This window comes from Phoenix dactylifera, chromosome 7 (assembly GCF_051530095.1).
Source record: "Phoenix dactylifera cultivar Ajwa chromosome 7, Ajwa_hap1_PhDact_Kaust_v1.1, whole genome shotgun sequence".
Lineage (NCBI taxonomy): Eukaryota > Viridiplantae > Streptophyta > Magnoliopsida > Arecales > Arecaceae > Phoenix > Phoenix dactylifera.
In genome coordinates, this window is record NC_143196.1 from 19,130,586 (window position 1) to 19,274,764 (window position 144,179).

Here is a 144,179-nt window from a genome sequence, read left to right on the forward strand (position 1 = left end):
GAGGATTAGGGCATCACAAGAAGGAGGGATTATGCCCCTCCTCCTCTCCTTGTGTGCGGCATGAAGAGAGGGGCCGGCGCCCCCCTTCTCTCTTTGGAAAGTTATCTAGGGCTCCAACTTTGGAGGAGCCCTTGATGGCTATAAGAGGGACTATGAGGCCGGCACCCTAGGGCATTGAAACCTCTCTTCCTCCAAGATGTGGCCCTCTCCTTTCCTTGGTGTTCTCAGCCGCAAGCAAGGGAAAAGCTCTCCAAGTGTTGGCGGCCTCCTTCCCTTCCCTTCCTTCATCCAACACAAGGAACAAGAGAAGGCTGCGTAGGGGATCATCTTCTTCCTTTTCTTCATCCTTCTTCTTCCTCCTTCTAAGCACAATCAAGAGTTGATTGAGAGGGAGGACATCAGCCATCAAAGCTATCTCTGCAAGGGAGCTAGCACCCCGGTGAGATAGAAAGCTTGGATTGGATCCTGCTTCGTGTGGATACCCGTAGAGGCCGGACGTTTGAACGGCTTCAAGCGAACCCTCTTTCAAAACCATGAATTCAGATTTGCGGTGATCATCTACCCGCGCAAGGTGAAGATTTGATCTTCCTAATAGTTTTAAAAGTTTTAATTCTTACCTAATTACGAAAGGTCTCGAAACAACGTTCATGCGATGAACGTCGAACCCGTGCATGCCGATTCCGCTGCCATCTGAAAAATTTTTGAAATATCAGCGGCATGGGCGGGTTCCCAACAATGAGATCAGTGCACACATTACTTTTCCTATGGATGGACGAGACTCGAGTCCATGGTGTGGAGACACTGAAGTAATAGTGCAGGTGCTTGTTAGAGAAGAAGGGTACTGAGCGTGACCAAAACAAGAAGTCACTTGGATATCTATCCACTCGTCAGTGACTTGCTTGATGTTGCAGTAGTGTGACTGGTCCTTTGACCTGCGATGCTTCGGCTACTCACAGTGAGGTTATTGTAGTTTGACTGCACATATACATGGTCTCTAGCCATATGGGTCCATACAGTGTAGATTGGCTGCAATAGGTTCACTGTAGGAGTAGAGTATGCACCTATAAGGAATCTATCGACCTTGATAGATAAGGAGAGATCCTATGTGATTTATAACACTGAGTTCGTAAGACCTCGGCCGGGGCAGATTGTATAGTGGAGAAAGAGTTTTCCACTCTCGAACTTAAGTCGAATAAATCTTCACATACGACAGACGATGGAGTTTGACGAGTTGTCCATGACCTCCGTCCTGTAGGGATCCACGATAGTAGGACTGTATCACACGACAACTGCACCTAGAGGTTCATCATTCTATTCTACTGGGTAGCCATACATGCTGCTAGGTGTCACTGGTGGATGGTGAGACTCACAGAGAATATCTCGATGATCGATAAATCCTAATGAGTTGAGTTGGAATCGTTCCAACCCATTGAAAGGAGTTTTCAATGATATTAAGATAAAAATCGCAATATATCTCACTACCAGTCAGAATAGAACCTATGGGGTCACACACACTAGAAGTATTGACCGATCCGATGGTTGAAAAGTGATTATGAATCACAAGTAATCAATTCGATTGATAATAAGTTGAAGAAAAAATGGGAATTGATTAATTGGACTTAAAACACGAATCCTACTTGGAGTGGAATTTCTAGAGTCCTAATTGGATTAGAACTGGAAGTCCTACTTGGAGTAGGACTGGGATTCCTACTTAAAGTAGGATTCCCACAATCCTAATAAGATTAGGATTTTGAATTTATTTTGGATTCCTACTTAGAATAGGATTCCAAGAAATCCTAATTGGATTAGGACTTCAGATTCAAATTAGAGTTCTAATTGGATTAGGACTAAAATTAAATAAGTCCTAATTAGATTAGAATTTTAATTATTAATCTAATAAATCAAGATGACTCCTAATTAGATTAGGATTGAAGGTTTCAATTGAGTCATGATTCATTGAGTTCTAATTGGATTAGGACTTACCTAGATTAAACCCAATTGGATCACCGTTAGACAAAGCCTAATTAGATTAGGACTTAGTCATTAGGAGGCCCCCTAATCCTCCTTAGAGGAGGACTACGGCTAACCAAGAAGAGGGCCGTATGCCCCCTCCTCCTTCTCTTCTTTGGTGCGGCAAGACAAGAGGGGCCGGCGCCCCTCTTGGAAATTAGTCTGGAGCTCCTAAAAGTTAGGAGCTCCACAATATATTTAAGGGGTTCAAGGGGCAACACCTAGGGCATTAGAAACTCCTCTCCCTTGTGCCGTACGCCCCTCCTTCCTCTTGGTTTTCAGCCGCCATCAGCAAAAGGGAAAAGAAAGAGGAGGCGAGCTCCTCATCTTGGTCTTCTTCCTTTGTTCCAACGCAGGGAAGGAAAAAGGCAGCAACAAGCCTTTTGGTTCTTCTCCCTAGAGCTTTTTTCTTCTTCATCCTCCCTCTGACATTCAAGAGTTGAAAGAGGAGGAGGTGATTAGCCATCAAAGCAAATCTCTGCAAGGGAGCTAGCACCCTGGGGAGATTGGAGCGTTTGGATTGGTCCTCTGCTTCGTGTGGATACCCGTAGAGGCCGGACGCGTGTGCGGCTTCAAGCGAACCTTCTTCCAAAATCACGAACTTCAGTTTGCGGTGATCATCTATCCGCACAAGGTGAAGATCTGATCTTCATAATTGTTTTAAAAGTTTTTAATCCTTATCTAACTATGAACGGTTTTTGAACAACGTTCATGCGATGAACGGTTGATCCCGCGCATGCCTCTTCCACTGCATCGGAATTTTTCTTAAATTTTCTACAGCATGGGCGGGTTCTAACAGTGGTATCAGAGCCTAGGCATCGTAGATTAAGGTAAGGATTAATTATCTAAAGGCATCTTAGATCTGAAATTTAAAAGATTATGCATGCTGAAAATTTTCTACATGCAGATTTTTCAAGGGTGCTGATTTTTGCATGCTGATTTTTATGTGATAAAATGATGATTCTAATTGCATTATTAATGAGATTAAAAGGTTTAGAATCATGATTAGCATGATCAGCAACCTATTTCATAACATAATCAATTAAGTTTCAGATCTGAAAATTATAATTGTTGAATGTGGTGATGATCATTGGATTCAAACCCTTTTGGCATCAATTGTAAAGACCTGCGATGTGATCTGCAATGTCATGTAATTTTTCAGATGCTTGCATGCATCTTATTTGATGTTTTGAGAGGCCTGCGTGCCTCCTAAAAGGGGATGTAATTTATTATTATTTTTATTTTATATCTGGTTGTATTTCTGTGATGTGATGTGCGTCAACGATCAAGTCGAAAATAGTGCATGAGATGAACGGCGATCTGAGCGGTTGATGGCGATTGGATCAAGAGTTGATCAAGGATCGAATCAAGGAGGCTTGGAACCAATTCAAGAGTTGAAGACCAGTTGATCGATTGACATGCATGTGCATGTAGTATGACCTAATTAGAATCCATGATCATCACCTATTTAAAGTTTAGCTTTAATTATTGCTGCGATTATAACTGCCTGCGATGTGCCGTTTGCATGTGATGTGAATGAGAATGGGGTAGATAGGTTTACATGTGATGTAGCAAACCCAATGAGACCTAAACTAAAACCTTCTCAATCAAGTCGAGAGTGAACCAACATGAGCGAGTCATAAGATTAATTGATCTAATTGGTGTCTAGGAAAGCATGAAAGGTGGTTACTTATTTAGGACCTTATTCTCTGAGTAAGGGGAGCCTCCCACCTGCTTACCTGGCCAATTGTTCGATTACCTCTTATGAAGAGCTCAAGTTGCAAACACTAAGACCTGATTAACCGATATTAAGTCCATAGGTCTTCCATCGTAGTAGAGCTGCTAAGGTCTTTCTGATGTTGATTTGTCTCGGCTGGACACAGTGGGCAAGTTGCATCGGGGGGATGGACCTCTCTATAGACATGAGATGTTGTAGGATAAAGGTAGGGTTGGGCACCAATAACTGTTAGGTGAGGACCCAATGACGACTTTATTTCTACGGTTATGCGGTGGGTCTGACTTAACTAAGGAGTGGGACCAATAACTGTTAAGTGAGGTCTTCATGACTTAGAGACCAAGTAGCACTGCAACATGCTTAAGAAGTATTGTACAAGTGTTGTACACTCATCTATTTATGTGTCACCAATAACTGTTAGGTGAGGTGGCATGTAAATCGGTGGGACCGCAGTACCCACTAGAAATCCTAGTCGTGTAGGATTTCCATTTTCCTACCAGGAGAGTGTGAGGAATTCATGAAAATAGTCGGAGGTATATTTGTTCTAAAAGACCCTAGAACAGATTAAGGATCAAGTACAAAAGTCTAACTGGAATCTTTACTCTCTGCAGATCATAATGTCAGCCTCAAACTCTTTGACACGTATTCTTGAGACCAACCGAGTGACCGGTACAAATTACAGAGACTGGCTTAGAAATCTCAAAATTGTTCTAAGTTGCGAAAAAATAGGCTATGTGCTCGACAATGATATCCCCGCATTACCAGCACGTTCGACTGCTGATCAGCGTGCAACGCATGAGAAGTGGACAGACGATGACATTGGGGTCAAGTGCTATATCATGGCTCCATGTCCAATGAACTACAATGCCAGCATGAAAATATGAAGACCGCTAGGGACATACTGGCACACCTGCAAGAGTTGTATGGTGAGCAGAGTCGCACAGCTCGTTTTGAAGTGTCCAAGAGGCTCTTCAAAGCAAAAATGCGCGAGGGGCAGTCTGTCCATGATCACGGTCTGACTATGATCAAGGACCTGAAAGATCTTGAGAAGCTCGGCATGAACATGCACAAGGAATTGCAAGTAGATCTGATCCTTCAATCCCTTCCTGATTCATTTGGACAGTTTATAGTAAACTACCACATGAATAAGATTGAATGTACTAAGACTGAACTGATAAATATGTTGGTAACTGCTGAGGGAGCCTTGAAAGGTTCAAGGGGCAATGTCCTTGCTGCTGAATTGACTTCTGGTTCCAAGAGAAAGTCTACTTGGAAGAAAAAGAAGCTTGCGAAGAAGCAGAAGAAAGACAAGAAGTCAAAGAAGGGAGTTCAAAAGAAAAAGGCTAATGACAAAGGAAAATGTTTCCACTGCAATGTCGACGGCCACTGAAAGAGAAACTGTCCTTCATACCTCGAGAGCCTGAAAAACAAGAAAGGTGACACACCTTCAGAAGGTATAGACTTGCTCATAATTGAAACTAATCTAACGGTTTCTTCTACTTCTAATTGGGTTATAGATTCTGGTTCTAGTGCTCATTTGTGCACTACCATGCAGGGTCTAAAGAAAAGTAGAAGGCTGGCGGAAGGTGCGGTAACCCTTCGGGTTGGCAACGGGGCAAAAGTTGCTGTTGTGGCTGTGGGCACCTACCATCTGCGACTACCGTCTGGTTTTAGTTTTTTACTTAGAGACTGCTATTATGTACTTGCTGCTAGCAGAAATTTGATTTCTGTTTCATGTCTAGCACAGGAAGGTCATGTTTTTACATTTGACAAAGACTGATGTTCTATTTATTTCAGAAATAAAATAGTCGCACGTGGTTTTATGATTGACAGTCTCTATCATTTGCATATGGATGTATCTATAAATGTGTCTGAGTAAGAAGTGAATGCCAAAGGATCCAAAAGATCCAGGGATGAGATAAACCAAAAATATTTGTGGCACCTCAGGCTTGGCCATATTGGAGAGGACAGAATGAACAAAATAGATAAAGATGGGCTCTCGGCTTATTGACTTCCGAGTCATATCCAGTTTGCGAGTCCTGTCTTCAAGAAAAAATGGTTAGATTGCCCTTTGTAGGACATGGGGAGAGGACCACTAAAATACTTACCCTGGTACACACAGATATGTGTGGCCCATTCGATGTGCAAGCCAGGGGAAGTTATTCGTACTTCATTACCTTTACCAATGATTATTCACGGTATGGGTATGTGTATCTTATGAGACATAAATCTGAATCTTTTGAAAAGTTCAAAGAGTTCAGAAATGAAGTAAAAAAATAAACTAGAAAATCCCTTAAGGCTCTTCGATCAGATCGAGGAGGAGAATACCTTAGTGGAGAATTTCGGAACTATCTCAAGGATAATGGCATAGTCTCACAATGGACTCCTCCGAGTATACCTCAACTCAACGGGGTGTTAGAGAGAAGAAATCGGACTCTATTGGATATGGTCCGATCCATGATGAACTTCACTGATTTACCTATGTTTCTTTGGAGAGATGCCTTACTTACCGCAGTATATCTACTGAATAGAGTTTCCTCTAAATCCGTTCCTACCACACCGTATGAGATATGGAATGGTAAGAAACCAAGTCTTAGTATGGAGTGATTGATTATAACCCTATTTGATTTTGATGAGCACAAAGCCATTGAGTATATTTTATGTTATACTAATGAATTCAATCCAGCATATCAGGCAAAATTTGTAAGAATCTTCTTTTGAGTGCATGTGGAAATCAGCTTAAGTCAAAGGCTGAAACTCGAGTTGACTCCGGAAGATTTCGAGTCGACTCCAAATGTTTCAGACGTTCTAGCACAGGCTCGAGTCGACTCCGGCACACTGCGAGTCGACTCCGACTGAGAACAGACAGCAGGACAGAAAGATGAATCTCAGACCCTATCACCGAGTCGACTCCTGAAGAATTTGAGTCGACTTCGATGCTTGCCGAGTCGACCCCCGATAGTTCCGAGTCGACTCCAAGGAGTAACAGACAGAAAGACAGAGAAGTTGTTTTGGACTCTGAGAGCCGAGTCGACTCCAGAAGAACTCAAGTCGACTCCAAGGGTTGGCGAGTCGACTCTTAAAGAAGCAAGAGTCGACTCTCAGAGGAATGCAAGACTAAAAGTCAGAAAGCCAACTTCGGTGTCTGAGAGCCGAGTCGACTCCAGCAAAGTCCGAGTCGACTCCGAGGCAGTTCATCTCCAAAGACAGAAGATCAGTTTTTCGGTGTCTGAGAGCCGAGTCAACTCCAGCAAAGTCCGAGTCGACTCCGAGGCAGTTCAACTCCAAAGACAGAAGACCAATTTTTCAGGCTCTGAGAGCCGAGTCGACTCCAAGAGAATCCGAGTCTGTTGCCCAGTAGATACAACCTAAGAGGGGGGGTGAATTGGGTCTTTTAAAACTTTTATGCTACTTCTAAAACTTTATGATTAACTATGCTAAGTTGTATAGATGCACAGTGAAAGTTAAACTTAGCAAGGGTTTTATGTATAGACTTCGACTTGATTAAATATGCTTGCAACTAAAGGATGTGCGGATAAGAATTAAGCAAGCAATTTATCTAAGTAAGTAAGTGTGTTAGTTAGACAATAACTAGAGGCATTACAAACACAAAGGACATATAGTGGTTCGGTGCACCCCAGCACCTACATCCACTCCCCAAGACCTCTTGGAAATTTCACTATAATCCTACCGATTACAGCCGGTTGTTTTACAAGCTCACAACCCAACTTGTTGTTTTACGAGCGCACAACGAACTCGGTCGGTTTTCCCAGGCTCACCGACTAGAACCAACCCCGATTGTTTTCCCGGGCTCACAATCAAACCCTTACACGTTGGTTTTACCCTCGACTCACCAACAAACCTAAACCCCGTTGGTTTTCCCTTTGGCTCACCAACAAACCTTAATCCCGTTGGTTTTCCCTTTGGCTCACCAACAAACCTTAATCCCGTTGGTTTTCCTTTTGGCTCACCAACAAATCTTACACCGTTGGTTTTCCCTTTGGCTCACCAACAAACCTTTAACCCCTTGATTCAATCCCTTGATTGAATCAAGTTACAAGATATTAAAACAAAGAATAAAAACAAATCAAAGCTTCTTAAACAAGCAGATATGACAATATAAACAAATAGAGTAAAGAGAAGCCCTCAAACGAGTTTTGAAGATGGAGGAGCTCGGCTTCTTCTTTACTTGATCCTCCTCTGATTTGGCATGAAGTAGAGGATCCCCGAGGCAGCACACGGATGGAGAGGAAGCTTTCGGATTCACTTGGATGCTCTTCTTCTCTCTATTTCGTTTTGGATGGCCCTTTTGTGCTTGTGGGAGATTTTCTTTGTAATCTCTTTGAGATCTCTTTCCTAGATGATCTCTCCCACTTCCATAAGTTCTCTCCTAGCTCTCTTCTTGTTTTTATAGCTTTTGATAACGTGGAAACAAGAATATAGCCGTTAGAGACAAAAATAGAGCCGTTGGAACCAGTCTGCACCTCCTGACAATATGACCGTTGGGATCGGAGTCGACTCGCGCGATCAGGAGTCGGCTCGCCTGTTGCAGGAGTCGGCTCGTGTTTTACCGGAGACGACTCGCCCACTATTCCAAATTTGAATTAATGTGCTTGCCTCGACTGGGAGTCGACTCGTCTTAACCTAGAGTCGACTCGCCAACTTCTGGAGCTGACTTGGCAATTTCGGAGTCGGCTCATCCACTGAAGTCCGTGGATCCAATTTTGAATTTTGTCCTCTCGAGTCGACTCGACTGTCCTGGGAGTCGACTCGAATCTCAGAGCCCGAACTCCCGATCCTCTGTCTTTTGGCTCGTCCAGTCTTGGAGTCGACTCGAACTTCCTTGGAGTCGACTCGGCTCTCAGTTTGCGAAACACAGCCTTCTGCCATCTTGGTGTAGCGCTGCCTTGGAGTCGACTCGAGCTGTCTGGGAGTCGACTCGAATCTCTGAGGCAGTAACTTGGTTTTCTGTCTGTTGATGGTCGCGGAGTCTCGGAGTCGACTCGTGCAATGCGGGAGTCGACTCGAATCTCAGAGTCCCAAAAATGCTCTCTGACTTTTTCCTTGTGTTCCGCTGAGAGTCGACTCTTGCTTTCTTTGGAGTCGACCTACCAACCATCGGAGTCGACTCGCGTTTCACTGGAGTCGACTCGAATCTCAGACCCGAAAACTGCTCTCTGACTTTTCTGCCTGTGACTCCTAGGAGTCGACTCATACTTTCCCGGAGTCGACTCGGTAAACATTGGAGTCGACTCGAATTCCTCAGGAGTCGACTCGAAGACTATTCTTTTGAATTTTTTCCTTTGATTTTACTCCTCCAATTTGAATCCTTTGAACTTTAAGCTTGGGCCAATAAATTGTAGCTTTCTTCCAACTTGAGAGCTTTGGAGGCCTTCTTGTGTTCTCCCAACTTGCTATGTTCCTTGCAAAATAAATATCTTTCTCCTTGCAACATAAACATTAGTATCTATACTTCAAGGTTTTGTGATCATCAAAATCAATCTATGAATCAATCTTTGGGTCATCAATCTCCCCCTTTTTGATGATGACAAAACTTGGAGTATATGCAATATAAAAGATATTGATATCTAGAAGTAATACATAGCTAAGTTGCATGAAGTAGAAAACATATATATGTAAAAACATACTTCATGATAATGCTTTAGATTTAATCAGCTTAACACAATTAACATATTTAAATTTTAAGCTGATTTGTATTCAATTCAAAGTAATAAAGCATTATGAGTATATATAGCATATACTTAGATATTTCTCCCCCTTTTTGACAACATCAAAAAGATAGTGAAACATTAAGCACAAAGATCAGAGCAGAACACATCGAGTGTGAATTCAAGAGGTTTTCTAATTTGATACCACAGATAGTTTTCTAATCAAGTGTAGGTGGAATCTTCCTTAGGTTAATTCAAGAAGTACTACAAATGATATTCAAGGAAAAACATGAGGGGAAATCTAACCTCTCTTCACTGAGTATAAAAGCTTGTTCGTTTAAGACCTTTTGCCCAATCTATTAAGTATTTTATCAACCATGAGAGCAATTTAATTAATTTTCTTAATGACTTCAAAGTTCTTTTATGATAATAGGAGCATTGGGGCACAAATATCAAAATATACATTCATGCAATTTTTGATACATCTTAGAGCTCTTTTAAAGACTTTCTTTTATTTCTTTAGAAAATAAGCACAATTTGATACATAAAATAATGAATTTGCACAAAATTGAAGTTCCAAAAAGCAAGCCAATTAGAGCTCATTAGTGAAGTTCCAAAAATAGATTTTCTAAGAGATACTCAAGAAAATTTAACACATTATTCTCCCCCTTTTTCATTAAATTAGAGGCTCTTAAGATTTGCAATTTGGTTCAAGAGTGATGCATGAGATATACTAACCAAATAACACGCCTCAAGGTGTATCATACAGATTTTCAGATTTAAATTTCAGATGATACATATTGGAGAGTATTAGAATCACTTTTCATTTAGTGTTCTTTCTCTCTCCTTTAGTTATAGATTTATGCGATTAAGTTCCATAAGACCTCTCCTTCTGAAATTTTCTTTCTCCCCCTCAATTGATCATTCCATTTAAGAGGTTAGAATCCTAAGATAATGTTCAATAAGATTGTCAATCTCAAAAATATATTTCAGCTTATTTTCATAAGACTCAAGGTTTGAGATAAGACAACCTTTATAGAACTCATCTCAAGGAAATTAAAGTATGTCTTGCAATATAAGGAGGTTCATCAAAATCAATCCATAAAATTCAAAGTATGCATCAAAATAAAGTGTCTTTGGGATAGGATACTGAATATCTAAAGCTCCCCCTCAAAAGATGCATTCTTCTTTAATCATTTTAAATTGTTGAATTTCAGATTTTAGTGATAAACGTGAATAACACTGAAATTCTGTAATATCGAGAATGTAGAGTAATCTAGTATTATTCCAAAATTTGTAGTAATTACTCTTTCTAATCCTTTACGAACAAGTTATGCTTTCTCTTAATCTTAGAGAAAATGTATAGAAATATTAATCAGAAAATGATTCATTTGAAGCTCAATTTCTTTCAAAAGCATTTACATTTTCTTTCTTTTAGAGTCATCTGAGTGAACTGAAATATTTCTAGTTTTAAGATCATTCACTCTATTGATGGAAGTCTTTAATAATGTAGGAGAGAAAAACATATAGATGATCATTGAAGTATATCTATTTATAGAACTCAATTTCTTAATTATAGTTTTTCTGCAATGGATACATGAAGCATAATAAATCATTGTAGCTCATCTTAAATCATTATGATTGAAGACACATATTTCACACATATAAGAGGATATTCAGAATATTTGTATTTATGTTTAGCACATTATATACCAAGGTTTGAAGGATAGAACAAACTCAATTCATTTTGCCTAAAGAGAAATATCCTTCCCTTCTCCTTTTTACAAATTTATTCACCTTTCAGATTTTAACGATGATTGTGAATGACAAATCTGAAATTTCTTTTTAACAATACAAAAAAAAATTTATATAGTATTCCAAATATTCAATCAAATTATCCAAGCATGAAGCATTGTAAAACATTGAGAACCCATAAATCAAGACATCATACCATATGCAAAATATACCATGTGTTAAGTCATGCATTAAAATACTAAGAACAAGAATGTCAAGGATCAAAATCAATTCTTTTCAAATAAACTCCCCCTATTTAAATATAATCTTGCAATAATTTCATCCTTAAAGTGTGTTTTCAAGTGATTAAAAATTTGACTTAATTCTACTTTCATTTACTTTGTTTTTCATTTATAACTTTCTTATGCTCTATACTCTATTTGCTCCCTATCCGGTAGAGTTGGAAGGGGCACGAGGTACTACCACTAGCCTCCCTCTTGTGCCGTCCCTAATATGCCCTACACCGAATAGTTGGGTCAAATAGTGCCGGGTACTACCACTAGCCTCTCCATTGGCACCATCCCTATGATGAGCAATATAGAAAGTTTAAAATGTTTACTTCAAACTCTCCCTGTTTAAGTGTAATTAATTATGGATTTTATTCCTTCCAAAAGAGTGCTCACCCAAGTCTCATAAGTGTGCCGAATATATTATGTTTGTTTTGCTTTTCCTTAAGATTGGAGTACTTGCCTTGCTTAGATTTTTCATCTCTTGAATAATGTCCACTTTCTTTTCTTTATCTCTCTCTCTTTTTGTTATTCCCAAGTAATTTACATGAAAGAGCAGGATAAAGAAATAATCTTATGTATCATATAGATGTATATCATGCAAACAACATTTTCATTATGCTCATGGATTCAGCATTATTACCAAACTCCTTTTCTTTCTTGAAAGAAAGTCTTTAGTTTCTTTAAGATACAACCCATTCATCCAACATATTTCTAACTAGATGACTCAATTTAAGATAAGATAATAGTTGAATATTGAGTCACTTTACTCAAGAGATTGCCTAAATATAAGCAAGCACATATCACTTGAACTAAAGAAATAGTTTCATTAACCAAGATAGTTCAAGGACAAGCATGTGAGGCAATGGAAAGATTTATCGAGGTCAAATCAATTTCTTATTTCCAAAATCAATTTAGTTTAGATTCTATTTGCTTAAGATAATTATCAAAAAGATATGTTAGCTAGGTTCTAATCAGCTTATCTTAAACGGTTGTTTCTTTCAAAATATGATTCATTAAAGTTGGATTGAAGTCTTGCATAAGGTCACATAATAAGCATACATTCAGGTCTACTAGCTGTATGATAAAATAATTATTCTATCATGCTTCAATACAGCTTTAAAACAATAGATCTACTTTGCTCATCCTTTTCAAATTCTACAAGATGGGGTCGTAGATATACCTTCTTCATGCCAATCTTCTATAGGAGTTTTCTTGTGGACTAACGTTGGTCAATGAAGATCTCCTTTCCTGTTTGTCTTAATTTGGAGTTTGAGAGAAGATGTTAATTCATTCATCATACGTATTTCAAACTCTCCTTGCATGAGCTAAGTAAAGTCTTCATATAACTCTTCATTAGTAGAACCAAAAATGATGTCATCAATGTAAACTATGAGCAAGTAAGATATCACAAATTCTTCTTTTTGATGCAAAGATTTATCACTATTACTTTCTATCAAAAAGGTTGCTTAAGCTTTTGTATCATGCTGTTGATGCTTGTTCCAAATTATATATTGCTTTAACATATTTGTAATGAGTGTTTTCAAATACGGTGGTTATTTTTCATAGATCTCCTCTTTAATGAAGTAACCACATAGGAGTGAATTCTACACATTCATTTGACAAAATATAAAGCTCATGAAGCAAGCACATGATAATGATGATCTTTACTTCTAATCATGCAAGAATCTTTATCAAGATCTATTTCCTCTTTTCTTGATTTAGTCTTTTAGTAGTCATCAATTTTTCTTCATTAAGTGCATATCTGAAAAATTCAATTTTGATTCTAATTATTAACAAGTTTTCAGATTGTTATATGTAAAAGATTAACGGTATACATATATAATTTAATTTTAGTATCTTCATAATAAATCATTAGTCTCATAAGGAATAGAATGAATTAATATTTCTACAACTCGAATCTTTTCATTGAATGTTCTATATGCATTGCTTGATGAATGATATCCAAGGATAGAAGTATCTTTATCAGATTTGGCATTACTTTTCTAGAGAACATATCAAGCATAACATGTACGACTGAAAAATATGAGAGATACGCAATAGTTTATTTTCTATTTTTCAGAAGATCAAAAGAAGTTTTCATCAAAAATAGATCTAATAGAAGTCATATGTATGACAAGTATTGATGATAGCTTTTAAAAAATCATTTAAGTAGATGAATATCATACAACATTGCCTTTTTCAATTCTTCAAAGATTCTATTAATCCTATTTTACTTATAGTGTTCTTGGTGTTGAAATAATCGAATTTAATATTATTTTCTGTATAACTTTTATCAGGATTTTGGTTTTCAATACTGTGCCATGATACTCTTTATCTTCACAGTTTGGAAACCTTTTTCATTTGAAACACTTTTACAAGATACAGAAAAATACTTCAGTTTTATTTGCCAAGAACAAATCCAATGTAAGCTTTTGAAAACTTAGAGATGGAAACAACATCTTTAGATTTAGAAATGATTTTTGGTTGTTTCCTTAGTTAGCATGCATAGCAAAACTTTGACCTTTAAGAAGATAATTTAAGTAAGCCAATGGCAAGGTCTATTGAGATTAAGTACATACTAGCATGAGTTGATTTTGTATGCTAAAGATGGTTTCTTTAATCTTGGTATTCATAGTGCATATATTCAAAAACATACCAAGTACACATTATCATATTGATGATAAATAAAAATAATGCCATGGATAAAAATTCTTAATCAAGCATATAGAGGATTCATAGAGTTATTTTTAATGAATTAATTAATCATTTAGCAACTTATCCAATAGTGAGTGGAGCATACAAAAAAAATGAAGTGATTTGAATATATTTTCTTTTCATATCCAAAAAAAAATATCACTTATATCACAAAAATGATTAATACTTTCAAGTTATGTTTTAATCAACTAATAAAGTAATTTCAATACGAGAAGATGTAAGATTTACTTATTTCATTCTTTCTTTCATTTAAATCATTCTTTTTAATTACATTTTAAATTCAATTCTTTAACACATGTCTAGAGCACCCATTGTTTAGATAACATCTTTCATTAGAACCTTGGATAGCTAGACATGCTTGCTGAAAGAATAATCATATTTTCAACTTAGGAACCCAAGCTCTTTTGGGTCCTTGTAGGTTAGCTATAATTGTTCCTTTTGGAACCCATATTCTCTTAATAGCTATTTTGTCCATGAATTTACAGATTTTAGGATTACAAGGGATGTATTTCTGTATCCTCTTGTTGAATTTAACACACTTAGATCGAACATGAGTAGTAGGAAAACTTTTAATTTTCTGTTTCTTCCTTTTTGGTTCATCAAATTTGTAATGTATAGATTTAGGAACAATAGAAGAGATTTTACTTAGCTTTTGCTTATAAGAATCTGTTTTAGAGTAATTAAAAACTGTTTTAACAAACATATTCTTAAAAGGTTTTTGGGTGTACCAAGGTTGATATCCTAATGTAACTTTATCAAATTCAGCTCTTTGATTATTTATCATTAGGTTCAATTTTTCAGAGCTGAGGGTAAATCTTTCAACAACAGGTTTTAATCTGTCAACTTCTTTAGTTAATCTTCTGTTATCTTCTGAGAGTAACTCATTGTTTTTCTTAAGTTTATCATGACTTTCAGTGAGAAGTTGATCTCTTTGATTTAGTTCTTGATTTTCTTTAATTAAGATTTCAGTTTTACTGGTTAGTTTCAGTTTTTCATCTATTAGAATTTGATTTTCAATCTTCAAGTTTTTGTTCTTACAAATAAGTTTCTTATATCCTAAATACAAATCAGAAAAGGCATCATGGAGTTCATCAAATGTAAAATTGCTTTCAGTTTCAGCATGTACCTCTTGTGCCACCAAGCATGGATTTTCAATATGATACTGCTCTCCTTCTACACATGATGTTTCAGATTTGTTAGTGCATTCATATTTGTCTTCAAGCATATTCCATATTTCTTTAGCAGTCATGCAAGAAGATATGCAATTAAACTCATTCCTATCTAATGCACAATATAAAAGGTTCATGGCATCAGCATTCAATTGTGCTAAATCATTAAAAGTTTGAGAGAGTGTGTGAAGATCATTTATTATGATTTTCCATAAGTAATAGTTTTGTGATTGAATAAAGATGCGCATGCGTATTTTCCAATGTGTATAGTTTATGCCATTAAATAGTGGTGGTGTATCAATTGATTGTCCTTCTCCTAGAAAACTATCTATTTGAGTTGTCATGATCTTTGGCTCTAGTCGGTTAAGACTACAAATAATATTTGAGCACCTGCTCTGATACCACTTGTTGCCCAGTAGATACAACCTAAGAGGGGGGGGTGAATTGGGTCTTTTAAAACTTTTATGCTACTTCTAAAACTTTATGATTAACTATGCTAAGTTGTATAGATGCACAGTGAAAGTTAAACTTAGCAAGGGTTTTATGTATAGACTTCGACTTGATTAAATATGCTTGCAACTAAAGGATGTGCGGATAAGAATTAAGCAAGCAATTTATCTAAGTAAGTAAGTGTGTTAGTTAGACAATAACTAGAGGCATTACAAACACAAAGGACATATAGTGGTTCGGTGCACCCCAGCACCTACATCCACTCCCCAAGACCTCTTGGGAATTTCACTATAATCCTACCGATTACAGCCGGTTGTTTTACAAGCTCACAACCCAACTTGTTGTTTTACGAGCGCACAACGAACTCGGTCGGTTTTTCCAGGCTCACCGACTAGAACCAACCCCGATTGTTTTCCCGGGCTCACAATCAAACCCTTACACGTTGGTTTTACCCTCGTCTCACCAACAAACCTAAACCCCGTTGGTTTTCCCTTTGGCTCACCAACAAACCTTAATCCCGTTGGTTTTCCCTTTGGCTCACCAACAAACCTTAATCCCGTTGGTTTTCCCTTTGGCTCACCAACAAACCTTACACCGTTGGTTTTCCCTTTGGCTCACCAACAAACCTTTAACCCCTTGATTCAATCCCTTGATTGAATCAAGTTACAAGATATTAAAACAAAGAATAAAAACAAATCAAAGCTTCTTAAACAAGCAGATATGACAATATAAACAAATAGAGTAAAGAGAAGCCCTCAAACGAGTTTTGAAGATGGAGGAGCTCGGCTTCTTCTTTACTTGATCCTCCTCTGATTTGGCATGAAGTAGAGGATCCCCGAGGCAGCACACGGATGGAGAGGAAGCTTTCGGATTCACTTGGATGCTCTTCTTCTCTCTATTTCGTTTTGGATGGCCCTTTTGTGCTTGTGGGAGATTTTCTTTGTAATCTCTTTGAGATCTCTTTCCTAGATGATCTCTCCCACTTCCATAAGTTCTCTCCTAGCTCTCTTCTTGTTTTTATAGCTTTTGATAACGTGGAAACAAGAATATAGCCGTTAGAGATAAAAATAGAGCCGTTGGAACCAGTCTGCACCTCCTGACAATATGACCGTTGGGATCGGAGTCGACTCGCGCGATCAGGAGTCGGCTCGCCTGTTGCAGGAGTCGGCTCGTGTTTTACCGGAGACGACTCGCCCACTGTTCCAAATTTGAATTAATGTGCTTGCCTCGACTGGGAGTCGACTCGTCTTAACCTGGAGTCGACTCGCCAACTTCTGGAGCTGACTTGGCAATTTCGGAGTCGGCTCATCCACTGAAGTTCGTGGATCCAATTTTGAATTTTGTCCTCTCGAGTCGACTCGACTGTCCTGGGAGTCGACTCGAATTTCAGAGCCCGAACTCCCGATCCTCTGTCTTTTGGCTCATCCAGTCTTGGAGTCGACTCGAACTTCCTTGGAGTCGACTCGGCTCTCAGTTTGCGAAACACAGCCTTCTGCCATCTTGGTGTAGCGCTGCCTTGGAGTCGACTCGAGCTGTCTGGGAGTCGACTCGAATCTCTGAGGCAGTAACTTGGTTTTCTGTCTGTTGATGGTCGCGGAGTCTCGGAGTCGACTCGTGCAATGCGGGAGTCGACTCGAATCTCAGAGTCCCAAAAATGCTCTCTGACTTTTTCCTTGTGTTCCGCTGAGAGTCGACTCTTGCTTTCTTTGGAGTCGACCTACCAACCATCGGAGTCGACTCGCGTTCCACTGGAGTCGACTCGAATCTCAGACCCGAAAACTGCTCTCTGACTTTTCTGCCTGTGACTCCTAGGAGTCGACTCATACTTCCCTGGAGTCGACTCGGTAAACATTGGAGTCGACTCGAATTCCTCAGGAGTCGACTCGAAGACTATTCTTTTGAATTTTTTCCTTTGATTTTACTCCTCCAATTTGAATCCTTTGAACTTTAAGCTTGGGCCAATAAATTGTAGCTTTCTTCCAACTTGAGAGCTTTGGAGGCCTTCTTGTGTTCTCCCAACTTGCTATGTTCCTTGCAAAATAAATATCTTTCTCCTTGCAACATAAACATTAGTATCTATACTTCAAGGTTTTGTGATCATCAAAATCAATCTATGAATCAATCTTTGGGTCATCAGAGTCGACTCGAGGAAGTAAACTCGAAAGAAAGATCTTCGGATTCCTGAAAAACGAGTCGTCTCCAGAAGGGAGAGTCATCTCCAGACATTGGCGAGTCGACTCCAGGTTTGGCCGAGTCGACTCCAGAATGGGACAGCACTTTATTTCAAATTTTGAACAGTGGGCGAGTCATCTCCAGTAAAGCATGAGTCGACTCCAGCAACAGCCGAGTCGACTCCAGATCGAGCGAGTCGACTCCGATCCCAACGGACACTGTGTCAGGAGTTGCAGATTGTGCAGAACGGCTCTAAAAGTGTGTCTAACGGCTAGTTTTCAAAGTGGACTGCTTAAATAGCCAGAGTGAACAGTAATAGACAAGAAGAGAGACACTCCATTCAAAGCAAAAGAGATTTCCACCTACCAAAGCTTCTCAAGAGTAAATACAAGTGAAAGAAGGAAGAAGTGCATTAAAAGTCTATCCTCCAAACGTCTTCCTCGCATTCAAGGATCCCCTTCTGACAGCAAATCTTCAGCACACTCAAGAGTTGCAGAGTTTGAGAAGCCCCCTTCTTCACATTCAAAAATCTGTTTGAGGGCGGGCTTCTAACTCTTTTTTATTCATATTGTTTATATTTGCTTTTCAAGAAGCTATCCTTGTACTCTTTTCAAACTGCTTTTCTTACTTGATTCAATCTGGGGATTGAATCAAGGGTGTTAAGGTTGGTTGGTGAGCCGAGGGTAAAACCAACGTGTAAGGGTTCGACTGTGATCTTGGAAAAACAATCGGGTGGTTCTAGTCGGTGAGCCTGTGAAAACCGACCGAGTTCGTTGTGATCTCGTAAAACAACAAGTTGGGTTGTGAGCTTGTAAAACAACCGGCTGTAATCCGAGAAATTATAGTGAACTCCCAAGTGAAGCTTGGGGAGTGGACGTAGGAGCAAGGGTTAGCTCCGAACCACTATAAAATCTCTTGTGTTTGTGATTGTTTAATTGTCTCTCCCATTCCCTTCATCCACTGCATATAGTAAACTAATTAGTCCACTTGCAATAAGGTTTAACTAGTTACTCATTAAGTTTTAATTTGCAATTATTACTTAAAACCCAATTCACCCCCCCCTCTTGGGTTGTTTTCTTGGGCAACAAGTGGTATCAGAGCCGGAACTCTTCTACCAAACGAGTAAAAGATCAAAATGATAACCCCATTTGGATCTTCTCATATTGAGGGGCAGTCCACCCATAGACCTCCATTCTTTAATGGAACCGACTACTCCTATTGGAAGGCTAGGATGAGAATATTTATCCAAGCTCAAGACTATGAGATTTGGTCCACCATACTTAATGGACCATACATCCCATCAATTTTTGTAGAGGGTGTTACTATACCCAAACTTGAAAAAGATTGGGATGATAATGATATTAGGAAGGCACAACTAAATGCCAAAGCAATGAATGTGGTTTATTGTGCCTTAGACCGTAATGAATTCAATAGAGTCTCTACTTGCAATTCTGCAAAAGAGATATGGGATAGACTTGAAGTGACCCACGAGGGCACAAATCAAGTAAAAGAATCTAAAATAAACATACTAGTTCATAAATATGAACTATTTAAGATGGAATCTAATGAAACTATCACTTGCATGTTTACTAGATTTACTGATATTGTCAATGGCCTAAAAAGCCTTGGCAAAAATTATACTAACAATGACCTTGTTAGAAAAATTCTTCGATGTTTGCCAAGGTCATGGGAGGCCAAGGTAACGGTAATCCAAGAAGCCAAGGACTTGAACAAGCTTCCACTTGAGGAGCTTCTTGGATCCCTGATGACGCACGAGCTCACAATGAAACAACACAGTGAAGAAGAATCTTCTCATAAGAAAAAGGTAATAGCCCTCAAATCTACTTCTTCTAACAAGGATTTATCTTGCAGTAGCTGCAGCGAAGAAGAAGATAATGAGGGAGATGATGATGAGGCTCTTCTCGTGCGAATGTTCAGAAAGTTCATCAACCGGAAGAAGTCCTTTCATCAGAGGAGAGGTCCCTCAAGTTCCTACAACAAGGATAAAGGTAAGAAAAGGGAAAATGAAAGAATCGGATGCTATGAATGCAAGAAGACGGAACATTTCAGAGTTGACTGTCCCTTGCTTAAGAAGGGCAGCAAATATAAGAAAAAGAAAGTCCTCGTCTCCACTCTGTCGGACTCCGATTCATCATCATCATCATCGGATGAGGAACAAGAGGAAAAGGCCAACTTCTGCTTCATGGCGAATGAAAATGAGGTAACATCTGAAACGCATTTAGATTTTACCTTTGATGAATTGTATGAGGCGTTTAATGAATTAATGGATGAATATAAGACAATAAATCTTAAGAATAAAAAGCTAAAACTAACCAATCAATCTCACCTCCATAAATACGATAAATTAATTAAGGATAAGGATTTTATCATTAAAGAAAATTTAGAACTTAAAACAAGCAACCAAATGTTAATTAAAAAAACTAATACTTTAATTAAAGATAACGAAAAACTAGTCAAGGAAATTTCAGAACTTAAAAACGATAAACAAACTATAAGAGATAATCTCACAAAAGACTTAAACATACTAAAAACAGAAAAACAAAAGCTAACAAAAGAACTTGAAAAATACAAACCTTTCGTTGAAAAGTTTATATATAGTTCTGAAAAATTGGAAATGATACTTAATAATCAACGAGCTGTGTTTAATAGAGCTGGTTTAGGATATAAACCTAAGAATAAGCAAAAGCTCCTTAGTAACTTTTTTGTGAAAGCAGGAGAAAGTAAAATTAAGAATATAACCTGTTTTTGCTATGGAAAAGTAGGACATAAAGCTAATGTATGTGACCATAGGAAAATAGGAGCTGGAAGAAAAATTAAAAAGGGTTGGGTTCCAAAAGGAACCAACTTTACTAACCTTGAAGGACCCAAGAAAACTTGAATACCTAAAATTGTATGATCTCTTTGTGTAGGAGTGTCTTGCAGCCAAAGTCGACAAAAACTGTTGGTACTTGGATAGTGGCTGCTCAAGACACATGACGGGTGACAATGAGCAATTCTTCACCCTAGAGCCAAAAAAGGGAGGTGCTGTGACATTTAGAGACAATAACCAAGGTCACATTGTTGGTATAGGTAAAGTACAAATCACCTCCTCAACCTTTGTTGATAATGTACGATTTGTAGATGGTCTTAAGCATAACTTACTTAGCATAAGTCAATTATGTGATAGGGGTTTTGATGTTCTGTTTAAGCCAACCCTATGCATCATAACCAACTCAATTGACAATAGCTTAGTATTCAAAGGAATAAGACGTGGAAATGTGTACGTAGTAGATCTTGAAGATCTTGCCAAAAATAACCCTTGCTTAGTAGCTAGTGATACTAAGGTTAATGATGCAAGTTGGTTATGGCACCGTAAGTTAGGTCATGCAAGTATGGATACAATATCAAAACTGGTTAAAAGAGATTCTGTAATAGGTTTGACAAAACTAAAATTTGAGAAAAATAAAATTTGTGAAGCATGTCAATATGGCAAACAATCTAGGAGCTTTTTTAAATCCATAAACTGTGTCACTACTACTAGACCCCTTGAACTACACACATGGATCTATTTGGACCAACTAGAACCTCAAGTCTTGGTGGAGACAAGTATGGCCTTGTCATTGTAGATGATTTTTCTAGATACACATGGGTCATATTCTTAGCTCATAAAGATCCAGCATTTTCAGTATTTAAGAAATTTCATAAGAAAGTTACTAATTCAAGAAATGCTTCAGTTATAGCTATTAGGAGTGATCATGGAACGGAATTTGAAAATCATCTATTTGACGAATTTTGTAGTAAAAAGGGGATAACTCATAATTTCTCTGCACCTAGGACACCACAATAAAATGGAGTTGTAGAAAGAAAGAATAGAACTCTAGAGAAAATGGCTAGAACCATGTTGTGTGAAAGTAACCTTCCTAAGTACTTTTGGGGAGAAGCCATTAATACATCATGTCATATACTAAATAGAGTTTTATTGAGACCATTATAAAGAAAACACCTTAGAACTTTGGAGAAATAGAAAGCCCAAAGTAAACTATTTTCATGTTTTTGGATGTAGGTGTTTCATTCATAATAATGGCAAGGATAACTTAGGTAAATTTGATTCTAAATCTGATGAAGGTATCTTTTTGGGATATTCTACATCAAGTAAAGCTTACAGTGTATTTAACAAAAGAACCCTTGTTATTGAAGAGTCTATACATGTTGTTTTTGATGATACTAATGATATCTCTTCTAGCAAGAAAGTAGCTCTTGATGATGATGCAGAAATTCTTGAAGAAAAGATTGATGAGATGACATTACAAGAAGATGAACCAAAGCTAATTGGAGAAGCATCAACAAGTCAAGAGGTAATTGTTGATCATGGACTGACTAAAGCTTGGAGGTATGCTCATGGTCATCCTAAGGAATTAATTTTAGATGATCCCTCTCAACCTATTAGAACTAGAGCATCTCTTAGGAACTTAAATAATCATCTAGCATTTGTCTCACACTTTGAACCTAAAAACATAGAAGAAGCTGAAAATGATGCAAATTGGATAAATGCAATGCAAGAAGAGCTAAACCAATTCACTAGAAACAAGGTATGGAACCTAGTTGAACGACCCACTAAATACTCAATAATAGGAACTAAATGGATATATAAAAATAAACTTGATGAAAATGGAATCGTGATTAGGAACAAGGCTAGACTAGTAGCAAAGGGCTATAATCAAGAGGAAGGTATAGACTTTGATGAAACTTTTGCTCCTGTAGCTAGACTTGAAGCAATTAGATTGTTACTAGCATTTGCATGCTCTAAAGATTTCAAATTATTTCAAATGGATATAAAAAGTGCCTTTTTGAATGGGTTGACTTTGGAATGCCGGGCAGGGGAAGCAAACTAACTTATTGAGATAGGAGCACAGTTAGGGGATCCTGCTTATTCCTAAGACTTGCACCGTGGTAACTCCGAGAACCACACTTCTCACTTACTCAATCACACCTCCTTTCATCACCCGGAATCCTATGCTAGTCTTGTATTTCGACGGTCTTTTATTACTTTGATTTTTTGATTCAAAACTGAAATTCGAGTTTTTATTGATTTGGTAAGATAAGAATGGTCTTCCTTATTCTCATGCTGTTCCTCATCCCGCATTTCCGAAGGGGGATGTCCTTCACTGCTACAACACAAGCTATAACTCTGTATCGGCTACAATGAAAGGCCGCCTTGCCTTACTCGTAGGTTTGAGTGCAGGTACATGATCGGGATAACGACGCTTCCTACCCATAGCTTTCACTTCTCGTGGTGAACCACCAACTATGCAGGCGTTAATTAATTGCCATATTTTGCTATAAATTTCCGTACTAGGGTTGGCTCCTCGCAGTTCTCCCTTTAACACCAACGGTAGATAGGAACCGAACTGTCTCACGACGTTCTAAACCCAACTCATCAGTGCCTGATGAAGTTACGGTCTTGTCCCCAGTTGTACATGAAGTTGAGATAGCAGCGGTACCAACAAGAAAGCAACGGCAGACATTGCCCGTTAAAGAAGATAAAGGTTTTGTGGTGGTACCACCTGGACCTCAACGACCTACTGCCACCACAACGCCACAAGAGAATGTTCAACGGCGACAACGACCTCAAAAGGCTATATATGATGTCGCGTCTTGTTGCCCAGAGATGGTCACCCAAGAGGGGGGGTGAATTGGGTGTTTTAAAACTTTTTAGCTAATTTAAAAATAAAACACACAAATATATGAACTAAAGCAAGGATAAAGCGATAAGAAGAGACAACCACAAACACACGGTTTTATAGTGGTTCGGAGCCTTCACCGCTCCTACATCCACTCCCCAAAGCGCCTTTGGGAATTTCCACTATAATCCAAGATTACAGTACGGTAGTTTTGCGAGTTCACTACCCAACTCGTTGTTTTACACCGGGCTCACAACAAACCCAAAACTCCCAATTTCTCTTAGGCTTGGGACGCCCTTTCCCTTGTTCCAAGTCCCTTGACTGGAACAAGCACCACAATAAAAGAGTGTACAAAAGGATATAAAATGTTGACCCCCTAATGGATTTTGATGAATACAAAACACTAGAGTGAAATTCCATTATATCTTAACAATTCGATTGAGGAATTCATGTGTTTTACTTAGAAAATTGTTAAAAAATGTCTAGGCAAGTTCCCACAATTTTTATGAATTTATTGAAGAATATTTTGAGCTAAAGAAAAAGTTCAGGGACAGCCGAGACGTCTCCTGATAGTTTCAGAGACGTCTCTGGCACAAACAGGAAGAACTGGCACACTTGGAGTCGTCCCCGGCACCTGCCGAGTCGTCCCCGCGTTAGCGGAGTCGACTCTCTCAGAAGCGGAGTCGACTCTCTCAGTGGCGGCAGAAAGACGTTTCTCAAGGGATATGCGCGAGACGTCCCCGCTGTACGCGGAGTCGTCCCCGCAAGCAAAAAGGAGACTCCCCGAGACGTCCCCAAGATGGCGGAGACGGCTCTCTCAGGGTTTTCCAGAGAATGGTTTTTGCGGTGATAAGGAAGCGGAGTCGACTCTGAGATAGCGGAGTCGTCCCCACGCATAAAGTGGACACAAGCGGAGACGTCCCCTGAAAGAGCGGAGACGACTCTCTCAGGGAATTCCAGAGGGCAAGTTTTTCGGAGACAAAGAAGCGGAGTCGTCCCAAAAGAAGCGGAGTCGTCCCCACTCAAAAAGCACAGACAAGGCGAGACGTCCCCGTAAAGTGCCGAGTCGACCCCAGATAAAGTAAAAAGTAAAATCCTGTAGGTGAGACGTCTCTCGCTGTAGCGGAGACGTCCCCGGAGCGCCTGGGACGCGACTGACAGCTTTTCAGGTTTGATTTTGAATTTCAAATCCTTCTCTTTTTGTCTCTAACGGCTATATTTGCTTTTTGGGCTATAAAAGGGACCTCTTAAGTGGTTCTCAACAACTCTTCACCAACCCAAAGCAAAATCATTCAAGAGAGAAGTTTGAAAGAAAAGCTCAAGGGAGTGAGTGCATCCAAGGAAGGAAATCAAGTACTTTCAAGTCTCCCAAGTGATTTCAAACTCAACCACTCTCGCGCGCTCGGGAATCAAAGCTCACACTCAACCCTACGCGGTCTACCTTGGAAGAATCAACATCTCCCACGCTTCCAACGGCAAAAAGATTCTTCCGGGTTTCATTGTTCATAAGTGCTATATTTGCTTTCTAGAGCTTTTATATTCTTTTGTACACTCTTTTATCGTGGTGCTTGTTCAAGTCAAGGGACTTGGAACAAGGGAAAGGCGTCCCAAGCCTAAGAGAAATTGGGGGTTTAGGGTTTGTTGTGAGCCCGGTGTAAAACAACGAGTTGGGTAGTGAACTCGCAAAACTACCGTACTGTAATCTTGGATTATAGTGGAAATACCCAAAGGCGCTTTGGGGAGTGGATGTAGGAGCAGTGAAGGCTCCGAACCACTATAAAACCGTGTGCTTGTGGTTGTCTTCTCTTATCCCTTTATCCTTGCTTTAGTTTATATATTTGTGTGTTTTAATCTTAAATTAGTCAAAAAGTTTTTTAAAACACCCAATTCACCCCCCTCTTGGGTGACCATCTTTGGGCAACAAGTGGTATCAGAGCAGGTGCTCTTATATTTCTTGAAAGACCTAACCGTCTTAGCCAAAGATCTAGATGGGAACACCCTTTAACAATGTTCCTGCCGAGGGGCAAGCAACCAATAGACCTCCACTCTTCAATGGGACAAATTATACCTATTGGAAGACTAGAATGAAAATCTTCATTCAAGCACAAGACTATGCCTTGTGGAGGGTTATAGTCAAGGGACCACAAGAACCATCACACATAGTTAATGGCATTCGAGTTCCCAAACCTGAAGAGGATTGGGATGAGAATGATGATAGGATGGCTCAACTCAATTCTAGAGCCATGAACTCATTATTTTGTTCTTTAGATGCAAATGAGTTTAATAGAGTCTCCACATGTAGTTCCGCTAAGGAAATATGGAATAAGCTTGAAGTTACCCACGAGGGTACAAATCAAGTCAAGGAGTCCAAAGTGAACATTCTAGTTCACAAATATGAGTTGTTTAAGATGGAACCCAATGAAACCATCACATGCATGTTTACACGCTTTACGGATATAATTAATGGTTTAAAAAGCTTGGGTAAATCCTACACTAACCCGGAACTTGTGAGTAAAATTCTCAGGTCTTTGCCAAAAGCATGGGAAGCAAAGGTCACGGCGATCGTAGAAGCCAAAGACCTCAACACCTTGGGGCTAGAGCAACTCTTGGGCTCATTGATGACGCATGAGCTCACGATGAAGCAACATGAAGAAGAGTTGCCGAAGAAAAAGACAATCGCACTCAAGGCTACCTCAAGTGTGTGTGAAGAAGAGAGCAGTGGGAGTGAAGAAGAAAGCCAAGATGAGGACTTGGGGTTGATAGTTAGGAAGTTTAAGAAATTCATGAGAAGGAAGAAACCCTTCCCAAGAAAGAAATTTGGAGGTAGAAATGATTGGGAAAAAGAAAAGGAAAAAGAAAGAGATCCAATCATATGCTATGATTGCAAGAGACCGGGACACATTCGTTCCGAATGCCCTCAACAAAACAAGTATTTTGGAAAGAAGAAGAAGAAGGCATTGAAGGCAACATGGGATGATAGTGACACATCATCCTCCGAGGAAGAGAAGGAAGAGACCGCCAATTTATGCTTCATGGCGTTCGAGGACGACGAGGTATGTCAAAACCCAACCATAAATTTTACTTTAGAAGAATTGTATGAAGCTTTTCAAGAACTTATGGGTGATTGTAGTATGTTAGGAGCAAAAAATAAAGAATTAAAAGCCTCCAATCAAAAACTAAAGGAAGACATTGAAAACCTATTAATTGAAAAGGAGAGCGTTAAAAATATTAATACTACTAACCTAGAAATTAAGAATTCAAAACTTAGTATTGAAAATGAAAAGGGAAAAACAGTAATTAAGGAATTAAATCTAAAATTAAAATCCCTATTCGATATTAATACCTCACTTGCACAAAATGTTGAATCTCTTAAAAAAGATAAGGAAGAACTAGTCAAAGAAAATTTGAATCTTAAGAATGAGGTACATAAGTACAAACTAATTGTTGAAAAATTCACACAAAGTTCTGAAAAATTAAATCTCATTCTTTCAAATCAAAGAGCCGTTTTTAATAAAGCCGGATTAGGTTATAAAACTAATAAACAACAAAAGTATCTAAAGAATTTCTTTGTAAAAGCGAAAGATGTAAAAACTGAAAAACCTACATGCTTTCATTGTGGAAAGACTGGACATAAAGTCTACTCTTGTATTCAAAGAAAAATCCAAACTAACAAGAGTACATTTGTGAAAGCCAAAAACATAACTAAAGTATGGGTGCCTAAGGGAACCAACCACACTAACCACGAAGGACCCAAGAAAACTTGGGTACCTAAGAGCTTCACATGATCATTTTGCAGGTATGCCTTGCAGCCGAAAATAAAAAGAGAATGTGGTATCTTGATAGCGGTTGCTCAAGGCATATGACCGGTGACAAGAGTCTCTTCGTCACCTTGGAATCAAAAGAAGGAGGAGTAGTCACATTTGGAGACAATGCTAAAGGCCGAATCATTGGTGTCGGTAAAATCTCCATATCATCCTCCTCATTTATTGATAATGTATTGTTAGTTAATGGACTGAAACATAATTTATTAAGTATAAGTCAATTTTGTGACAAGGGCTTTAAAGTATCATTTGAATCGTCATTATGCATAATTAGTAGTCCAATTGATAATGAGATCATACTCACAGGACATAGGCATGGAAATGTTTACATGGTAGATCTTGATGATCTCACCATGAAGGATGGCCAATGTCTTGTAGCCATGAATCCTAAAGTCAATGAGACTAGTTGGTTATGGCATCGTAGGTTAGGGCATGCTAGCATGGATTTAATTTCTAAATTGATTACAAAGGATCTAGTCAAAGGACTACCGAAAATAGACTTTGAAAAGAATAAAATTTGTGCGGCATGTCAATTAGGAAAACAAACAAGAAGTTCTTTTAAGTCTAAGAACATAGTCTCAACGTCAAAACCCTTAGAACTAATTCACATGGATTTGTTTGGACCCACTAGAACTGCTAGTCTAGGGGGTAAGAAATTTGGTCTTGTCATTGTTGATGATTTTTCACGTTTTACATGGGTTTCATTCTTTGCACACAAAGATGAGTCCTTTCCCGCTTTTATCAAGTTTCATAATAAAGTTTCAAATGAACTCAATTTTAAGCTAAAAGCAATTAGGAGTGATCATGGTACCGAGTTTGAAAATCAACACTTTGAAAAGTTTTGTGACGAAAATGGTATCAATCACAATTTCTCGGCACCTAGGACACCCCAACAAAATGGGGTGGTAGAAAGGAAGAATCGCACACTCGCAGATATGGCTCGTACCATGTTGTGCGAATCGGATCTACCAAAGTATTTTTGGGCTGAAGCAATAAGTACCTCATGTTATATCTTAAATCGTGCTTTAGTTAGATCTATCTTAAAGAAAACACCATATGAATTGATAAAAGGCAAAAAACCAAATATAAGTTATTTTCATGTTTTTGGTTGTCGATGTTTTATTTTGAACAATGGAAAGGACAATCTCAGTAAATTTAGTGCCAAATCAGATGAGGGGATCTTCTTAGGTTATTCCTCATCTAGTAGAGCATACAGGGTCTTCAACAAGAGAACTCTCGTTGTTGAAGAATCCATTCATGTTGTTTTTGATGAAACTAATGGAGATTCTTCTAGAAAAGAAGAAGATGTTGATGCAGGTATACTTGAAGACCGAATCAAGGAATTCTCCATACAAGACAAACAACATGAGGATGAGGTTAAGGAAGATACAAATCAGCAAGATGAAGAAGATCAACCTCCATCAAACAATCAAGATCTTCCTAAAGAATGGAGGTATGCACATGGTCATCCAAAGGATCTAATCCTTGGTGATCCTTCACAAGGTATAAGAACTAGATCTTCTCTAAGAAACACTAGTAATTATCTTGCTTTCGTTTCACAAATAGAGCCTAAATCACTAGAAGAAGCTGAAAAAGATGATAATTGGATGAACGCTATGCAAGAGGAATTAAACCAATTTGAAAGAAATGAAGTTTGGACTCTAATGAAAAGACCCCCAAATGTTTCAATTATAGGCACCAAGTGGGTGTATAGAAATAAACTAGATGAAGATGGAATAGTAATAAGAAACAAAGCTAGGCTAGTGGCCAAAGGATATAATCAGGAGGAAGGAATAGATTTTGATGAAACTTTTGCTCCTGTTGCTAGATTAGAAGCTATTAGATTACTTTTGGCATATGCATGCTTCATGGACTTTAAACTCTATCAAATGGATGTAAAAAGTGCATTTCTAAATGGTTATATAATGGAGGAAGTTTATGTAGGACAACCTCCAGGTTTTGAAAATCACTTACATCCAGATTATGTGTATAAATTGCATAAAGCATTGTATGGACTTAAGCAAGCTCCTAGGGCATGGTATGAAAGATTAAGTAATTTCCTAATTGAAAACAAATTTAAGAGAGGAAATGTAGACAAAACCCTCTTTATTAAAAGAAAAGGAAATGACTTATTGCTTGTACAAATTTATGTGGATGATATAATTTTTGGTGCTGCTAATGATAGTCTTTGTCAAGAGTTTGCCAAGCTTATGCAGGGAGAATTTGAAATGAGCATGATGGGTGAGCTCAACTTCTTCCTTGGGCTGCAAATAAAACAATCAGAGGAAGGCATATTCATCAGTCAGTCCAAGTATATCAAAGAAATGTTGGAGAAATTCAAGATGAAGGATGCAAAAGAAATCAGCACACCCATGGGCTCAAGTTGCAAGCTTGATAAGGATGAAAAAGGTAAAAGTATAGACTGCAAATTGTACAGAGGTATGATAGGCTCTTTACTTTACCTTACTGCTAGTAGACCAGATATATTATTCAGTGTTTGTATGTGTGCTAGATACCAAGCATGTCCTAAGGAATCACACTTGCAAGCTGTTAAAAGAATATTTAGATATCTAGTAGGGACATCTAATGTAGGCTTATGGTACTCTAAACAGTCTGACATAAACTTAATTGCTTATTCCGATGCTGATTTTGCCGGGTGCAAACTCGACAGAAAAAGCACAAGTGGGACATGTCAATTCTTGGGTGCCAATTTGGTTTCTTGGTTTAGCAAGAAACAAAATTCAGTTGCCTTGTCCACAGCTGAAGCTGAGTACATTGCAGCTGGAAGCTGTTGTGCCCAAGTTCTTTGGATTAAGCAACAGCTTGAAGACTTCGGTATTAAAATGGACAATATACCAATTAAGTGTGACAATACAAGTGCAATCAACTTAACAAAAAATCCTGTTCAACACTCTAAGTCAAAGCATATAGAGATTAGGCATCATTTTATTAGGGATCATGTGATGAAAAATGATGTGATGATTGAATATGTATGTACTGAAAATCAATTAGCTGATATCTTTACAAAGCCCCTTTGTAAAGATAGATTCAATTTCTTAAGGAATGCGTTGAGCTTGTATGATCCTAGCAAATGAAGTGAACTTGTATTGCTTTACTTTGCTACTCGAACTAGTAACCCACCTCAAGGCAAACATATGTGAAAACATGAATTCATCTAAACTAAATGACGAACTGTTTGACTTTCCGGAGGATGGTTACCCTCCCTTGGACTCTTCATAGAGATATTTTCAGAGCCTATAACATGGGTATTCGAAATTTGGTCAAACATTCCTCATTTCAATCTTAATAATCTAAAAGTCATTATCAAATCATTATAGGATGTATTATTAAGGGGGAGGATCACAAACAAATTCACTCTGTGTCTATCAAAAGAAATCACGATTGATTAGGGTGATTAAACAAAAATCTGGAACTGCAGTCTGAAATTTTTTGTGCCGGAGACGTCTCTGGCAAGTCGCAGAGACGTCCCCCCAGGGGGAGACGTCTCGCCTTAGTGGCGGAGACGTCTCGGGGACCGAATGAGGGCTTTTTAAATAGGTCGAAATCGCTCGAGCCGACTCGAGCTTTCTCCCTCATTCCCGACCAAAACGGAAAGCCCTAGCCTCCACTTGCTCTCCACTTCAAAACCTAGCTTCCATTTGCCCTAAATCGCAAACCCTAGCATCCATGGCACCAAAGAAAGCTAGGACAACCCGTGGGAGGCGACCTAGAGTAGCGGGCGACGGCGAGGAACGGCGGGAAGAACCCTCCGCGCCTTCTCCTCCGGTTGCTCCGCCGACCACGACGATTTCCTGTGCAAATCGCACAGTCACGACTGGCAGGCACATCGATTTTTCCTTTCTAGATCATGAGGGGTTCTCTATTGGAGAGAGACTCCGAGCCCAAGGGTGGGAGCACCTTTGCACCCTCAAAATCTTGACCTACCCCGGCCTTGTTAGAGAAATGTTTAGTGATATGGCCTTAGGGGACTTAGGGTACACTGCATATGTCCGAGGGACATTGGTAGAAATTAATGAGGATGTCCTATCCACTGTCCTACAAATTCCTAAGGACGGTGAGGCACCGACCTCACATCCCCAAAGGGAAATAGCCCTAAACTTGATTCTAGGAAGAGAGGACTGCGGCCCTCTTGATGTTGTCTACTCCCAGGACCTAAATGCAGAAATGAGACTTCTTTTAAGCATTGTCAATCGGGTCCTATTCCCCAAAACCGGTCGCTTCGATTTTGTTTCGGAGCGTGATTTAGTCATAATGCACCATATCCTACTAGGGATCCCCCTAAACCTCCCTAGACTCATGCTAAATTACATTGCCCAATGTCATAGGTATTCTAGGTTTAGTATACCCTATGGCATGATCTTTACCTTAATATTTAAACACTTCAAGGTTCCCATTCCACCAAATGAACCTGCAAAGGCCCTAAGAAACACCGATTATTACAATGAGGGCTCAATGAGAAGAATGGAATTTCACAAGATAGATGGGTCGTGGGTCAAGGTTCCAAAAAGAAAAGCACAAACCATAGAGCCTGAAATCCCACATCATGAGCCTGACCATCACTCTCCTCCACCTAGCCACATGGACATCCCTGATATTCCCTCCAGCTCAGCTGGACCTTCCACATCCATGCCACAACCTCCTCCAGTCAGTGGGACCTCCTTCCTATCAGAGGAGCAGATGCACACTTTAGCATCTGTTATTTGTCAGCAGATGAGGGAGGAGATGAGATCCATGATGACTGCAGAGCTGGCCCCCATCAGACAAGAGCTGAAGGAAATTAGAGCTCAAATTGAAGCCACAGAGCAGCAAATAGTTGGGGTAGGTGCCACCCAAACATTCAGATCGATAGAGCTCAAAGACAGCTTGAAGGCCATTTCCGAGAGTCTCAAAGAGTTGACAAAGCCAGATGGCAATGTGGGCACCCTAGTTGCCCAACTTAGAGGCAGAATTGAGATGGCAACCTTAGAGTTTGAAGCACTTGTGGCAGGTTTCCACAAGTCACAGGGAGATCACTTTAAGACTCTCATGGATTCTATCAAAGGCTTCATAGATGCAGCCTGTAAGGCTTATGCACAAAGTACAATGCCCCATGAGCAACGATGCCGATGATGGATATCCTATAGGATCTTCTTTTTGTAAATCCTAGGCCATTGTGAAACACTTTTGTACTAGAAATCAATACTTGTTATGACTCTTCCTTTTGTACTTGAAATCAATACTCTTATGTACTAACTTCAAAGACTTACAATGACATATGAATGAATACAATTTCTTTTTAAAATCTTGTGTACATTGCCAATTCTGTGTATGTGTTTGATTGTGTGATACAAAGAAACAGGGGGAGCACATCTTGTGATAACTATGTTAAACTAAACGATGAGTATGAAATGAATTCCACAAACAAAGGGGGAGTAATATGAATGACTGAACTCATTGGACAGGGGGAGCACACCTTGAGTATCATTTGTCCCCTTCATTGTTGATGACAAAAAGGGGGAGTAGAATATTGTAAGGGGGAATAGAATATTGAAATATGAATATTGAAAGATATGGATATTGAAAGGGGGGTATAGAATGAATATTGAATATGGTTATTGAAGAATATTAATTTTAAGATAATTGCCCTTCTGGAAAAGAAAGGGGGAGTCAAAAAGAATCTAGTTTTTAAATTATCTTCAGCATCAATATATCATTCTAACTTGATTCAAATTCAGTTCATATGATAAAATCATTTAAGAACTATAAAGATCAATCCTATGCACAAGGAAATTTAAGTGATGCACATCGTATCTAGTTCAAATCAAAACATTATACTTGTATATCTGATCAATACTGTGTATATGTTTAAATTTCAAATTTTGCATATACTCAGTGTTTTGTCATCATCAAAAAGGGGGAGATTGTTGACCCCCTAATGGATTTTGATGAATACAAAACACTAGAGTGAAATTCCATTATATCTTAACAATTCGATTGAGGAATTCATGTGTTTTACTTAGAAAATTGTTAAGAAATGTCTAGGCAAGTTCCCACAATTTTTATGAATTTATTGAAGAATATTTTGAGCTAAAGAAAAAGTTCAGGGACAGCCGAGACGTCTCCTGATAGTTTCAGAGACGTCTCTGGCACAAACAGGAAGAACTGGCACACTTGGAGTCGTCCCCGGCACCTGCCGAGTCGTCCCCGCGTTAGCGGAGTCGACTTTCTCAGAAGCGGAGTCGACTCTCTCAGTGGCGGCAGAAAGACGTTTCTCAAGGGATATGCGCGAGACGTCCCCGCTGTACGCGGAGTCGTCCCCGCAAGCAAAAAGGAGACTCCCCGAGACGTCCCCAAGATGGCGGAGACGGCTCTCTCAGGGTTTTCCAGAGAATGGTTTTTGCGGTGATAAGGAAGCGGAGTCGACTCTGAGATAGCGGAGTCGTCCCCACGCATAAAGTGGACACAAGCGGAGACGTCCCCTGAAAGAGCGGAGACGACTCTCTCAGGGAATTCCAGAGGGCAAGTTTTTCGGAGACAAAGAAGCGGAGTCGTCCCCAAAGAAGCGGAGTCGTCCCCACTCAAAAAGCACAGACAAGGCGAGACGTCCCCGTAAAGTGCCGAGTCGACCCCAGATAAAGTAAAAAGTAAAATCCTGTAGGTGAGACGTCTCTCGCTGTAGCGGAGACGTCCCCGGAGCGCCTGGGACGCGACTGACAGCTTTTCAGGTTTGATTTTGAATTTCAAATCCTTCTCTTTTTGTCTCTAACGGCTATATTTGCTTTTTGGGCTATAAAAGGGACCTCTTAAGTGGTTCTCAACAACTCTTCACCAACCCAAAGCAAAATCATTCAAGAGAGAAGTTTGAAAGAAAAGCTCAAGGGAGTGAGTGCATCCAAGGAAGGAAATCAAGTACTTTCAAGTCTCCCAAGTGATTTCAAGCTCAACCACTCTCGCGCGCTCGGGAATCAAAGCTCACACTCAACCCTACGCGGTCTACCTTGGAAGAATCAACATCTCCCACGCTTCCAACGGCAAAAAGATTCTTCCGGGTTTCATTGTTCATAAGTGCTATATTTGCTTTCTAGAGCTTTTATATTCTTTTGTACACTCTTTTATCGTGGTGCTTGTTCAAGTCAAGGGACTTGGAACAAGGGAAAGGCGTCCCAAGCCTAAGAGAAATTGGGGGTTTAGGGTTTGTTGTGAGCCCGGTGTAAAACAACGAGTTGGGTAGTGAACTCGCAAAACTACCGTACTGTAATCTTGGATTATAGTGGAAATACCCAAAGGCGCTTTGGGGAGTGGATGTAGGAGCAGTGAAGGCTCCGAACCACTATAAAACCGTGTGCTTGTGGTTGTCTTCTCTTATCCCTTTATCCTTGCTTTAGTTTATATATTTGTGTGTTTTAATCTTAAATTAGTCAAAAAGTTTTTTAAAACACCCAATTCACCCCCCTCTTGGGTGACCATCTTTGGGCAACATAAAAGCTCTAGAAAGCAAATATAGCACTTATGAACAATGAAACCCGGAAGAATCTTTTTGCCGTTGGAAGCGTGGGAGATGTTGATTCTTCCGATGTGGGACGCGTAGGGTTGGGTGTGAGCTTTGAATCCCGAGCACACAAGAGTGGTTGAGCTTGAAATCGCTTGGGAGACTTGTAAGCACTTGATTTCCTTTCTTGAATGCACTCACTCCCTTGAGCTTTTCTTTCTAACTTCTCTCTTGAATGATTTTGCCTTTTTGGTTGGTAAAGAGTTGTTGAGAAGCACTTAAGAGCTCCCTTTTATAGCCCAAAAAGCAAATATAGCCATTAGAGATAAAGTAGAGAAGATTTGAAATTCAAATCAAACCTGAAAAGCTGTCAGTCGCGTCCCAGGCGCTCCGGGGACGTCTCCGCTACAACGAGAGACGTCTCGCCTATAGGATTTTACTTTTTACTTTATCTGGGGTCGACTCGGCACTTTACGGGGACGTCTCGGCGTGTTAGCGCTTTTTGAGTGGGGACGACTCCGCTGCTTTGGGGACGACTCCGCTTCTTTATCTCCGAAAATCATGTCCTCTGGAATTCCCTGAGAGAGTCGACTCCGCTCTTTCAGGGGACGTCTCCGCTTGTCTGCACTTTATGCGTGGGGACGACTCCGCTTTCTCAGGGTCGACTCTGCTTCCTTATCACCGAAAAAAAACATTCTCTGGAAAATCCTGAGAGAGCCGTCTCCGCCATCTTAGGGACGACTCGGGAAGTCTCCTTTTTGCTTGCGGGGACGACTCCGCGTACAGCGGGGACGTCTCGCGCATATCCCTTGAAAAGCGTCTTTCTGCCGCCACTGAGAGAGTCGACTCCGCTACTGAGAGAGTCGACTCCGCTAATGCGGGGACGACTCGACAGGAGCCGGGGACGTCTCCAAGTGTGCCAGTTCTTCCTGCTTGTGCCAGAGACGTCTCTGAAACTATCAGGAGACGTCTCGGCTGTCCCTGAGCTTTTTCTTTAGCTCAAAATATTCTTCAATAAATTCATAAAAATTATGGGAACTTGCCTAGACATTTCTTAACAATATTCTAAATAAAGCACATGAATTTCTCAATTGAATTGTTAAGATATAATGGAATTTTACTCTAGTGTTTTGTATTCATCAAAATCCATTAGGGGGTTAACAATCTCCCCCTTTTTGATGATGACAAAACACTGAGTATATGCAAAATTTGAAATTTAAACATATACACAGTATTGATCAGATATACAAGTATAATGTTTTGATTTGAACTAGATACAATGTGCATCACTCAAAATATTCAATTTTCAGTTCTTTCCTTGTGCATAAGATTGATCTTTATAGTTCTTAAATGATTTTATCATATGAACTGAATTTGAATCAAGTTAGAATGAAATATTGATGCTGAAGATAATTGAAAGCTAGATTCTTTTTGACTCCCCCTTTCTTTTCCAGAAGGGCAATTATCTTAAAATCAATATTCTTCAATTTTATCTTTTCTAAATCAACTTTGGAGTATGATTAAAAAAAAAATTTGCATTCCATATTCAATATCCATGTCTACTCCCCCTTTCAATATACAAATATCTACTCCCCCTTTTTGTCATCAACATGAAGGGGACAAATTATCCTTTTTAGTAAAATTCAGCATATTCAAGGTGTGCTCCCCCTGTTTTATGTGCATTGTTTCTTTGCATCAAATTTGAATACTCAAGGTATGTGGTAGGATTTTTATGGCATATCACACAATCACATACACAATCACAGAAACACATACACAGAATTGGCAATGTACACAAGGTTTTCAAAAGAAATTGTATTCATTCATATGTCATTGTAGATCTTTGAAGTCAGTACATAGTCAAAAGAAGAAATCATTACAAGTATTGATTTCTAATACAAAAGTGTTTCAAAATGGCCTAGGATTTACAAAAAGAAAATCCTACAGGATATCCATCATCGGCGTCGTTGCTCATGGGGCCTACCAGTTGTACTTTGTGCATAAGCCTTACAGGCTGCATCTATGAAACCATTGATAGAATCCATGAGGGTCTTAAAGTGATCTCCCTGTGACTTGTGGAAACCTGCCACAAGGCTTCAAACTCTAAGGTTGCCATCTTAATTCTGCCTCTAAGTTGGGCAACTAAGGTGCCCACATTGCCATCTGGCTTTGTCAACTCTTTGAGGCTCTTGGAAATGGCCTTCAAGCTGTCCTTGAGCTCTAATGATCTGCAGGTTTGGGTGGCACCCACCTCAACTATTTGTTGCTCTTGGGCTTCAATTTGAGCCTTAATTTCCTGCAGCTCTTGTCTGATGGGGGCCAGCTCTGCAGACATCATGGATCTCATCTCCTCCCTCATCTGCTGACAAATAACATATGCTAAGGTGTGCATCTGCTCCTCTGATAGGAAGGAGGGCCCACTGACTGGAGGAGGTGGTGGCATGGATGTGGAAGGTCCAGCTGAGCTGGAGGGAATATCAGGGATGTCCATGTTGCTAGGTGGAGGAGAGTGATGGTCAGACTCATGATGTGGGATCTTAGCCTCTATGGTTTGTGCTTTTCTTTTTGGAACCTTGACCCAAGACCCATCTATCTTGTGAAATTCCATTCTTCTCATTGAGCCCTCATTGTAATAGTCGGTGTTTCTTAAGGGCTTTGCAGTTCATTTGATGGAATGGAAACCTTGAAGTGTTTGAAGATTAAGGTAAAGATCATGCCATAGGGTATACTAAATCTAGAATACCTATGACATAGGGCAATGTAATTTAGCATGAGTCTAGGAAGGTTTAGAGGGATCCCTAGTAGGATGTGATGCATTATAACTAAGTCTCGCTCCGAAACAAAATCGAAGCGACCGGTTTTAGGAAATAGGACCCGGTTGACAATGCTTAAAAGGAGTCTCATCTCTGCATTTAGGTCCTGGGAGTTGACAACATCAAGAGGGCCGCAGTCCTCTCTTCCTAAAATTAAGTTTAGAGCTACTTCCCTTTGGGGATGTGAGGTTGGAGCCTCGCCGTCCCTAGGGATTTGCAAAACAGTGGATAAGATGTCCTCATTAATTTCTACTAATGTCCCTCGGACATGTGCGGTGAACCCTAAGTCTCCTAAAGCCATATCACTAAACATTTCTCTAACAAGGCCGGGGTAGGTCGAGGTATTGAGGGTGCAAAGATGCTCCCACCCTTGGGCTCGGAGTCTCTCTCCAATAGAGAACCCCTCATGATCTAAAAATGCAAAATCTATGTACCTACCGGTTGTGACTGTGCGATTTGCACAGGAAATCGTTGTGGTTGGCGGAGCAACCGGAGGAGAAGGTGCGGAGGGTTCTTCCCGCCGTTCCTCACCGTCGCCCGCTACTCTAGGTCGCTTCCCACGGGTCGTCCTAGCTTTCTTTGGTGCCATGGATGCTAGGGTTTGTGATTTAGGGCAAATGGAGGCTAGGGCTTTCCGTTTTGGTCGGGAATGAGGGAGAAAGCTCGAGTCAGCTCGAGCGATTTCGACCTATTTAAAAAGGCCTCATTCGGTCCCGAGACGTCTCCGCGACTAAGGTGAGACGTCTCCGCTTGGGGGGACGTCTCTGCGATTTGCCAGAGACGTCTCCGGCACTGAAAAAATTTCAGACCGTATTCTATCTTCTCCCCTTTTTTTGTTTAATCACCCCAATCAATATGATCTCTTTTGATAAGCTTAGAGTGAATTTGTTTGTGATCCTCCCCCTCAATGATACATCCTATAAAAATTTGATAATGACTTTTGAATTAATAATATTGAAATGAGGAACGTTTGACCAAATTTCGAATACCTATGAAATAGGCTCTGAAAATATCTCCATGAAGAGTCCAAGGGAGGGTAACCATCCTCCGGAAAGTCAACCAGTTCGTCATTTAGTTTAGATGAATTCATGCTTTCACTTATGTTTGCCTTGAGGTGGATTACTAGTTCGAGTAGCAAAGTAATGCAATACAAGTTCAATTCATTTGCTAGGATCATACAAGCTCAAAGCATTCCTTAAGAAATTGAATCTGTCTTTACAAAGGGGCTTTGTAAAGATATCAGTTAATTGATTTTCAGTACATACATATTCAATCATCACATCATTTTTCAGCACATGATCCCTAATAAAATGATGCCTAATCTCTATATGCTTTGACTTAGAGTGTTGGACAGGATTTTTTGTTAAGTTGATTGCACTTGTATTATCACACTTAATTGGTATATTGTCCATTTTAATACCGAAGTCTTCAAGTTGTTGCTTGATCCAGAGAACTTGGGCACAACAGCTTCCAGCTGCAATGTACTCAGCCTCAGCTGTGGACAAGGCAACTGAATTTTGTTTCTTGCTAAACCAAGAAACCAAATTGGCACCCAAGAATTGACAAGTGCCACTTGTGCTTTTTCTGTCGAGTTTGCACCCAGCAAAATCAGCATCAGAATAAGCAATTAAATTTATATCAGATTGTTTAGAATACCATAAGCCTACATTAGATGTCCCTACTAGATATCTAAAAATTCTTTTAACAGCTTGCAAGTGTGATTCCTTAGGACATGCTTGGTATCTAGCACACACACAAACACTGAATAATATATCTGGTCTACTAGCAGTAAGGTAAAGTAGAGAGCCTATCATACCTCTGTACAATTTACAGTCTATACTTTTACCTTTTTCATCTTTGTCAAGCTTGCAACTTGAGCCCATGGGTGTGCTGATTTCCTTTGCATCCTTCATCTTGAATTTTTCCAGCATTTCCTTGATGTATTTGGACTGACTGATGAAGATGCCTTCCTCTGATTGTTTTATTTGTAGCCCAAGGAAGAAGTTGAGCTCACCCATCATGCTCATTTCAAATTCTCCCTGCATAAGCTTGGCAAACTCTTGACAGAGACTATCATTAGTAGCACCAAAAATTATATCATCCACATAAATTTGTACAAGCAATAAGTCATTTCCTTTTCTTTTAATAAAGAGGGTTTTGTCTACATTTCCTCTCTTAAATTTGTTCTCAATTAGAAAATTACTTAATCTTTCATACCATGCCCTAGGAGCTTGCTTAAGTCCATACAATGCTTTATGCAATTTATACACATAATCTGGATGTAAGTGATTTTCGAAACCTAGAGGTTGTCCTACATAAACTTCCTCCATTATATAGCCATTTAAGAATGCACTTTTTACATCCATTTGATAGAGTTTAAAATCCATGAAGCATGCATATGCTAAAAGCAGTCTAATAGCCTCTAACCTAGCAACAGGAGCAAAAGTTTCATCAAAATCTATTCCTTCCTCCTGATTATATCCTTTGGCCACTAGCCTAGCTTTGTTTCTTATTACTATCCCATCCTCATCTAGTTTATTTCTATATACCCATTTGGTGCCTATAATTGAAACATTAGGGGGTCTTTTCATTAGAGTCCAAACTTCATTTCTTTCGAATTGGTTTAATTCCTCTTGCATAGCATTCATCCAATTATCATCTTTTTCAGCTTCTTCTAGTGATTTAGGCTCTATTTGTGAAACGAAAGCAAGATAATTACTAGTGTTTCTTAAAGAGGATCTAGTTCTTATACCTTGTGAAGGATCACCAAGGATTAGATCCTTTGGATGACCATGTGCATACCTCCATTCTTTAGGAAGATCTTGATTTCTTGATGGAGGTTGATCTTCTTCATCTTGCTGATTTGTATCCTCTTTGATCTCATCCTCATATTGTTTGTCTTGTATGGAGAATTCCTTGATCCCGTCTTCAAGTATACCTGCATCACCATCTTCTTCTTTTCTAGAAGAATCTCCATTAGTTTCATCAAAAACAACATGAATGGATTCTTCAACAACGAGAGTTCTCTTGTTGAAGACCCTGTATGCTCTACTAGATAAGGAATAACCTAAGAAGATCCCCTCATCTGATTTAGCACTAAATTTACTGAGATTGTCCTTTCCATTGTTCAAAATAAAGCATCGACAACCGAAAACATGAAAATAACTTATATTTGGTTTCTTACCTTTCATCAATTCATACGGTGTTTTCTTTAAGATGGATCTAACTAAAGCACGATTTAAAATATAACATGAGGTATTTATTGCTTCAGCCCAAAAATACTTTGGTAGATCCGATTCGCACAACATGATACGAGCCATATCTGCTAGTGTGCGATTCTTCCTTTCTACCACCCCATTTTGTTGGGGTGTCCTAGGTGCCGAGAAGTTGTGATTGATACCATTTTCGTCACAAAACTTTTTAAAGTGTTGATTTTCAAACTCGGTACCATGATCACTCCTAATTGCTTTTAGTTTAAGATTAAGTTCATTTGAAACCTTATTATGAAACTTGATAAAAGCGGGAAAGGACTCATCTTTGTGTGCAAGAAATGAAACCCATGTAAAACGTGAAAAATCATCAACAATGACAAGACCAAATTTCTTACCCCCTAGACTAGCAGTTCTAGTGGGTCCAAACAAATCCATGTGAATTAGTTCTAAGGATTTTGATGTTGAGACTATGTTCTTAGACTTGAAAGAACTTCTTGTTTGTTTCCCTAATTGACATGCCGCATAAATTTTATTCTTTTCAAAGTCTATTTTCGGTAGTCCTTTGACTAGATCCTTTGTAATCAATTTAGAAATTAAATCCATGCTAGCATGCCCTAACCTACGATGCCATAACCAACTAGTCTCATTGACTTTGGGATTCATAGCTACAAGACATTGGCCATCCTTTATGGTGAGATCATCAAGATCTACCATGTAAACATTTTCATGCCTATGTCCTGTGAGTATGACCTCATTGTCAAATGGACTACTAATTATGCATAGTGATGATTCAAATGATACTTTAAATTCCTTGTCACAAAATTGACTTATACTTAACAAATTATGTTTTAGTCCATTAACCAACAATACATTATCAAAAATGAGGAGGGTGATATGGAGATTTTACCAACACCAATAATTCGGCCTTTAGCATTGTCTCCAAATGTGACTAACCCTCCTTCTTTCGATTCCAAGGTGACGAAGAGACTCTTGTCACCGGTCATATGCCTTGAGCAGCCACTATCAAGATACCACATTCTCCTTTTATTCCCGGCTGCAAGGCATACCTGCAAAATGATCATGTGAAGCTCTTAGGTACCCAAGTTTTCTTGGGTCCTTCGTGGTTAGTGTAGTTGGTTCCTTTAGGCACCCATATTTTAGTTATGTTTTTGGCTTTTACAAATGTATTCTTGTTAGTTTGGATTTTTCTTTCAATACAAGAGTAGGCTTTATGTCCATTCTTTCCACAATGAAAGCATGTAGGTTTTTCAGTCTTTACATCTTTTGCTTTTACAAAGAAATTCTTTAGATACTTTTGTTGTTTATTAGTTTTATATCCTAATTCGGCTTTATTGAAAACAGCTCTTTGATTTGAAAGAATGAGATTTAATTTTTCAGAGCTTTGTGTGAATTTTTCAACAATTGGTTTGTACTTATGTACCTCATTCTTAAGATTCAAATTTTCTTTAACTAGTTCTTCCTTATCTTTTCTAAGAGATTCAATGTTTTGTGCAAGTGAGGTATTATTATCGAGTAGGGATTTTACTTTCAGATTTAATTCCTTAATTAGTGTTTTTGTCTTTTCATTTTCAATGCTAAGTTTTGAATTTTTGATTTCTAGGTTAGTAGTGTTAATATTTTTAACGCTCTCCTTTTCAATTAATAGGTTTTCGATATTTTCCTTCAGTTTTTGATTGGAGGCTTTTAATTCTTTATTCTTTGCTCCTAACATACTACAATCACCCATAAGTTCTTGAAAAGCTTCATACAATTCTTCTAAAGTAAAATTTATGGTTGGGTTTTGACATACCTCGTCATCTTCGAACGCCATGAAGCATAGATTGGCGGTCTCTTCCTTCTCTTCCTCGGAGGATGATGTGTCACTATCATCCCATGTTGCCTTCAATGCCTTCTTCTTCTTCTTTCCAAAATACTTCTTTTGTTGAGGGCATTCGGAACGAATATGTCCCGGTCTCTTGCAATCATAGCATACAATTGGGTCTCTTTCTTTTTCTTTTTCTTTTTCCCAATCATTTCTCCCTCCAAATTTCTTTCTTGGAAAGGGTTTCTTTCTTCTCATGAACTTTTTAAACTTCCTTACTATCAAACCCAAGTCCTCATCTTGACTTTCTTCTTCACTCTCACAGCTCTCTTCTTCACATACACTTGAGGTAGCCTTGAGTGCGATTGTCCTTTTCTTTGGCAACTCTTCTTCATGCTGCTTCATCGTGAGCTCATGCGTCATCAATGAGCCCAAAAGTTGTTCTAGCCCCAAGGTGTTAAGATCTTTAGCTTCTATGATCGCCGTGACTTTTGCTTCCCAAGCTTTTGGCAAAGACCTGAGAATTTTACTCACAAGTTCCGGGTTAGTATAAGATTTACCCAAACTCTTTAGACCATTAATTATATCAGTAAAGCGTGTAAACATGCATGTGATGGTTTCATTGGGTTCCATCTTAAACAACTCATATTTGTGAACTAGAATGTTCACTTTGGACTCTTTAACTTGATTTGTACCCTCGTGGGTAACTTCAAGTCTATCCCATATTTCCTTAGCGGAAGTACATGTGGAGACTCTATTGAACTCATTTGCATCTAAAGAACAAAATAATGAGTTCATGGCTTTAGAATTGAGTTGAGCCATCCTATCATCATTCTCATCCCAATCCTCTTCAGGTTTGGGAACTCGAATGCCATTGACCACGTGTGATGGTTCTTGTGGTCCCTTGACTATGACCCTCCACAAGGCATAGTCTTGTGCTTGAATGAAGATTTTCATTCTAGTCTTCCAATAGGTATAATTTGTCCCATTGAAGAGTGGAGGTCTATTGGTTGCTTGCCCCTCGGCAGGAACATTGTTAAAGGGTGTTCCCATCTAGATCTTTGGTTAAGACGGTTAGGTCTTTCAAGAAATACACAGAGCACCCGCTCTGATACCACTTGTTGCCCAGAGATGGTCACCCAAGAGGGGGGGTGAATTGGGTGTTTTAAAACTTTTTAGCTAATTTAAAAATAAAACACACAAATATATGAACTAAAGCAAGGATAAAGCGATAAGAAGAGACAACCACAAACACACGGTTTTATAGTGGTTCGGAGCCTTCACCGCTCCTACATCCACTCCCCAAAGCGCCTTTGGGAATTTCCACTATAATCCAAGATTACAGTACGGTAGTTTTGCGAGTTCACTACCCAACTCGTTGTTTTACACCGGGCTCACAACAAACCCAAAACCCCCAATTTCTCTTAGGCTTGGGACGCCCTTTCCCTTGTTCCAAGTCCCTTGACTGGAACAAGCACCACAATAAAAGAGTGTACAAAAGGATATAAAAGCTCTAGAAAGCAAATATAGCACTTATGAACAATGAAACCCGGAAGAATCTTTTTGCCGTTGGAAGCGTGGGAGATGTTGATTCTTCCGATGTGGGACGCGTAGGGTTGGGTGTGAGCTTTGAATCCCGAGCACACAAGAGTGGTTGAGCTTGAAATCGCTTGGGAGACTTGTAAGCACTTGATTTCCTTTCTTGAATGCACTCACTCCCTTGAGCTTTTCTTTCTAACTTCTCTCTTGAATGATTTTGCCTTTTTGGTTGGTAAAGAGTTGTTGAGAAGCACTTAAGAGCTCCCTTTTATAGCCCAAAAAGCAAATATAGCCGTTAGAGATAAAGTAGAGAAGATTTGAAATTCAAATCAAACCTGAAAAGCTGTCAGTCGCGTCCCAGACGCTCCGGGGACGTCTCCGCTACAACGAGAGACGTCTCGCCTATAGGATTTTACTTTTTACTTTATCTGGGGTCGACTCGGCACTTTACGGGGACGTCTCGGCGTGTTAGCGCTTTTTGAGTGGGGACGACTCCGCTGCTTTGGGGACGACTCCGCTTCTTTATCTCCGAAAATCATGTCCTCTGAAATTCCCTGAGAGAGTCGACTCCGCTCTTTCAGGGGACGTCTCCGCTTGTCTGCACTTTATGCGTGGGGACGACTCCGCTTTCTCAGGGTCGACTCTGCTTCCTTATCACCGAAAAAAAACATTCTCTGGAAAACCCTGAGAGAGCCGTCTCCGCCATCTTAGGGACGACTCGGGAAGTCTCCTTTTTGCTTGCGGGGACGACTGCGCGTACAGCGGGGACGTCTCACGCATATCCCTTGAAAAGCGTCTTTCTGCCGCCACTGAGAGAGTCGACTCCGCTACTGAGAGAGTCGACTCCGCTAACGCGGGGACGACTCGACAGGAGCCGGGGACGTCTCCAAGTGTGCCAGTTCTTCCTGCTTGTGCCAGAGACGTCTCTGAAACTATCAGGAGACGTCTCGGCTGTCCCTGAGCTTTTTCTTTAGCTCAAAATATTCTTCAATAAATTCATAAAAATTATGGGAACTTGCCTAGACATTTCTTAACAATATTCTAAATAAAGCACATGAATTTCTCAATTGAATTGTTAAGATATAATGGAATTTTACTCTAGTGTTTTGTATTCATCAAAATCCATTAGGGGGTTAACACGTCTCAACTCAGGAAGATTCCAGCCCAAATATCTATGGAATATTCTATCCTGCTTTCTAAAACAAGGAAGGGAATATCTGAGACTCTTTGAATCCAGTACTAAACAAGAAGGAAAGGAAGGAGATAGATAAAGATAGAAATCACAATCTTGCCTTATCTAAATTGAAGTAATGAGCCTCCCAATATGGGAGACTCATTACTTCAACTAGTCCCCGTGTTCTTCGAATGGATCTCTTAGTTGTTGAGAGGGTTGCCCAAAAGCGGTATATAAGGCGTACCCAGTAAAGCTTACAAGTTTCCATGCATTAATCATATCCGGGGATGTGGGAATAGGGAGATGAGATTCAAGTTATCCCAATAGTAAAGACGCTACGCCCCTCTTAGTCTGCTATTCAATATTAATGAGGAGGTGTATGTAGAACAACCTCCTGGTTTTGAAAATTATCAATACCCCAATCATGTTTATAAACTAAACAAAGCACTTGATGGTTTGAAACAAGCTTCTAGAGCATGGTATGAAAGACTTAGCAAATTTCTGTTAGACCATGAATTCTCTAGAGGGAACGTTGATACTACACTATTTTTAAAGAAGAAAAACAAAGATATGTTAGTAGTTCAGATTTATGTAGATGATATTATTTTCGGTGCTACTAACAATCGCCTCTGCGAAGAATTTGCTGACCTAATGCAGAGTGAATTTGAAATGAGCATGATTGGAGAGTTGAACTATTTTCTTGGGCTCCAAATCAAACAATCTAAAGAAGGCATCTTCATCTGTCAAGCAAAATTCATCAAGGAGATGCTTAAGAAGTTTGATATGGAAGGAAACAAGTCAATCAGCACACCCATGAGTTCATCATGCAAACTAGACAAAGATGAATCAGGTAAATCAGTAGATCAAATGATGTATAGAGGTATGATAGGATCTTTATTATATCTTACTGCAAGTAGATCTTGTTAGATGTATGCCCTAGAAGCCAATTTGGCTGACACATTGTTAATTCTAGGGACATAATTTTTTACTTGACTATTTATTATTGAATAAATAAAAGGCATCTTTTCATTCATATTATTTATGTGTCTATGAATCGTCCAAGAAATTAATAAGATGATGATACATATTCTCAAGAGTTGAGAATTTAAGGCATGTATCATTGGTGATTAATTTCTAAATGCTCCTGATCAATGGATCATCACGAGGACGGTGATCGATCCGATCAGTGCACAGATCACTTTCCTTCTAGATGGACGAGACTTGAGTCTACAGTGTAGGGACACTGAAGTGATAGTGCAGGTGCTTGTTAGAGAACAAGGGTACTGAGCGTGACCAAGACAAGAAGTCACTTGGATGTCTATCCACTCGTCAGTGACTTGCTTGATGTTGCAGTAGTGTGACTGGTCCTTTGACCTGCGGTGCTTCGGCTACTCACAGTGAGGTTATTGTAGTTTGACTGCACACATACATAGTCTCTAGCCATATGGGTCCATGCAGTGTAGATTGGCTGCAGTAAGTTCACTGTAGGAGTAGGGTATGCACCTATAAGGAATCTATCGACCTTGATAGAAGAGGAGCAATCCTATGTGATTTGTTAGACTGAGTTCTAAGACCTTGGCCAGGGCAGTAATATAAAGTGGAAAAAGAGTTTTCCATTAGCGAACTCAAGTCGAATAAATCTTGACATATGACAGACGATGGGGTTTGACGAGTTGTCCATGACCTCCGCCCTGTAGGGATCCACGATAGTAGGACTGTATCACACGTTAACTGCACCTAGAGGTTCATCATTCCATTCTGCTGGGTAGCCACTACATGCTGCTAGGTGTCACTGGTGGATGGTGGGACTCATAGGGATTATCTTGATGATCGATAGACCCTAATGAATTGAGTTGGAATCGTTCCAACCCATTGAAAGGAGTTTTCAATGATATAGTGATAGAGATCACAATATATCTCACTACCAGTCAGAATAGAACCTATGGGGTCACACACTAGAAGTATTGACCGATCCGATGGTTGAAATCGTGATTAGGAATCACAAGTAATCAATTTGATTGATAAGAAGTTGAAGAAGGAAAGGGAATTAATTAATTGGACTTGAAACAAGAGTCCTACTTCGAGTAGGATACCTAGAGTCCTAATTGGATTAGGACTGGGAATCCTAGTTGGAGTAGGACTGGGATTCCTACTTGGAATAGGATTCCTCAATCCTAATGAGATTAGGAGTTTTGAATCAAAATTGGATTCCTACTTGGAGTAGGATTCCTAGAGTCCTAATCGGATTGGGACTTTGGATTCAAATTAGAGTCCTAATTGGATTAGGACTAAAATTAAACAAATCCTAATTGGATTAGGATTCCTTAAGTCTAAATTAATTATTAATCTAATGAATCAACATGACTCCTAATTGGATTAGGATTGAAGAGTTCAATTGAGTCATGGTTCATTCAAGTCCTAATTGGATTAGGACTAGCATAGATTGAACCCAATTTGGCCAATCCTAATTAGATTAGGATTAAACCATGAAAGAGGGACCTAATCCTCTTTGGAAGAGGATTAGGCTAACCAAGTAAGAGGGGCATCAGCCCCTCTCCACTTGATTAGGTGCGACATGAAGAGAGAGGGGGCCGGCGCCCCCTCTTGGAAAGTTGTCAAGGGCTCCTAACTTGTAGGAGCCCTTCATCCTTATTAAAGGAGGACTAGGGCCGGCGCCCTAGTTGAATCTTTTTCCTCCTCTTCAAGCCATGGAAGCCCCCTCTCCTCCTTTTGGTTCAGCCGCAAGCAAAGGGAGAAGAAAAGCCAAGAGTTGGCGGCTTCCTTTCCCTTCCCTTCCTTCATACAACGCAAGGAACAGCAGAAGGCTGCGTAGGGGCTCATCTTCTTCCTCTTCTTCATCCTTCTTCTTCCTCCTTCCAAGCACAATCAAGAGTTGATTGAGAGGGAGGACATCAGCCATAAAAGCTATCTCTTCAAGGGAGCTAGCACCCCGGTGAGATAGAGAGCTTGGATCGGATCCTGCTTCGTGTGGATACCCGTAGAGGCCGGACGTTTGAACGGCTTCAAGCGAACCCTCTTCCAAAACCACGAATTCAGATTTGCGGTGATCATCTACCCACGCAAGGTGAAGATCTGATCTTCCTAATAGTTTTAAAACTCTTAATTCTTACCTAATTACGAAAGGTCTCGAAACAACGTTCATGCGATGAACGTTGATCCCGCACATGCCCCGATTCCGCTGCCATCTGAAAAATTTTTGAAATATCAGCGGCATGGGCGGGTTCCCAACAGTGGTACCAGAGCCTAGGCTTCGAAGATTAAGGTAAGAATTAAATATCTAAAGGCTTATTAGATCTGAAAATTGAATGATCATGCATGCTGAAAAATTCTGCATGCAGATTTTTCAGGGGTGCTGATTTTTGCATGCTGATTTTTATGTGATAAAAAGATGATTCTAATTGCATTGTTAATGGGATTACAAAGTTTAGAATCATGATTAGCATGATCAGCGACCTATGTCATGATATAATCAGTTAGTTTTCAGATCTGAAAATTATAATTGTTGCATACGGTGATGATCATAGGATTCAAACCCTTTTGGTATCAAATGTAATGACCTGCGATGTGATCTGCGATGTCATGTAATTTTTCAGATGCTTGCATGCATCTTATTTGATGTTTTGAGAGGCCTGCGTGCCTCCTAAAAGGAGATGTAATTTATTTTTATTTTTATTTTACATCTGGTTCTATTTCTGTGATGTGATGTACATCAACGATCAAGTTGAAGCAAAGGCATGAGATGAAAGGTGATCTAAGCGGTTGATGGCGATGGGATCAAGAGTTGATCAAGGATCGAATCAAGGAGGCTTAGAACCAATTCAAGAGTTGAAGACCACTTGATCAATTGATGTGCATGTGCTTGTAATACGACCTAATTAGAATCCATGATCATCACCTATTTAAAGTTTAACTTTATTTGATGCTGCGATTATAACTGCCTGTGATGTACCGTTTGCATGAGATGTGAATGCGAGTCGGGTAGATAGGTTTACATGTGATGTAGCAAACCCAATTGAGACCTAAATCAAAACCTCCTCAATCAAATCGAGAGTGAACCGACATGAGCAAGTCATATTAGATTAATTGATCTAATTGGTGTCTAGGAAAGCATGAAAGGTGGTTACTTAATTAGGACCTTACTCTCTGAGTAAGGGGAGCCTCCCACCTGCTTACCTGGCCAATTGTTCGATTACCTCTTATGAAGGGCTCAAGTTGCAAACACTAAGACCTGATTAACCAATATTAAGTCAATAGGTCTTCCACTGTAGTAGAGCTGCTAAGGCTTTTCTGATGTTGATTTGTCTCGGCTGGACACAGTGGTCAAGTTGCATCGGGGGGTTGGACCTCTCTATAGACATGATATGTTGTAGGGTAAAGGTGGGGTTGGGCACCAATAACTGTTAGGTGAGGACCCAATGACGACTTTATTCCTACGGTTATACGGTGGGTCTGACTTAACTAAGAAATGGGACCAATAACTGTTAGGTGAGGTCTTCATGGCTTAGAGACCAAGTAACACTGCAACATGCTTGAGAAGCATTGTACAAGAGTTGTACACTCATCCATCTATGTGTCACCAATAACTGTTAGGTGAGGTGGCATGTAAATCGGTGGGACCGCAGTACCCACTAGAAATCCTAGTCGTGTGGGATTTCCGTTTCCCTACCAGGGGAGTGTGAGGGATTCGAAAAAATAGTGGGAGTTACATTTGTTCTAAAAGACCTTAGAACAGATTAGGATCAAGTACAAAAGTCTAACTAGAATCTTTACTCTCTGCAGATACAATGTCGGCTTCAAACCCTTTGACCCGTATTCTTGATACCAACCGACTGACCGGAACCAATTACAAAGACTGGCTTAGAAATCTCAAAATAGTTTTGGACTGTGAGAAGATAGGCTACATACTCGATTCAGATATCCCCACACTACCAGCACGTCCTACTGATGTTCAGCGTGAAATGCATAAAAAGTGGTTGGATGATGACATTAGAGTAAAATGCTATATGATGGCATCCATGTCTAATGAACTCCAATGCCAGCATGAAAATATAAAGATTGCTAGGGACATACTGGCACACCTGCAAGAGTTGTATGGTGAGCAGAGTCGCACAGCTCGTTTTGAAGTGTCCAAGAGGCTTTTCAAAACGAAGATGCGCGAGGGGCTGTCTGTCCATGATCACGGTCTAACCATGATCAAGGACCTAGAGGAGCTTGAGAAGCTCGGTATGGACATGCACAAGGAATTACAAGTGGATTTGATCCTACAGTCACTTTCTGATTCATTTGGTCAGTTTATAGTAAACTACCACATGAATAAGATTGAATGCACTAAGACTGAACTCATAAACATGTTGGTAACTGCTGAGGGAGCCTTGAAAGGTTCAAGGGGCAATGTCCTTGCTGCTGAGTTGACTTTTGGTTCCAAGAGAAAGTCTACTTGGAAGAAAAAGAAGCCTGCTAAGAAGCAGAAGAAAGACAAGAAGCCAAAGAAGGAAGTTCAAAAGAAAAAGGCTAACGACAAAGGAAAATGTTTCCACTGCAATGTCGAAGGCCACTGGAAGAGAAACTGTCCTTCATACCTCGAGAGCCTGAAGAACAAGAAAGGTGACACACCTTCGGAAGGTATAGACTTGCTCATAATTAAAACTAATCTAACGATTTCTTCTACTTCTAGTTGGGTTATAGATTCTGGTTCTAGTGCTCATTTGTGCACTACCATACAGGGTCTAAAGGAAAGTAGAAGGCTGGCAGAAGGTGCGGTAACCCTTCGGGTTGGCAACGGGGCAAAAGTTGCTGCTGTGGCTGTGGGCACCTACCATCTGCGACTACAGTCTGGATTTAGTTTAATACTTAGAGACTGCTATTATGTACCTGTTGCTAGCAGAAATTTGATTTCTGTTTCATGTCTAGCACAGGAAGGTCATGTTTTTACATTTGACAAAGACTGCTGTTCTATTTATTTGAGAAATAAAATAGTCGCACGTGGTTTCATGATTGACAGTCTCTATCATTTACATATGGATGTATCTGTGAATGTTACCGAGCAAGATGTGAGTGCCAAAGGATTCAAAAGATCCAGAGATGAGATAAACCAAAGATATTTGTGGCACCTCAGGCTTGGCCATATTGGAGAAGACAGAATGAACAAAATGGATAAAGATGGGCTTTTAGGCTCATTGACTTCCGAGTCATATCCAGTTTGCGAGTCCTGCCTTCAAGAAAAAATGGCTAGACTGCCCTTTGTAGGACATGGGGAGAGGACCACTGAAATACTTACCCTAGTACATACAGATGTATGTGGCCCATTCGATGTGCTAGCCAGGAAACGTTATTCTTACTTCATTACCTTTACCGATGATTATTCGCGGTATGGGTATGTGTATCTTATGAGACACAAGTCTGAGTCTTTTGAAAAGTTCAAAGAGTTCAAGAATGAAGTAGAAAAACAAACTGGAAAACCTCTTAAGGCTCTTCGATCAGATCGAGGAGGAGAATACCTTAGTGGGGAATTCCGGGACTATCTCAAAGAAAACGGCATAGTCTCACAATGGACACCTCCGGGTACACCTCAACTCAACGGGGTGTCAGAGAGGAGGAATCGGACCCTGTTGGACATGGTCAGGTCCATGATGAGCTTCACTGATTTACCTATGTTCCTTTGGGGAGATGCCTTACTCACAGCGATTTATTTATTGAATAAAGTTCCCTCTAAATCCGTTCCTACCACACCGTATGAGATATGGCATAGTAAGAAACCAAGTCTGGGTCATCTCAAGATTTGGGGATGTCCGGCCCACGTCAAGAGACTACAGGCGGACAAGTTAGAGGCTAGGACCATAAGTGCTCGTTTTATAGGATATCCTAAAGAGTCATTAGGATACAATTTTTACGTCTCAGAGGATCACAATGTGTTTGTGAGCCGTCATGCCATCTTCTTGGAAAATCAGTTTATCCTTGATAGAGGCAGTGGGAGGAAAATTGAGCTTGAAGAGAAAGTCTCTGAAAAGCAACGAGTCATGGATCCTATTGAACCCATTCATACAGAGCCAATACACGATGTCCCTCGACCACCTCGTAGATCTAGTAGGGTCTCCCATCCTCCCAATAGATACTTAGGTATACTAGAAGAGGATACCGAGGAAATGTTCCTAGTGGGAGATAGGGATCACATACAGGATCCCAAAACCTACAACGAGGCGATATCTGATATCGATTCCGAGAAATGGCTGGAAGCTATGAAGTCAGAGTTAGACTCCATGCATTCCAACCAAGTCTGGACCTTAGTAGACCCACCAGAAGGTATTGTACCTATTGGATGCATATGGATCTACAAAAGGAAGATAGGTTCGGATGGAGAGGTAGAGACCTATAAGGCAAGGCTTGTGGCGAAAGGGTATAGTCAGCACGAAGGCATTGACTATCAGGAGACCTTTTCACCTGTAGCCATGCTAAAATCCATCCGAACATTGCTTGCCATTGCAGCATTTCATGATTATGAAATCTGGCAGATGGATGTGAAAACTGCTTTCCTGAATGGATATCTTGATGAAGATATCTATATGGAACAACCTTTGGGTTTCACTTCCAGTGATGGAGATCACAAGGTCTGCAAGCTGCAAAGGTCCATCTATGGACTAAAGCAAGCATCTCGGAGTTGGAACACTCGTTTCGATGACGCAATCAAAACGTTTGATTTCATTAAAAACAAAGAGGAACCGTGTGTTTTCAAAAAGGTTAGTGGGAGTGCTGTCGTTTTTCTCGTACTGTACGTAGATGACATTCTCCTGATTGGGAATGATATTCCCATGCTAACCTCGGTCAAGGTCTGGTTGTCAAAAAGAATTCTCCATGAAAGACCTTGGGGAAGCATCCTATATTTTGGGAATAAAGGTCTATAGAGATAGATCTAAAAGGATGCTTGGCCTTTCACAGAAGATGTACATAGAGGAGGTGCTGAAGAGGTTCAGCATGGAAAACTCCAAGAGGGGTCTCTTACCCCTAAGGCATGGAATTCATCTCTCCAAGAAGATGTGCCCCAACACATCTGAAGAGATTCAACGCATGAGCAAGATTTCCTATGCATCGGCAATAGGAAGCCTCATGTATGCCATGCTGTGTACACGACCTGATATAGCTCTTACTGTGAGTGTCACAAGCAGATATCAGTCGGATCCAGGCAAGAAGCACTGGATAGCTGTGAAGAACAGTCTTAAGTACTTGAGAAGAACTAAGGACATGTTCTTGGTCTTTGGGAGAAGATCAGAGTTGAAGGTAGAAGGATGCACACATATTGATGATAGAAAGTCTACATCAGAATATGTGCAATTGTGGTTCAGTAAATTGGAAGAGTTCCAAACAACCGATCATTATAGATTCTACCTTAGAAGCTGAATGTTAAGCCGTATCTAAGGGTGCAGTGGAAACCTTCTGATTAAAAGTTAATTGCAGAGTTAGGTGTAATGTCATTAGATGCCATAACACTTTACTGCGATAACATTGGCACCATAGCACTAGCTATGGAGCCATGGTCTCATCAGAAGTCCAAGCACATAGAGCGGCGCTTCCATTTCATACGCGACTATGATGTAGAGGTGCAAAGAGTAGACTCCGCGGATAACGTGGCAGACCCGTTCACTAAGCAGCTGAGTCAGCAAAAGACTGAAGCCCACCTTGAGAAGATGGGCCTAAGATATATGACCAATTGGCTTTAGTGCAAGTGGGAGATTGTTAGATGTATGCCCTAGAAGCCAATTTGGCTGACACATTGTTGATTCTAGGGACATAATTTTGTACTTGACTATTTATTATTGAATAAATAAAAGGCATCTTTTCATTCATATTATTTATGTGTCTATGAATCGTCCAAGGAATTAATAAGATGATGATACATATTCTCAAGAGTTGAGAATTTAAGGCATATATCATTGGTGATTAATTTCTAAATGCTCCTGATCAATGGATCATCACGAGGACGGTGATCGATCCGATCAGTGCACAGATCACTTTCCTTCTGGATGGACGAGACTTGAGTCTACAGTGTAGGGACACTGAAGTGATAGTGCAGGTGCTTGTTAGAGAACAAGGGTACTGAGCGTGACCAAGACAAGAAGTCACTTGGATGTCTATCCACTCGTCAGTGACTTGCTTGATGTTGCAGTAGTGTGACTGGTCCTTTGACCTGCGGTGCTTCGGCTACTCACAGTGAGGTTATTGTAGTTTGACTGCACACATACATGGTCTCTAGCCATATGGGTCCATGCAGTGTAGATTGGCTGCAGTAAGTTCACTGTAGGAGTAGGGTATGTACCTATAAGGAATCTATCGACCTTGATAGAAGAGGAGTGATCCTATGTGATTTTTTAGACTGAGTTCTAAGACCTTGGCCAGGGCAGTAATATAAAGTGGAAAAAGAGTTTTCCATTAGCGAACTCAAGTCGAATAAATCTTGACATATGACAGACGATGGGGTTTGACGAGTTGTCCATGACCTCCGCCCTGTAGGGATCCACGATAGTAGGACTGTATCACACGTTAACTGCACCTAGAGGTTCATCATTCCATTCTGCTGGGTAGCCACTACATGCTGCTAGGTGTCACTGGTGGATGGTGGGACTCATAGGGATTATCTTGATGATCGATAGACCCTAATGAGTTGAGTTGGAATCGTTCCAACCCATTGAAAGGAGTTTTCAATGATATAGTGATAGAGATCACAATATATCTCACTACCAGTCAGAATAGAACCTATGGGGTCACACACACTAGAAGTATTGACCGATCCGATGGTTGAAATCGTGATTAGGAATCACAAGTAATCAATTTGATTGATAAGAAGTTGAAGAAGGAAAGGGAATTAATTAATTGGACTTGAAACAAGAGTCCTACTTCGAGTAGGATACCTAGAGTCCTAATTGGATTAGGACTGGGAATCCTAGTTGGAGTAGGACTGGGATTCCTACTTGGAATAGGATTCCTCAATCCTAATGAGATTAGGAGTTTTGAATCAAAATTGGATTCCTACTTGGAGTAGGATTCCTAGAGTCCTAATCGGATTGGGACTTTGGATTCAAATTAGAGTCCTAATTGGATTAGGACTAAAATTAAACAAATCCTAATTGGATTAGGATTCCTTAAGTCTAAATTAATTATTAATCGAATGAATCAACATGACTCCTAATTGGATTAGGATTGAAGAGTTCAATTGAGTCATGGTTCATTCAAGTCCTAATTGGATTAGGACTAGCATAGATTGAACCCAATTTGGCCAATCCTAATTAGATTAGGATTAAACCATGAAAGAGGGACCTAATCCTCTTTGGAAGAGGATTAGGCTAACCATGTAAGAGGGGCATCAGCCCCTCTCCACTTGATTAGGTGCGACATGAAGAGAGAGGGGGCCGGCGCCCCCTCTTGGAAAGTTGTCAAGGGCTCCTAACTTGTAGGAGCCCTTCATCCTTATTAAAGGAGGACTAGGGCCGGCGCCCTAGTTGAATCTTTTTCCTCCTCTTCAAGCCGTGGAAGCCCCCTCTCCTCCTTTTGGTTCAGCCGCAAGCAAATGGAGAAGAAAAGCCAAGAGTTGGCGGCTTCCTTTCCCTTCCCTTCCTTCATCCAATGCAAGGAACAGCAGAAGGCTGCGTAGGGGCTCATCTTCTTCCTCTTCTTCATCCTTCTTCTTCCTCCTTCCAAGCACAATCAAGAGTTGATTGAGAGGGAGGACATCAGCCATCAAAGCTATCTCTGCAAGGGAGCTAGCACCCCGGTGAGATAGAGAGCTTGGATCGGATCCTGCTTCGTGTGGATACCCGTAGAGGCCGGACGTTTGAACGGCTTCAAGCGAACCCTCTTCCAAAACCACGAATTCAGATTTGCGGTGATCATCTACCCGCGCAAGGTGAAGATCTGATCTTCCTAATAGTTTTAAAACTCTTAATTCTTACCTAATTACGAAAGGTCTCGAAACAACGTTCATGCGATGAACGTTGATCCCGCACATGCCCCGATTCCGCTGCCATCTGAAAAATTTTTGAAATATCAGCGGCATGGGCGGGTTCCCAACAGATCTGATATCATGTTTAGTGTATGCATGTGTGCAGATATCAATCTAATCCTAAGGAATCACACTTAATTGCTGTTAAGAGAATCTTTAAATACCTAATAGGAACAAAAACCATAGGTTAATGGTACTCTAAAGATTCGAGTATAAACTTAATAGGGTACACTGATTTAGACTTCGCTGGTTGCAAACTTGATAGAAAAAGCACCAGCGGGTCATGTCAATTCTTAGGAGAAAACTTAATCTCTTGGTTTAGCAAGAAACAAAACTCGGTTGTACTATCTACGGCTAAAGCCGAATATGTTGCTGCCGGGAGTTATTGTGCTCAAATCTTGTGGATTAAACAACAACTTAAAGATTATGGCATTAAACAAGATAAAATTCTCATTAACTGTGATAATACAAGTGCCATTAATCTAACTAAAAATCCAATTTAGCATTCAAGAACTAAACACATTGAGATAAGACATCACTTCATAAGAGATCATGTACTGAATGGTGATGTGACACTTCAATTTGTTTGTACTGATGATCAACTTGCTGATATCTTCACAAAACCTTTGAGTGAAGATCGATTTTGCATACTTAAAAGAGGGTTAGGAGTGATTGATCCATTCTAGTGATACTCTCCTCTAGTTCATAGATTTTGAGGATTAGTTTATGTTGGACATAGGATTTCTTATCTATGATCATCAAATCAGTTCTTAAATCCTAGATAAGCCCATAACTCTCTCTTTTGGCACGAAAATAACAAGATTTTTGGTTGTGTGCCAGAGTTCGAGTCGACTTGGATACATTTTAGAGTCGGCTCATGGGGGAGTCGACTCGCGCATATTTGGGAGTCGACTCGAGGTCGAGTCGACTCGCGACTTACCAGAGTCGACTCGAGGTCGGAAATCCGACTTTTAACCCTAAGCGGAATGTTTTTCTTTTTACTTCTATTTTCAGCCGCCACTGCTCAAAAAAACCTAGAGCTGTCTCCGACCTCGCCTCCGACCCACTTTAGGTCATCTCCTTCGAGGTTTCTCCCTATTTTCCGTGTCCTTCCCCGTCTTTAGGTCAAAAATGCCTAGGAAGGTCCTTGTCCCGAGCCGAAAGAGACCCGTCTCCACGAGTGGGGCCGAGCGACGGTCCAAGGCTCGGAACGAATCGGCGAGGCCACCACCTCCGGTTCCTTTCCCGCCTAGGCCGGTTCCCTCGCGCTCATGCGTCGGGAAGGTTATCTCTACCGGGAGGCAAGTCAACTTTGACTTCCTCTCTCGGGAAGAGTTCAACCTAGGGCATCACCTTAGGGCCCAGGGTTTAGAGTTTTTCTGCACACTTGACCTCCCTACCTATCCAGGGTTAGTTAGCGAATTCTATGGTACTGTCGTACGGGTTAGCGGGGGTATCCAGGGAACTGTTTTGGGTGTCCCTGATGACCCAAAGATTGATTTAAAGATTGATTTTGATGATCACAAAACCTTGAAGTATAAATACTAATGTGTGTGTTGCAAGAAGAAAGATAATTTGTTTTGCAAGGAACATAGCAAGTTGGATAAACACAAGAAGGCCTCAAAAGCTCTCAAGAAGAGTTGGAAGAAAGCTACACTTCATTGGCCCAAGTTTCAAGTTTAAAGGATTCAAATTGGAGGAGCAAATTCAAAGAAAGATTCAAAAGAATAGTCCTCGAGTCGACTCCTGGAAGTTCAGAGTCGACTCTGGCACTCTGGAGTTTCAAGGAACAGTGCTCGAGTCGACTCCGGAACTCTGCGAGTCGATTCCGACTGAGAGCAGACAAAAAGACAGAGAGTTGATTTTCAGCGCTACAGTGCTCGAGTCGACTCCAACTTCAGCGCTACAGTGCGGAGTCGACTCCCAGCTACAGTGCCGACAGACTACTATTCACAAGTGACTCCTGTTTCAGCCGAGTCGACTCCTACTTCAGCCGAGTCGACTCCAGCACGCTGGGAGGCATAACGGCTAGTTTTTTCTTAATTCCAACGGCTCTATTTTTGTCTCTAATGGCTAGATTTTTGTTTCCACTCCCTCTAAAGCTATAAAATCAAGAGGAGAGCTAGGGAAGAGAGGATGGAAGTGGGAGAGAACATTTAGGAAAGAGATTTCAAAGAGATTACAAGAGAAATCTCCCAAAAGCACAAAAGGGCCATTCAAAGTAAAAGAGAGAGAAGAAGAGCATCCAAGTGAATCCCAAAGCTTCCTCTCCAACTGTGTGCTGCCTCGGTGATCCTCTACTTCGTGCAAAATCAGAAGAGGGTCAAGTAAAGAAGAAGCCGAGTTCCTTCATCTACAAATTTGTTTGAGGGCTTCTTCTCTTTACTTTACTTGGTTATATTTGCTATATTTGCTTATTTGAGAAGCTTGTATTTGATTTAAACTCTTGTTCTAATATCTTGTAACTTGATTCAATCAAGGGATTGAATCAAGGGGTTATGGTTTGTTGGTGAGCCAAAGGGAAAACCAACGTTGTAAGGTTGTGGTTGGTGAGCCTTTGGGAAAACCAACTGGGTTGATTGTGAATCCGAAAAATAATCGTTGTAAGGTTGTGGTTGGTGAGCCTTTGGAAAAACCAACTGGGTTGGATTGTGAGCCCGTGAAAACAATCGGTTGGTTCTAGTCGGTGAGCCTGTGAAAACCGACCGAGTTCGTTGTGATCTCGCAAAACAACAAGTTGGGTTGTGAGCTTGTAAAACAACCGACTGTAATCTGAGGGATTATAGTGAAATTCCCAAGAGGTCTTGGGGAGTGGATGTAGGTGCTGGGGTGCACCGAACCACTATACATCTTTGTGTTTGTGATGCCTTATCTCTTGTATTTCATGCCTTACATTCATGCTTGATTGTGTAATATCTCTAGCTTTGTTTTCTATAGAGTTATAAGTGATTGTTTAGAATTTGCTTAGCTTCCACTCCATTCTTACCATACACATAGATTAAAATTGATCATACAACTATAAGTTAATTTTAGATCAATTGCACCCTAAAGCCATAGTATAATTGCTCTAGCTTAATTTTCCACTGCTTTACTTGTAATTGCCTAGAGCTTAAGTAAATAACATCTTATCATTCCGCTGCATTCTATTCAAAGTAAAAATTAGGAAACATAATTTTTAGAAAACCCAATTCACCCCCCCTCTTGGGTTGTCACCTTGGGCAACAAGTGGTATCAGAGCAGGTGCTCTTCTATTAATTATAGTCTTAACCGACTAGAGCTAAAGATTATGACAACCCCACATAACATATTATTTGTCGAGGGACTTTCCATAAACAAACCTCCACTGTTTGATGGAACTTACTATATTCAATGAAAAACTAGAATGAAAATTTTTGTTCAATCACAAAACTATAAAATATGGAATATCATTATAAATGGACCTCACACACTCTCTCAAAATGTCAATGAAAAAGACTTAGCACAATTGAATGCTAATGCTATGAACTTTCTATATTGTGCTATCCATGAATCTATATTTCATAAGATTTCTGCATGCTTATCTGCTAAAGAAATCTGGGATACTTTAAGAAATATTTATGATAAATCTCAGATTAGCTCACATGTGCTTCAATTGCATACTAACAATGAGACTGCAGAATCTTCCATATTAGCCAAGTCGACTCCTAGTTTGTCCGAGTCGACTTCTAGAGAAGAACAGTCTGAAAGGCAGAGACTCAGTCTTGAAGATCCTGTGAACGAGTCGACTCCAAGTATTTCAGAGTCGACTCCCAAGTTAGCCGAGTCGACTCCAACAAGACCTGAGTCGACTCCGAAGCTGAACAGTTCAAAAGACAGAGAATCATCTTTTAGGCCTTTGAGAACGAGACGTCTCCCGAAGATCTCGAGTCGACTCTCAAGTCAGTCGAGTCGACTCCAAGTAAACCCGAGTCGACTCGAGGAAGAAAAAACAACAAAAAAATTCAAAAGCTTCCTAAAGACAAAGAAGAAAAGAAAGCAAGAAGAAAGGAAGAAAGAGATAAAAAGAAAGAAAATCTTGACTAAAAAAGAGTCAAGCAAGAAATTGAAAGCTAGAAGGAACAATGAACTACAAGAGGTAACTAACTTATATTTTATGGCACTAGAAGATAAAGTAGAATCTAAATCTAATTTTATACCAAATGAATTTCATGAAGAATATTCTTATGATGAACTATTAAATGATTTTCATGATTTGTATGGTGAATGTAGAAAATTAGCTATCAAAAATAAAAATCTTAAAAAGTTAAATCTTGAAATCTCAAAAAAAAGAAATTCTATTGCTGAAATATATGACAAACTAAATTCTGAAAATGAAAGCTTAAGGTTAAATTCAGAACAATTGATTCAGAAAAATCAGAATTTAATTAAAGAAAATCAAAACTTAAGTGAAGAAATTAACCAATTGAAGTCTTTTATTAACAAATTTACTGTAAGCTCAGAAAGATTAAAAATGATGTTTGAAAGCCAACATGCTGATTTTGATAAATCAAAATTTGGCTTAACTCCTTCACTTAGCAATGAATCCCTAAAGAAAAAGGTTTTAAATTCGTCAAGCAAATCATCAAAAAGGATAACGTATTTCAAACATTAAAAGAATGGACATAACAACCTTACTTATAGTTCTAGTACAATTAAATCAAATGGTAAAGTTATTACTATTAAACAGATTTGGGTTCCAAAAGGAACCATATGTCCTAACTCTCAAGGACCCAAGCAAGCTTGGGTACTCAAAATGAAAATATGAGGATGTAGATGAAGGTGTGCCAAGATACCCATGAAACAAATAGAACTTTCATACAAATGGGTGTTCTAGACACACGTTAAAGGGTGAAACTTAAAATATAATCAAGAAAAGTAATTAAAATAGAAGAAATGAATTCAAGTCCTTCATCTTTCTATACTTTTCTATATTGAGGGATACTTTGTTAATGATTAATCAATTTCCTTAAATTATCTTTTTGAGTCCTCTATATGCTTGATTGAGAGTTCTTATCCAAGGCATTATCTTCTATTGATCATAGACATAAGAATATGTACTTAATATGCTCTTACAAAATTATGCATTATAAATACTAATATTAAAGAATTTTTTTTTTTGGCATATAAAATTAACTTATGCTAGTATGGACTTAATTTCAAAAGACTTTGTCATTGGTTTACTTAGACTATCTTCTGCAAGGTCAAAATTTGCTATGCATATTAACTAAGGAAACAAACAAAAACCAATTTCTAAATCTAAAGATGTTGTTTCCAACACTAAGTTTTCAAAAGCTTACATTGGCTTTGTTCTTGGCACTTAAATTGAAATATTTTCTGCATTGACACAAACTCACAAAAAGGGATCAAATGAAAAAGGTTTGCAAACTATGAAAGTAAAAGAAGTATCATGGCATAGTTTTGAAAATCAATTTCTTATTAAGTTGTGCACAGAAAATAATATTGAATACAATTATTTCTATACCAAGAACACCATAAGTAAAATAGGATTAATAGAATCCTTGAAGAAATAAAAAAAAAGCAATGTTGTATGATCGTCATCTACTTAAGTGATTTTTTTAAAAGCAATCATCATTGCTTGTCGTATATATGGTTTCTATTAGATCTATTTTTGATGAAAACTCCATTTGATCTTCTAAAAAATAGAAAATGATCTATTGCATATCTTTCATATTTTTCAGTAGTTTATGTTATGCTTGATATGGTCTTTTGAAAATAATGTCAAGTCTGATAAAAATATTTCTATCCTTGGATATCATTCATCAAGCAATGCATATAGAACATTCAATGAAAAGATTCGAGTTGTAGAAATATCAATTTATTTTATTCTTTATGAGACTAATGATTTATTATCAAGATACTAAAATTAAATTATATATGTATATGGTTAATCTTTTACACATAACAATCTGAAAACTTGTTAATAATTAGAACCAAATTAAGTTTTTCAGAAATGCACTTAGTGAAGAAAAATTGATGACTACTAAAAACTAAATCAAGAAAAGATGAAATAGATCTTGATGAAACTCTTGCATGATTAGAAGTAAAGATCACCATTATCATTTGCTTGCTTTATGAGCTTTATATTTTGTCAAATGAATGTGTAGAATGCACTCCTATGTGGTTATTTCATTAAAAAAGGATCTATGTAAAATAACCACCTTATTTGAAAACACTCATTACAAATATGATAAAGCAATATGTGATTTGGAACAAGCATCAAAAGCATGATATATAAAAGCTTGAGTAACTTTTTGATAAAAAGTAATAATGATAAATCTATACATTAAAAAGATGAATCCGTGATATCTTGCTTGCTCAAAGCATACATTGATGGCATCATTTTTGTTCTACTAATGAAGATTTATATGGAGATTTTACTAAGCTCATGCAAAGTGAGTTTGAAATATGTATAATGAATGAATTAATATTTTTTCTTGAACTCCAAATTAAGACAAACAAGAAAGGGGATCTTCATTGACCAAAGTTAGTCCACAAGAAAACTCTTATAGAAGATTGGCATGAAGAAGGTATGTCTATGACCCCATCTTGTAGAATTTGAAAAGGATGAGCAAAGTAGATCTATTGTTTTAAAGCTGTATTGAAGCATGATAGAATAAGTATTTTATCATACAGCTAGTAGACCAGATTGTATGCTCATTATGTGCCTTTGTACAAGACTTCAATCTAACTTTAATGAATCATATTTTATTGATAACAAATAAATCATAATCTGAATTTTGATAGAAACAACTGTTTAAGATAAGTTGATTAAAACTTAGCTAACATGTCTTATTGATAATTATCTTAAGCAAATAGAATCTAAGCTAAATTGATTCTGAAAATAAAAAATTGATTTGACCTTGATAAATCTTTCTATTGCTTCACATGCTTGTCCTTGAGCCTTCTTGGTTAATGAAACTATCTCTTTAGTTCAAGTGACATGTGTTTGCTTATATTTAGGCAATCTCTTGAGTAAAGTGACTCAATATTCAATTGTTGTCATATCTTATGATTGAGTCACCTAGTTAAGAAATATGCTATATGAATGTTTTGTATCTTGAAGAAACTAATGACTTTCCTTCAAGAAAGAAAAGAATTTTGTTAATAATGCAGGATCCTTGAGCAAGAAAATGAGAGACTTCAACTTGAAGGATATCTCCACGTAAGATACAATAAACATTCACATACAAATAAGAGAAAGGACCTTCTTCAGCCAAAAGTTCATACATAAGAAATCTAGTAGATATTTGACTTGAAGAATGCAGAATGAATCGGTAATTTTAGATACCTCTCTCATAAATTAGCTGAGCAAAGTCAATAACTTAAATTTTATTGTGGCATGGTTAAAATCTTTAATTATTAGTTTCTTGATATCATGTCTATATATGTATTAATTGACTTATGCTTTTAGAAATTGATTCATGGTTTGCTCAAACTAAAATGTTTCTTTGCCTATATCATAACCATGAAATACACAAGTATATGCTTAAAATGCTGATTTAAATTGACTTGTGAGAAGCTATGAATTCTTGAGCATAATGAAAATATTGTTTGCATGATATACATCTATATGATACATAAGATTATTTCTTTATTCTGCTCTTTCATGTAAATTACTTGAGAATAACAAAAAGAGATAGAGATAAAGAAAAGAAAATGGATATTATTCAAGAGAAGTAAAATCTAAGTAAAGGCAAATACTCCAATCTTAAGGAAAAGCAAAACAAGCATAATATATTCGGCACATTTGTGAGACTTGTGTGAGCATTCTTTTGGAAGGGATGAAATCCGTAATTAATTACACTTAAACAGTGAGAGTTTGAAGTGAACATTTTAATATTTCTATATTGCTCATCATAGGGATGGTGCCAATGGGGAGGCTAGTGGTAGTACCTGGCACTATTTGATCCAACTATTCTATTTGATCCAACTATTCGGTGTTGGGTATATTAGGGACGGCACAAGAGGGAGGCTAGTGGTAGTACCTCGTGCCCCTTCCAACTCCACCGGATAGGGAACAAATAGAGTATAGAACATAAGAAAGTAAAAACGAAAAATAATATCAAAATGTTCGTTAATTGGTTAAGAAAAGAAATTCAAAAAAAAATGAGGAAATGAATGACAAAGTAAATGAAAGTATATAAGAAGAATCAAGTCAAGTTTTAATCACTTGGAAACACACCTTAAGGATGAAATTAGTGGAAGATTATATTTAAATAGGGGGAGTTTATTTGAAAAGAATTGATTTTGATCCTTGACATGCTTGTTCTTAATATTTTAATGCATGATTTAACACATAATATATTTTGCATGTGGCATGATGTTTTGAATTATGGGTTCTCAATATTTTGTAATGCTCCATGCTTGGATAAGTTGATTGAAATATGTTTTAACTTTGCTCACAAGTCTTTGCTTCACTCTTGCCTCAAACTAACTTGTGTTCCAATGCTTGAATGTTTGAAATACTACATAAATTTTTTTTAAGTAATATTAAAAAGAAATTTTAGTTTTATCATTCACGATTATCTTTGAAAGTTAAATAGATTTACAAAAAGAAGAAGAGAAGGATATTTTTATTTAGGCAAAATGAATTGATCTTGATCTATCTTTCTACTTGCCTAACTTTGATACATAATGTCCTAATACTTGTTAAAATATCCTCCATTTTGTATCGAAACTCAATATTAAATATAAAGATTCTGAAAGTGCTCTAATGTTATTGAAATATGTATTTTCAATCTTAGTGATTTAAGATGAGCTACAATGTAGAAGATACATATCTCAAATTATAATTTTGAAAGCCTTCTTGGAAATTCTTATGAAAACTCAGAATCTGATTTTGTATAAAAGCTTAAACTTAACTTAGAAATGCTTATATCGTTACATCTTTGTAACCTTAGTTATATGCTTCAATGATCGCGTTATTCAGGAGAATAACTCAATATGATTTCTAAATGAAAATTTTAACATAAGAAAAATAGAATTAATTTTGATGCCTTGGTTGATTGTCTCGATACGCATCCAAAACATATCTTTTCTTATCCTTAAAGTGTACTAATATTGGTCTAAATGATGTGTCTTTCAATGATCTAGATTGCAAACAAATATTTTTAAATATATGATTTTATTTTGATATTAAAAAGATTTATTGTGCTTCATGTATACATTGCTGAAAAACTATGATTAAGAAATTGAGTTCTATAAATATATATACTTCAATGATCATCTATATGTTTTTCTCTCCTACATTATTAAAGACTTCCATCAATATATATATATATATTATTAAAAGAGTGAATGATCTTAAGTCTAGAAACATTTCAGCTCACTCAAATTATTCTTAAAAGAAAAAAAATGTAAATGCTTTTGAAAGAATTTGAGCTTCAAATGAATCATTTTCTGATGAATATTTCTATACATTTTCTCAAAGATTTAGAGAAAGCATAACTTGTTCTTGAATGATTAGAAAGAGTAATTGGTACAAATTTTGAATAATTCTAGATCACTCTACATTCTTGATATCATAGAATTTCAGTTCTATTCAAAATCTGAAATTCAACAAAGAAAAGAATGATTAAAGAAGAATGCATCTTTTGAGGGGGAGCTTTGGATATTCAATCTAAATGCAAAATATCACGTCCATTTGATAAATATCTTCTATACGTTATGGATTGATTTTGATGAACCTCCTTATCTTGCAAGACTTGCTTTAATTATATAATAAGTTTATACCTTGAGATGAGTTCTATAAAGGTTGTCTTATCTCAAACCTTGAGTCTTATGAAAATAAGCTGAAACCTATAGAAAATATATTTTCGAGATTGACAATTTTATTGAACATTATCTTCAAATTCTAAACTCTTAAATGGAATGATCAATTGAGGGGGAGAAAGAAAATTTCAGAAGGAGAGATCTTATGGAACTTAATCGCATAAATCTATAACTAAAGGAGAGAGAAAGAATACTAAATGAAAAGTGATCCTAATACTCTCCAATATGTATCATCTGAAATTTAATCTGAAAATCTTTACAATACACCTTGAGGCTTGTTATTTGGTTAGTATATCTTATGCATCAATCATGAACCAAATTGCAATTCAAATAGTTGATCTTAAGAGCCTCTAATTTAATAAAAAAGGGGAAGAATAATGATTTTCTTGAGTATCTCTTAGAAAACCTATTTTTGGCATTCACTAATGAGTTCTTATTGGCTTGTTCTTTAGAACTTCAATTTCGTGCCAATCCATTATTATGTGTACCAAAATGTGCTTCTTTTTAAAGAAATAAAGTCTTTAAAAGAGCTTTAAAAGAATCTTCAAAGCCTTGAATTTTATGTATGCTCTAAGATATATCATAAATTATATGAATTCATGTTTTGGTGTTTATGCCACAATATTTTTACATCATAAAAGAACTTTACAATCATACTTAATATATTGCTCTTATATTCTGAAAATTAGTTAAATTGCTCTCATGTTGTTAAAATACTTAATATATTGGGTAAAAGATCTTAAATGAACAAGCTTTCATACTTATTATTGAAGAGAGGTTAGATTTTCATTCATGCTTTCCTTGAATATCATTTGTGGTACTTCTTGAATTAACTTAAGAAAGATTCCACCTACACTTGATTTGAAAACTATCTTTGGAATCACATTTGATGTGTTCTCCTCTGAAATTATCTTAATTGGCTCTAATCTATGCTCATTAGTCTTATTCTAATATTATTGCCTTGAGTTATAAGATTCATATTCTTGCAATAATTTGATATATATTAACTGAAAATCAGAGTACAATAAGGAAAAGACATAATTGAGTATTATTATCTTTGTGCTTTATGTTACACTATCTTGCAACCTTTTTAATGTTGTCAAAAAGGGGAAGAAATATCCAAGTATATGCTCATAATGCTTTATGTGTTGATTATGTTAAGTTGATTAAATCTAAAGCATTATCATGAAGTATATTTTAAAGATATATATTTTCTACTTCATGCAACTTAGCTATGCATTACTTCTAGAACACAATATATTTTATATCGCATATACTCCAAGTTTTGTCATCATCAAAAAGGGGGAGACTGATGACCCAAAGATTGATTTAAAGATTGATTTTGATGATCACAAAACCTTGAAGTATAAATACTAATGTGTGTGTTGCAAGAAGAAAGATAATTTGTTTTGCAATGAACATAGCAAGTTGGATAAACACAAGAAGGCCTCAAAAGCTCTCAAGAAGAGTTGGAAGAAAGCTACACTTCATTGGCCCAAGTTTCAAGTTCAAAGGATTCAAATTGGAGGAGAAAATTAAAAGAAAGATTCAAAAGAATAGTCCTCGAGTCGACTCCTGGAAGTTCAGAGTCGACTCTAGCACTCTGGAGTTTCAAGAAACAGTGCTCGAGTCGACTCCGGGACTCTACGAGTCGACTCCGACTGAGAACAGACAAAAAGACAGAGAGTTGATTTTCAGCGCTACAGTGCTCGAGTCGACTCCAACTTCAGCGCTACAGTGCGGAGTCGACTCCCAGCTACAGTGCCGACAGACTACTATTCACAAGTGACTCCTGTTTCAGCCGAGTCGACTCCTACTTCAGCCGAGTCGACTCCAGCACGCTGGGAGGCATAACGGCTAGTTTTTTCTTGATTCCAACGGCTATTTTTGTCTCTAACGGCTAGATTTTTGTTTTCACTCCCTCTAAAGCTATAAAATCAAGAGGAGAGCTAGGGAAGAGAGGATGGAAGTGGGAGAGAACATTTAGGGAAGAGATTTCAAAGAGATTACAAGAGAAATCTCCCAAAAGCACAAAAGGGCCATTCAAAGTAAAAGAGAGAGAAGAAGAGCATCCAAGTGAATCCCAAAGCTTCCTCTCCAACTGTGTGCTGCCTCGGTGATCCTCTACTTCGTGCAAAATCAGAAGAGGGTCAAGTAAAGAAGAAGCCGAGTTCCTTCATCTACAAATTTGTTTGACGGCTTCTTCTCTTTACTTTACTTGGTTATATTTGCTATATTTGCTTATTTGAGAAGCTTGTATTTGATTTAAACTCTTGTTCTAATATCTTGTAACTTGATTCAATCAAGGGATTGAATCAAGGGGTTATGGTTTGTTGGTGAGCCAAAGGAAAAACCAACGTTGTAAGGTTGTGGTTGGTGAGCCTTTGGAAAAACCAACTGGGTTGATTGTGAACCCGGAAAACAATCATTGTAAGATTGTGGTTGGTGAGCCTTTGGAAAAACCAACTGGGTTGGATTGTGAGCCCGTGAAAACAATCGGTTGGTTCTAGTCGGTGAGCCTGTGAAAACCGACCGAGTTCGTTGTGATCTCGCAAAACAACAAGTTGGGTTGTGAGCTTGTAAAACAACCGATTGTAATCTGAGGGATTATAGTGAAATTCCCAAGAGGTCTTGGGGAGTGGATGTAGGTGCTGGGGTGCACCGAACCACTATACATCTTTGTGTTTGTGATACCTTATCTCTTGTATTTCATGCCTTACGTTCATGCTTGATTGTGTAATATCTCTAGCTTTGTTTTCTATAGAGTTATAAGTGATTGTTTAGAATTTGCTTAGCTTCCACTCCATTCTTACCATACACATAGATTAAAATTGATCATACAACTATAAGTTAATTTTAGATCAATTGCACCCTAAAGCCATAGTATAATTACTCTAGCTTAATTTTTCACTGCTTTACTTGTAATTGCCTAGAGCTTAAGTAAATAACATCTTATCATTCCGCTGCATTCTACTCAAAGTAAAAATTAGGGAATATAATTTTTAGAAAATCCAATTCATCCCCCCTCTTGGGTTGTCACTTTGGGCAACAATCCCTATTTTCATATCGGAGGACTTCATTGCTCGAGTTCTCCATCTCTCAAGTGAGGGGATTGTTCCCACACACCCCTCCGATAGGACAAAGGCGCTTACGGCCATTTTAGGGAGTCCACCTCTGTCCCCCATAGAGGAGGTGTTCGCAAATCAGCTTTCGGCTGAAATGCGACTTCTCCTTAGTGTCATCTCTAGGACTCTCTTCCCAAAGACTGGTAGGTTTGACTTCATTTCCGAGAGAGACCTGGCCTTGATGTTCTACCTCCTCCAAGACACTCCCATCAACTTTCCAAAACTCATCTACAAATACCTTTGTGAACCCCTAGACAAACCTAGGCTGAGTCTCCCTTACGGTATGTTATTCACTCTGATATTTAGACAGTTAGAGGGTTCCTATCCCTGAGGGGGAACCCTCTCGCTCACTGCGTTTTACAGATCGCATGGGTGAGGGGACCTTTCACCAGATGGGATTCCGCAAGGTAGGGGGAGTCTGGGTTAGGAAATCATCTACATCCACATTTACACCTTCTGACCCTACCACTCATCACTCACCCAGTCCCGATCATGATCCGGACCATGACATAGTTCCTCCCACTTTTCCTTCCACCTCTGCTCCTACCTATACTGAGCCCTCCACCTCCACTGCCCCACCTTCTCAGCAGCAGCCCCTGGAGGTTCGGATATCTTCTGAGCAGCTCCGAGAGTTGCGGCAAGAGATAGTGAGGGAACTGAGAGATGATCTACTGAGGGAGCTCCGAGGTCCTCAGAGTGCTCCCTCCACCGAGCTAGTTCCCTCCTTAGCAGCCGTGATAGAGATGGTTGCAAATCTGAAGGAGGAGATATTCAATATTCGAAGCCTAGTTCAAGCTCAATACTGGAACATAAGTGACGTCAAGGACGACACAAGGAAGATGCGAGACAGCATCAGACATGAGCTAGGCAATCATAGTCAGGGTGCAGAGCGGCTACCTAATGCATTGATCTTCAAGCTTGACACCATCCAGGAAAAAGTGAATGAGATTTCCTCGACACAGTCTAGACTCACCCCGGAGATCATCGCACAGCTAGGAAACGTATCTGAGAGGATAAGCTTAGTCATGCAAATGAATAGACTCAAATCAGAAGCCATATCCTCCACTACAAAGAAACTCTAGAGTAGCTTTGTTTTCTATCTTATGATGTATTCACTCTATACTTGTATTTTTCTCCACTATTGTACTCAAAATTAGCATCAATACAATGAGTAGACACTTTCTTACAAAACAGTGCAATACTTTTCCGTGTTCTGCGCTTCTTTTTGCTATGATGACAAAAAGGGGGAGAAAATGTAATGAATTGAAAATGTGATGTTTTGAAATGTAAAGAAAGCAAACCCTTAAAGCAAAACGTAATTTGTTCTCAGTGGATTCGATACCTCGAGGCTCATTATCTCTCTGTTGGAGCTCCTAAAGGAGTAATCTCCAGAATCTATTCAAGGGATATTCGGAGATTAGTTGAATCATACTCAAAAACAAATTGTCAGATTTTCCCTCTAAAACCAAAAATTTATGCTCAAAAGCTTCAAGACATTAAAAGAAAATTCAGAGAATCTAAACAAAATTGAATGCATATGTTGAGGGGGAGAATCTGAAATCTTAAGAAAGCGAAATCATTAACTACATATAAGCCAAACAATTGATTGCATGATATGAAGGCTTATATAATTCCAAATGAAAGGGGGAGCTTTAATTTCAAAATTTACTGATCCATACCTTTCAATTCTGGATAGATTAAAATAACCAGACATTTGAATTCATTTCAAAACTTTTACTGAATGATTGAGCAATTCACTTCAAAAATATTCAATGTTTTGTCATCATCAAAAAGGGGGAGATTGTGGAGTGATTGATTATAACCCTATTTGATTTTGATGAGCACAAAGCCAATGAGTATATTTTATGTTATACTAATGAATTCAATCCAGCATATTAGGCAAAATTTGTAAGAATCCTCTTTTGAGTGCATGTGGAAATCAGCTTAAGTCAAAGGTTGAAACTCGAGTCGACTCCAGAAGATTTCGAGTCGACTCCAAGTGTTTCAGACGTTCTGGCACAGACTCGAGTCGACTCCGGCACTGTTGCCCAAAAAGACAACCCAAGAGGGGGGGGGGGTGAATTGGGTTTAAAGTAATTATTGCAATTAAAAACCTTGTGAGTAACTAACTAAAACTTATTGCAAGTGGATTAATTAGTTACTATATGCAGTGGATGAAGGAAAAGGAAGAGACAATGAAACAATCACAAACACAAGAGATTTTATAGTGGTTCGGAGCTAACCCTTGCTCCTACGTCCACTCCCAAAGCCTCACTTGGGAGTTCACTATAATCCCTCGGATTACAGCCGGTTGTTTTACAAGCTCACAACCCAACTTGTTGTTTTACGAGATCACAACGAACTCGGTCGGTTTTCACAGGCTCACCGACTAGAACCACCCGAATGTTTTTCCGGGATCACAATCAAACCCTTACACCGTTGGTTTTAACCTCGGCTCACCAACAAACCTTAACACCCTTGATTCAATCCTCTGATTGAATCAAGTAAGAAAAACAATTTGAGACAAGTAAAAAAGAAAGCTTCTTAAAAAGCGTATTTAGACAATATAAACAAAAAAGAGTTAGAAGCCCTCAAACAGATTTTTGGAGGTGGAGAAAGGGGCTTCTCAAACTCTTTGACTCCTCTTGAATGTGCTGAAGATTTGCTGTCAGGAGGAGAGCCTTGAATGTGAGGAAGACGGTTGGAGAGTGGACTTCAATGCTCTTTTTCCTTCTTTCTCTTGTAATTACTCTTGAGAGGCTTTGGTTGGTGGACATCTCTTTTGCTTTGAATGGAGTCTCTCTTTCTTACTCTATTACTGTTCACTCTGGCTATTTAAGCCATCCCCAGCGAAAACTAGCCATTAGACACACATTTATGGCCGTTCTGTACACTCTGCAACTCCTGACAAAGTGTCCGTTAGGATCGGAGTCGACTCGGCTGTTGCTGGAGTCGACTCATGCTTTACTGGAGACGACTCGGCCACTATTCAAAATTTGAAATAAAGTGCCGTCCCGTTCTGGAGTCGACTCGGCTGAACCTAGAGTCAACTCGCTAATGTCCGGAGATGACTTTCCCTTCTGGAGACGACTCGTTCTTCAGGATTCCACAAATCATTCTTTCGGTTTTACTTTCTCGAGTCGACTCGGATTTTCTTGGAGTCGACTCGGCTCTCAGAGCTGGAAAGACAGGTCATCTGTTTTTGAACTTGAACTGTCTCGGAGTCGACTCGGACTTTGCGGGAGTCGACTCGGCTCTCAGACACCGAAATACTGGTCTTCTGTCTTTGGAGTTGAACTGCCTCGAAGTTGACTCGGACTTTACTGGAGTCGACTCGGCTCTCAGACACCGAAGTTGGCTCTCTGACTTTTAGTCTTGCATTCCTCTGAGAGTCGACTCTTGCTTCCTTAGGAGTTGACTTGCCAACCGTCGGAGTCGACTCGAGTACTTCGGGAGTCGACTCGGCTCTCAGAGTCCAAAACGACCTCTCTGTCTTTCTGTCTGTTACTCCATGGAGTCGACTCGTACTTTGCTGGAGTCGACTCGGCAAGCATCAGAGTCGACTCTAATTCTTCCGGAGTCGACTCGGTGATAGGTTCTGAGATTAATCTTTCTTTCCTGCTGTCTGTTCTCAGTCGGAGTCGACTCGTAATGTTCTGGAGTCGACTCGAGCTTGTGCCAGTGCTTCTGATACACTTGGAGTCGACTCGTAATCTTCCGGAGTCGACTCGAGCTACAGACTTTGGTTCAAATTGATTTCCATACTTAGCCAAAATGTCTTGAACCAAGGCTAGAGACAATTAATCATAAATTTACAAATATTTGACTGAAACACTAAATTGAATTCATTAGTATAACATAAGATATACTCAAATGCTTTGAGCTCATCAAAATCAAATAGGGTTATAATCAATCACTCCACAATCTCCCCCTTTTTGATAATGACAAAATATTGAGTATTTATAAAGTGAATTGCTCAACCAAAAGGAGATTTATAATAAAGTTTTGAAATGAATTCAAGTGTCTAGTCATTTAATTTATCCAAAATTGAAAGGTGTGAAACAGTAAATCCTGAATTAAAGCTCTCCCTTTCATTTGGAATTATATAAGCCTTCATGTCATGCAATCAATTGTTTGGCTTATATATGTTTAATGAATTTGCTTTCTTAAGATTTTAGATTCTCCCCCTCAACATATGCATTCAATTTTGTTTGGATTCTCTGAATTTTCTTTTAATATCTTGAAGCTTTTGAGCTTAAATTTTTGGTTTTAGAGGGAAAATCTGTCAATTTGTTCTTGAGTATGATTCAACTAATCTCCGAATATCCCTTGAATGGATTCTGGAGATTACTCCTTTAGGAGCCCCAACAGAGAGATAATGAGCCTCGAGGTATCGAATCCACTTAGAACATATTACTTTGTGGTTTTTTTAAAAATTTTCTTTTTATTGATTCCCTTTATATTTCAATTCAATATATTTTCTCCCCCTTTTTGTCATCATAGCAAAAAGGCAGAAAGCACAGTAAGGTACAAGAACTCAAGAATGCACAATTTTTGAAAGCAATTTCTACTCATTGTATTTAATTCAAATTTGAGTACAAGTGTGATTACAAATCAAGTGAGTCCTCAAGGGACTGTACAACATAAAGTAAAAATAACAAACAACACTAGCCCTTGCTCAGTCTAGTGTGTTTGACGACCATGCTTAACCTCTTATTAATGTTTTTGAGTTGTTCAAGTATCTCCGAGGTGGTTCTAGACTGAATCGAAGAAATGTGGTTGACACTCTCCTGGAGGGTGTCCAACCTGGAGAGCAGTGCATGGGCTAGCTTCTCGGCACCCTGGCTCTGGCTTCCTAGCTCTTGTCTGATGCCGTCTCGCATCTTCTTCATGTCGTCCTTGACGTCACTTATATTCCAGTATTGAGCTTGGACCAGGCTGCGCACATTTGATATCTCCTCCCGTAAGTGCGCAATCATCTCGGCTACTGCTGCCAGGGAGGGAACAATCTCGGTGGAGGGAGCACTCGAAGGACCTCGGAGCTCCCTCAGCAACTCATCTCTGAGATCCCTCACTATCTCCTGCCGCAACTCACGGAGCTGCTCAGAAGAAATGCGGACCTCCAGTGGCTGCTGCTGAGTAGATGGGGCAGTGGAGGTGGAGGGCTTTGTATGTGCAGGACCAGAGGTAGAAGGATGAGTGGGTAGATCTGTATGGTGGTCCTGATCATGGTCAGAGGTAGGAGAGTGATAAGTGGTAGGGTCAGAAGATGTGGATGGTCTCCGTACCCAGACTCCCTCTACTCTATGGAATCCCATCCGATGAAGGGTTCCCTCACCCATGCGATCTGTAAACCGTAGTGAGCGAGAGGGTTCCCCCTCAGGAATGGGGACCTCTAACTCCCGAAATATCAGAGTGAACAACATGCCATATGGGAGACTGAGCCTAGGTTTATCTAGGGGCTCACAGAGGTACTTGTAGATAAGTTTTGGAAAGTGGATGGGAGTGTCTTGGAGGAGGTAGAACATCAGAGCTAGGTCTCACTCCAAAATGAAGTCAAATCTACCTGTCTTCGGGAAGAGAGTCCTAGAGATAATACTAAGGAGAAGTCGCATTTCAGCCGATAGCTGATTTGCGAATACTTTCTCTATGGGGGACACTGGTGGACTCCCTAGAATGGCCGTAAGGGCCTCTGTCCTGTCAGAGGGGTGTGTGGGAACAATCCCCTCACTCGAGAGATGGAGGACTCGTGCAATAAAGTCCTCCGAGATGAATACAGGGACACCCATAACAGTTCCCTGGATACCCCCGCCTACCCGTGCCACTAAACCATAAAACTCCCTAACAAGCCCTGGATAGGTAGGGAGGTCAAGAGTGCAGAAAAACTCTAAACCTTGGGCTCTAAGGTGATGCCCTAGGTTGAACCCTTCCCGGGAGAGGAAGTCAAAGTTGACATGCCTCCCGGTAGAGACAACCTTCCCGGCGCATGAGCGCGAGGGAACCGGCCTAGGCAGGGAAGGAACCGGAGGTGGTGGCCTCGCCGGTTCGTTCCGAGCCTTGGACCGTCGCTCGGCCCCGCTCGCGGAGATGGGTCTCTTTTGGCTTGGGACAACTGCTTTCCTAGGCATTTTTGACCTAGACACGAGAGAGGAACTAGGAAAAATGGAGGAAAACTCGATGGAGAAGACCTAGAATGGGTCGGAGACGAGGTCGGAGTCGGCTCTAGGATTTTGGAACAGTGTCGGCTGTGAATAGAAGTGGGGATTGAACGTTTCGATTAGGGTTAAAACATCGGATTCCCGACCTCGAGTCGACTCCCGTAAGTCGCGAGTCGACTCGACCGCGAGTCGACTCCCAAATATGCGCGAGTCGACTCCCACATGAGCCGACTCTAAAATGTATCCGAGTCGACTCGAACTCTAGCACGCACCCAAAAATCATATTATTTTCGTGCCACAAGAGATAGTTATGGACTTATCCATGATTTAGGAACTGAATTGATGATCATAGATAGGAAGTCCTATGTCCACCATAGACTAATCCTCAAAATCTATGAACTAGAGGAGAGTATCACGAAAATGGATCAATCACTCCTAACCCTCTTCTAAGTATGCAAAATCGATCCTCACTCAGAGGTTTTGTGAAGATATCAGCAAGTTGATCATCAGTACACACAAATTGAAGTGTCACATCACTATTCAGTACATGATCTCTTATGAAGTGATGTCTTATCTCAATGTGTTTAGTTCTTGAGTGCTGAATTGGATTTTTAGTTAGATTAATGGCACTTGTATTATCACAGTTAATGGGAATTTTATCTTGTTTAATGCCATAATCTTCAAGTTGTTGTTTAATCCACAAGATTTGAGCACAACAACTTCCGGCAGCAACATATTCGGCTTCCGCCGTAGATAGTGCAACCGAATTTTGTTTCTTGCTAAACCAAGAGATTAAATTTTCTCCTAAGAATTGACATGACCCGCTGGTGCTTTTTCTATCAAGTTTACAACCAGCAAAGTCTGAATCTGTATACCCTATTAAGTTTATGCTAGATTCTTTAGAGTACCATAAACCTATATTTTTTGTTCCTATTAGGTATTTAAAGATTCTCTTAACTGCAATTAAATGTGATTCCTTAGGATTAGATTGATATCTAGCACACATGCATACACTAAACGTGATATCAGGTCTACTTACAGTAAGATATAATAAAGATCCTATCATACCTCTATACATCTTTTGATCTACTGATTTACCTGATTCATCTTGGTCTAGTTTGCATGATGAACTCATGATGTGCTGATTGACTTGTTTCCTTCCATATCAAACTTCTTAAGCATCTCCTTGATGTATTTAGCTTGATTGATGAAGATCCCTTCTTCAGATTGTTTGATTTGGAGCCCGAGAAAATAGTTCAGCTCTCCCATTATGCTCATTTCAAATTCACTCTGCATTAGGTCAGCAAATTCTTCGCAGAGGCGATTGTTAGTAGCACCGAAAATAATATCATCTACATAAATCTGAACTACTAACATATCTTTGTTTTTCCTTTTTAAAAATAATGTTGTATCAACGTTCCCTCTATCGAATTCATGGTCTAACAGAAATTTGCTAAGTCTTTCATACCATGCTCTAGGTGCTTGTTTCAAACCATAAAGTGCTTTGTTTAATTTATACACATGATTGGGGTATTGATGATTTTCAAAATCAGGAGGTTGTTCTACATACACCTCCTCATTAATATACCCATTCAAAAAGGCACTTTTTACATCCATTTGAAATAATTTGAAGTCTTTAGAGCATGCAAATGCTAGTAACAATCTAATTGCCTCAAGTCTAGCTACAGGAGCAAAAGTTTCATCAAAGTCTATACCTTCTTCTTGATTATAGCCCTTTGCTACTAGTCTAGCCTTGTTCCTAATCACGATTCCATTTTCATCAAGTTTATTTTTATATATCCATTTGGTTCCTATTATTGAGTATTCAGAGGGTCGTTCAACTAGGTTCCATACCTTGTTTCTAGTGAATTGGTTTAGTTCTTCTTGCATTGCATTTATCCAATTTACATCCTTTTCAGCTTCTTCTATGTGTTTAGGTTCAAAGTGTGAGACAAATGCTAGATGATTATTTAAATTCCTAAGAGATGCTCTAGTTCTAACAGGTTGAGATGGATCATCTAAAATTAATTCCTTAGGATGCCCATGAGCATACCTCCAAGCCTTAGTAAGCCCATGATCCACAATTGCCTCTTGACTTGTTGATGCATTTCCAATTAGTTTTTGTTCATCTTCTTGTAATGTCATCTCATCAATCTTTTCTTCAAAAATTTTTGCATCATTATCAGGAACAACTCTCTTGCTAGAAGAGATATCATTAGTATCATCAAAAACAACATGTATAGACTCTTCAATAACAAGGTTACTTTTGTTAAACACTCTATAAGCTTTACTTGAGGTAGAATATTCCAAAAAGATACCTTCATCAGATTTTGAATCAAATTTACCTAAGTTATCCTTGCCATTATTATGAATGAAACACCTACATCCAAAAACATGAAAATAGTTTACTTTGGGCTTTCTATTTTTTCAAAGTTCATAAGGTGTTTTCTTTATAATGGGTCTCAATAAAACTCTATTTAGTATATGACATGATGTATTAATGGCTTCTCCCCAAAAGTACTTAGAGAGGTTACTTTCACATAACATGGTTCTAGCCATTTCCTCTAGGGTTCTATTCTTTCTTTCTACAACTCCATTTTGTTGTGGTGTCCTAGGTGCAGAAAAATTATGAGTTATCCCCTTTTTACTACAAAATTCATCAAATAGACGATTTTCAAATTCTGTTCCATGGTCACTTCTAATAGCTATGACTGAAGCATCTCTTGCATTAGTTACTTCCTTATGAAATTTCTTAAATACAGAAAATACTTGATCCTTATGAGCTAAGAACATGACCAAGTATATCTAGAAAAATCATCTACAATAACAAGACCATATTTGTTTTCACCAAGATTTGTGGTTCTAGTTGGTCCGAATAGATCCATGTGTAGTAGTTCAAGAGGTCTAGAGGTAGAGACATAATTTATGGATTTAAAGGAGTTCCTTGATTGTTTGCCATATTGACATGCTTTACAAATTTTATTTTTCTCAAATTTTAGTTTTGGCAAACCTATTACAGAATCTCTTTTAACCAACTTAGATATTGTATCCATACTTGCATGTCCTAATTTACGGTGCCATAACCAACTTGCATCATCAACCTTAGTATCACTAGCTACTAAGCAAGGACTGTTTTTAGCAAGATCATCTAGATCTACTACATAGACATTTCCACGTCTTATTCCTTTGAATACTAAGCTATTGTCAATTGAGTTGGTTATGATGCATAGGGATGGTTTAAACAGAACATCAAAACCTTTATCACATAATTGACTTATGCTAAGTAAGTTATGTTTAAGACCATCTACCAATCGTACATTATCAACAAAGGTTGAGAAGGTGATTTGTACTTTACCTATACCAACGATGTGACCTTGGTTATTGTCTCCAAATGTCACTGCACCTCCCTTTTTAGGCTCAAGGGTGAATAATTGGTCTTTGTCACCCGTCATGTGTCTTGAGCAGCCACTATCCAAGTACCAACAGTTTTTGTCGACCTTGGCTGCAAGACACTCCTACACAAGGAAATCATACAATTTTAGGTACCCAAGTTTTCTTGGGTCCTTCATGGCTAGTAATGTTGGTTCCTTTTGGAATCCAACCCTTTTTAATTTTTCTTTTAGCTTTTTCTTTTCTATGGTCACACACATTAGCTTTATGTCCTATTTTTCCACAGCAAAAATAGGTTGTATTCTTAATTTTGCTTTCTCCTGCTTTCACAAAGAAATTACTAAGGAGCTTTTGCTTATTCTTAGGTTTATACCCTAAACCAGCTCTATTGAACACAGCTCATTGATTATTAAGTATCATTTCTAATTTTTTAGAACTATATGTAAACTTTTCAACAAAAGGTTTGTATTTTTCAAGTTCTTGTGCCAACTTTTGTTTTTCTGTTTCAGTATATTTAAGTCTTTTGTGAGATTATCTCTTATAGTTTGTTTATCGTTTTTAAGTTCAGAAATTTTCTTGGTTAGTTTTTCGTTATCTTTAATTAAGGTATTAGCTTTTTGAATTAACATTTGCTTGCTTGTTTTAAGTTCTAAATTTTCTTTAATGATAAAATCCTTATCCTTAACTAATTTATCGTATTTATGGAAGTGAGATTGATTGGTTAGTTTTAGCTCTTTATTCTTAAGATTTATTGTCTTATATTCATCCATTAATTCATTAAGCGTATCATACAATTCATCAAAGGTAAAATCTAAATGCGTTTCAGATGTTACCTCATTTTTGTTTGCCATAAAATAGAGATTGGCCTTTTTCTCTTGTTCCTCATCCGATGATGATGATGATGAATCGAAATCCGATAAGGTGGAGACGAGGACTTTCTTTTTCTTATACTTGCTGGCCTTCTTGAGCAAAGGACAGTCCGCTCTGAAATGTCCCGGCTTCTTACATTCATAGCATCCGATTTCCTCATTTTTTCTTTCCTTACCTTTATCCTTGTAATAGGAACTCGAGGGACCTCTCCTCTGATGAAAAGACTTCTTTCGGTTGATGAATTTTCTGAACTTACACACGAGAGGAGCCTCATCATCATCTTCCTCATGATCTTCTTCTTCACTGCTGCTACTGCAAGATAAATCCTTGTTAGAAGAAGTAGATTTGAGAGCTATTACCTTTTTTTATGAGAGGATTCTTCTTCGCTGTGTTGTTTCATTGTGAGCTCGTGCATCATTAGGGATCCAAGAAGCTCCTCAAGTGGAAGCTTGTTCAAGTCCTTGGCTTCTTGGATTGCCGTAACCTTGGCCTCCCATGACCTTGGCAAACATCGAAGAATTTTTCTGACAAGGTCACTGTTAGTATAATTTTTGCCAAGGCTTTTTAGGCCATTGACAATATCAGTAAATCTAGTAAACATGCAAGTGATAGTTTCATTGGAATCCATCTTAAATAATTCATACTTATGAACTAGTATATTTATTTTAGATTCTTTTACTTGATTCGTGCCCTCGTGGGTCACTTCAAGTCTATCCCATATCTCTTTTGCAGAATTGCAAGTAGAGACTCTATTGAATTTATTTCGGTCTAAAGCACAATAAAGCACATTCATTGCTTTGGCATTTAGTTGTGCCTTCCTAATATCATTGTCATCCCAATCCTTTTCAAGTTTGGGTATAGTAACACCCTCTACAAAAATTGATGGAATGTATGGTCCATTAAGTATGGTGGTCCACATCTCATAGTCTTGTGCTTGGATAAATATCCTCATCCTAGCCTTCCAATATGAGTAGTCGGTTTCATTGAAGAATGGAGGTCTATGGGTGGACTGGCCCTCAATATGAGAAGATCCAAATGGGGTTGTCATTTTGATCTTTTACTCTTTTGGTAGAAGAGTTCTAGCTCTGATACCACTTGTTGCCCAAAAAGACAACCCAAGAGGGGGGGTGAATTGGGTTTAAAGTAATTATTGCAATTAAAAACCTTGTGAGTAACTAATTAAAACTTATTGCAAGTGGATTAATTAGTTACTATATGCAGTGGATGAAGGGAAAGGAAGAGACAATGAAACAATCACAAACACAAGAGGTTTTATAGTGGTTCGGAGCTAACTCTTGCTCCTACGTCCACTGCCCAAGCCTCACTTGGGAGTTTACTATAATTTCTCGGATTACAGCCGGTTGTTTTACAAGCTCACAACCCAACTTGTTGTTTTACGAGATCCCAACGAACTCGGTCGGTTTTCACAGGCTCACCGACTAGAACCACCCGATTGTTTTCCCGAGATCACAATCAAACCCTTACACCGTTGGTTTTAACCTCGGCTCACCAACAAACCTTAACACCCTTGATTCAATTCCCTGATTGAATCAAGTAAGAAAAACAATTTGAGACAAGTAAAAAAGAAAGCTTCTTAAAAAGCATATTTAGACAATATAAACAAAGAAAAGTTAGAAGCCCTCAAACAGATTTTTGTATTAGATGTATGCCCTAGAAGCCAATTTGGCTGACACATTGTTGATTCTAGGGACATAATTTTGTACTTGACTATTTATTATTGAATAAATAAAAGGCATCTTTTCATTCATATTGTTTATGTGTCTATGAATCGTCCAAGAAATTAATAAGATGATGATACATATTCTCAGAGTTGAGAATTTAAGCCATGTATCATTGGTGATTAATTTCTAAATGCTCCTGATCAATGGATCATCACGAGGACGGTGATCGATCCGATCAGTGCACAGATCACTTTCCTTCTGGATGGACGAGACTTGAGTCCACAGTGTAGGGACACTGAAGTGATAGTGCAGGTGCTTGTTAGAGAACAAGGGTACTGAGCGTGACCAAGACAAGAAGTCACTTGGATGTCTATCCACTCGTCAGTGACTTGCTTGATGTTGCAGTAGTGTGACTGGTCCTTTGACCTGCGGTGCTTCGGCTACTCACAGTGAGGTTATTGTAGTTTGACTGCACACATACATGGTCTCTAGCCATATGGGTCCATGCAGTGTAGATTGGCTGCAGTAAGTTCACTGTAGGAGTAGGGTATGCACCTATAAGGAATCTATCGACCTTGATAGAAGAGGAGTGATCCTATGTGATTTGTTAGACTGAGTTCTAAGACCTTGGCCAGGGCAGTAATATAAAGTGGAGAAAGAGTTTTCCACTATCGAACTCAAGTCGAATAAATCTTGACATATGACAGACGATGGGGTTTGACAAGTTGTCCATGACCTCCGTCCTGTAGGGATCCACGATAGTAGGACTGTATCACATGTTAACTGCACCTAGAGGTTCATCTTTCTATTCTACTGGGTAGCCACTACATGCTGCTAGGTGTCACTGGTGGATGGTGGGACTCATAGGGATTATCTTGATGATCGATAAACCCTAATGAGTTGAGTTGGAATCGTTCCAACCCATTGAAAGGAGTTTTCAATGATATTGAGATAGAGATCACAATATATCTCACTACCAGTCAGAGTAGAACCTATGGGGTCACACACACTAGAAGTATTGACCGATCCGATGGTTGAAATCGTGATTAGGAATCACAAGTAATCAATTTGATTGATAAGAAGTTGAAGAAGGAAAGGGAATTAATTAATTGGACTTGAAACAAGAATCCTACTTTGGGTAGGATTCCTAGAGTCCTAATTGGATTAGGACTGGGAATTCTAGTTGGAGTAGGACTGGGATTCCTACTTGGAATAGGATTCCTACAATCCTAATGAGATTAGGAACTTTGAATTAAAATTGGATTCCTACTTGGAGTAGGATTCCTAGAAATCCTAATTGGATTAGGACTTCGAATTCAAATAAAGTCCTAATTGGATTAGGACTAAAATTAAACAAATCCTAATTGGATTAGGATTCCTTAAGTCTAAATTAATTATTAATCTAATGAATCAACATGACTCCTAATTGGATTAGGATTGAAGAGTTCAATTAAGTCATGATTCATTCAAGTCCTAATTGGATTAGGACTAGCGTAGATTGAACCCAAATTTGGCTAATCCTAATTAGATTAGGATTAAACCATGAGAGAGGCACCTAATCCTTTTTGGAAGAGGATTGGGTTAACCAAGTAAGAGGGGCATCAGCCCCTCTTCACTTAGTTGGTGCGACATGAAGAGAGAAGGGGGGCCGGCGCCCCCTCTTGGAAAGTAGTCAAGGGCTCCTAACTTGTAGGAGCCCTTCATCCTTATTAAAGGAGGACTAGGGCCGGCGCCCTAGATGAACCTTTCTCTTCTTCATCACGTGGCCACCCCCTCTCCATCTCTCCTTGGTTCAGCCGCCATCAGCAAAGGGAAAAGAAGAGGAGGCGTCTCCCTCCTCTTGGTCTTCTTCCTTGGCTCCAACGCATGGAAAAAGAAGAAGGCTGCAGGGGCTTTTGATCTTCTTCCCATCTTCATCCTTCTTCTTCCTCCTCTCAAGCACAATCAAGGGTTGATTGAAAGAGAGGAGATCAGCCATCAAAAGCTATCTCTGCAAGGGAGCTAGCACCCCGGTGAGATAGAGAGCTTGGATCGGATCCTGCTTCGTGTGGATACCCGTAGAGGCCGGACGTTTGAACGGCTTCAAGCGAACCCTCTTCCAAAACCACGAATTCAGATTTGCGGTGATCATCTACCCGCGCAAGGTGAAGATTTGATCTTTCTAATAGTTTTAAAAGTTTTAATTCTTACCTAATTACGAAAGGTCTAGAAACAACGTTCATGCGATGAACGTCGAACCCGTGCATGCCGATTCCGCTGCCATTTGATTTTTGTTTTGAAATATCAGCGGCATGGGCGGGTTCCCAACAGTGGTATCAGAGCCTAGGCTTCGTAGATTAAGGTAAGAATTAAATATCTAAAGGCTTATTAGATCTGAAAATTGAATGATCATGCATGCTGAAAAATTCTGCATGCAGATTTTTCAGGGGTGCTGATTTTTGCATGCTGATTTTTATGTGATAAAATGATGATTCTAATTGCGTTGTTAATGAGATTACAAAGTTTAGAATCATGATTAGCATGATCAGCAATCTAAGTCATGACATAATCAGTTAGTTTTCAGATCTGAAAATTATAATTGTTGCATACGGTGATGATCATAGGATTCAAACCCTTTTGGTATCAAATGTAATGACCTGCGATGTGATCTGCGATGTCATGTAATTTTTCAGATGCTTGCATGCATCTTATTTTATGTTTTGAGAGGTCTGCGTGCCTCCTAAAAGGGAGATGTAATTTATTTTATTTTTATTTTATATCTGGTTGTATTTCTGTGATGTGATGTACGTCAACGATCAAGTCGAAGATGATGCATGAGATGAGCAGGGGTCTAAGCGGTTGATGGCGATTGGATCAAGAGTTGGTCAAGGATCGAATCAAGGAGGCTTGGAACCAATTCAAGAGTTGAAGACCAGTTGATCGATTGACGTGCATGTGCTTGTAATACGACCTAATTAGAATCCATGATCATCACCTATTTAAAGTTTAGCTTTAATTTGATGCTGCGATTATAACTGCCTGTGATGTGCCGTTTGCATGTGATGTGAATGCGAGTCGGGTAGATAGGTTTACATGTGATGTAGCAAACCCAATTGAGACCTAAATCAAAACCTCCTCAATTAAGTCGAGAGTGAACCGACATGAGCAAGTCATATTAGATTAATTGATCTAATTGGTGTCTAGGAAAGCATGAAAGGTGGTTACTTAATTAGGACCTTACTCTCTGAGTAAGGGGAGCCTCCCACCTGCTTACCTGGCCAATTGTTCGATTACCTCTTATGAAGAGCTCAAGTTGCAAACACTAAGACCTGATTAACCAATATTAAGTCAATAGGTCTTCCACTGTAGTAGAGCTGCTAAGGCCTTTCTGATGTTGATTTGTCTCGGCTGGACACAGTGGTCAAGTTGCATCGGGGGGCTGGACCTCTCTATAGACATGAGATGTTGTGGGGTAAAGGTGGGGTTGGGCACCAATAACTGTTAGGTGAGGACCCAATGACGACTTTATTCCTACGGTTATACGGTGGGTCTGACTTAACTAAGAAATGGGACCAATAACTGTTAGGTGAGGTTTTCATGGCTTAGAGACCAAGTTACACTGCAACATACTTGAGAAGCATTGTACAAGAGTTGTACATTCATCAATCTATGTGTCACCAATAACTGTTAGGTGAGGTGGCATGTAAATCGATGGGACCGCAGTACCCACTAGAAACCCTAGTCGTGTGGGATTTCCGTTTTCCTACCAGGGGAGTGTGAGGGATTCGAGAAAATAGTGGGAGTTACATTTGTTCTAAAAGACCTTAGAACAGATTAGGATCAAATACAAAAGTCTAACTAGAATCTTTACTCTCTGCAGATACAATGTCAGCTTCAAACCCTTTGACCCGTATTCTTGAGACCAATCGACTGACCGGAACCAATTACAAAGACTGGCTTAGAAACCTCAAAATTGTTTTGGACTGTAAGAAAATAGGCTACATACTCGATTCAGATATCCCCACACTACCAACACGTCCTACTGATGTTCAGCGTGAGATGCATAAAAAGTGGTTGGATGATGACATTAGAGTAAAATGCTATATGATGGTATCCATGTCTAATGAACTCCAATGCCAGCATGAAAAAATTAAGACTGCTAGGGAAATACTTGCACACCTGCAAGAGTTGTATGGTGAGCAGAGTCGCACAGCTCGTTTTGAAGTGTCCAAGAGGCTTTTCAAAGCGAAGATGCGCGAAGGGCAGTCTGTCCATGATCACGGTTTGACCATGATCAAGGACCTAGAGGAGCTTGAGAAGCTCGGTATGGACATGCACAAGGAATTACAAGTGGATTTGATCCTACAGTCACTTCCTGATTCATTTGGTAGTTTATAGTAAACTACCACATGAATAAGATTGAATGCACTAAGACTGAACTAATCAACATGTTGGTAACTGCTGAGGGAGCCTTGAAAGGTTCAAGGGGCAATGTCCTTGCTGCTGAGTTGACTTCTGGTTCCAAGAGAAAGTCTACTTGGAAGACAAAGAAGCCTGCTAAGAAGCAGAAGAAAGACGAGAAGCCAAAGAAGGAAGTTCAAAAGAAAAAGGCTAACGACAAAGGAAAATGTTTCCACTGCAATGTCGAAGGCCACTGGAAGAGAAACTGTCCTTCATACCTCGAGAGCCTAAAGAACAAGAAAGGTGACACACCTTCAGAAGGTATAAACTTGCTCATAATTGAAACTAATCTAACGGTTTCTTCTACTTCTAGTTGGGTTATAGATTCTGGTTCTAGTGCTCATCTGTGCACTACCATGCAGGGTCTAAAGGAAAGTAGAAGGCTGGCGGAAGGTGCGGTAACCCTTCGGGTTGGCAACGGGGCAAAAGTTGCTGCTGTGGCTGTGGGCACCTACCATCTGCGACTACCATCTGGATTTAGTTTAATACTTAGAGACTGCTATTATGTACCTGTTGCTAGCAGAAATTTGATTTCTGTTTCATGTCTAGCACAGGAAGGTCATGTTTTTACATTTGACAAAGACTGCTGTTCTATTTATTTAAGAAATAAAATAGTCGCACGCGGTTTCATGATTGACAGTCTCTATCATTTACATATGGATGTATCTGTGAATGTTATCGAGCAAGATGTGAGTGCCAAAGGATCCAAAAGATCCAGAGATGAGATAAACCAAAGATATTTGTGGCACCTCAGGCTTGGCCATATTGGAGAGGACAGAATGAACAAAATGGATAAAGATGGGCTTTTAGGCTCATTGACTTCCGAGTCATATCCAGTTTGCGAGTCCTGTCTTTAAGGAAAAATGGCAAGACTGCCCTTTGTAGGACATGGGGAGAGGACCACTAAATTACTTGCCCTAGTACATACAGATGTATGTGGCCCATTCGATGTGCTAGCCAGGAGACGTTATTCTTACTTCATTACCTTTACCGATGATTAGTCATGGTATGGGTATGTGTATCTTATGAGACACAAGTCTGAGTCTTTTGAAAAGTTCAAAGAGTTCAAGAATGAAGTAGAAAAACAAACTGGAAAACCTCTTAAGGCTCTTCGATCAGATCGAGGAGGAGAATACCTTAGTGGGGAATTCCTGGACTATCTCAAAAAAAACGGCATAGTCTCACAATGGACACCTCCGGGTACACCTCAACTCAACGGGGTGTCAGAGAGGAGGAATCGGACCCTATTGGATATGGTCAGGTCCATGATGAGCTTCACTGATTTACCTATGTTCCTTTGGGGAGATGCCTTACTCACAGCGATTTATTTATTGAATAGAGTTCCCTCTAAATCCGTTCCTACCACACCGTATGAGATATGGCATGGTAAGAAACCAAGTCTGGGTCATCTCAAGATTTGGGGATGTCCGGCCCACGTCAAGAGACTACAGGCGGACAAGTTAGAGGCTAGGACCATAAGTGCTCGTTTTATAGGATATCCTAAAGAGTCATTAGGATACAATTTTTACGTCTCAGAGGATCACAATGTGTTTGTGAGCCGTCATGCCATCTTCTTGGAAAATCAGTTTATCCTTGATAGAGGCAGTGGGAGGAAAATTGAGCTTGAAGAGAAAGTCTCTGAAAAGCAACGAATTATGGATCCTATTGAACCCATTCATACAGAGCCAGTACACAATGTCCCTCGACCACCTCGTAGATCTAGTAGGGTCTCCCATCCTCCCGATAGATACTTAGGTATACTAGAAGAGGATACCGAGAAAATATTCCTAGTGGGAGATAGGGATCACATACAGGATCCCAAAACCTACAATGAGGCGATATCTGATATCGATTCCGAGAAATGGCTGGAAGCAATGAAGTCAGAGTTAGACTCCATGCGTTCCAACCAAGTCTGGACCTTAGTAGACCCACCAGAAGGTATTGTACCTATTGGATGCAAATGGATCTACAAAAGGAAGATAGGTTCGGATGGAAAGGTAGAGACCTATAAGGCAAGGCTTGTGGCGAAAGGGTATAGTCAGCGCGAAGGCATTGACTATCAGGAGACCTTTTCACCTGTAGCCATGCTAAAATCCATCCGAACATTGCTTGCCATTGCAGCATTTCATGATTATGAAATTTGGCAGATGGATGTGAAAACTGCTTTCCTGAATGGATATCTTGATGAAGATATCTACATGGAACAGCTTTTGGGTTTCACTTCTAGTGATGGAGATCACAAGGTCTGCAAGCTGCAAAGGTCCATCTATGGACTAAAGCAAGCATCTCGGAGTTGGAACACTCGTTTCGATGACGCAATCAAAACATTTGATTTCATCAAAAACGAAGAGGAACCGTGTGTTTACAAAAAGGTTAGTGGGAGTGCTGTCGTTTTTCTCGTACTGTACGTAGATGACATTCTCCTGATTGGGAATGATATTCCCATGCTAACCTCGGTCAAGGTCTGGTTGTCAAAAGAATTCTCCATGAATAACCTTGGGGAAGCATCCTATATTTTGGGAATAAAGGTCTATAGAGATAGATCTAAAAGGATGCTTGGCCTTTCACAGAAAATGTACATAGAGGAGGTGCTGAAGAGGTTCAGCATGGAAAACTCCAAGAGGGGTCTCTTACCCCTTAGGCATGGAATTCATCTCTCCAAGAAGATGTGCCCCAACACATCTGAAGAGATTCAACGCATGAGCAAGATTCCCTATGCATCGGCAATAGGAAGCCTCATGTATGCCATGCTGTGTACACGACCTGATATAGCTCTTGCTGTGAGTGTCACAAGCAGATATCAGTCGAATCCAGGTGAAGAACACTGGACAGCTGTGAAGAATATTCTTAAGTACTTGAGAAGAACTAAAGATTTATTCTTGGTTTTTGGAGGATCATCAGAGTTAAAGGTAGAAGGGTACACAGATTCAGACTTCATGTCTGATGTCGATGACAGGAAGTCAACATCTGGATATGTGTTCTTGTGCAATGGTGGTACGGTAAATTGGAAGAGTTCTAAACAACCGATCATTGCTGATTCTACTATGGAAGCTGAATACATCGCCGCCTCTGAAGCTGCTAAGGAAGGCTTCTGGTTCAAGAAATTCATTGCAGAGTTGGATGTGATGACATCAGATGCCATAACACTCTACTGCGATAATAATGGCGCCATAGCCCTTGCTAAGGAGCCAAGGTCTCATCAGAAGTCTAAGCATATAGAGCGGCGCTTCCATCTCATACGCGACTATATTGAGAAGAAATATGTAGAGGTGCAGAGAGTAGACTCCGCGGATAACGTGGCAGACCCGTTCACTAAGCAGCTGAGTCAGCAAAAGACTGAAGCCCACCTTGAGAAGATGGGCCTAAGATATATGACCAATTGGCTTTAGTGCAAGTGGGAGATTATTAGATGTATGCCCTAGAAGCCAATTTGGCTGACACATTGTTGATTCTAGGGACATAATTTTGTACTTGACTATTTATTATTGAATAAATAAAAGGCATCTTTTCATTCATATTGTTTATGTGTCTATGAATCGTCCAAGAAATTAATAAGATGATGATACATATTCTCAAGAGTTGAGAATTTAAGCCATGTATCATTGGTGATTAATTTCTAAATGCTCCTGATCAATGGATCATCACGAGGACGGTGATCGATCCGATCAGTGCACAGATCACTTTCCTTCTGGATGGACGAGACTTGAGTCCACAGTGTAGGGACACTGAAGTGATAGTGCAGGTGCTTGTTAGAGAACAAGGGTACTGAGCGTGACCAAGACAAGAAGTCACTTGGATGTCTATCCACTCGTCAGTGACTTGCTTGATGTTGCAGTAGTGTGACTGGTCCTTTGACCTGCGGTGCTTCGGCTACTCACAGTGAGGTTATTGTAGTTTGACTGCACACATACATGGTCTCTAGCCATATGGGTCCATGCAGTGTAGATTGGCTGCAGTAAGTTCACTGTAGGAGTAGGGTATGCACCTATAAGGAATCTATCGACCTTGATAGAAGAGGAGTGATCCTATGTGATTTGTTAGACTGAGTTCTAAGACCTTGGCCAGGGCAGTAATATAAAGTGGAGAAAGAGTTTTCCACTATCGAACTCAAGTCGAATAAATCTTGACATATGACAGACGATGGGGTTTGACGAGTTGTCCATGACCTCCGTCCTGTAGGGATCCACGATAGTAGGACTGTATCACATGTTAACTGCACCTAGAGGTTCATCTTTCTATTCTACTGGGTAGCCACTACATGCTGCTAGGTGTCACTGGTGGATGGTGGGACTCATAGGGATTATCTTGATGATCGATAAACCCTAATGAGTTGAGTTGGAATCGTTCCAACCCATTGAAAGGAGTTTTCAATGATATTGAGATAGAGATCACAATATATCTCACTACCAGTCAGAGTAGAACCTATGGGGTCACACACACTAGAAGTATTGACCGATCCGATGGTTGAAATCGTGATTAGGAATCACAAGTAATCAATTTGATTGATAAGAAGTTGAAGAAGGAAAGGGAATTAATTAATTGGACTTGAAACAAGAATCCTACTTTGGGTAGGATTCCTAGAGTCCTAATTGGATTAGGACTGGGAATTCTAGTTGGAGTAAGACTGGGATTCCTACTTGGAATAGGATTCCTACAATTCTAATGAGATTAGGAACTTTGAATTAAAATTGGATTCCTACTTGGAGTAGGATTCCTAGAAATCCTAATTGGATTAGGACTTCGAATTCAAATAAAGTCCTAATTGGATTAGGACTAAAATTAAACAAATCCTAATTGGATTAGGATTCCTTAAGTCTAAATTAATTATTAATCTAATGAATCAACATGACTCCTAATTGGATTAGGATTGAAGAGTTCAATTAAGTCATGATTCATTCAAGTCCTAATTGGATTAGGACTAGCGTAGATTGAACCCAAATTTGGCTAATCCTAATTAGATTAGGATTAAACCATGAGAGAGGCACCTAATCCTTTTTGGAAGAGGATTGGGTTAACCAAGTAAGAGGGGCATCAGCCCCTCTTCACTTAGTTGGTGCGACATGAAGAGAGAAGGGGGGCCGGCGCCCCCTCTTGGAAAGTAGTCAAGGGCTCCTAACTTGTAGGAGCCCTTCATCCTTATTAAAGGAGGACTAGGGCCGGCGCCCTAGATGAACCTTTCTCCTCTTCATCACGTGGCCACCCCCTCTCCATCTCTCCTTGGTTCAGCCGCCATCAGCAAAGGGAATAGAAGAGGAGGCGTCTCCCTCCTCTTGGTCTTCTTCCTTGGCTCCAACGCATGGAAAAAGAAGAAGGCTGCAGGGGCTTTTGATCTTCTTCCCATCTTCATCCTTCTTCTTCCTCCTCTCAAGCACAATCAAGGGTTGATTGAAAGAGAGGAGATCAGCCATCAAAAGCTATCTCTGCAAGGGAGCTAGCACCCCAGTGAGATAGAGAGCTTGGATCGGATCCTGCTTCGTGTGGATACCCGTAGAGGCCGGACGTTTGAACGGCTTCAAGCGAACCCTCTTCCAAAACCACGAATTCAGATTTGCGGTGATCATCTACCCGCGCAAGGTGAAGATTTGATCTTCCTAATAGTTTTAAAAGTTTTAATTCTTACCTAATTACGAAAGGTCTAGAAACAACGTTCATGCGATGAACGTCGAACCCGTGCATGCCGATTCCGCTGCCATCTGATTTTTGTTTTGAAATATCAGCGGCATGGGCGGGTTCCCAACATTTTGGAGGTGGAGAAAGGGGCTTCTCAAACTCTTTGACTCCTCTTGAATGTGCTGAAGATTTGCTGTTAGGAGGAGAGCCTTGAATGTGAGGAAGACGGTTGGAGAGTGGACTTCAATGCTCTTCTTCCTTCTTTCTCTTGTAATTACTCTTGAGAGGCTTTGGTTGGTGGAAATCTTTTTTGCTTTGAATGGAGTCTCTCTTTCTTACTCTATTACTGTTCATTCTGGCCATTTAAGCCATCCCCAGCGAAAACTAGCCGTTAGACACACATTTATGGCCGTTCTGTACACTCTGCAACTCCTGACAAAGTGTCCGTTAGGATCGGAGTCGACTCGCTCGATCTGGAGTCGACTCGGCTGTTGCTGGAGTCGGCTCATGCTTTACTGGAGACGACTCGGCCACTGTTCAAAATTTAAAATAAAGTGCCGTCCCGTTCTGGAGTCGACTCGGCTGAACCTGGAGTCGACTCGCCAATGTCCGAAGATGACTTTCCCTTCTGGAGACGACTCGTTCTTCAGGATTCCACAAATCATTCTTTCGGTTTTACTTCCTCGAGTCGACTCGGATTTTCTTGGAGTCGACTCGGCTCTCAGAGCCGGAAAGACAGGTCTTCTGTTTTTGAACTTGAACTGTCTCGGAGTCGACTCGGACTTTTCGGGAGTCGACTCGGCTCTCAGACACCGAAATACTGGTCTTCTGTCTTTGGAGTTGAACTGCCTCGGAGTCGACTCGGACTTTGCTGGAGTCGACTCGGCTCTCAGACACCAAAGTTGGCTCTCTGACTTTTAGTCTTGCATTCCTCTAAGAGTCGACTCTTACTTCCTTAGGAGTCGACTTGCCAACCGTCGGAGTCGACTCGAGTACTTCGGGAGTCGACTCGGCTCTCAGAGTCCAAAACGACTTCTCTATCTTTCTGTCTGTTACTCCATGGAGTCGACTCGTACTTTGCTGGAGTCAACTCGGCAAGCATCGGAGTCGACTCTAATTCTTCCGGAGTCGACTCGGTGACAGGTTCTGAGATTAATCTTTCTGTCCTGCTGTCTGTTCTCAGTTGGAGTCGACTCGTAATGTTCCGGAGTCGACTCGAGCTTGTGCCAGTGCTTCTGATACACTTGGAGTCGACTCGTAATCTTCCGGAGTCGACTCGAGCTACAGACTTTGGTTCAAATTGATTTCCATACTTAGCCGAAATGTCTTGAACCAAGGCTAGAGACAATTAATCATAAATTTACAAATATTTGACTGAAACACTAAATTGAATTCATTAGTATAACATAAGATATACTCAAATGCTTTGAGCTCATCAAAATCAAATAGGGTTATAATCAATCACTCCACAGGCACACTGCGAGTCGACTCCGACTGAGAACAGACAGCAGGACAGAAAGACGAATCTCAGATCCTGTCACCGAGTCGACTCCTGAAGAATTCGAGTCGACTCCGATGCTTGCCGAGTTGACCCCCGATAGTTTCGAGTCGACTTCAAGGAGTAACAGACAGAAAGACAGAGAAGTTGTTTTGGACTCTGAGAGCCGAGTCGACTCCAGAAGAACTCGAGTCGACTCCGACGGTTGGCGAGTCGACTCCTAAAAAAGCAAGAGTCGACTCTCAGAGGAATGCAAGACTAAAAATCAGAGAGCCAACTTCGGTGTCTGAGAGCCGAGTCGACTCCAGCAAAGTCCGAGTCGACTCCGAGGCAGTTCAACTCTAAAGACAGAAGACCAGTTTTTCGGTGTATGAGAGCCGAGTCGACTCCAGCAAAGTCCGAGTCGACTCCGAGGCAGTTCAACTCCAAAGACAAAAGACCAGTTTTTCAGGCTCTGAGAGCCGAGTCGACTCCAAGAGAATCCGAGTCGACTCGAGGAAGTAAACCCGAAAGAAAGATCTTTGGATTTCTAAAAAATGAGTCGTCTCCAGAAGGGAGAGTCATCTCCGGACATTGGCGAGTCGACTCCAGGTTTGGCCGAGTTGACTCCAGAACGGAACAGCACTTTATTTCAAATTTTGAACAGTGGGCGAGTCGTCTCCAGTAAAGCATGAGTCGACTCCAGCAACAGCCGAGTCGACTCCAGATCGAGCGAGTCGACTCCGATCCCAACGGACACTATGTCAGGAGTTTCAGATTGTGCAGAATGGCTCTAAAAGTGTGTCTAATGACTAGTTTTCAAAGTGGACTGCTTAAATAGCCAGAGTGAACAGTAATAGACAAGAAGAGAGACACTCCATTCAAAGCAAAAGAGATTTCCACCTACCAAAGCTTCTCAAGAGTAAATACAAGTGAAAGAATGAAGAAGTGCATTAAAAGTCTATCCTCCAAACGTCTTCCTCGCATTCAAGGCTCCCCTTCTGACAGCAAATCTTCAGCACACTCAAGAGGAGTTGCAGAGTTTGAGAAGCCCCCTTCTTCACATTCAAAAATCTGTTTGAGGGCTTCTAACTCTTTTTTATTCATATTGTTTATATTTGCTTTTCAAGAAGCTATCCTTGTACTCTTTTCAAACTGCTTTTCTTACTTGATTCAATCAGGGGATTGAATCAAGGGTGTTAAGGTTGGTTGGTGAGCCGAGGGTAAAACCAACGTGTAAGGGTTCGACTGTGATCTTGGAAAAACAATCGGGTGGTTCTAGTCGGTGAGCCTGTGAAAACCGACCGAGTTCGTTGTGATCTCGTAAAACAACAAGTTGGGTTGTGAGCTTGTAAAACAACCGGCTGTAATCCGAGGGATTATAGTGAACTCCCAAGTGAAGCTTGGGGAGTGGACGTAGGAGCAAGGGTTAGCTCCGAACCACTATAAAATCTCTTATGTTTGTGATTGTTTAATTGTCTCTCCCATTCCCTTCATCTACTGCATATAGTAAACTAATTAATCCACTTGCAATAAGGTTTAATTAGTTACTCATTAAGTTTTAATTTGCAATTATTACTTAAAACCCAATTCACCCCCTCCCCTCTTGGGTTGTCTTCTTGGGCAACACTTAGTCATCTCAAGATTTGGGGATGTCCAGCCCACGTCAAAAGACTACAGGCGGACAAGCTAGAGGCTAGGACCATAAGTGCTCATTTTATAGGATATCCTAAAGAGTCATTAGGGTACAATTTTTACGTCTCAAAGGATCACAATGTGTTTGTGAGCCGTCATGCCATCTTCTTGGAAAATCAGTTTATCCTTGATAGAGGCAATGGAAGGAAAATTGAGCTTGAAGAAAAAGTCTCTGAAAAGCAACGAGTCATGGATCCTATCGAACCCATTCATACAGAGCCAGTACACGATATTCCTCCACCACCTCGCAGATCTAGTAGGGTCTCCCATCCTTCCGATAGATACTTAGGTATACTAGAAGAGGATACCAAGAAAATGTTCCTAGTGGGAGATAGGGATCACATATAGGATCCCAAAACCTACGAAGAGGCGATATCTGATATCGATTCTGAGAAATGGTTGGAAGCTATGAAATCAAAGTTAGACTCCATGCATTCCAACCAAGTCTGGACCTTAGTAGATCCACCAGAAGGTATTGTACCTATTGGATGAAAATGGATCTACAAAAGGAAGATAGGTTCGGATGGAATGGTAGAGACCTATAAAGCAAAGCTAGTGGCGAAAGGGTATAGTCAACGCGAAGGCATTGACTATCAGGAGATCTTTTCACTTGTAGCCATGCTAAAATTCATCCGAACATTGCTTGCCATTGCAGCATTTTATGATTATGAAATCTGGTAGATGGATGTGAAAACTGCTTTCCTGAATGGATATCTTAATGAAGATATCTATATGGAACAGCCTTTGGGTTTCACTTCCAGTGATGGAGATCACAAGGTCTGCAAGCTGCAAAGGTCCATCTATGGACTAAAGCAAGCATCTCGGAGTTGGAACACTCGTTTCGATGACGCAATCAAAATGTTTGATTTCATCAAAAACGAAGAGGAACCGTGTGTTTACAAAAAGGTTAGTGAGAGTGCTGTCGTGTTTCTCGTACTGTACGTGGACGACATCCTCCTGATAGGGAATGATATTCTCATGCTAAACTCGGTCAAGGTCTGGTTGTCAAAAGAATTCTTCATGAAAGACCTTGGGGAAGCATCCTATATTTTGGGAATAAAGGTCTATAGAGATAGATCTAAAAGGATGCTTGGCCTATCACAGAAGATGTACATAGAGGAAGTGCTGAAAAGGTTCAGCATGGAAAACTCTAAAAGGGGTCTCTTACCCCTAAGGCATGGAATTCCTCTCTCCAAAAAGATGTGCCCCAACATATCTGAAGATATTCAACGCATGAGCAAGATCCCCTATGCATCAGCAATAGGGAGCCTCATGTATGCCATGCTATGTACACGACCTGATATAGCCCTTGCTATGAGTGTCACAAGCAGATATCAGTCGAATCCAGGTGAAGAACACTGGACAGCTATGAAGAATATTCTTAAGTACTTAAGAAGAACTAAAGATTTATTCTTGGTTTTTGGAGGATCATCAGAGTTAAAGATAGAAGGGTACACAGATTCAGACTTCATGATTGATGTCGATGATAAGAAGTCAACATCTGGATATGTGTTCTTGTGCAATGGTGGTACGGTGAATTGGAAGAGTTCTAAACAACCGATCATTGCTGACTCTACTATGGAAGCTGAATACATCGCCGCATCTGAAGCTGCTAAGGAAGGCTTCTGGTACAAGAAATTCATTGCAGAATTGGATGTGATGACATCAGATGCCATAACACTCTACTGCGATAATAATAGCGCCATAGCTCTTGCTAAGGAACCAAGGTCTCATCAGAAGTCCAAGCATATAGAGCGGCGCTTTCACCTCATACGCGACTATGTTGAGAAGAAATATGTCGAGGTGCAGAGAGTAGACTCCGCGGACAACGTGGCAGACCCGTTCACTAAGCAGCTAAGTCAACAAAAGACTGAAGCCCATCTTGAGAAGATGGGACTAAGATATATGACTGATTAGCTTTAGTGCAAGTGGGAGATTGTTAGATGTATGCCCTAGAAGCCAATTTTGACTGACACATTATTAATTCTAGGACATAATTTGTACTTGACTTTATTATTATTGAATAAATGAAATGCATCTTTTTCATTCATATTGTTATTGTGTCTATGAATTATCCAAGGAATTAATAAGATGATGATGCATATTCTCAAGAGTTGAAAATTTGAGCCATGTATCATTAGTGATTAATTTCTAAATGCTCCTGATCGATGGATCATCACGAGGACGGTGATCGATCCGATGAGATCAGTGCACACATTACTTTCTCTATGGATGGACGAGACTCGAGTCCACGATGTGGAGATTTAGATGTATGCCCTAGAAGCCAATTTTTGGCTGACACATTATTAATTCTGGGACATAATTTGTATTTGACTTTATTATTATTGAATAAATAAAAGGCATCTTTTTCATTCATATTGTTTATGTGTCTATGAATCGTCCAAGAATTAATAAGATGATGATGCATATTCTTAAGAGTCAAGAATTTGAGCCATGCATCATTGGTGATTAATTTCTGAATGCTCCTGATCGATGGATCATCATGAGGGCGGTGATCGATCCGATGAGATCAGTGCACACATTACTTTCCTTATGGATAGACGAGACTCGAGTCCACAGTGTGGCGACACTGAAGTAATAGTGCAGGTGCTTGTTAAGAACAAGGGTACTGAGCGTGACCAAAAATAGAAGTCACTTGGATGTCTATCCACTCATCAGTGACTTGCTTGATGTTGCAATAGTGTGACTGGTCCTTTGACCTACGATGCTTCGGTCACTCACAGTGAGGTTATTGTAGTTTGACTGCACACATACATGGTCTCTAGCCATATGCGTCCATGCAGTGTAGATTGGCTACAGTAGGTTCACTGTAGGAGTAGGGTATGCACCTATAAGGAATCTATCGACCTTGATAGATAAGGAGAGATCCTATGTGATTTATAAGACTGAGTTCGTAAGACCTCGGCCGGGGCAGATTGCACAGTAGAGAAAGAGTTCTCCGCTATCGAACTTAAGTCGAATAAATCTTGACATATGACAGACGATGGGGTTTGACGAGTTGTCCATGACCTCCGTCCTGTAGGGATCCACGATAGAAGGACTGTATCACATAATAACTGCACCTAGAGGTTCACCATTCTATTCTGCTGGGTAGCCACTATATGCTGCTAGGTGTCACTGGTGGATGGTGGGACTCATAGGGATTGTCTCGATGATCGATAAACCCTAATGAGTTGAGTTGGAATCGTTCCAACCCATTGAAAGAAGTTTTCAATGATATTGTGATAGAGATCGCAGTATATCTTACTACCAGTCAGAATAGAACCTATGGGGTCACACACACTAGAAGTATTGACCGATCCGATGGTTGAATAGTGATTAGAAATCACGAGTAATCAATTCGATTGATAATAAGTTGAAGAAGAAATGGGAATTGATTAATTGGACTTAAAACACGAATCCTACTTGGAATAGGATTCCTAGAGTCCTAAACGGATTAGGACTGGGAATCCTAATTGGAGTAGGACTGGGATTTCTACTTGGAATAGGATTCCTACAATCCTAATTAGATTAGGAATTTTGAATTAAAATTAGATTCCTGGAAGTCCTAATTGGATTAGGACTTCGAATTCAAATAAGAGTCCTAATTGGATTAGGACTAAAATTAAATATGTCCTAATTTGGATTAGGGTTTCTTAAGTCACAATTAATTATTAATCTAATGAATCAATAAGACTCCTAATTGGATTAAGATTGAAGAGTTCAATTGAGTCAAAATTGTTTAAATTTCTAATTGGATTAGGACTTACCTAGATTGGATCCAAATTGGTTCACCCTTGGGCTAAGCCTAATTGGATTAGGGCTTGACCACATTAGGGCATCCAAAACCTTACTTAATGAGGATTAGGGCAACACAAGAGGAGGGGCTCACGCCCTTCCCCTTTTCTCCTCCTTGGTGCGGCATGAAGAGAGGGGCTGGCGCCCCTTTTATGGAAAAATGTCAAAGGGCTCCTAACTTGTAGGAGCCCTAGATGCTTTAAAAGGGGAGGACTTGGCGGCACCTAGGGTATTGGTATTATTCTCCCCTTGGTGCCGTACGCCTCCCTCTCCTCTCCTCTTGGTTCAGCCGCAAGCAAGGGAAGAAAAAGAAAAGGTGTTGGTGGCCTCATCATCCTCCCTTCCTCCTTCCAACACAGGGAAAAGAAAGAAGGCTGCAGGAGCTTTGTTCCTCCTCTGATCTTCATCCTTCTTCTTCCTCCTCCCAAGCATAATCAAGAGTTGATTTAAAAGGGAGTACATCAGCCATCAAAAGAAGTCTTTGCAAGGGAGCTAGCACCCCGGGAAGACAAGAAAGTTTTGATCGGTCCTCTGCTTCGTGTGGATACCCGTAGAGGCCAGACGTTTGAACGGCTTCATACGAACCTTCATCCTAAAACCACGAACTCCAGTTTGCGGTGATTATCTACCCGCACAAGGTGAAGATCTGATCTTCTAATTAGTTTAAAAAGGTTTTTAATCCTTATCTATCTACGAACGGTTTTTGAAACATGTTCATGCGATGAACGTCGATCCCGCACATGCCTCTTCCGCTGCCATCTGATTTTGTTTTTGAAATATCAGCGGCATGGGCGGGTTCCTAACAACTGAAGTAATAGTGCAGGTGCTTGTTAGAGAACAAGGGTACTGAGCGTGACCAAAACAAGAAGTTACTTGGATGTCTATCCACTCGTCAGTGACTTGCTTGATGTTGCAGTAGTGTGACTGGTCCTTTGACCTGCGATGCTTCAGCTACTCACAGTGAGGTTATTGTAGTTTGACTGCACATATACATGGTCTCTAGCCTTATGGGTCTATGCAGTGTAGATTGGCTGCAGTAGGTTCACTGTAGGAGTAGGGTATGCAGCTATAAGGAATCTATCGATCTTGATAGATAAGGAGAGATCCTATGTGATTTATAAGACTGAGTTCGTAAGACCTCGGCCGGGGCAGATTGTATAGTGGAGAAAGAGTTTTTCACTCTCGAACTTAAGTCGAATAAATCTTCACATACGACAGACGATGGAGTTTGACGAGTTGTCCATGACCTCCGTCCTATAGGGATCCACGATAGTAGGACTGTATCACACGACAACTGCACCTAGAGGTTCCTCATTCTATTCTGCTGGGTAGCCACTACATGCTGCTAGGTGTCACTGGTGGATGGTGAGACTCACAGAAAATATCTCGATGATCGATAAACCCTAATGAGTTGAGTTGGAATCGTTCCAACCCATTGAAAGGAGTTTTCAAAGATATTAAGATAAAAATCGCAATATATCTCACTACCAGTCAGAATAGAACCTATGGGGTCACACACACTAGAAGTATTGATCGATCCGATGGTTGAAAAGTGATTATAAATCACAAGTAATCAATTCGATTAATAATAAGTTGAAGAAGAAATGGAAATTGATTAATTGGACTTAAGACACGAATCCTACTTGGAGTGGGATTCCTAGAATCCTAATTGGATTAGGACTGGGAGTCCTACTTGGAGTAGGACTGGGATTCCTACTTAAAGTAGGATTCCCACAATCCTAATAAGATTAGGATTTAATTTATTTTGGATTCCTACTTAGAATAGGATTTCTAGAAATCCTAATTGGATTAGAACTTCGGATTCAAATTAGAGTTCTAATTGGATTAGGACTAAAATTAAATAAGTCCTAATTAGATTAGGATTTCTTAAGTTCCAAGTTAATTTTAATCTAATAAATCAAGATGACTCCTAATTAGATTATTTCAATTGAGTCATGATTCATTGAGTTCTAATTGGATTAGGACTTACCTAGATTAAACCCAATTGGATCACCGTTAGACTAAGCCTAATTAGATTAGGACTTAGTCATTAGGAGGCCCCCTAATCCTCCTTAGAGGAGGACTAGGGCTAACCAAGAGAAGGGCCGTACGCCCCCTCCTCCTTCTCTTCTTTGGTGCGGCAAGACAAGAGGGGTCGGCGCCCCTCTTGGAAATTAGTCTGGAGCTCCTAAAAATTAGGAGCTCCACAATCTATTTAAGGGGTTCAAGGGGCAGCACCTAGGGCATTGGAAACTCCTCTCCCTTATGCCGTACGCCCCTCCTTCCTCTTGGTTTTCAGCCGCCATCAGCAAAAGGGAAAAGAAAGAGGAGGCGAGCTCCTCATCTTGGTCTTCTTCCTTTGTTCCAACGCAGGGAAGGAAAAAGGCAGCAACAAGCCTTTTGGTTCTTCTACCTAGAGCTTTCTTCTTCTTCATCCTCCCTATGACATTCAAGAGTTGAAAGAGGAGGAGGTGATCAGCCATCAAAGCAAATCTCTGCAAGGAAGCTAGCACCCCGGGGAGATTAGAGCATTTGGATTGGTCCTCTGCTCCGTGTGGATACCCGTAGAGACCGGACGCGTGTACAGCTTCAAGCGAACCTTATTCCAAAACCACGAACTTCAGTTTGCGGTGATCATCTACCCGCACAAGGTGAAGATCTGATCTTCATAATTGTTTTAAAAGTTTAATCCTTATCTAACTACGAACAGTTTTTGAACAACGTTCATGCGATGAACGGTTGATCCCGCGCATGCCTCTTCCGTTGCATCTGAATTTTTCTTAAATTTTCTGCGGCATGGGCGGGTTCTAACACGTTATGCTTCTGTCCGTGCTAGGGTCGACTCAAATCACTGTTCATCAGACTTAGGGTCGACTCAACTTCCAGTGGAGTCGACCCAACTTTCATTGGGGTCGACTCAAGCATACTTGGGGTCGAATCCACTACTATTCATCCGTGCCATTTTCACAGAGGTGTGCCTGATGGTTCCATGATGTGCCAGGGTCGACTCTACCTTTGTTGGGATCGACTCATTCCACACTTTGCTGCATCTTAAGGTTAGACTCATCCATACAATCAATGAAATATACTTCAAGTAATTTTGAATGTATGCCATGGTAGTGCTTCATACTCTTAACAATGAAAATTACTATTTTGCCCTTAAGAGTACGTTTTACTTGAAACTTTGCTGAATTAGAATTTAGAATTCACTATCCCTTTTCTATCATAAATTTTATCTCATTATTAATTATTGAAAGACATCTTGATCTCATTCTTCTAATGTATCGAGAGTGTCGAACTCAGTAATGATGTATCATGTTAACTTGTAGTACTTAATTAGATATTTCCTCAATGGTTGTGTTAATCATCAAAATAATACTATCATCCTCAGGAGCCAATCTTTATAGTTTGGTCCGGTCAACCTATTGTTATCTAGAATTCGAACTATCGGGTTGGAAGCCATTGACATCTGCAGAGAGTAAAAATTCTAATTAAAAATTTGTATTTGACATTAATTTATTTTAGGGACTTTTAAAACAAAATTGGATCAAATCCTCCCACTATTTCTCGGATCTCTCACACTCCTCTGGTAAAGATACGAAAACCTGCGACTTAGGATTTCGAGTGAGGTGCTGCGGTCCCACCAATCTACATGTCACCTCATCTAATAGTTATTAGAGACACATAGACGATGAGTGTACAACTCTTGTACAATGCTTCGTAAGCATATTGAGCTAACCTGGTCTTCAAGTCATAAGGACCTCATCTAACAGTTATTGGACCCGTTCCTTGGTTAAGTCAGACCCACCGTATATCCCGCGAAAATAAAGCTGTGATTGGATCCTCACCTAACAGTTATTGGAGCCCAACCCCACCTTTACCCCACAACATCTCATGTTAATAGAGAGCTCCAATCCTCCGATGCAACTAGCCCACTGTATCTAGCCGAGACTAATCAACGTCGGAAAGATCTTAGCAACTCTACTACGGTGGAAGACCAATCGACCTAATATTGGGTAATCAGATCTTAGTGATTCCAACTTTGAGCTTTTCATAAGAGATAATCGATCAATTGGCTAGGTAAGCAGGTGGGAGGCTCCCCTTACTCAGAGAGTAGGGTCCTAATTAAGTAACCACCTTTGAGCTTGCTTAGACACCAATTAGATCAATTAATCAAATATGGCTAGCTCAATGTATCGTTCACTCTCGATTGATTTAGGAAGGTTTTAGGTCTCTTGGAATTTACATCTAATGTAACCATCTACCCCATACCATATGTCATTCGATTTATATCTTATGTGTGGAGTGATTGATTATAACCCTATTTGATTTTGATAAGCTCAAAGCATTTGAGTATATCTTATGTTATACTAATGAATTCAATCTAGTGTTTCAGCCAAATATTTGTGAATTTATGTTTAATTGTCTCTAGCTTTGGTTCAATACATTTTGGCTAAGTATGGAACTCAGTTTGAACCAAAGTCTGAAACTCGAGTCGACTCTGGAAGATTTCGAGTCGACTCCAAGTGTTTCAGACGTTCTGGCACAGGCTCGAGTCGACTCCGGCACATTGCGAGTCGACTCAGACTGAGAACAGACAGCAGGACAGAAAGATGAATCTCAGACCCTGTCACCGAGTCGACTCCTGAAGAATTCGAGTCGACTCCGATGCTTGCCGAGTCGACCCCCGATAGTTTCGAGTCGACTCCAAGGAGTAACAGACAGAAAGACAGAGAAGTTGTTTTGGACTCTGAGAGCCGAGTCGACTCCAGAAGAACTCGAGTCGACTCCGACGGTTGGCGAGTCGACTCCTAAAGAAGCAAGAGTCGACTCTCAGAGGAATGCAAGACTAAAAGTCTGAGAGCCAACTTCGGTGTCTGAGAGCCGAGTCGACTCCAGCAAAGTCCGAGTCGACTCTGAGGCAGTTCAACTCCAAAGACAGAAGACCAGATTTTCGGTGTCTGAGAGCCGAGTCGACTCCAGCAAAGTGTGAGTCGACTCCGAGGTAGTTCAACTCCAAAGACAGAAGCCCAGTTTTTTGGCTCTGAGAGCCGAGTCGACTCCAAGAGAATCCGAGTCGACTCGAGGTAGTAAACCCGAAAGAAGATCTTTGGATTCCTGAAAAATGAGTCGTCTCCAGAAGGGAGAGTCATCTCCGGACATTGACGAGTCAACTCCAGGTTTGGCCGAGTCGACTCCAGAACGAGCAGCACTTTATTTCAAATTTTGAACAGTGGGCAAGTCGTCTCCAGTAAAGCATGAGTCGACTCCAGCAACAGCCGAGTCGACTCCAGATCGAGCGAGCCGACTCCGATCCCAACGGACACTGTGTCAGGAGTTGCAGATTGTGCAGAACGGCTCTAAAAGTGTGTCTAACGGCTAGTTTTCGATGGAGATTGCTTAAATAGCCAGAGTGAACAGTAATAGAGATAGAGAGAGACACTCCATTCAAAACAAAAGAGATTTCCACCTACCAAAGCTTCTAAAGAGTAAATACAAGTGAAAGAAGGAGAAGTGCAAAAAAAAGTCTATCCTCCAAACGTCTTCCTCGCATTCAAGGCTCTCATTCTGACAGCAAATCTTCAGCACACTCAAGAGGAGTTGCAGAGTTTGAGAAGCCCCCTTCTTCACATTCAAAAATCTGTTTGAGGGCTTCTAACTCTTCTTATTCATATCGTTTATATTTGCTTTTGAAGAAGCTATCCTTGTACTCTTTTCAAACTACTTTTCTTACTTGATTCAATCAGGAGATTGAATCAAGGATGTTAAGGTTGGTTGGTGAGCCGAGGGTAAAACCAACGTGTAAGGGTTCGATTGTGATCCCGGAAAAACAATCGGGTGGTTCTAGTCAGTGAGCCTGTGAAAACCGACCGAGTTCGTTGTGATCTCGTAAAATAACAAGTTGGGTTGTGAGCTTGTAAAACAACCGGCTGTAATCGGAGGAATTATAGTGAACTCCCAAGTGAAGCTCGGAGAGTGGACGTAGGAGCAAGGGTTAGCTCCGAACCACTATAAAATCTCTTGTGTTTGTGATTGTTTAATTGTCTCTCCCATTCCCTTCATCCACTGTATATAGTAAACTAATTAATCCACTTGCAATAAAGTTTAATTAATTACTCATTAAGTTTTAATTTGCAATTTTTACTTAAAACCCAATTCACCCCCCCTCTTGGGTTGTCTTCTTAGGCAACAAGTGATATCAAAGTCGGAACTCTTCTACCAAAAGAGTAAAAGATCAAAATGACAACCCCATTTGGATCTTCTCATATTGAGGGGCAGTCCACCCATAGACCTCCATTCTTCAATGGAACCAACTACTCCTATTGGAAGGCTAGGATGAGGATATTTATCCAAGCTCAAGACTATGAGATTTGGACCACCATACTTAATGGACCATACATCCCATCAATTTTTGTAGAGGGTGTTACTATACCCAAACTTGAAAAAGATTGGGATGACAATGATATTAGGAAGGCACAACTAAATGCCAAAGCAATGAATGTGCTTTATTGTGCTTTAGACCGTAATGAATTCAATAGAGTCTCTACTTGCAATTCTGCAAAAGAGATATGGGATAGACTTGAAATGACCCACGAGGGCACGAATCAAGTAAAAAAATCTAAAATAAATATACTAGTTCATAAATATGAACTATTTAAGATGGAATCCAATGAAACTATCACTTGCATGTTTACTAGATTTACTGATATTGTCAATGGCCTAAAAAGCCTTGGCAAAAATTATACTAACAGTGACCTTGTCAGAAAAATTCTTCGATGTTTGCCAAGGTCATGAGAGGCCAAGGTAATGGCAATCCAAGAAGCCAAGGACTTGAACAAGCTTCCACTTGAGGAGCTTCTTGGATCCCTGATGACGCACAAGCTCACAATGAAACAACACAGCGAAGAAGAATCCTCTCATAAGAAAAAGGTTATAGCCCTCAAATCTACTTCTTCTAACAAGGATTTATCTTGCAGTAGCTGCAGCGAAGAAGAAGATAATGAGGGAGATGATGATGAGGCTCTTCTCGTGCGAAAGTTCAGAAAGTTCATCAACTGGAAGAAGTCCTTTCATCAGAGGAGAGGTCCCTCAAGTTCCAACAACAAGGATAAAAGTAAGGAACGAGAAAATGAAGGAATCGGATGCTATGAATGCAAGAAGACGGGACATTTCAGAGTTGACTGTCCCTTGCTTAAGAAGGGCAGCAAATATAAGAAAAAGAAAGTCCTCGTCTCCACTCTGTCGGACTCTGATTCATCATCATCATCGGATGAGGAACAAGAGGAAAAGGCCAACTTCTGCTTCATGGCGAATGAAAATGAGGTAACATCTGAAACGCATTTAGATTTTACCTTTGATGAATTGTATGATGCGTTTAATGAATTAATGGATGAATATAAGACAATAAATCTTAAGAATAAAGAGCTAAAACTAACCAATCAATCTCACCTCCATAAATACGATAAATTAATTAAGGATAAGAATTTTATCATTAAAGAAAATTTAGAACTTAAAACAAGCAATCAAATGTTAATTAAAAAAACTAATACTTTAATTAAAGATAATGAAAAACTAGTCAAGAAAATTTCAGAACTTAAAAACGATAAACAAACTATAAGAGATAATCTCACAAAAGACTTAAACATACTAAAAACAGAAAAACAAAAGCTAACAAAAAAACTTGAAAAATACAAACCTTTCGTTGAAAAGTTTACATATAGTTCTGAAAAATTGAAAATGATACTTAATAATCAACGTGCTGCCCAAGGTGACAAGCCAAGAGGGGGGGTGAATTGGTTTCTTTTAATTTTAACTATCTTACTTGTGTTAAATGATGAGTTAGTGAACTTAAACAAATCACAATGCAAACAACAAGAAGTATAGTGGTTCGGTGCTCTCCTTAGCACCTACGTCCACTCCCCAAGCGACCCCTTGGGAATTCACTATAATCCCGCGGATTACAGTTGGATTGTTTTCCGGGCTCACAATCCAAAAACCTTTACACTTTGGTTTTCCGGGTTCACCAAAAACCTATGTTGGTTTTACGGGCTCACCAACGAACCTATGTTGGTTTTACGGGCTCACCAACGAACCTATGTTGGTTTTACGGGCTCACCAACGAACCTTTACAATTAGTTTTCGGGTTCACCAATCAACCTATTCCGTTGGTTTTGCGGGCTAACCAACCAACCTTTACAAGTAGTTTAATAAACAAAGGAAGAATATTTAAACTCCTAGATGAGCAAATATAACAATATAATCTACAAAGAAGAGTTTAGAGAATAGTTATCGCTTGATATGAGTTCTCTCTTCTTTGTCAAGGATGCTTCACTCTTCACGGGTGGATGGAGCTCTTAATTGTTGGGAACCCGCCCATCCGCTGATATTTCAAAAATTAAATCAGATGGCAGCGGAATCAGCATGCACGGGTTCGACGTTCATCGCATGAACATTGTTTCGAGACCTTTCGTAATTAGGTAAGAATTAAAACTTTTAAAACTAATAGGAAGATCAAATCTTCACCTTGCGCGGGTAGATGATCACCGCAAATCTGAATTCGTGGTTTTGGAAGAGGGTTCGCTTGAAGCCGTTCAAACGTCCGGCCTCTACGGGTATCCACACGAAGTAGAGGACCGATCAATGTTTCCTTGTCTCCCCGGGGTGCTAGCTCCCTTGCAGAGACTTCCTCTGATGGCTGATCTCCTCTCTTTCTTTCAACTCTTGAAAGTGCTTGAGAGGAGGAAGAAGAAGGATGAAGAAGAGGAAGAAGATGAGCCCCTACGCAGCCTTCTTCTGTTGCTTGCGTTGGATGAAGAAAGGGTAGAGGAGGAGGCCGCCAACACTTGGTGAGCTTCTACCCTTGCTTGCGGCTGCAACTAAAGAGAGGAAGAGGGTGGCCATGGCACAAGAGGAAGAGGATTCCAATGCACTAGGGCGCCGGCCTCATGGTGCCTTTTATAGCCATCAAGGGCTCCTCCAAAGTAGGAGCCCTAGATGGTTTTCCAAAGAGAGAAGGGGGGCACCGGCCCCTCTCTTCATGCCGCACACAAGGAGAGGAGGAGGGACGTGATCCCTCCTTCTTGTGATGCCCTAATCCTCTTCCAAAGAGGATTGGGTGCCTCTCTTATGGTTTAATCCCAATCCAATTAGGATTAGCCAATTGGGTTCAATCTATGCTAGTCCTAATCCAACTAGGACTTGAATGAACCATGACTCAATTGAACTCTTCAATCCTAATCCAATTAGGAGTCATGTTGATTCATTAGATTATTAATTAATTTAGACTTAAGGAATCCTAATCCAATTAGGATTTGTTTAATTTTAGTCCTAATCCAATTAGGACTCTATTTGAATCCGAAGTCCTAATCTAATTAGGATTTCTAGGAATCCTACTCCAAGTAGGAATCCTATTTTAATTCAAAATTCCTAATCTCATTAGGATTGTAAGAATCCTATTTCAAGTAGGAATCCCAGTCCTACTCCAACTAGGATTCCCAGTCCTAATCCAATTAGGATTCTAGGAATCCTACCCGAAGTAGGACTCTTGTTTCAAGTCCAATTAATTGAGATCATCAAGATCTACCATGTAAACGTTTCCATGCCTATGTCCTGTGAGTATGATCTCATTATCAATTGGACTATTAATTATGAATAGTGATGATTCAAATGACACTTTAAAGCCCTTGTCACAAAATTGACTTATACTTAATAAATTATGTTTTAGTCCATTAACTAACAATACATTATCTATAAATGAGGAGGGTGATATGGAGATTTTACCAACACCAATAATTCGACCTTTAGCATTGTCTCCAAATGTGACTACTCCTCCTTCTTTTGATTCCAAGGTGACGAAGAGACTCTTGTCACCGGTCATATGCCTTGAGCAACCACTATCAAGATACCACATTCTCTTTTTATTTCCGGCTGCAAGGCATATTTGCAGAATGATCATGTGAAGCTCTTAGGTACCCAAGTTTTCTTGGGTCCTTCGTGGTTAGTGTAGTTGACTCCCTTAGGCACCCATACTTTAGTTATGTTTTTAGCTTTTACAAATGTACTCTTGTTAGTTTGGATTTTTCTTTGAATACAAGAGTAGGCTTTATGTCCGTTCTTTCCACAAAGAAAGCATGTTGGTTTTTCAGTTTTTACGTCTTTTGCTTTTACAAAGAAATTCTTTAGATACTTTTGTTGCTTATTAGTTTTATATCCTAATCCGGCTTTATTGAAAACAGCTCTTTGATTTGAAAGAATAAGATTTAATTTTTCAGAGCTTTGTGTGAATTTTTCAACAATTGGCTTGTACTTATGTACCTCATTCTTAAGATTCAAATTTTCTTTAACTAGTTCTTTCATATCCTTTTTAAGAGATTCAACAGTTTGCGCAAGTGAGGTATTACTATTGAGTAGGGAATTTACTTTTAGATTTAATTCCTTGATTAGTGTTTTTGCCTTTTCATTTTCAGTGCTAAGTCTTGAATTTTCGATTTTTAGGTTAGTAGTGTTCATATTTTTAACGCTCTCCTTTTCAATTAATAGGTTTTCAATATTTTCCTTTAGTTTTTGATTTGAGGCTTTTAATTCTTTATTCTTTGCTCCTAACATACTACAATCACTCATAAGTTCTTGAAAAGCATCATATAATTCTTCTAAAGTAAAATTTATAGTTGGGTTTTGACATACCTCGTCATCTTCGAGCGCCATGAAGCATAGATTGGCGGTCTCTTCCTTCTCTTCCTCGGAGGATGATGTGTCACTGTCATCCCATGATGCCTTCAATGCCTTTTTCTTCTTCTTTCCAAAATGCTTCTTTTGTTGTGGGCATTCGGAAAGAATATGTCCCAGTCTCTTGCAGTCATAGCATACGATTGGGTCTCTTTCTTTTTCTTTTTCTTTTTTCCAATCATTTCTCCCTCCAAATTTCTTTCTTGGGAATGGTTTCTTTCTTCTCATGAACTTTTTAAATTTCCTTACTATCAAACCCAAGTCCTCATCTTGACTTTCTTCTTCACTCTCACTGCTCTCTTCTTCACATACACTTGAGGTAGCCTTGAGTGCGATTGTCTTTTTCTTTGGCAACTCTTCTTCATGCTGCTTCATCGTGAGCTCATGCGTCATCAATGAGCCCAAGAGTTGTTCTAGCCCCAAGGTGTTGAGGTCTTTGGCTTCTACAATCGCCGTGACCTTTGCTTCCCATGCTTTTGGCAGTGACCTGAGAATTTTACTCACAAGTTCGGGGTTAGTGTAAGATTTGCCCAAGCTTTTTAGACCATTAATAATTTCGGTAAAACGTGTAAACATGCATGTGATGGTTTCATTAGGTTCCATCTTAAACAATTCATACTTGTGAACTAGAATGTTCACTTTGGACTCTTTGACTTGATTTGTACCCTCGTGGGTAACTTCAAGCCTATCCCATATTTCCTTAGCGGAACTGCATGTAGAGACTCTATTGAACTCATTTACATCTAGAGAACAAAATAATGAGTTCATGGCTCTAGAATTGAGTTGAGCCATCCTATCATCATTCTCATCCCAATCCTCCTCAGGTTTGGGAACTCGAATGCCATTCACCATGTGTGATGGTTCTTGTGGTCCCTTGACTATAACCCTCCACAAGGCATAGTCTTGTGCTTGAATGAAAATTCTCATTCTCGTCTTCCAATAGGTATAATTTGTCCCATTGAAGAGTGGAGGTCTATTGGTTGCTTGCCCCTCGGCAGGAACATTGTTAAAGGGTGTTGCCATCTAGATCTTTGGCTAAGACGGTTAGGTCTTTCAAGAAATATACAGAGCACCCGCTCTGATACCACTTGTTGCCCAGAGATGGTCACCCAAGAGGGGGGTAAATTGGGTGTTTTAAAAACTTTTTGCCTAATTAAAAATAAAACACACAAATATAAGAACTAAAATAAAGATAAAGAGATAAGAAGAGACAACCACAAACACACGGTTTTATAGTGGTTCGGAGCCTTCACCGCTCCTACATCCACTCCCCAAAGCGCCTTTGGGAATTTCCACTATAATCCAAGATTACAGTACGGTAGTTTTGCGAGTTCACTACCCAACTCGTTGTTTTACACCGGGCTCACAACAAACCCTAAAACCCCCAATTTCTCTTAGGCTTGGGACGCCTTTCCCTTGTTCCAAGTCCCTTGACTGGAACAAGCACCACAATAAAAGAGTTTACAAAAGGAAATAAAAGCTCTAAGAAGCAAATATAACAATTATGAATAATGTAACCCGGAAGAATCCTTTTGCCGTTGGAAGCGTGGAAAATGTTGATTCTTCCGAGGTGGAGCGCGTAGGGTTGAGTGTGAGCTTCGAATCCCGAGCGCACGAGAGTGGTTGAGCTTGAAATCGCTTGGGAGACTTGAGAATACTTGATTTCCTTCCTTGAATGCACTCACTCCCTTGAGCTTTTCTTTCTAACTTCTCTCTTGAATGATCTAGCTTTTTGGTTGGTGAAGAGTTGTTGAGAACCACTTAAGAGGTCCCTTTTTATAGCCCAAAAAGCAAATATAGCCATTAGAAACAAAAAGAGAAGGATTTGAAATTCAAACCAAACCTGAAAAGCTGTCAGTCGCGTCCCAGGCGCTCCGGGGACGTCTCCGCTACAACGAGGGACGTCTCGCCTACAGGATTTTACTTTTTATGTTGTCTGGGGTCGACTCGGCACTTTACGGGGACGTCTCGGCTTGTCTGCACTTTTTGAGTGGGGACGACTCCGCTGCCTTGGGGACGACTCCGCTTCTTTATCTCCGAAAGACATGTCCTCTGGAATTCCCTGAGAGAGTCGACTCCGCTCTTTCAGGGGACGTCTCGGCTCGTCTGCACTTTATGCATGGGAACGGCTCCGCTGTCTCAGGGTCGACTCCGCTGCCTTATCACCGAAAAAACCATTCTCTGGAAAACCCTGAGAGAGCCGTCTCAGCTATCTTGGGGACGACTCGGGAACTCTCCTTTTTACCTGCGGGGACGACTCGGCGTACAGTGGGGACGTCTCGCGCATATCTCTTGAAAACTGCCTTTCTGCCGCCACTGAGAGAGTCGACTCCGCTACTGAGAGAGTCGACTCCACTAATGCGGGGACGACTCGGCAGGTGCCGGGCACGTCTCCAAGTGTGCCAGTTCTTCCTGTTTGTGCCAGAGACGTCTCTGAAACCATCAGGAGACGTCTCGGCTGTCCCTGAACTTTTTCATTAACTCAAAATGTTCTTCAATGAATTCATAAAAATTATGGGAACTTGCCTAGACATTTCTCAACAATATTCTAGATAAAACACATGAATTCCTTAATTAAATTGTTAAGATATAATGGAATTATGCTCTAGTGTTTTGTATTCATCAAAATCCATTAGGGGGTCAACATCACTGACGAGTGGATAGACATCCAAGTGACTTCTTGTCTTGGTCACGCTCAGTATCCTTGTTCTCTAACAAGCACTTGCACTATCACTTCAGTGTCCCTACACTGTGGACTCAAGTCTCGTCCATCCAGAAGGAAAGTGATCTGTGCACTGATCGGATCGATCACCGTCCTCGTGATGATTCATTGATCAGGAGTATTTAGAAATTAATCACCAATGATACATGGCTCAAATTCTCAACTCTTGAGAATATGTATCATCATCTTATTAATTCCTTGGACGATTCATAGACACATAAACAATATGAATGAAAAGATGCCTTTTATTTATTCAATAATAAATAGTCAAGTACAAAATTATGTCCCTAGAATTAATAATGTGTCAGCCAGATTGGCTTCTAGGGCATACATCTAACAATCTCCCACTTGCACTAAAGCCAATTGGTCATATATCTTAGGCCCATCTTCTCAAGGTGGGCTTCAGTCTTTTGCTGACTCAGCTGCTTAGTGAACGGGTCCGCCACGTTATCCGCGGAGTCTACTCTCTGCACCTCTACATATTTTTTCTCCACATAGTCGCGTATGAGGTGAAAGCGCCGCTCTATATGCTTAGACTTCTGATGAGACCTTGGCTCCTTAGCAAGGGCTATGGCGCCATTATTATCGCAGTAGAGTGTTATGGCATCTGATGTCATCACGTCCAACTCTGCAATGAATTTCTTGAGCCAGAAGCCTTCCTTAGCAGCTTCAGAGGCGGCGATGTATTCAGCTTCCATAGTAGAATCAGCAATGATCGGTTGTTTAGAACTCTTCCAATTTACCGTTCCACCATTGCACAAGAACACATATCCAGATGTTGACTTCCTGTCATCGACATCAGTCACGAAGTCTGAATCTGTGTACCCTTCTACCTTTAACTCTGATGATCCTCCAAAAACCAAGAATAAATCTTTAGTTTTTCTCAAGTACTTAAGAATATTCTTCACAGCTGTCCAGTGTTCTTCACCTGGATTCGACTGATATCTGCTTGTGACACTCACAGCAAGAGCTATATCAGGTCGTGTACACAGCATGGCATACATGAGGCTTCCTATTGCCGATGCATAGGGAATCTTGCTCATGCGTTGAATCTCTTCAGATGTGTTGGGGCACATCTTCTTGGAGAGATGAATTCCATGCCTAAGGGGTAAGAGACCCCTCTTGGAGTTTTCCATGCTGAACCTTTTCAGCACCTCCTCTATGTACATCTTCTGTGAAAGGCCAAGCATCCTTTTAGATCTATCTCTATAGACCTTTATTCCCAAAATATAGGTTGCTTCCCCAAGGTCTTTCATGGAGAATTCTTTTGACAACCAGACCTTGACCGAGGTTAGCATGGGAATATCATTCCCAATCAGGAGAATGTCATCTACGTACAATACGAGAAAAACGACAGCACTCCCACTAACCTTTTTGTAAACACACGGTTCCTCTTCGTTTTTGATGAAATCAAACATTTTGATTGCATCATCGAAATGAGTGTTCCAACTCCGAGATGCTTGCTTTAGTCCATAGATGGACCTTTGCAGCTTGCAGACCTTGTGATCTCCATCAATGGAAGTGAAACCCAAAGGCTGTTCCATATAGATATCTTCATTAAGATATCCATTCAGGAAAGCAGTTTTCACATCCATCTGCCAGATTTCATAATCATGAAATGCTGCAATAGCAAGCAATGTTCGGATGGATTTTAGCATGGCTACAGGTGAAAAGGTCTCCTGATAGTCAATGCCTTCGCGCTGACTATACCCTTTTGCCACAAGCCTTGCTTTATAGGTCTCTACCTTTCCATCCGAACCGATCTTCCTTTTGTAGATCCATTTGCATCCAATAGGTACAATACCTTCTGGTGGGTCTACTAAGGTCCAGACTTGGTTGGAATGCATGGAGTCTAACTCTGACTTCATAGCTTCCAGCCATTTCTCGGAATCGATATCAAATATCGCCTCGTTGTAGGTTTTGGGATCCTATATGTGATCCCTATCTCCCACTAGGAACATTTCCTCGGTATCCTCTTCTAGTATACCTAAGTATCTATCGGGAGGATGGGAGACCCTACTAGATCTACGAGGTGGTTGAGGGACATCGTGTACTGGCTCTTTATGAATGGGTTCTATAGGATCCATGACTCGTTGCTTTTCAGAGACTTTCTCTTCAAGCTCAATTTTCCTCCCATTGCCTCTATCAAGGATAAACTGATTTTCCAAGAAGATGGCATGACGGCTCACAAACACATTGTGATCCTCTGAGATGTAGAAATTGTATCCTAATGACTCTTTAGGATATCCTATAAAACGAGCACTTATGGTCCTAGCCTCTAACTTGTCCGCCTGTAGTCGCTTGACGTGGGCCGGACATCCCCAAATCTTGAGATGACCCAGACTTGGTTTCTTACCATGCCATATCTCATACGGTGTGGTAGGAACGGATTTAGAGGGAACTCTATTCAATAAATAAATCGCTGTGAGTAAGGCATCTCCCCAAAGGAACATAGGTAAATCAGTGAAGCTCATCATGGACCTGACCATATCCAATAGGGTCCGATTCCTCCTCTCTGACATCCCGTTGAGTTGAGGTGTACCCGGAGGTGTCCATTGTGAGACTATGCCGTTTTCTTTGAGATAGTCCCGGAATTCTCTACTAAGGTATTCTCCTCCTCGATCTGATCGAAGAGCCTTAAGAGGTTTTCCAGTTTGTTTTTCTACTTCATTCTTGAACTCTTTGAACTTTTCAAAAGAGTCAGACTTGTGTCTCATAAGATACACATACCCATACCGTGAATAATCATCGGTAAAGGTAATGAAGTAAGAATAACGTCCCCTGGCTAGCACATCGAATGGGCCACATACATCTGTATGTATTAGGGTGAGTATTTCAGTGGTCCTCTCCCCATGTCCTACAAAGGGCAGTCTAGCCATTTTTCCTTGAAGACAGGACTCGCAAACTGGATATGACTCGGAAGTCAATGAGCCGAGAAGCCCATCTTTATCCATTTTGTTCATCCTATCCTCTCCAATATGGCCAAGTCTGAGGTGCCACAAATATCTTTGGTTTATCTCATCTCTGGATCTTTTGGATCCTTTGGCACTCACATCTTGCTCGGTAACATTCACAGATACATCCATATGTAAATGATAGAGACTGTCAATCATGAAACCACGTGCGACTATTTTATTTCTCAAATAAATAGAACAGCAGTCTTTGTCAAATGTAAAAACATGACCTTCCTGTGCTAGACATGAAACAGAAATCAAATTTCTGCTAGCAACAGGTACATAATAGCAGTCTCTAAGTATTAAACTAAATCCAGACGGTAGTCGCAGATGGTAGGTGCCCACAGCCACAGCAGCAACTTTTGCCCCGTTGCCAACCCGAAGGGTTACCGCACCTTCCGCCAGCCTTCTACTTTCCTTTAGACCCTGCATGGTAGTGCACAAATGAGCACTAGAACCAGAATCTATAACCCAACTAGAAGTAGAAGAAACCGTTAGATTAGTTTCAATTATGAGCAAGTCTATACCTTCTGAAGGTATGTCACCTTTCTTGTTCTTCAGGCTCTCGAGGTATGAAGGACAGTTTCTCTTCCAGTAGCCTTTGACATTGCAGTGGAAACATTTTTCTTTGTCGTTAGCCTTTTTCTTTTGAACTTCCTTCTTTAGCTTCTTGTCTTTCTTCTGCTTCTTAGCAGGCTTCTTTTTCTTCCAAGCAGACTTTCTCTTGGAACCAGAAATCAACTCAGCAGCAAGGACATTGCCCCTTGAACCTTTCAAGGCTCCCTCAGCAGTTACCAACATGTTGATTAGTTCAGTCTTAGTGCATTCAATCTTATTCATGTGGTAGTTTACTATAAACTGACCAAATGAATCAGGAAGTGACTGTAGGATCAAATCCACTTGCAATTCCTTGTGCATGTCCATACCGAGCTTCTCAAGCTCCTCTAGGTCCTTGATCATGGTCAGACCGTGATCATGGACAGACTGCCCCTCGCGCATCTTCGTTTTGAAAAGCCTCTTGGACACTTCAAAACGAGCTGTGCGACTCTGCTCACCATACAACTCTTGCAGGTGTGCCAGTATTTCTCTAGCAGTCTTCATATTTTCATGCTGGCATTGGAGTTCATTAGACATGGATGCCATCATATAGCATTTTACTCTAATGTCATCATCCAACCACTTTTTATGCAACTCACGCTGAACATCAGTAGGACGTGCTGGTAGTGTGGGGATATCTGAATCGAGTATGTAGCCTATCTTTTCACAGTCCAAAACTATTTTGAGATTTCTAAGCCAGTCTTTGTAATTGGTTCCGGTCAGTCGGTTGGTCTCAAGAATACGGGTCAAAGGGTTTGAAGCCGACATTGTATCTGCAGAGAGTAAAGATTCTAGTTAGACTTTTGTACTTGATCCTAATCTGTTCTAAGGTCTTTTAGAACAAATGTAACTCCCACTATTTTCTCGAATCCCTCACACTCCCCTGGTAGGAAAACGGAAATCCCACACGACTAGGGTTTCTAGTGGGTACTGCGGTCCCACCAATTTACATGCCACCTCACCTAACAGTTATTGGTGACACATAGATGGATGAGTGTACAACTCTTGTACAATGCTTCTCAAGCATGTTGCAGTGTAACTTGGTCTCTAAGCCATGAAGACCTCACCTAACAGTTATTGGTCCCATTTCTTAGTTAAGTCAGACCCACCGTATAACCGTAGGAATAAAGTCGTCATTGGGTCCTCACCTAACAGTTATTGGTGCCCAACCCCACCTTTACCCTACAACATCTCATGTCTTATAGAGAGGTCCAGCCCCCCGATGCAACTTGACCACTGTGTCCAGCCGAGACAAATCAACATCAGAAAGGCCTTAGCAGCTCTACTACAGTGGAAGACCTATTGGTTAATCAGGTCTTAGTATTTGCAACTTGAGCCCTTCATAAGAGGTAATCGAACAATTGGCCAGGTAAGCAGGTGGGAGGCTCCCCTTACTCAGAGAGTAAGGTCCTAATTAAGTAACCACCTTTCATGCTTTCCTAGACACCAATTAGATCAATTAATCTAATATGACTTGCTCATGTTGGTTCACTCTCGACTTGATTGAGGAGGTTTTGATTTAGGTCTCAATTGGGTTTGCTACATCACATGTAAACCTATCTACCCGACTCGCATTCACATCTCATGCAAACGGTACATCACAGGCAGTTATAATCGCAGCATCAAATAAAGTTAAACTTTAAATAGGTGATGATCATGGATTCTAATTAGGTCGTATTACAAGCACATGCACATCAATCGATCAAGTGGTCTTCAACTCTTGAATTGGTTCTGATGACCCAAAGATTGATTTAAAGATTGATTTTGATGATCACAAAACCTTGAAGTATAAATACTAATGTTTGTGTTGCAAGGAGAAAGAATTTATTTTGCAAGGAACATAGCAAGATTGGAAGAATACAAGAAGGCCTCCAAAGCTCTCAAGAAAAGTTGGAAGAAAGCTACAATTTATTGGCCCAAGTTTCAAGTTTAAAGAATTCAAGTTGGAGGAGCAAATTTAAAGAAAAATTCAAAAGAATAGTCCTCGAGTCGACTCCGGAAAGTTTAGAGTCGACTCTGGCACTCTAGAGTTTCAAGAAACAGTGCTCGAGTCGACTCCGATACTCTACGAGTCGACTCCGACTGAGAACAAACAAAAAGACAGAGAGTTGATTTTCAGCGCTACAGTGATCTTGAGTCGACTCCAACTTCAGTGCTACAGTGCGGAGTCGACTCCCAGCTACAGTGCCAACAGACTACTATTCACGAGTCGACTCCTATTTCAGCCGAGTCGACTCCTGCTTCAGCCGAGTCGACTCTAGCACGCTGGGAGGCATAACGGCTAGTTTTTTCTTGATTCCAACGGCTCTATTTTTGTCTCTAACGGCTAGATTTTTGTTTCCACTCCCTCTAAAGCTATAAAATCAAGAGGAGAGCTAGGGAAGAGGGTATGGAAGTGGGAGAAAATATTTAGGGAAGAGATTTCAAAGAGATTACAAGGAAAATCTCCCATAAGCACAAAAGGGCCATCCAAAGCGAAATAAAGAGAAGAAGAGCATCCTAGTGAATCCCAAAGCTTCCTCTCCATCCGTGTGCTGCCTCAATCATCCTCTACCTCGTGCCAAATCAAAAGAGGGTCAAGTAAAGAAAAAGCCGAGTTCCTTCATCTTCAAAATTCGTTTGAGAGCTTCTCTTTACTCCATTTGTTTATATTTGATATATTTGCTTAGTTAAGAAGCTTGTACTTGCTTCAAATTCTTAGTCTAATATCTTGTAACTTGATTCAATCAAGGGATTGAATCAAGAGGTTAAGGTTTGTTGGTGAGCCAAAGGAAAACCAACGGTGTTAAGGTTTGTTGGTGAGCCAAAGGAAAAACCAACGTTGTAAGGTTGTGGTTGGTGAGCCTTAGGGAAAACCAACTGGGTTGGATTGTGAGCCCGTAAAAACAATCGGTAGGTTCTAGTTGGTGAGCCTGTGAAAACCGACCGAGTTCGTTGTGATCTCGCAAAACAACAAGTTGGGTTGTGAGCTTGTAAAACAACCGGCTGTAATCTGAGGGATTATAGTGAAATTCCCAAGAGGTCTTGGAGAGTGGATGTAGGTGCTGGGATGCACCGAACCACTATATTTTTGTTGTGTTTGTGATGCTCTTTGTTGTCTGACTTCCTTACTCACTTACTTATTTAGATACTAAGCTTGCTTAACTCTTCTTCGTGCATCCTTTAGTTGCAAGCATATTCAATTTACTTAATCAAGTCTCATTCAATTGAATTGCATACTTGGGCAAACTTAGACTAATCTTTTATTGAATCCGCTGCTTAATAGTTGATTAGATTAGAATCATACTCTTGCTAAGTTTAAATTTCACTAAGCATCCATACAACTTAGCTTAATTAACTCTAAAAGATTAGAAGTAGTTTAAAAGTTTTTAAAAGACCCAATTCACCCCCCCTCTTGGGTTGTCACCTTGGGCAACAAGTGGTATCAGAGCAGGTGCTCAAGATTAATTATTGATCTCACGATCAAGAGCCAAAGATCATGACAACTCAAATAGATAGTTTTCTAGGAGAGGGACAGTTAATTGATAGCCCTCCACTGTTTAATGGCATAAACTACACATATTGGAAAGCACGCATGCGCATTTTTATTCAATCACAAAACTATTATTTATGGAAAATCATAATAAATGACCTTCACACACTCTCTCAAACTATTAATGAAAAGGACTTAGCACAATTGAATGCTAATGCTATGAACATATTATATTGTGCTATTCATGAAACGAAGTTTAATAAAATTTCTGCATGCTTATCTGCTAAGGAGATCTGGGATACTTTAGAAAATATTTATGATAAATCTCAGATTAGCTCACATGTGCTTCAATTGCGTACTAACAATGAGATTGCAGAATCCTCCACAGTAGCCGAGTCGACTCCTAGTTTGTCCGAGTTGACTCCTAGAAAAGAACAGTCTGAAAGGCAGAGACACAGTCTTGAAGACCCTGTGAACGAGTCGACTCCAAGTAGTTCCGAGTCGACTCCCAAGTTAGTCGAGTCGACTCCGACAAGGCCCGAGTCGACACCGAGGCAGAACAGTTCAAAAGACAGAGAATCATCTTTTAGGCCTCTGAGAACGAGACGTCTCCCGAAGATCTCGAGTCGACTCTCAAGTCAGTCGAGTCGACTCCAAGTAAACCCGAGTCGACTCGAGGAAGAAAGAACAACAAAAAAATTCAAAAGCTTCCTAAAGACAAAGAAGAAGAGGAAGCAAGAAGAAAGAAAGAAAGAGATAAAAAGAAAGAAAGTTTTGACCAAGGAAGAGTCAAGCAAGAAATTAAAAGCCAAAAGCAACAATGAACTACAAAAGGTAACTAACTTATGTTTTATGGCACTAGAAGATAAAGTAGAATCTGAATCTAATGAATTTCATGAAGAATATTCTTATGATGAACTATTAAATGCTTTTCATGATTTGTATAGTGAATGTAGAAAATTAGCTATCAAAAATAAAAATCTTAAAAAGCTAAATCTCGAAATCTCAAAAGAAAAAAATTCTATTGCTGAAATATATGACAAACTAAATTCTGAAAATGAAAGCTTAAGGTTAAGGATCGGAATTGGATATTTCCTCGGTTTCCGAGAAGTGTCTTAATGGGTATCCGACCGCCCTCTTAATTCAGAACAATTGATTCAGAAACATCAGAATTTAATTAAAGAAAATCAAAACTTAAATGAAGAAATTAACCAATTAAAATTTTTTATTAACAAATTCACTGTAAGTTCAGAAAGATTAAAAATAATGTTTGAAAGTCAATATGTTGCTTATGATAAATCAAAATTTAGCTTGACTCCTTTACTTAATAATAAATCTCTAGAGAAAAAGGTTATCAACTCACCAAGCAAACCATTAAATAAGATAACTTATTTCAAGCATAAAAAGAATGGGCATAACAACTTTACCTATCGTTCTAACATAATTAAATCAAGTGGTAAAGTTATTACAATTAAACAAATCTGGATTCCAAAAGGAACCATATGTCCTAACTCTCAAGGACCCAAGCAAGCTTGGGTACCCAAAATGAAAATATGAGGATGTAGACATAGATGTGCCAAGATACCCATGGAACAAATAGATTCATACAAATGGGTGTTATAGACACACGTCAAAAAAAAATGAAACTTAAAACATACTTATGAAAAGTAATTTTAAATAAAAATATTAATAATAATAATAATAAAATCAGTAATCCTTGCATCTCATCATTATTTTGGCTTTAGTATTTGATTAAAATATGAATTGCATGTATTGATCAATTTTGTGATATAGAAAATACTTTTAGAAATATAATCAAATCACTTCATTTTATAGTATACTTTACTCACTATTGGATAAGTTGCTAAATGATTAATCAATTTATTAAGAATAACTCTATGAATTCTCTATATGCTTGATTGAGAGTTTTTATCCATGGCATTATTGTTTATTGATCATAGATATGATAATGTGTACTTGGTGTGCTTTTGAATATATGCACTATGAATACCAAGATTAAAGAAACCATCTTTGGCATATAAAATCAACTCATGCTAGTATGTACTTAATCTCAAAAGACCTTGCCATTGGCTTACTTAGATTATCTTCTGAAAGGTCAAAGTTTGCTATGCATGCTAACTAAGGAAACAAACAAAAATCAATTTCTAAATCTAAAGATGTTGTTTCCATCACTAAGTTTTCAAAAGCTTACATTGGATTTGTTCTTGGCAAATAAAATTGAAATATTTTCTGTATTTGATAAATCTTGTAAAAGTGTTTCAAATGATAAAGGTTTCCAAACTATGAAGATAAAGAGTATCATGGCACAGTGTTGAAAACCAAAATCCTGATAAAGTTCATACAGAAATTAATTATTTCAGCACCAAGGACACCATAAGTAAAATAGGGTTAATAGAATTCTTGAAGAAATGAAAAAGACAATTGTGTATGATAGTCATCTACTTAAATATTTTTTTAAAGCTATCATCACTGCTTGTCATACATATGATTTCTATTAGATCTATTTTTGATGAAAACTCCTTTTGATCTTCTGAAAAATAGAAAATGAACTATTGCATATCTTTCATATTTATCAGTAGTATATGTTATACTTGATATGGTTTCTTGAAAGTAATGCCAAATCTGATAGAGATATGTCTATCCTTGGATATCATTCATCAAGCAATGCATATAGAATATTCAATGAAAAGATTTTAGTTGCAGAAATATCAATTCATTTTATTCTTTATGAGATTAATGATTTATTATCAAGATACTAAAATCAAATTATATATGTATATGGTTAATCTTTTACATATAACAATTTGAAAACATGTTAATAATTAGAACCAAATTGAGTTTTTCAGAAATGTACTTAATGAAGAAAAATTGATGACTACTAAAAGACTAAATCAAGAAAAGATGAAATAGATCTTGATGAGATTCTTGTATGATTAGAAGTAAAGATCACCATTATCATTTGCTTGCTTTATGAGCTTTATATTCTATCAAATGAGTGTGTAGAATGGACTCCTATGTGCTTACTTTATTAAAGAAGATATATGTTAAATAACCACCATATTTGAAAACACTCATTACAAATATGATAAAGCAATATATGATTTGAAACAAGCATCAAAAGCATGATATAAAAGCTTAAGCAACCTTTTTGATAGAAAGTAATAGTGATAAATTTTTGCATCAAAAAGAAGAATTTGTGATATCTTACTTGCTCAAAGTATACATTGATGACATCATTCTTGGTTCTACTAATGGAGATTTATATGAAGATTTTACTAAGCTCATGCAAGGTGAGTTTGAAATATGTATGATGAATGAATTAACATTTTCTCTCGAACTCCAAATTAAGCCAAACAAGAAAGGGGATCTTCATTGACCAAAGTTAGTCCACAAGAAAACTCTTAATAGAAGATTGGCATGAAGAAGGTATGTTTGTGACCCCATCTTGTAGAATTTGAAAAGGATGAGCAAAGTAGATCTATTGTTTTAAAGCTGTATTGAAGCATGATAGAATAACTATTTTATCATACAGCTAGTAGACCAGATTGTATGCTCATTATGTGCCCTTGTGCAAGACTTCAATCTAACTTTAATGAATCATATTTTATTGATAACAAATAAATCATAATCTAAATTTTGATAGAAACAACCGTTTAAGATAAGTTGATTAAAACTTAGCTAACATGTCTTATTGATAATTATCTTAAGCAAATAGAATCTAAGCTAAATTGATTCTGAAAATAAAAAATTGATTTGACCTTGATAAATCTTTCTATTGCCTCACATGCTTGTCCTTGAACCATCTTGATTAATGAAAGTATCTCTTTAGTTCAAGTGATATGTGCTTGCTTATATTTAGGCAATCTCTTGAGTAAAGTGACTCAACATGCAACTATTGTCATATCTTATATTGAGTCATCTAGTTAAAAAATATGTTGGATGAATGTTTTATATCTTGAAGAAACTAATGACTTTCTTTCAAGAAAGAAAAGGAGTTTGTTAATAATGCAGGATCCTTGAGCAAGAAAATGAGAGATTTCAACTTGAAGGATATCTCTATGTAAGATACAATAAACATTCACATGCAAACAAGAGAGAGGACCTCCTTCAGCCAAAAGTTCGTACATAAGAAATCTAGTAGGTATTTGGCTTGAAGAATATAGAATGAATAGGTAATTTTAGATACCTCTCTCATACATTAATTGAGCAAAGTCAATAACTTAAATCTTATTATGGCATGATTAAATTCTTTAATTATTAATTTTTGATATCATGTCTATATATGTATTGACTGACTTATACTTTAGAAATTGTTTCATGGTTTGCCCAAACTAAATTATTTTTTTGCCTATATCATAACCATGAAATACACAAGTATATGCTTAAAATTTTGATGTAAAATAACTTGTGAGAAGTTATGAATCCTTGAGCACAATGAAAATGTTGTTTGCATGATATACATCTATATGATACATAAGATTATTTCTTTATTCTGCTCTTTCATGTAAATTACTTGAGAATAACGAAAAGAGGGAGAGATAAAGAAAAGAAAATAGATATTATTCAAGAGAAGTAAAATCTAAGTAAAGGCAAATACTTCAATCTTAAGGAAAAGCAAAACAAGCATAATATATTTGGGACATTTATGAGACTCGCGAAAGGGATAAAATCCGCAATTAATTATACTTAAACAGGGAGAGTTTGAAGTAAACATTTTAACATTTCTATGTTGCTCATCATAGGGATGGTGCCAATGGGGAGGCTAGTGGTAGTACCTGGCACTATTTGACCCAACTATTCGGTGTAGGGTATATTAGGGACGGCACAAGAGGGAGGCTAGTGGTAGTACCTCGTGCCCCTTCCAACTCCACCGGATAGGGAGCAAATAGAGTATAGAGCATAAGAAAGTAAAAATGAAAGACAAAGTAAATGAAAGTATATAAGAAGAATCAAGTCAAATTTTTTAATCACTTGAAAACACACTTTAAGGATGAAATCAATGCAAGATTATATTTAAATAGGGGGAGTTTATTTGAAAAGAATTGATTTTGATCCTTGACATGCTTGTTCTTAATATTTTAATGCATGACTTAACACATAATATATTTTGCATGTGGCATGATGTTTTGAATTATGGGTTCTTAATATTTTGTAATGCTCCATGCTTGGATAAGTTGATTGAAATATGTCTTAACTTGGAATATGTCTTAACTTTGCTCACAAGTCTTTGCTTCACCCTTGCCTCAAACTAACTTGTGTTCCAATGCTTGAATGTTTAAAATACTACATAAAGTTTTTTTTTTAAGTAATATTAAAAAGAAATTTTAGTTTCATCATTCACGATTATCGTTGAAAGTTAAATAGATTTACAAAAAGAAAAAGAGAAGGATATTTCTATTTAGGCAAAATGAATTGATCTTGATCTATCTTTCTACTTGCCTAACTTTGATACATAATGTCCTAATACTTGTTAAAATATTCTTTATTTTGTATCGAAACTCAATATTAAATACAAAGATTCTGAAAGTGCTCGAATGTTATTGAAATATGTGCTTTCAATCTTAGTGATTTAAGATGAGCTACAATGTAGAAGATACATATCTCAAATTATAATTGTGAAAGCCTTCTTGGAAATTCTTATGAAAATTCAGAATCTGATTTTGTATAAAAGCTTAAACTTAACTTAAAAATGCTTATATCATTACATCTTTGTAACCTTAGTTATATGCTTCAATAATCACGTCATTCAGGAGAATAACTCAATATGATTTCTAAATGAAAATTTTAATATAAGAAAAATAGAATTAATTTTGACGCCTTGGTTGATTGTCTCGATACGCATCCGAAACATATCTTTTCTTATCCTTAAAGTGTACTAATATTGGTCTAAATGATGTGTCTTTCAATGATCTTAATTGCAAATAAATATTTTTAAATATATGATTTTATTTTGATATTAAAAAAAATTATTGTGCTTCATGTATACATTGCTGAAAAACTATGATTAAGAAATTGAGTTCTATAAATATATATACTTCAATGATCATCTATATGTTTTTCTCTCCTACATTATTAAATACTTCCATCAATATATATATATATATATATTATTAAGAGAGTGAATGATCTTAAGTCTAGAAACATTTCAGCTCACTCAAATAATTCTTAAAAGAAAGAAAATGTAAATGCTTTTGAAAGAATTTGAGCTTCAAATGAATCATTTTCTGATTAATATTTCAGTACATTTTCTCAAAAATTAAGAGGAAGCATAACTTGTTCTTGAAGGATTAAAAAGAGTGATTGCTATAAATTTTGAATAATTCTAGATCACTCTACATTCTTGATATCATAAAGTTTCAGTTTTATTCACGTTTATCATTAAAATCTGAAATTCAACAAAAGAAAAGAATGATTAAAGAAGAATACATCTTTTGAGGGGGAGCTTTAGATATTCAGTATCTTATCCTAAAGTTACTTTAATTTGATGCATACCTTGAATTTTATGGATTGATTTTGATGAACCTCCTTATATTGCAAGACTTGCTTTAATTATATAATAAGTTTATACTTTGAGATGAGTTCTATAAAGATTGTCTTATCTCAAACCTTGAGTCTTATGAAAATAAGCTGAAACTTACAGAAAATATATTTTCGAGATTGACAATTTTATTGAACATTATCTTCAAATTCTTAACTCTTAAATGGAATGATCAATTGAGGGAGAGAAAGAAAATTCCAGAAGAAGAAATTTTATGGAACTTAATCGCATAAATCTATAACTAAAGGAGAGAGAAAGAATTTATGATACACCTTGAGGCTTGTTATTTGGTTAATATATCTTATGCATAAATCATGAACCAAATTGCAATTCAAACAGTTGATCTTAAGAGCCTCTAACTTAATGAAAAAGGGGGAGAATAATGTGTTGAATCTATATTTTGGTATTTGTGCCCCAATACTCTTATTATCATAAAAGAACTTTGAAGTCATTAAGAATTAATGATCCAACATGATGGTATGTTTTTCAAGTATATAAGTTTTGATCTTATACTCTGAAAATTAATTAAATTGCTCTCATGTTGATAAACAAGCTTTATATATTGGGCAAAAGATCTTAAATGAATAAGCTTTCATACTTATTATTGAAGAGAGGTTAGATTTCCATTCGTGCCTTCTTTGAATATCAGTCCTGATACTCCTTGAACTAACTTGAAAAAGATTCCACCTACACTTGATTTGAAAACTATCCTTGGAATCACATTCGATGTGCTCTCATCATAATTTGCTCTGAAATCATCTTAATTGGCTCTGATCTATGCTAATTAATCTTGTTCTGACATTATTGCCTTGAGTTATATGATTCATATTCTTGCAATAATTTGACATGCATTAACTGAAAATCAGAGTACTATAAAAAAAAATATTTGAGTACCATTATCTTTGTGCTTAATGTTTCATTATCTTACAACCTTTTTGATGTTGTCAAAAAGGGGGAGAAATATCTGAGTATATGCTCATAATGCTTTATGTGTTGATTATGTTAAGATTAAATCTAAAGCATTATCATGAAGTATATTTTAAAGATATATAATTTCTACTTCATGCAACTTAGCTATGCATTACTTCTAGAACACAATATATTGCATATACTCCAAGTTTTGTCATCATCAAAAAGGGGGAGACTGATGACCCAAAGATTGATTTAAATATTGATTTTGATGATCACAAAACCTTGAAGTATAAATACTAATATTTGTGTTGCAAGGAGAAAGAATTTATTTTGCAAGGAACATAGCAAGATTGGAAGAATACAAGAAGGCCTCCAAAGCTCTCAAGAAAAGTTGGAAGAAAGCTACAATTTATTGGCCCAAGTTTCAAGTTTAAAGAATTCAAGTTGGAGGAGCAAATTTAAAGAAAAATTCAAAAGAATAGTCCTCAAGTCGACTCCGGGAAGTTTAGAGTCGACTCTGGCACTCTAGAGTTTCAAGAAACAGTGCTCGAGTCGACTCCGATACTCTACGAGTCGACTCCGACTGAGAACAAACAAAAAGACAGAGAGTTGATTTTCAGCGCTACAGTGATCTTGAGTCGACTCCAACTTCAGTGCTACAGTGCGGAGTCGACTCCCAGCTACAGTGCCGACAGACTACTATTCACGAGTCGACTCCTATTTCAGCCGAGTCGACTCCTGCTTCAGCCGAGTCGACTCCTGCTTCAGCCGAGTCGACTCTAGCATGCTAGGAGGCATAACGGCTAGTTTTTTCTTGATTCCAACGGCTCTATTTTTGTCTCTAACGGCTAGATTTTTGTTTCCACTCCCTCTAAAGCTATAAAATCAAGAGGAGAGCTAGGAAAGAGGGTATGGAAGTGGGAGAAAATATTTAGGGAAGAGATTTCAAAGAGATTACAAGGAAAATCTTCCATAAGCACAAAAGGGCCATCCAAAGCGAAATAGAGAGAAGAAGAGCATCCTAGTGAATCCCAAAGCTTCCTCTCCATCCGTGTGCTGCCTCAATCATCCTCTACCTCGTGCCAAATCAAAAGAGGGTCAAGTAAAGAAAAAGCCGAGTTCCTTCATCTTCAAAATTCGTTTGAGAGCTTCTCTTTACTCCATTTGTTTATATTTGATATATTTGCTTAGTTAAGAAGCTTGTACTTGCTTTAAATTCTTAGTCTAATATCTTGTAACTTGATTCAATCAAGGGATTGAATCAAGAGGTTAAGGTTTGTTGGTGAGCCAAAGGAAAAACCAACGGTGTTAAGGTTTGTTGGTGAGCCAAAGGAAAAACCAACGTTGTAAGGTTGTGGTTGGTGAGCCTTAGGGAAAACCAACTGGGTTGGATTGTGAGCCCGTGAAAACAATCGGTAGGTTCTAGTTGGTGAGCCTGTGAAAACCGACCGAGTTCGTTGTGATCTCGCAAAACAACAAGTTGGGTTGTGAGCTTGTAAAACAACCGGCTGTAATCTGAGGGATTATAGTGAAATTCCCAAGAGGTCTTGGGGAGTGGATGTAGGTGCTGGGATGCACCGAACCACTATATTTTTGTTGTGTTTGTGATGCTCTTTGTTGTCTGACTTCCTTACTCACTTACTTACTTAGATACTAAGCTTGCTTAACTCTTCTTCGTGCATCCTTTAGTTGCAAGCATATTCAATTTACTTAATCAAGTCTCATTCAATTGAATTGCATACTTGGGCAAACTTAGACTAATCTTTTATTGAATCTGCTGCTTAATAGTTGATTAGATTAGAATCATACTCTTGCTAAGTTTAAATTTCACTAAGCATCCATACAACTTAGCTTAATTAACTCTAAAAGATTAGAAGTAGTTTAAAAGTTTTTAAAAGACCCAATTCACCCCCCCTCTTGGGTTGTCACCTTGGGCAACAGGTTCTAAGCCTCCTTGATTCGATCCTTGATCAACTCTTGATCCCATCGCCATCAACCGCTTAGATCACCTTTCATCTCATGCCTTTGCTTCAGCTTGATCGTTGATGTACATCACATCACAGAAATACAACCAGATGTAAAATAAAAATAAAAATAAATTACATCTCCTTTTAGGAGGCACGCAGGCCTCTCAAAACATCAAATAAGATGCATGCAAGCATCTGAAAAATTACATGACATTGCAGATCACATCGCAGGTCATTACATTTGATACCAAAAGGGTTTGAATCCTATGATCATCACCGTATGCAACAATTATAATTTTCAGATCTGAAAACTAACTGATTGTATCATGACATAGGTCGCTGATCATGCTAATCATGATTCTAAACTTTGTAATCCCATTAACAATGCATTTAGAATCATCTTTTTATCACATAAAAATCAGCATGCAAAAAATCAGCACCCCTGAAAAATCTGCATGCAGAATTTTTCAGCATGCATGATCATTCAATTTTCAGATCTAATATGCCTTTAGATATTTAATTCTTACCTTAATCTACGAAGCCTAGGCTCTGATACCACTGTTGGGAACCCGCCCATGCCGCTGATATTTCAAAAATTAAATCAGATGGCAGCGGAATCGGCATGCACGGGTTCGACGTTCATCGCATGAACGTTGTTTCGAGACCTTTCGTAATTAGGTAAGAATTAAAACTTTTAAAACTAATAGGAAGATCAAATCTTCACCTTGCGCGGGTAGATGATCACCGCAAATCTGAATTCGTGGTTTTGGAAGAGGGTTCGCTTGAAGCCGTTCAAACGTCCGGCCTCTACGGGTATTCACACGAAGTAGAGGACCGATCAATGTTTCCTTATCTCCCCGGGGTGCTAGCTCCCTTGCAGAGACTTCCTTTGATGGCTGATCTCCTCTCTTTCTTTCAACTCTTGAAAGTGCTTGAGAGGAGGAAGAAGAAGGATGAAGAAGAGGAAGAAGATGAGCCCCTACGCAGCCTTCTTCTGTTGCTTGTGTTGGATGAAGAAAGGGTAGAGGAGGAGGCCGCCAACACTTGGTGAGCTTCTACCCTTGCTTGCGGCTGCAACTAAAGAGAGGAAGAGGGTGGCCACGGCACAAGAGGAAGAGGATTCCAATGCACTAGGGCGCCGGCCTCATGGTGCCTTTTATAGCCATCAAGGGCTCCTCCAAAGTAGGAGCCCTAGATGGTTTTCCAAAGAGAGAAGGGGGGCGCCGGCCCCTCTCTTCATGCCGCACACAAGGAGAGGAGGAGGGGCGTGATCCCTCCTTCTTGTGATGCCCTAATCCTCTTCCAAAGAGGATTGGGTGCCTCTCTTATGGTTTAATCCCAATCCAATTAGGATTAGCCAATTGGGTTCAATCTATGCTAGTCCTAATCCAACTAGGACTTGAATGAACCATGACTCAATTGAACTCTTCAATCCTAATCCAATTAGGAGTCATGTTGATTCATTAGATTATTAATTAATTTAGACTTAAGGAATCCTAATCCAATTAGGATTTGTTTAATTTTAGTCCTAATCCAATTAGGACTCTATTTGAATCCGAAGTCCTAATCTAATTAGGATTTCTAGGAATCCTCCTCCAAGTAGGAATCCTATTTTAATTCAAAATTCCTAATCTCATTAGGATTGTAGGAATCCTATTCCAAGTAGGAATTCCAGTCCTACTCCAACTAGGATTCCCAGTCCTAATCCAATTAGGATTCTAGGAATCCTACCCGAAGTAGGACTCTTGTTTCAAGTCCAATTAATTAATTCCCTTGGTTCCTTCTTCAACTTCTTTATCAATCAAATTGATTACTTGTGATTCTTAATCACGATTTCAACCATCGGATCGGTCAATACTTCTAGTGTGTGTGACCCCATAGGTTCTATTCTGACTGGTAGTGAGATATATTGTGATCTCTATCTCAATATCATTGAAAACTCCTTTCAATGGGTTGGAACGATTCCAACTCAACTCATTAGGGTTTATCGATCATCGAGATAATCCCTATGAGTCCCACCATCCACCAGTGACACCTAGCAGCATGTAGTGGCTACCCAGCAGAATGGAATGATGAACCTCTAGGTGCAGTTAACATGTGATACAATCCTACTATCGTGGATCCCTACAGGACGGAGGTCATGGACAACTCGTCAAACCCCATCGTCTGTCATATGTCAAGATTTATTCGACTTGAGTTCGATGATGGAAAACTCTTTTTCCACTTTATATTACTGCCCTGGCCAAGGTCTTAGAACTCAGTCTAACAAATCACATAGGATCACTCCTCTTCTATCAAGGTCGATAGATTCCTTATAGGTGCATACCCTACTCCTACAGTGAACCTACTGCAGCCAATCTACACTGCATGGACCCATATGGCTAGAGACCATGTATGTGTGCAGTCAAACTACAATAACCTCACTGTGAGTAGCCGAAGCACCGCAGGTCAAAGAACCAGTCACACTACTGCAACATCAAGCAAGTCACTGACGAGTGGATAGACATCCAAGTGACTTCTTGTCTTGGTCACGCTCAGTACCCTTATTCTCTAACAAGCACTTGCACTATCACTTCAGTGTCCCTACACTGTGGACTCAAGTCTCGTCCATCCAGAAGGAAAGTGATCTGTGCACTGATCGGATCGATCACCGTCCTCGTGATGATTCATTGATCAGGAGCATTTAGAAATTAATCACCAATGATACATGGCTCAAATTCTCAACTCTTGAGAATATGTATCATCATCTTATTAATTCCTTGGACGATTCATAGACACATAAACAATATGAATGAAAAGATGCCTTTTATTTATTCAATAATAAATAGTCAAGTACAAAATTATGTCCCTAGAATTAATAATGTGTCAGCCAGATTGGCTTCTAGGGCATACATCTAACATTAATGACTCTTTGAATCTGCTCAACTACTTTCTTTTGACTCTTGAATGAAGCACTTGGATGAAGAAGATTAGGGCACTTTGTTTTTCTTGTGTACTCTTTGATATTTTGCAAAAGGATGTTCTCTCTGATGAATAGTGCCACTTTAAATAGTTTTCTTCATCCATTGGACAAGCCCCAACGGTTAGAATTCAAAAACTAGCCGTTACTCACTGTTGGAAGGACAAAAAGTACTTTTGCAGAACTAGCCGTTATGCTTCTGCCCGTTTTTGGGTCGGCTCAACCTGTCCTTGGGTCGACCCAACTTTTACTTGGGTCGACTCAAACTTTCCTTGGGTCGACCCGCTCAGAGCCACAGAAACTTGCAATTCAGCCTTCCTTCACTTGGGTCGACCCAATATTTCTTTGGGTCGACTCAAGGTTCAGTTGGGTCGACTCAACTTCTTCTTGGGTCGACCCTCTCAGGGTTTCCAGAGAACTTTTTCTGTCATCTGTTCTGTCTTGCCTTTGGGTCGACCCACTCAGGGTTTGGGTCGACTCAAGCTTGGGTCGACTCAACTTTATCTTGGGTCGACCCTCTCAGTATTTCCAGAGAACCATTTTCTGAGTTGTTGAGAAGCTTGATGTTTGGGTCGACTCATGCTTTCCTTGGGTCGACCCAACTTACTGTTCATCTGTGCCATTTTTGCAGAAGTGTGCCAAATGCTTTCTTGATGTGCCGGGGTCGACCCAATCAACTTTGGGGTCGACTCAATCCACACTTTGCTGCAACTCAAGGTTAGATTCATCCATATAAACAATGAAATGCATCTTTATATAATTATACGAATATACTGAGAGTAACAGACTTACAAATGAAGTATCGAATTAACTTATAACATACTCTCGATTATTGCTTGTTAATCATCAAAATAACACTATCATCCTCAATCTCTTCCTTTTTGATGATTACAAAATATAGAGTATGAACCTATTGATACTTGTCTTAAAATCAGTTTTAAAAGGACTCAAGTTGCTGAATTTCAGCTTTTCAAATATGAGAGTGAAGTCTCCCCCTATTTCATCCAAATGTTTCCAATTTGACTTTTTGAATTGCTCCCCCTTTCAATTATATTTCATTAAAGATGAAACTCCAAAAATTTGAGATAAAGCATTAGTTTCAGGTTATGTATCGAGGTGTGAAAGGTGCGTGCCAAATTCTGAAATTCTATGTGCCAAATTCTGAAATTCAATTGAAATTTTAGATTTGATCATTTTCATTGTTACAAATTGCTCCCCCTTAAATGTATATGCTTTTCCATTATAATTTTCAATTTGTTTTACAACTTATTTCTCTTTTCTTACACAACTTATTTCTCTTTCTTTACTTCTCCTCCTTTTTGTTATCATCAAATAGGTGTATGGGAATAGATACAATAAATAACAAACATTCAAACTTCATTGATCAAAATAGGAACATTTTAGTACATTAATGCCAAAAACAAAAGCAAATACAATGTTCCTCAATCAAAGTTCAAAGTACATGATAAACACAAAATACATATGAGAACTAGATACCTATCCTAGGCTCTAAACAGAAGTACTAATATCAGCCTAGGTGTTGACCCCCTAATAGATTTTGATGAATACAAAACACTAGAGTAAAATTCCATTATATCTTAACAATTTAATTGAGGAATTCATGTGTCTTATTAAGAATATTGTTAAGAAATGTCTAGGCAAGTTTCCATAATTTTTATGAATTTATTGAAGAATATTTTGAGTTAAAGAAAATAGATCAGGGACAGCCGAGACGTCTCCGGATAGTTTCAGAGACGTCTCTGGCACAAACAGGAAGAACCGGCACACTTGGAGACGTCCCCGACACCTGCCGAGTCGTCCCTGCATTAGCGGAGTCGACTCTCTCAGTAGCGGAGTCGACTCTCTCAGTGGCGGCAGAAAGGCAGTTTTCAAGAGATATGCGCGAGACGTCCCCACAGTAAGCCGAGTCGTCCCCGCAAGTAAAAAGGAGACTTCCCGAGTCGTCCCCAAGATAGCGGAGACGGCTCTCTCAGGGTTTTCCAGAGAATGGTTTTTTGGGTGATAAGGAAGCGGAGTCGACCCTGAGACAGCGGAGTCGTCCCCATGCATAAAGTGCAGACAACCCAAGACGTCCCCTGAAGGAGCGGAGTCGACTCTCTCAGGAAATACCAGAGGACATGTTCTTCGGAGATAAAGAAGCGGAGTCGTCCCCAGATCAGCGGAGTCGTCCCCATTCAAAAAGTGCAAACAAGCCGAGACGTCCCCTGAAAGTGCCGAGTCGACCCCAGACAACGGAAAAAGTAAAATCTTGTAGCCGAGACGTCTTCCGTTGAAGCGGAGACGTCCCCGGAGTGACTGGGACGCGACTGACAGCTTTTCAGGTTTGGTTTGAATTTCAAATCCTTCTTTCTTTGTCTCTAACGGCTATATTTGCTTTTTGGGCTATAAAAGGGACCTCTTAAGTGCTTCTCAACAACTCTTCACCAACCCAAAGCTAGATCATTCAAGAGAGAAGTAAGAAAGAAAAGTTCAAGGGAGTGAGTGCATTCAAGTGAAGAAATCAAGTGTTTTCAAGCTTCCCAAGTGATTTCAAGCTCAATCACTCTCGTGCGCTTGGGATTCAAAGCTCACACTCAATCCTACGCGCTCCACATCGGAAGAATCAATATCTCCCATGCTTCCAACGGCAAAAGGATTCTTCCGGGTTCTATTGTTCATAATTGCAATATTTGCTTTTTAGAGCTTTTTCTTTCTTTTGTAAACTTTTTCGTTGTGGTGCTTGTTCCAGTCAAGGGACTTGGAACAAGGGAAAGGCGTCCCAAGTCTAAGTGAAATTGGGGGTTTTTAGGGTTTGTTGTAAGCCCGGTGTAAAACAACGAGTTGGGTAGTAAACTCGCAAAACTACCGTACTGTAATCATGGATTATAGTGAAAATTCCCAAAGGTGATTTGGGAAGTGGATGTAGGAGCAGTGGAAGCTCCGAACCACTATAAAACCTTGTGTTTGCGATTGACCTTTCTCATTCCTCCTTCTTTACTTTAGTGCATATATTCGTGTGCTTTATTTTTAATTAGTCAAAAGTTTTTAAAACACCCAATTCACCCCCCTCTTGGGTGACCATCTCTGGGCAACAAGTGGTATCAGAGCTGGTGCTCTGTGTATTTCTTGAAAGACCTAACCGTCTTAGCTAAAGATCTAGATGGCAACACCCTTTAACAATGTCCCTGCCGAGTGGCAAGCAACCAATAGACCTCCACTCTTCAATGGGACAAATTATACCTATTGGAAGACTAGAATGAGAATCTTCATTCAAGCACAAGACTATGCCTTGTAGAGGGTTATAGTCAAGGGACCACAAGAACCATCACATGTGGTTAATGGCATTCGAGTTCCCAAACCTGAGGAGGATTGGGATGAGAATGATGATAGGATGGCTCAACTCAATTCTAGAGCCATGAACTCACTATTTTATTCTTTAGATGTAAATGAGTTCAATAGAGTCTCTACATGTAGTTCCGCTAAGGAAGTATGGGATAGACTTGAAGTTACCCACGAGGGTACAAATCAAGTCAAAGAGTCCAAAGTGAACATTCTAGTTCACAAATATGAATTGTTTAAGATGGAACCTAATGAAACCATCACATGCATGTTTACACGTTTTACCGAAATTATTAATGGCCTAAAAAGCTTGGGCAAATCTTACACTAACCCCGAACTTATGAGTAAAATTCTCAGGTCACTGCCAAAAGCATGGAAAGCAAAGGTCACGGCGATTGTAGAAGCCAAAGACCTCAACACTTTGGGGCTAGAACAACTCTTGGGCTCATTGATGACGCATGAGCTCACGATGAAGCAGCATGAATAAGAGTTGCCAAAGAAAAAGACAATCGCACTCAAGGCTACCTCAAGTGTATGTGAAGAAGAGAGCAGTGAGAGTGAAGAAGAAAGTCAAGATGAGGACTTGGGTTTGATAGTAAGGAAGTTTAAAAAATTCATGAGAAGAAAGAAACCCTTCCCAAGAAAGAAATTTGGAGGGAGAAATGATTGGGAAAAAGAAAAGGAAAAAGAAAGAGACCCAATCGTATGCTATGATTGCAAGAGACCGGGACATATTCGTTCCGAATGCCCTCAACAAAAGAAGTATTTTGGAAAGAAGAAGAAGAAGGCATTGAAGGCAACATGGGATGATAGTGACACATCATCCTCCGAGGAAGAGAAGGAAGAGACCGCCAATCTATGCTTCATGGCGTTCGAAGACGACGAGGTATGTCAAAACCCAACCATAAATTTTACTTTAGAAGAATTATATGAGGCTTTTCAAGAACTTCTGGGTGATTGTAGTATGTTAGGAGCAAAGAATAAAGAATTAAAAGCCTCCAATCAAAAACTAAAGGAAAATATTGAAAACTTATTAATTGAAAAGGAGAGCATTAAAAATATTAACACTACTAACCTAGAAATCAAAAATTCAAAACTGAGCATTGAAAATGAAAAGGCAAAAATACTAATTAAGGAATTAAATCTAAAAGTAAAATTCCTACTCGATAATAATACCTCACTTGCACAAAATGTTGAATCTCTTAAAAAGGATAAGGATGAACTAGTCAAAGAAAATTTGAATCTTAAGAATGAGGTACATAAATACAAACCAATTGTTGAAAAATTTACACAAAGCTCTGAAAAATTAAATCTTATTCTTTCAAATCAAAGAGCTGTTTTTAATAAAGCCGGATTAGGATATAAAACTAATGAGCAACAAAAGTATCTAAAGAATTTCTTTGTAAAAGCAAAAGACGTAAAAACTGAAAAACCAACATGCTTTCTTTGTGGAAAGAATGGACATAAAGCCTACTCTTGTATTCAAAGAAAAATCCAAACTAACAAGAATACATTTGTAAAAGCTAAAAGCATAACTAAAGTATGGGTGCCTAAGGGAACCAACTACACTAACCACGAAGGACCCAAGAAAACTTGGGTACCTAAGAGCTTCACATGATCATTTTGCAGGTATGCCTTGCAGCCGGGAATAAAAAGAGAATGTGGTATCTTGATAGTGGTTGCTCAAGGCATATGACCGGTGACAAGAGTCTCTTCGTCACCTTGGAATCAAAAGAAGGAGGAGTAGTCACATTTAGAGATAATGCTAAAGGCCGAATTATTGGTATGGGTAAAATCTCCATATCACCCTCCTCATTTATTGATAATGTATTGTTAGTTAATGGACTAAAACATAATTTATTAAGTATAAGTCAATTTTGTGACAAGGGCTTTAAAGTGTCATTTGAATCATCACTATGCATAATTAGTAGTCCAAATGATAATGAGATCATACTCACAGGACATAGGCATGGAAATGTTTACATGGTAGATCTTGATGATCTCACCATGAAGGATGGCCAATGTCTTGTAGCCATGAATCCCAAAGTCAATGAGACTAGTTGGTTATGGCATCGTAGGTTAGGGCATGCTAGCATGGACTTAATCTCCAAATTAATTACAAAAGATCTAGTCAAAGGACTACCAAAAATAGACTTTGAGAAGAATAAAATTTGCGCTGCATGTCAATTAGAAAAACAAACAAGAAGTTCCTTGAAGTCTAAGAATATAGTCTCAACAACAAAACCCTTAGAACTAATTCACATGGATTTGTTTGGACCCACTAGAACTGCTAGTCTAGGGGGTAAGAAATTTGGTCTTGTAATTGTTGATGATTTTTCACGTTTTACATGGGTTTCATTTCTTGCACATAAAGATGAGTCCTTTCCTGCTTTTATCAAGTTTCATAATAGGGTTTCGAATGAACTCAATCTTAAACTAAAAGCAATTAGGAGTGATCATGGTACCGAGTTTGAAAATCAGCACTTTGAAAAGTTTTGTGACGAAAATGGTATCAATCACAATTTCTCGGCACCTAGGACACCCCAACAAAATAGGGTGGTAGAAAGGAAGAATCGCACACTAGCAGATATGGCTCGTACCATGTTGTGCGAATCGGATCTACCAAAGTATTTTTGGGCTAAAGCAATAAATACTTCATGTTATATCTTAAATCATGCTTTAGTTAGATCCATCTTAAAGAAAACACCGTATGAGTTGATAAAAGGTAAGAAACCAAATATAAGTTATTTTCATGTTTTCGGTTGTCGATGCTTTATTTTGAACAATGGAAAGGACAATCTCAGTAAATTTAGTGCTAAATCAGATGAGGGGATCTTCTTAGGTTACTCCTCATCTAGTAGAGCATACAGGGTCTTCAACAAGAGAACTCTCGTTGTTGAAGAATCCATTCATGTTGTTTTTGATGAAACTAATGGAGATTCTTCTAGAAAAGAAGAAGATGGTGATGTAGGTATACTTGAAGACCAAATGAAGGAACTCTCCACTCAAGACAAACAACATGAGGATGAGATCAAAGAAGATACAAATCAGCGAGATGAAGAAGATCAACCTCCATCAAGAAATCAAGATCTTCCTAAAGAATGGAGGTATGCACATGGTCATCCAAAGGATCTAATCCTTGGTGATCCTTCACAAGGTATAAGAACTAGATCCTCTTTAAGAAACACTAGTAACTATCTTGCCTTCGTTTCGCAAATAGAGCCTAAATCACTAGAAGAAGCTGAAAAAGATGATAATTGGATGAATGCTATGCAAGAGGAATTAAACCAATTCGAAAGAAATGAAGTTTGGACTCTAATGAAAAGACCCCCTAATGTTTCAATTATAGGCACCAAGTGGGTGTATAGAAATAAACTAGATGAAGATGGAATAGTAATAAGAAACAAAGCTAGGCTAGTGGCCAAAGGATATAATCAGGAGGAAGGAATAGATTTTGATGAAACTTTTGCTCCTGTTGCTAGGTTAGAGGCTATTAGACTGCTTTTAGCATATGCATGCTTCATGGATTTTAAACTCTATCAAATGGATGTAAAAAGTGCATTCTTAAATGGCTATATAATGGAGGAAGTTTATGTAGGACAACCTCCAGGTTTTGAAAATCACTTACATCCAGATTATGTGTATAAATTGCATAAAGCATTGTATGGACTTAAGCAAGCTCCTAGGGCATGGTATGAAAGATTAAGCAATTTCCTAATTGAGAACAAATTTAAGAGAGGAAATGTAGACAAAACCCTCTTTATTAAAAGAAAAGGAAATGACTTATTGCTTGTACAAATTTATGTGGATGATATAATTTTTGGTGCTACTAATGATAGTCTTTGTCAAGAGTTTGCCAAGCTTATGCAGGGAGAATTTGAAATGAGCATGATGGGTGAGCTCAACTTCTTCCTTGGGCTACAAATAAAACAATCAGAGGAAGGCATCTTCATCAGTCAATCCAAATACATCAAGGAAATGCTGGAAAAATTCAAGATGAAGGATGCAAAGGAAATCAGCACACCCATGAGCTCAAGTTGCAAGCTTGACAAAGATGAAAAAGGTAAAAGTATAGACTGCAAATTGTACAGAGGTATGATAGGCTCTCTACTTTACCTTACTGCTAGTAGACCAGATATATTATTCAGTGTTTGTATGTGTGCTAGATACCAAGCATGTCCTAAGGAATCACACTTGCAAGCTGTTAAAAGAATATTTAGATATCTAGTAGGGACATCTAATGTAGGTTTATGGTATTCTAAACAATCTGACATAAACTTAATTGCTTATTCCGATGCTGATTTTGCCGGGTGCAAACTCGACAGAAAAAGCACAAGTGGCACATGTCAACTCTTGGGTGCCAATTTGGTTTCTTGGTTTAGCAAGAAACAAAATTCAGTTGCCTTGTCCACAGCTGAGGCTGAGTACATTGCAGCTGGAAGCTGTTGTGCCCAAGTTCTTTGGATTAAGCAACAACTTGAAGACTTCGGTATCAAAATGGATAATATACCAATTAAATGTGATAATACAAGTGCAATTAACTTAACAAAAAATCCTGTCCAACACTCTAAGTCAAAGCATATAGAGATTAGGCATCATTTTATTAGGGATCATGTGCTGAAAAATGATGTGATGATTGAATATGTATGTACTGAAAATCAATTAGCTGATATCTTTACAAAGCCCCTTTGTAAAGAAAGATTCAATTTCTTAAGGAATGCCTTGAGCTTGTATGATCCTAGCAAATGAGTTGAATTTGTATTGCATTGCTTTGCTACTCAAACTAATAATCAACCTCAAGGTAAACATAAGTGAAAATATGAATTCATCTAAGCTAAATGACGAACTGTTTGACTTTCCGGAGGATGGTTACCCTCCCTTGGACTCTTCATGGAGATATTTTCAGAGCCTATTTCATAGGTATTCGAAATTTGGTCAAACACTCCTCATTTCAATATTAATAATTCAAAAATCATTATCAAATTATTATAGGATGTATCATTAAGGGGGAGGATCACAAACAAATTCACTCTAAGTTTATCAAAAAAAAATCATGTTGATTAGGGTGATTAAACAAAAATTGGGAGAAGATAGAATTCAGTCTGAAATTTTTCAGTGCCGGAGACGTCTCTGGCAAATCGCAGAGACGTCCCCCCAGGGGAGACGTCTCGCCTTAGTCGCGGAGACGTCTCGGGGACCGAAGGAGGGATTTTTAAATAGGTCGAAATCGCTCGAGCCGACTCGAGCTTTCTCCTTCATTCCCGACCAAAACGAAAAACCCTAGCCTCCATTTGCTCTCCACCTCAAATCCTAGCCTCCGTTTGCTCTACATCACAAACCCTAGCATCCATGGCACCAAAGAAGGCTAGGACGACCCGTGGAAGGCGACCTAGGGTAGCGGCCGATGGTGAGGAACGATGGGAAGAACCCTCCGCGCCGTCTCCTCCGGTTGCTCCGCCAACCACGACTATTTCCTGTGCAAATCGCACAGTCACGACAGGAAGGTACATAGATTTCTCCTTTTTAGATCATGAGGGGTTCTCTATTGGAGAGAGACTCCGAGCCCAAGGGTGGGAACACTTTTGTACCCTCAATACCTCGACCTACCCCAGCCTAGTTAGAGAACTTTTTAGCAATATGGCCTTAGGGGACCTAGGGTACACTGGATATGTCCAAGGGACATTAGTAGAAGTCAATGAAGATGTCCTATCCACTGTCTTACAAATTCCTAGGGACGGTGAGGCTCCAACCTCACATCCCCAAAGGGAGTCAGCCCTAAATTTACTTTTAGAAAGAGAGGACTGCGGCCCTCTTGATGTTGTCAATTCCCAGGACCTAAATACAGAGATGAGACTTCTCTTAAGTATTGTCAACCGGGTCCTATTTTCTAAAACCGGTCGCTTCGATTTTGTTTCGGAGCGAGACTTAGTTATAATGCACCACATCCTACTAGGGATCCCTCTAAACCTCCCTAGACTCATGCTAAATTACATTGCCCTATGTCATAGGTATTCTAGGTTTAGTATACCCTATGGCATGATCTTTACCTTAATCTTTAAACACTTCAAGGTTCCCATTCCAACAAATGAACCTGCAAAGCCCTTGAGAAACACCGACTATTACAATGAGGGCACAATGAGAAGAATGGAATTTCATAAGATAGATGGATCGTGGGTCAAGGTACCAAAGAGAAAAACCCAAATCCTAGAGCCTGAGATCCCACATCATGAGTCTGACCATCACTCTCCTCCACCTAGCCACATGGATATCCCTGATATTCCCTCCAGCTCAGCTGGACCTTCCACATCCATGCCACCACCTCCTCCAGTTAGTGGGCCCTCCTTTCTGTCAGAGGATCAGATGCGCACCTTAGCATCTGCCATTTGCCAGCAGATGAGGGAGGAGATGAGATCCATGATCTCCACAGAGTTGGCCCCCATCAGAGCTTCACATGAAGGGCTTCTACAAGAGATGAAGGATATTAGAAGTCAAATTGAAGCTACAACACAAGAAATAATTGGTGTGGGTGCCACCCAAACCATCAGATCATTAGAGCTCAAGGACAGCTTGAAGAGCATTTCCAAGAGTCTTAAAGAGCTAACAAAACCAGATGGCAATGTGAGCACCTTAGTTGCCCAACTCAGAGGAAGAATTGAAATGGCAACTATAGAGTTTGAGGCACTTGTGGCAGGTTTCCACAAGTCACAGGGAGATCAATTTAAGACCCTCATGGATTCCATCAACACATTCATAGATGCAGCTTGTAAGGTTTATGAACAAAATACAGCTGGTAGGGCCCATGAGCAACGTCGCCGATGATGGATATCTTGTAGGATCTTCTTTTTGTAAATCCTAGGCTATTTTTGAAACACTTTTGTATTAGAAATCAATACTTGTAATGATTTCTTCTTTTTGACTATGTACTGACTTAAAAGGTTCACAATGATACATGAATACAATCCCTTTTGAAAACTGTGTACATTGCCAACTCTATGTATGTGTTTCTATGAATGTGAATGTGCCTCTTGATGTGTCATAAGAATCTCATAACATACATTAAGTATTCAGATTTGGCACAACGTATCAAAGCATATGAAACAGGGGGAGCACAACCTGAATATCAAAGGGGGAGTAAAATGAACACTGAATATATTGAATATAGAGATAATTTGTCCCTTTCATTGTTGATGACAAAAAGGGGGAGTAGATATTGAATGTTGAGATAGTGAAAGGGGGGAGCAGTTATATATATGGATATTGAATATGGAATGCAAAATTTATAATTATACTCCAAAGTTGATTTAGAAAAGATAAAATTGAAGAATATTGACCTTAAGATAATTGCCCTTCTGGAAAAGAAAGGGGGAGTCAAAAAGAATCTAGCTTTCAATTATCCTCAGCATCAATACTTCATTTTAACTTGATTCAAATTCAGTTGATATGCTAAAATCATTTAAGAACTATAAAGATCAATCTTATGCACAAGGAAAGAACTGAAAATTGAATACTTTGAGTGATGCACATTGTATCTAGTTCTAATCAAAACATTATACTTGTACATCTGATCAAATACTGTGTATATGTTTAAATCTCAAATTTTGCATATACTCAGTGTTTTGTCATCATCAAAAAGGGGGAGATTGTTGACCCCCTAATAGATTTTGATGAATACAAAACACTAGAGTAAAATTCCATTATATCTTAACAATTTAATTGAGGAATTCATGTGTCTTATTAAGAATATTGTTAAGAAATGTCTAGGCAAGTTCTCATAATTTTTATGAATTTATTGAAGAATATTTTGAGTTAAAGAAAACAGATCAGGGACAGCCGAAACGTCTCCGGATAGTTTTAGAGACGTCTCTGGCACAAACAGGAAGAACCGGCACACTTGGAGACGTCCTCGACACCTGCCGAGTCGTCCCCGCGTTAGCGGAGTCGACTCTCTCAGTAGCGGAGTCGACTCTCTCAGTGGCGGCAGAAAGGCAGTTTTCAAGAGATATGCGCGAGACGTCCCCACAGTAAGCCGAGTCGTCCCCGCAAGTAAAAAGGAGACTTCCCGAGTCGTCCCCAAGATAGCGGAGACGGCTCTCTCAGGGTTTTCCAGAGAATGGTTTTTTGGGTGATAAGGAAGCGGAGTCGACCCTGAGACAGCGGAGTCGTCCCCATGCATAAAGTGCAGACAACCCGAGACGTCCCCTGAAGGAGCGGAGTCGACTCTCTCAGGAAATACCAGAGGACATGTTCTTCGGAGATAAAGAAGCAGAGTCGTCCCCAGATCAGCGGAGTCGTCCCCATTCAAAAAGTGCAAACAAGCCGAGACGTCCCCTGAAAGTGCCGAGTCGACCCCAGACAACGGAAAAAGTAAAATCTTGTAGCCGAGACGTCTCCCGTTGAAGCGGAGACGTCCCCGGAGTGACTGGGACGCGACTGACAGCTTTTCAGGTTTGGTTTGAATTTCAAATCCTTCTTTCTTTGTCTCTAACGGCTATATTTGCTTTTTGGGCTATAAAAGGGACCTCTTAAGTGCTTCTCAACAACTCTTCACCAACCCAAAGCTAGATCATTCAAGAGAGAAGTAAGAAAGAAAAGTTCAAGGGAGTGAGTGCATTCAAGTGAAGAAATCAAGTGTTTTGAAGCTTCCCAAGTGATTTCAAGCTCAATCACTCTCGTGCGCTTGGGATTCAAAGCTCACACTCAATCCTACGTGCTCCACATCGGAAGAATCAATATCTCCCACGCTTCCAACGGCAAAAGGATTCTTCCGGGTTCTATTGTTCATAATTGCAATATTTGCTTTTTAGAGCTTTTCCTTTCTTTTGTAAACTCTTTCGTTGTGGTGCTTCTTCCAGTCAAGGGACTTGGAACAAGGGAAAGGCGTCCCAAGCCTAAGTGAAATTGGGGGTTTTTAGGGTTTGTTGTGAGCCCGGTGTAAAACAACGAGTTGGGTAGTAAACTCGCAAAACTACCGTACTGTAATCGTGGATTATAGTGGAAATTCCCAAAGGTGATTTGGGGAGTGGATGTAGGAGCAGTGGAAGCTCCGAACCACTATAAAACCTTGTGTTTGCGATTGACCTTTCTCATTCCTCCTTCTTTACTTTAGTGCATATATTCGTGTGCTTTATTTTTAATTAGTCAAAAGTTTTTAAAACACCCAATTCACCCCTCTCTTGGGTGACCATCTCTGGGCAACACTAGGGAGTATCTAATGGCTGGGATCTAGTCCTCATCCTCCTAGTGTACGTGGCGAGGGGAGGTCGAGCCTGGTGAGACTGAGTCTGGCGTGGAGCACGATGAGCTGGATGACTCTGTGCCGAAATCTCTGACTCAGCTGCCTGTGGCACAGATGGTCGATGAACCTCTCTCTCTCTCCGTAGAGCTCCTATCTGCTCTCTCAGATCACTGATCTCAG